At 46.7% G+C, this 144179-nt stretch overlaps 1 protein-coding gene across 2 annotated transcripts; it reads left to right on the top strand.

Annotated features, from left to right (window-relative positions):
• The first annotated feature begins 14817 nt into the window (after positions 1-14817).
• Positions 14818-117935, top strand: LOC146177280 (uncharacterized). 2 transcript variants are annotated; one of them, XM_084580418.1, is made up of 4 exons: positions 14818-15231; positions 76861-76943; positions 99733-99816; positions 117358-117930. In XM_084580418.1, the coding sequence occupies exons 1-4, from the start codon at positions 15080-15082 to the stop codon at positions 117534-117536; spliced, it is 498 nt and encodes a 165-aa protein (XP_084436544.1). In that variant the 5' UTR covers positions 14818-15079; the 3' UTR covers positions 117537-117930. The 2 variants fall into 2 exon arrangements, with proteins under 2 accessions (XP_084436544.1, XP_084436545.1); XM_084580419.1 differs by lacking the exon at positions 14818-15231 and adding an exon at positions 15544-15660 and having other exon boundaries at positions 117358-117935.
• The last annotated feature ends 26244 nt before the right edge of the window (positions 117936-144179 follow it).

Consider the following 144179-nt stretch of genomic DNA (forward strand, 5'->3'; position numbering starts at 1 on the left):
GGGGCGCTGCGTATGTACACAGAGTGTGGTTTGAGGGCTCTGCGCTGCTTTCGCCTGCATAACGCGCAGTCCACGCAGAAATGCCGGAAATTATGCTAGTGCAAGCTTGTAAGAAATGTGGCTGGTTCAAAGTAGAATTTCAATAGTGTCATTGAGAGTTTCAGGGGCGCTGCTCATGTACACAGAGTGTGGTTTGAGGGCTCTGCGCTGCTTTCGCCTGCATAACGCGCAGTCCACGCAGAAATGCCGGAAATTATGCTAGTGCAAGCTTGTAAGAAATGTGGCTGCTTCAAATTAGAATTTCAATAGTGTCATTGAGAGTTTCAGGGGCGCTGCGCATGTACACAGAGTGTGGTTTGAGGGCTCTGCGCTGCTTTCGCCTGCATAACGCGCAGTCCACGCAGAAATGCCGGAAATTATGCTAGTGCAAGCTTGTAAGAAATGTGGCTGCTTCAAAGTAGAATTTCAATAGTGTCATTGAGAGGTTCAGGGGCGCTGCGCATGTACAAAGAGTGTGGTTTGAGGGCTCTGCGCTGCTTTCGCCTGCATAACGCGCAGTCCACGCAGAAATGCCGGAAATTATGCTAGTGCAAGCTTGTAAGAAATGTGGCTGCTTCAAAGTAGAATTTCAATAGTGTCTTTGAGAGTTTCAGGGGCGCTGCGCATGTACACAGACTGTGGTTTGAGGGCTCTGCGCTGCTTTCGCCTGCATAACGCGCAGTCCACGCAGAAATGCCGGAAATTATGCTAGTGCAAGCTTGTAAGAAATGTGGCTGCTTCAAAGTAGAATTTCAATAGTGTCATTGAGAGTTTCAGGGGCGCTGCGCATGTACACAGAGTGTGGTTTGAGGGCTCTGCGCTGCTTTCGCCTGCATAACGCGCAGTCCACGCAGAAATGCCGGAAATTATGCTAGTGCAAGCTTGTAAGAAATGTGGCTGCTTCAAATTAGAATTTCAATAGTGTCATTGAGAGTTTCAGGGGCGCTGCGCATGTACACAGAGTGTGGTTTGAGGGCTCTGCGCTACTTTCGCCTGCATAACGCGCAGTCCACGCAGAAATGCCGGAAATTATGCTAGTGCAAGCTTGTAAGAAATGTGGCTGCTTCAAAGTAGAATTTCAATAGTGTCATTGAGAGTTTCAGGGGCGCTGCGCATGTACACAGAGTGTGGTTTGAGGGCTCTGCGCTGCTTTCGCCTGCATAACGCGCAGTCCACGCAGAAATGCCGGAAATTATGCTAGTGCAAGCTTGTAAGAAATCTGGCTGCTTCAAAGTAGAATTTCAATAGTGTCATTGAGAGTTTCAGGGGCGCTGCGCATGTACACAGAGTGTGGTTTGAGGGCTCTGCGCTGCTTTCGCCTGCATAACGCGCAGTCCACGCAGAAATGCCGGAAATTATGCTAGTGCAAGCTTGTAAGAAATGTGGCTGCTTCAAAGTAGAATTTCAATAGTGTCATTGAGAGTTTCAGGGGCGCTGCGCATGTACACAGAGTGTGGTTTGAGGGCTCTGCGCTGCTTTCGCCTGCATAACGCGCAGTCCACGCAGAAATGCCGGAAATTATGCTAGTGCAAGCTTGTAAGAAATGTGGCTGCTTCAAAGTAGAATTTCAATAGTGTCATTGAGAGTTTCAGGGGCGCTGCGCATGTACACAGAGTGTGGTTTGAGGGCTCTGCGCTGCTTTCGCCTGCATAACGCGCAGTCCACGCAGAAATGCCGGAAATTATGCTAGTGCAAGCTTGTAAGAAATGTGGCTGCTTCAAAGTAGAATTTCAATAGTGTCATTGAGAGTTTCAGGGGCGCTGCGCATGTACACTGAGTGTGGTTTGAGGGCTCTGCGCTGCTTTCGCCTGCATAACGCGCAGTCCACGCAGAAATGCCGGAAATTATGCTAGTGCAAGCTTGTAAGAAATGTGGCTGCTTCAAAGTAGAATTTCAATAGTGTCATTGAGAGTTTCAGGGGCGCTGCGCATGTACACAGAGTGTGGTTTGAGGGCTCTGCGCTGCTTTCGCCTGCATAACGCGCAGTCCACGCAGAAATGCCGGAAATTATGCTAGTGCAAGCTTGTAAGAAATGTGGCTGCTTCAAAGTAGAATTTCAATAGTGTCATTGAGAGTTTCAGGGGCGCTGCGCATGTACACAGAGTGTGGTTTGAGGGCTCTGCGCTGCTTTCGCCTGCATAACGCGCAGTCCACGCAGAAATGCCGGAAATTATGCTAGTGCAAGCTTGTAAGAAATGTGGCTGCTTCAAAGTAGAATTTCAATAGTGTCATTGAGAGTTTCAGGGGCGCTGCGCATGTACACAGAGTGTGGTTTGAGGGCTCTGCGCTGCTTTCGCCTGCATAACGCGCAGTCCACGCAGAAATGCCGGAAATTATGCTAGTGCAAGCTTGTAAGAAATGTGGCTGCTTCAAAGTAGAATTTCAATAGTGTCATTGAGAGTTTCAGGGGCGCTGCGCATGTACACAGAGTGTGGTTTGAGGGCTCTGCGCTGCTTTCGCCTGCATAACGCGCAGTCCACGCAGAAATGCCGGAAATTATGCTAGTGCAAGCTTGTAAGAAATGTGGCTGCTTCAAAGTAGAATTTCAATAGTGTCATTGAGAGGTTCAGGGGCGCTGCGCATGTACACAGAGTGTGGTTTGAGGGCTCTGCGCTGCTTTCGCCTGCATAACGCGCAGTCCACGCAGAAATGCCGGAAATTATGCTAGTGCAAGCTTGTAAGAAATGTGGCTGCTTCAAAGTAGAATTTCAATAGTGTCTTTGAGAGTTTCAGGGGCGCTGCGCATGTACACAGACTGTGGTTTGAGGGCTCTGCGCTGCTTTCGCCTGCATAACGCGCAGTCCACGCAGAAATGCCGGAAATTATGCTAGTGCAAGCTTGTAAGAAATGTGGCTGCTTCAAAGTAGAATTTCAATAGTGTCATTGAGAGTTTCAGGGGCGCTGCGCATGTACACAGAGTGTGGTTTGAGGGCTCTGCGCTGCTTTCGCCTGCATAACGCGCAGTCCACGCAGAAATGCCGGAAATTATGCTAGTGCAAGCTTGTAAGAAATGTGGCTGCTTCAAATTAGAATTTCAATAGTGTCATTGAGAGTTTCAGCGGCGCTGCGCATGTACACAGAGTGTGGTTTGAGGGCTCTGCGCTGCTTTCGCCTGCATAACGCGCAGTCCACGCAGAAATGCCGGAAATTATGCTAGTGCAAGCTTGTAAGAAATGTGGCTGCTTCAAAGTAGAATTTCAATAGTGTCATTGAGAGTTTCAGGGGCGCTGCGCATGTACACAGAGTGTGGTTTGAGGGCTCTGCGCTGCTTTCGCCTGCATAACGCGCAGTCCACGCAGAAATGCCGGAAATTATGCTAGTGCAAGCTTGTAAGAAATCTGGCTGCTTCAAAGTAGAATTTCAATAGTGTCATTGAGAGTTTCAGGGGCGCTGCGCATGTACACAGAGTGTGGTTTGAGGGCTCTGCGCTGCTTTCGCCTGCATAACGCGCAGTCCACGCAGAAATGCCGGAAATTATGCTAGTGCAAGCTTGTAAGAAATGTGGCTGCTTCAAAGTAGAATTTCAATAGTGTCATTGAGAGTTTCAGGGGCGCTGCGCATGTACACAGAGTGTGGTTTGAGGGCTCTGCGCTGCTTTCGCCTGCATAACGCGCAGTCCACGCAGAAATGCCGGAAATTATGCTAGTGCAAGCTTGTAAGAAATGTGGCTGCTTCAAAGTAGAATTTCAATAGTGTCATTGAGAGTTTCAGGGGCGCTGCGCATGTACACAGAGTGTGGTTTGAGGGCTCTGCGCTGCTTTCGCCTGCATAACGCGCAGTCCACGCAGAAATGCCGGAAATTATGCTAGTGCAAGCTTGTAAGAAATGTGGCTGCTTCAAAGTAGAATTTCAATAGTGTCATTGAGAGTTTCAGGGGCGCTGCGCATGTACACAGAGTGTGGTTTGAGGGCTCTGCGCTGCTTTCGCCTGCATAACGCGCAGTCCACGCAGAAATGCCGGAAATTATGCTAGTGCAAGCTTGTAAGAAATGTGGCTGCTTCAAAGTAGAATTTCAATAGTGTCATTGAGAGTTTCAGGGGCGCTGCGCATGTACACAGAGTGTGGTTTGAGGGCTCTGCGCTGCTTTCGCCTGCATAACGCGCAGTCCACGCAGAAATGCCGGAAATTATGCTAGTGCAAGCTTGTAAGAAATGTGGCTGCTTCAAAGTAGAATTTCAATAGTGTCATTGAGAGTTTCAGGGGCGCTGCGCATGTACACAGAGTGTGGTTTGAGGGCTCTGCGCTGCTTTCGCCTGCATAACGCGCAGTCCACGCAGAAATGCCGGAAATTATGCTAGTGCAAGCTTGTAAGAAATGTGGCTGCTTCAAAGTAGAATTTCAATAGTGTCATTGAGAGTTTCAGGGGCGCTGCGCATGTACACTGAGTGTGGTTTGAGGGCTCTGCGCTGCTTTCGCCTGCATAACGCGCAGTCCACGCAGAAATGCCGGAAATTATGCTAGTGCAAGCTTGTAAGAAATGTGGCTGCTTCAAAGTAGAATTTCAATAGTGTCATTGAGAGTTTCAGGGGCGCTGCGCATGTACACAGAGTGTGGTTTGAGGGCTCTGCGCTGCTTTCGCCTGCATAACGCGCAGTCCACGCAGAAATGCCGGAAATTATGCTAGTGCAAGCTTGTAAGAAATGTGGCTGCTTCAAAGTAGAATTTCAATAGTGTCATTGAGAGTTTCAGGGGCGCTGCGCATGTACACAGAGTGTGGTTTGAGGGCTCTGCGCTGCTTTCGCCTGCATAACGCGCAGTCCACGCAGAAATGCCGGAAATTATGTAGTGCAAGCTTGTAAGAAATGTGGCTGCTTCAAAGTAGAATTTCAATAGTGTCATTGAGAGTTTCAGGGGCGCTGCGCATGTACACAGAGTGTGGTTTGAGGGCTCTGCGCTGCTTTCGCCTGCATAACGCGCAGTCCACGCAGAAATGCCGGAAATTATGCTAGTGCAAGCTTGTAAGAAATGTGGCTGCTTCAAAGTAGAATTTCAATAGTGTCATTGAGAGTTTCAGGGGCGCTGCGCATGTACACAGAGTGTGGTTTGAGGGCTCTGCGCTGCTTTCGCCTGCATAACGCGCAGTCCACGCAGAAATGCCGGAAATTATGCTAGTGCAAGCTTGTAAGAAATGTGGCTGCTTCAAAGTAGAATTTCAATAGTGTCATTGAGAAATTCAGGGGCGCTGCGCATGTACACAGCGTGTGGTTTGAGGGCTCTGCGCTGCTTTCGCCTGCATAACGCGCAGTCCACGCAGAAATGCCGGAAATTATGCTAGTGCAAGCTTGTAAGAAATGTGGCTGCTTCAAAGTAGAATTTCAATAGTGTCTTTGAGAGTTTCAGGGGCGCTGCGCATGTACACAGACTGTGGTTTGAGGGCTCTGCGCTGCTTTCGCCTGCATAACGCGCAGTCCACGCAGAAATGCCGGAAATTATGCTAGTGCAAGCTTGTAAGAAATGTGGCTGCTTCAAAGTAGAATTTCAATAGTGTCATTGAGAGTTTCAGGGGCGCTGCGCATGTACACAGAGTGTGGTTTGAGGGCTCTGCGCTGCTTTCGCCTGCATAACGCGCAGTCCACGCAGAAATGCCGGAAATTATGCTAGTGCAAGCTTGTAAGAAATGTGGCTGCTTCAAATTAGAATTTCAATAGTGTCATTGAGAGTTTCAGGGGCGCTGCGCATGTACACAGAGTGTGGTTTGAGGGCTCCGCGCTGCTTTCGCCTGCATAACGCGCAGTCCACGCAGAAATGCCGGAAATTATGCTAGTGCAAGCTTGTAAGAAATGTGGCTGCTTCAAAGTAGAATTTCAATAGTGTCATTGAGAGTTTCAGGGGCGCTGCGCATGTACACAGAGTGTGGTTTGAGGGCTCTGCGCTGCTTTCGCCTGCATAACGCGCAGTCCACGCAGAAATGCCGGAAATTATGCTAGTGCAAGCTTGTAAGAAATGTGGCTGCTTCAAAGTAGAATTTCAATAGTGTCATTGAGAGTTTCAGGGGCGCTGCGCATGTACACAGAGTGTGGTTTGAGGGCTCTGCGCTGCTTTCGCCTGCATAACGCGCAGTCCACGCAGAAATGCCGGAAATTATGCTAGTGCAAGCTTGCAAGAAATGTGGCTGCTTCAAAGTAGAATTTCAATAGTGTCTTTGAGAGTTTCAGGGGCGCTGCGCATGTACACAGACTGTGGTTTGAGGGCTCTGCGCTGCTTTCGCCTGCATAACGCGCAGTTCACGCAGAAATGCCGGAAATTATGCTAGTGCAAGCTTGTAAGAAATGTGGCTGCTTCAAAGTAGAATTTCAATAGTGTCATTGAGAGTTTCAGGGGCGCTGCGCATGTACACAGAGTGTGGTTTGAGGGCTCTGCGCTGCTTTCGCCTGCATAACGCGCAGTCCACGCAGAAATGCCGGAAATTATGCTAGTGCAAGCTTGTAAGAAATGTGGCTGCTTCAAATTAGAATTTCAATAGTGTCATTGAGAGTTTCAGGGGCGCTGCGCATGTACACAGAGTGTGGTTTGAGGGCTCTGCGCTGCTTTCGCCTGCATAACGCGCAGTCCACGCAGAAATGCCGGAAATTATGCTAGTGCAAGCTTGTAAGAAATGTGGCTGCTTCAAAGTAGAATTTCAATAGTGTCATTGAGAGGTTCAGGGGCGCTGCGCATGTACACAGAGTGTGGTTTGAGGGCTCTGCGCTGCTTTCGCCTGCATAACGCGCAGTCCACGCAGAAATGCCGGAAATTATGCTAGTGCAAGCTTGTAAGAAATGTGGCTGCTTCAAAGTAGAATTTCAATAGTGTCATTGAGAGTTTCAGGGGCGCTGCGCATGTACACAGAGTGTGGTTTGAGGGCTCTGCGCTGCTTTCGCCTGCATAACGCGCAGTCCACGCAGAAATGCCGGAAATTATGCTAGTGCAAGCTTGTAAGAAATGTGGCTGCTTCAAAGTAGAATTTCAATAGTGTCTTTGAGAGTTTCAGGGGCGCTGCGCATGTACACAGACTGTGGTTTGAGGGCTCTGCGCTGCTTTCGCCTGCATAACGCGCAGTCCACGCAGAAATGCCGGAAATTATGCTAGTGCAAGCTTGTAAGAAATGTGGCTGCTTCAAAGTAGAATTTCAATAGTGTCATTGAGAGTTTCAGGGGCGCTGCGCATGTACACAGAGTGTGGTTTGAGGGCTCTGCGCTGCTTTCGCCTGCTAAACTCCAGAGAAATTGAAGAACATGTGTGAAGGGGTGTGGACAGTGCACTTTATTGTGATATAAATCAAGGCTAATTTTCTTCGTGGTCCGAAACTTACGGACAGATAAAGCGGCCTTACTGAATAGCTGAGAATCACCCCTAATGTGTTTCTGCCACTAAATGCGTTTGCTAAGCGTGGTCATTGTTGTGATCTTCTCCTCTGGAAATTATATGATGCTTTGTCTGGATCCATTTATCATTCTACGATAGAAGAAGGTTGATATAGTCATACCGATGTCGGAGATGGAAAGCAACGCCTGTTATACTTGAGCCTGTCCGCGTCTCACGGTCCATAAAACCAAGTTCAGACAAGACCGACATTTGTCAGCATTGTCCAATGCCTTTGCACAGCAGGTTTATTCACCAATAGGTTATGTAAACGAACAGCACTGCTCAAGCAGAGCATCATGGATGAGGATTTTGAAATTGCTGTCCTTTCCTGCGCGCATGCAGTGAAGCCTTTATACATAAAATTGATTTCTAAACGACGTGTGAAGACCGTGGGAACAGTACACAATTTTTGCAAGAACACTTATTAAATTCATAGCATATGAGCCTTCGGCGAGACCTAAATGAAGCAGACTTTGTATAAACGAGCAGACGTCCGTAATTGGGCCCTAAATATACAGACGGAGCTAATGGTGTCCTAAAAGGAACAATGTATACTGGCGAGGATTGATTCGGCAAGAAACTCGCAATAGACACCCAGAGCGCTCACTATTTGTCGGAACACAATCATCACTAGCTGCAGCAGTACAACCTCCAAATCCTTGGTGTGGCAAATTTTAGGACAAAATCATTCATTGCTGTTTATTTATTTTAAATGACTTGAATAGAGAGAGGTATCAACTAGAAATTCTTGCTGGCTTTAGCTTGATATAGTTCCACTAAATCTCAACTAAATGCGGTGGTGGGCTTCGCCAGCGTCACCCCAGCTTTTTCATTGGCGCCGACGACCAAGATGTAGACGATTGGCTATCCTCCTACGAACGCGTAAGCGCCTACAACAAGTGGGACGACACCACGAAGTTAGCCAACGTCCTCTTTTACCTCACCGATGTAGCAAATTTATGGTTCCGCAACCACGAACCCGACCTACCCACCTGGTCGGCCTTCAAAACAAGCTTTTCCGAGGTGTTCGGCCGCCCCGCTGTGCGCAAACTGCGCGCCAAACAATGCCTCGAAGCCCGCGCTCAGAATCCCGATGAAACGTTCACCAGCTACATAGAGGACATTGTGGATCTTTGTAGACGTTTTGATCCTTGCATGTCCGAAGCTAACAAAATCACCAAAATCGTGAAGGGAATCTCCGACGATGCATTTCACATGTTGACGGCCAGAAACCCCCAAACCGTCGTCGAAGTGGTTCAGTTCTGTCAGAGTTACGACGTCCTCAAGAGGCAACGAGCTTCTACCCGGCGTTCTCTCGTGAACGATCGGTTATTCGTACCTCCGACAGCATGCGGTCTCATTTCTGAACCAACTTCCCTCCTTCCCGAGATCAAGGCCTTTATACGGGAGGAAGTGGCTCGCCAACTATCGCTCCTCCCTGCTTCAACCGCAACCACCCCATCGATAGATTCTGCACTTCGACGCACCATCCAGGAGCAAGTTGCAGAAGTTTTACCGCCAAGCTCTAAAATTACGCCTGTGACAGCCCCGTTAACGTACGCCGCTGTCGCCGCCTGACCACCACCCTGCCCTGTCGCGTATGCTGAGCCGTTACCACCGCCACCACCTCTGCCCCGCCCTTATCTGCCTCTTCGACGTCCGGTCAACAATCCATGGCGGATCTCCGACAACCGCCCAATCTGTTATTCATGTGGCGTTCCTGGCCACGTCGCCCGGCTTTGTCGCCAGCGCACGCAGTCATACCGCAATGGCCCCGCCTGTACAGTTACAACTACAGTTCAAACTTTGAACCTTCCCCTCCCCTTTTCCCTGCTGGCACTTCTACGGACTCATGTCATCCTGACCGCTCCTCTCACTCCTCCCGTCGATCGCCGTCTCCCCGCCGCCGTTCCCTCTCGCCGCTGCGCCGTCGCTCTCCTACTGGCCCGGAGGAAAACTAATAGCCGCAGTTCCGGAGCAAAGAACTGCGTTTTCTTCTACTTGTGCAAGTCCTCCGCCTTCCCCGACCAACGTTATCGAAGTGTTTGTTGATGGCGTCGCAGTTCTCGCTCTTGTGGACACTGGCGCAGCTGTGTCTGTTATAAGTGCCAACCTTTGCCACCGACTTCGTAAAGTTACGACGCCTGTTTCGAAATTTTTTCTTCGAACTGCCAGCTCACATCGCATTCAACCGCTTGCGGCGTGCACAGCTCAAATTGTCATTCAGGGTGTTTTGTACGTCGCCGAATTTCTTGTGCTGCCTCACTGCTCTCACGAACTGATTTTGGGTTGCGACTTTCTCACCAGTCATCATGCGATTATTGATTGCGCCCGAGCCAGCATCGAATTGTCTCCGCTTTCACCGGCCGCCTCGTCTGACGCACCGCTCCGCGTCGATAAGATAACTGTGGCCGAAGATACTGACATCCCCGCCTGCTCTACCGTCCTCGTGCCCGTTTCCTGCGCCGGCTTTTCTGATTAGACAGTTCTGTTCACTCCGACTCACGCCGCTAATCGTCGCCATTGCTTAGTCCTGCTTTTCGCCCTTCTGACTTTCTGTGGTGGCTAAAGCGCCATATACGTCTCTAACCCGTCGCCTTGTCCGTCAACGCTTTTTCGTGGAGAACGTCTTGGTCATGTCGAGTCCTTTGATGATGCTATGACATCTGCCGTCTCAGAAGACCCAACCCCACTGCAGCTCGATACTATTGACTTGCCCGCTTCTGTACAGAACGACTACTCCACTGCAGCTTTTTCTGGTTGTCTGGATGCCAGCCTTTCAGCAGATCAACGCGACCAGCTCGTCAGCTTGCTGCAGCGCTTCCGTTCCTCATTCGACCTTCCTTGGACATCTTTGGGGCGCACATCCGTAGTCACTCACTGCATCGACACCGGTACGCACGCCCCGGTACGCCAGCGCCCTTATCGGGTATCGGCTGCTGAACGTCAAGTTATCACCGAGCACGTTAATGACATGCTTCAGCGTGGCGTCATCCAGCCTTCGCACAGCCCTTGGGGTTTCGAAGGCTGGATGTTCTCGTCAGGAAAAAGGATGGCTCTATACGGTTCTGTGTTGAGAACAGGCGTTTGAACAAGATAACGCGAAAAGACGTATACCCCCTTCCACGTATTGATGACGCTCTCGACTGCCTTCAAGGTGCCGAATTCTTTTCATCCCTGGACCTTCGCTCGGACTACTGGCAGGTACCCATGGCAGCTGACGATCGACCAAAAACCGCCTTTATGACACCTGATGGTCTCTATGAATTTAACGTCCTGCCGTTTGGATTGTGCAACGCGCCGGCCACCTTCGAGCGCATGATGGACACAATTCTGCGCGGATTCAAGTGGCATGACTGTCTTTGTTACCTGGACAATGTTGTCGTGTTTTCAAAAGATTTTACGTCACATTTGGACTGTCTCGAGCGTGTGCTAAAGTGTTTGACTGATGCCGGCCTGCAACTAAATTTGAAAAAGTGCTGCTTCGGGGCTCGCCAGCTTCCTATATTGGGACACGTTGTTTCGAAAGACGGTGTTCGTCCAGATCCTGCCAAACTCCATGCAGTAGCAGAGTTTCCACGCCCAACTTCTCTAAAGGAGTTGCGTAGTTTTATCGGGCTGTGCTCGTATTTTCGTCGCTTCGTCCGCAATTTCGCTTCGATCATCTCGCCGCTGACTGATCTCCTTGCCGGTGACGCCATTCTTTCGTCTTGGACATCCGACTGTGATGAGGCCTTTTCGACACTTCGGCGCCTTCTAGTGTCGCCTCCGATTCTCCGCCATTTTGACCCTGCGGCGCCTACCGAAATTCACACTGATGCCAGCGGTGTAGGTCTCGGCGCTGTCCTTGCACAACCAAAGCCCGGCAGCCCAGAGTACGTTGTTGCTTATGCCAGCCGTACCTTAACAAAGGCCGAAAAGAATTATTCTGTAACCGAAAAGTAGTGCTTGGCCATCATTTAGGCCATTGGGAAGTTCCGCCCATATCTCTACGGTCGTCCCTTTTCTGTTCTTACGGACCATCACGCACTCTGCTGGTTGTCCACCCTTAAAGACCCATCCGGCCATCTTGCTCGTTGGGCCCTCCGCTTACAAGAGTACGACATTCAGGTCATCTACCGGTCTGGCCGTAAGCATTCTGATGCCGACGCCCTGTCTAGGTCACCTCTTCAATGTGGCTCTGACTTGACAGCTATCACCATAAGTGACTCATTTTCGCTAGAAATTGCCAACATTCCCAATGAACAAAGGCAAGGCCCTTGGATCGCTTCTCTTCTCACGCTTTTATCTACACCTTCTCTGCGCCCAGCTTCACGAACGCTTCACCGCCAAGCTCGTCATTTTTCCATCCGAGACGGCATGCTTTACCGCCGAAATTACCTTTCCGACGGACGCAAGTGGCTCCTTGTCATTGCTCGGCATCTCCGTTCGGAAATATGCGGCGCTTTTCACGCCGATCCCCAGTGTGCCCACGCCGGAGTTTTGAAAACTTACACTCGTCTTCGCCTCCGCTATTACTGGCAGGGTATGTACCGCTTCGTGCGTCATTACGTTCGCGCATGCCAGGAATGACAACGCCGCAAAAACCCTCCACACCACTCCACCGTTCCGATGCAGCCCTTGCCCTGCCCCAGCCGACCATTCGATCGTGTTGGTGTTGATCTTTACGGGCCACTACCAGTCACTCCAGCTGGTAACCGTTGGGTCATCGTGGCTGTTGACCACCTTACCCGCTACGCAGAAACATCTTCCTTACCTTCTGCGTCGGCGCCAGACGTTGCGTCTTTCGTCCTGCACCATCTCGTTGTGCGCCACGGTTCACCTAAAGAATTGCTCAGTGACCGTGGCCGTGTTTTTCTTTCCGAGACCATTGAAGCCCTTCTTCAGCAGTGCCGCATTGTCCGCCGTTCTACCTCGGCCTACCATCTGCAGACAAATGGCATGACGGAACGTTTTAACCGCACCTTAAGTGACATGCTGGCCATGTATGTCGCGTCCGACCACTTAAACTGGGACCGGCTTCTCCCATTCGTCACGTACGCTTATAATACTGCCATACAAAGCACGACCGGCTTCTCCCCCTTTTTCCTTCTATACGGCCGTGAACCCACCTCAACTATGGACACGATACTTCCTTATCGCCCTGACACCTCCGAAGCGACCACCGTCTCTCAAGCAGCAGCATATGCAGAAGAATGTCGCCAGTTGGCCCGCTCATTCACAACCCAGAACCAAGGTCACCAACAGTTCCTTCGCGCACCGTCTTGTCCAGCTCCTTCATACAGCACAGACTCCCTCGTGTGGCTTTGGGTTCCTGCCACCCCTTCCGGCCTCTCTACCAAACTTGCTTCCGAATACCATGGCCTATATCGGGTTATTTGCCAGACCTCTCCGGTGAACTACGTTATAGAACCGCTTGTACCGACACCGGATATGCGTCGCCGCGGGCGTGAAACAGTGCACGTTGACCGCCTCAAGCCCTGTTACTACCCGCCTGTTGTGTCCACACCATGTGTCGGCAGGATGCCTCTTTTTTTCTCCCGGGCATAATTGCAGTGTCACACCAACGCTCGGTGATTGTCGACGGTGACAAAGACGACGAGCGTATACCGAAAGGCGCGTGCTAAAACAAAGAAGACAGGCAGACAAAGACGAAGACGCAAGAGACTGACGCGCTAGTTAAACGGTCGACCTGAACACCGACCTGAGCTTCAACGCACCCTTACAGCGGCAATTTTCCATTCAACATGACGGTGCACCACCGCCTTTAGCCCTCAATTGAAAGGATTGGTTGAACAGTAAGTTTCCACCACAATGTATTGGACGGGAACGAGTGACGTTTTGGCCGTCGAGATTCCATGATCACTCTCCATTCGACTTGTTTCAGGTTATGTTAACGACCGTGTTTAGCAAGCCTGTTGACATCATCGACATGTAGAACAGACTCGTTGAAGCCTGTAACAGCCTCAACCCGTAATTGCGCTTCTACATGAGGCATTTGAAAGCACCTGATATGTTTTATGACGAGAGGCAAGCATCTCGAACATTTGTAAAACGCTTTCTTTTTCTTTACAAGTATCACAACTGTATGTTTAGTACAATATTTCAGTGTTGAAAAGCAATATTGTTCAGGAAGCAAATTTGAAATCTTTTTGGTGTCTTTAGTATGTAGGCAATGTAGTATATCTATTCTACTTCTGTTGTTAATCCTTTTATTGCATTCAACGCAGTGTTGCAAAACATGAAACTAAAATAACGAATAAATTAGCATTTAGAAGAGTGGCACAATTTACTGCTGTTCCATGAGGAATTGAACGCCCAGTTTAAATCAGTGAAAATAGGTTGCGTGCAAAATACGTAACAATCATTCATGTGCCTTAGAGAGTGCGAGGATGTACAAGATAATTTAGGCTTATGCATGATGGCCCGGAATCTTCAGTGGTTAATAATCGACTGTTTGGCAGCTGTCACCTTCGTTTAGGCTCTGCGCCAGTAATAATTACAACGTTTTTCTCAAATCCTCCGCAGTAGCATAAAAAAATCGGTCTGGTATCGGTGCACCCGACCACTTGGGAAGCCCGAAACAGCCCCAAGGCTAGTCCGTTTTACTCTCCGTGGCCTAAAGAAAAAGAGCTGGCCTCACGTTGCGCACACTCATTCTTCTGTTTTGCTGGCGAAGAACCACAACGCTGACCAGAAAACAAAAATGTGTTCAGCGTCGCCTGTGAGCCCCACATGTATGTCAGCCGGAGTATCATACCCTGCAGATGAGTGATGTGGTGAGGAGCTTCATGCCAAGTGCCAAAATATCGCATGCTTAATTAAGTGCATCGGGCAGAATCATTACACATGCATACCTTAGGGTAAAATGCACTAATAAGATCGCTCAAAATGAAGTCATCATCCAATTACACTGATGCCTAGTCATGGATAAAATGTGCACGCTAGCAGCAGCCAAGAACAAGTAAATTGTTAAATTTTAGTTCATTCATTGCATTACGGGTAAAATTAATACACAGTTTTGTTTGCTTCTAACCACGTCGTCAAAGTACAAAAAGTTCAGTAGGGTACAGCGTTTCGTATTTTATCAAAGCAGTAAAATCTAACTTTGAACACCCTTTGTACAAAAATCGATACACTCTGCTTCCCTTCCTTACGATGCTTCTAGATATGCCTTTCTTGCGAAAGACGCATTCGAGTTTATTCTATTATTCTCTCCATTAGTGGGCTTTGGGGCACGAGAGAATCCTTTGAAGCACTATCATGCTACGAATTAGAACGTTGTATACTTTTTATTAAGAGGAATTCATCACATATAATGACGCAGCTGCAGCTCTAATTGTCCGAAGCTTACCCTTGTTGAATTTGCATTTCCCTCAATATCAGAACTCGACGAATTATATGTACAAATCTAGCTGGAATATAATTGGCTAGATCAGTAGCATACGCGTGCGATTATTTTTGCACATTTGCAGGCAAATACTAGTGATCTCGAAATTTGCAATCTTGTGGACCTTAGGGTCAGGCATTTTAATCGGGTGGGATGGGTGGATGCTGATTGCGTTTATAGCCATCTCTGCGCTGGGCTCCAGATAGGCTGATAATGATATTGTGAATTTGAGTAATCAATGACCAGTAGAGTTATATCTGTTCTCGTGATTTTTTTAAGGCTTTGAACACCAGCGATCCCATTTACATGCGCATAAGAAGCCCAGACCGTTCCTACAGCAAGCAGTGGTTTTGTGTGAACTTCCTACAGTACAAGAAAAATGAAGGCGACCTGTTATACTTGGATTTGAGGTACAAACTCGTTAAGGAGGATAACGACAAATTGTCAGATTTATCTTGGTGAGTACAATAAAACACAAATCTGTAAAACGCGAACATAAACCCCTGTTTTAAACCATGCTAACGGCTGCAGCGCGCTCTCTGATTTATCTGAGTATTTTATGTCATCTGATAGGGGAGTGCTAGCACTTGTCAAAATAGTTGACGCTGCTAAACCTTCTGTTGTTGACCACTATGTTATATACGTTTATACGCACGAATGTCTAATGAATTTTTTTGTTTTAATGTTCGACCGTAGCAGTCTGTGAGGGTGGGACTTCCCCGTCACTCTTCGCCGTCGCAGATGCACGGCGGCGCTGGCCTGAGTCTGGTGGCATGTATTTGTTGAAGACAGAGCAGGTGGCCATCAACTGTTAGCAGTGCTTCGCGGAGTTTTGTTGTAGCATTTTAGCTAGCACAGTGATCAAGCAGGCGAATCCGACTGGTTTTGTAAGTTCATTGCTTCTGCTAACGATGCTGTCAACTTATTGCTTGGTGGGCTGCCGGTTCGGGTGCATTTGTCACTATTAAAAGATGCGGCTTTTTTCCGGCTCTCAAGCCGAGCTGCAACTTATTGGAAAACCGATATGCCCTTAAACAAACACGCGGCGGTTTCTCATTAGGTTTAGCTAACAGGTGTGTGTGTGCGCGAAAGATTCTGCGGCATTATGCATCGCCCGGTACGATGCACTTCCAATGAACAGGGAACATTTCTCTATGCAGCGTGAGATTCCTATGTGGCATTAGTGCTTAAATTCTTCGTTACTTTGTGTCGGGACGCAGAAACTAACGCTAAGCAATGGCGGCAAGCAACGAGCAGCGCCTTCTTGTTTTAGCGTTATAGATGTGTTCCTTGCCTCGTCGCTTGTATGTTCTGAAACAGAACATTTCGCATGGTTTTTCTGATTTGCTGTAGCGATGAGGCAACGAGATTCTCCTTTGCAGTATAGAGTTTTTGATATAGCTCCTTCTCGGAGTTCCGTCTTTGCTGACATCTGCGTCGCCTGGATCGTCGCCTCTGTTGCTCCGAAATTGTTCAGTTTCCTTAGCAGTGAGGTAGTAAATATATTAAAATCAAGTGCAACAATTTCCTAACAGATCAATAAACACTTTAAGGGTGGGTTTACTAAAGCGGAGTGCGCTGGCACCGCTCAGGTGTGCATCTATCCCATGAATACCTCAGCAAGCGCAGCCTCGGTCATCACCGCAGTCGCTTCACTACTGAAGCAGAGCACACATTAATTTTTCCCTTGCTAACAATCAGGCCGGTAAACGTTTGAAACAAAGTGCGGCGCGCAGATTGCAAGCACGTTGACAACGCCGCTGAGTGTCCTCGCATTGCTACCGCTTGCCATGTTGCTGTCGAGTCCGTTTTGTATGCCGGTTGCCCATATACGGCGGCCGCCTTCACCATGCTGTCTCAACACGTAACACATGTCTTTTTTGCATATATGTTACATTTACCTGCAATGATGGAAGCCACAAGGAAGTGGTTCAACAATGTTCGAATTTACTGTAGTACCTTTTGTCGCATTCTTTCAAATGTGCTTTGAAAACCTAACCTGAATGCAGCAGTGAGCAGCAGATTTCTGTCCTATGTTGATGGGCAGTGACATTGTTGCTGTAACCTCGGCCTGAAGTATATTTTTCTAAAACGTTTCTCTTGATGTTTCTCGGTGATTTCTTTACTTTTGAATGTCGTCTCGACACCGTTAATTCTGTCAATACTCGCTATTTCTATACAAGGAAGTTGCTTTTTGATTTTAAGCATGCATACCGGCAAGGACAGCGGTGGTTGAGTTGATAAAACCATTCACATCTCTATGAGACTGTTGGCTGCGGCATAATGATGCAATACGCACCTATGCGCGTCAAGACACATAACAGTGTTCTTCATCATAAAGCTCAGAATATTCAGCTGTGCGTTGTCTTAGTATTTTCACAATATTATTGTAGAACTATACAAAGAAAATATTAAGAATATTCTCACGTCCTTTGGAGAACCCTAAAACGCCTGACAAAGAAGCGGGACAGCGAAAGGAGGAGACGCTGGTGTGCTTTCAATACACTCTGTTCCCCGAACTTAAAATAACGCCTAGGTACGTACTCTGTGTGTAACAGTTTGGTGGAGGTGCCGCGTGGCACAAGGTGCATTCCTCCAAATTTTGACAAAGCCGCTGACCTACGAGCCACCACAGATTTGATCTGGTTCGCGGGCCAACCTTTCATGGTAGTGTGATCAGGCGGACACTACATCGGACGGGGAGCATCAAGGAGAATCGGCAAAGTTTATGTACATATTTTACATATCGAGCCAGGAATTGGCACTCACAGGAGATGAGAGCTGTTCGTGGATGTGGTTACAAACTTTCATATAGCTTCTCTAATCCTCTGCTTCCTATCGGGGAATATTAGTTAAATTAGCCCAGTCCAATCACCGTGCACGCATGGTCAACAGGGCTCCATCCCACTCTCGGAGCCGCCACTGGAACCTCCTTGCAGCTCTTCGGGTGGTGGTGAGGGTAAATTCCGCTGATGTCAATGTCGATGTTGTGCCTGAATAAGGACAAAATTTCGGTACCCGTAGGTCGCCGGCTGAGGTGTCAGGCCACATGCTCTTGGGAAGCTAAAAATTCTTGACCCGCCGTTAAGCGGTTGGGAAGGTAAGGACCGTTTATCTCCCTCTTAGGAGAATAGGCTTGATTCTGCTCTTGGCTCCCTCCGTCAAGAACACTGGTTGACGCTCATTGTCAAGCAGGAATGAGCCGCTCGCTGGAGGTATTTTTTTCTAGGGCAGAATAAAGACATAACGAGGGTCACTTCCCTCATTCCGGCCCGGCAGGGTACCCGACCGCCTCAGCATGTTGGAATGAAATGCCCGTCGTCGCCGTCCTCGATAGCGGCCGCTTAGGTCCTGCCTTCAGCTGCTGGAGGCGTGTAAACCTCCCCTAAGACCCCAATCATAACAGCTCGACCGCCACCAAGAACTCGTTATAAAAATGTCGCCCCTAATCTCTGCACCACAAATGGACGTCAGAGCTGGAGACTGGCGCCTAGTCAAACCCTGACGTCATGCAGAGCATGTAAGAGTCCTCAGTGGAACATTAGCGATAAGATCGGCGCCCAGCCCCAACCTTCGGCAAGACAGTAAGCGGACAACTCAAGAACACGGGAAGGGTTTTACGTTAGGAAACAAAAGTGTAATTTTGGTGAGACTTGACCTTTGCTCATAGCATGTCTGAAATTTGCTCAATCGGAACTGGCTGATGTTTTTTACAGAAAACGATGCTATTCTATGTTTTGACAGACAACCGCCTGTCATTAAAGCAATTATGCATGGACACACACAACCGAATAAAGAAAATGATGCCATGCGTTTTCTCAAATATTGACAAGGTTGAACGCAAGACTATAAAGGAAAGCTACACAACTGAGAACATCGGCTTTCCCTTTATTTTTTTCATCCCTGCGATAGCGGATGTGAATCGTTGTTAGCACCAGAATCGCGCATGCGTTCGCGCATGCATGCGACTTGTGGTTTCTCACAGAATGCTACGAGGCCTACAATATAAACGGCCAATTCTGGCGTCGAAGCACTCAAGCGTTAAACCTACATTACCGTGGTCCTTGAGGGCTTTCCCTGCTTCAGAAATCTGTGGACACCATCCGCGGCAAACTGACCTGCAGATATCGCAAAACAAGCAAAAGATTATTACCCTTTCCTTTAAAATACTGTCTAAAAGCGACAAAAAAACAGCAGCGTAACCTTACTTGAGGGATTACATCTTCAAGACGATTGCTATTGCTATCGAGTTTTCCCGTTAAAAAAACCGCAAAGAATGCAATCTGCATAAATGCAATTACAGCAAAAAAACAACAACAATAAAGGAATGTACTACTGTATCAATCTAGGCTAAAAACAAAGTTTACATTTTACCTGCCTAAAACGAAAAAGCAGCCAGCGAACCGAGAAACGTCGTTGGAATTGACTGGGATGAAAGACACTGTTCCAGGAAACGTGGTCCTTCAGCGGCGCTTGGCGCTTTGGCGTGTCGACTGACACTCTGGCGGCCGGAACTCAGCAAAAGGCGAGGAGCTAATTATTTCACGACTCGCCCCGCTTCCCGGTGGTATGCTTCCAAAGCCTGGACAGCGCTTGAAAACTCGAAAGCGAGAAGGGAAAGATCGACGGGGAACAGAGCGCCAGAACCTTCTGTCTCGGAGCATTTCTGAGGGTCTTGCTCCTGCTTGACTGGTGCACTCTTCGCAGTATTGATTCGCACTGCAGCAGTGCATAGCTCACCGCTTCTAGCCACCTTTGTCGCTGCACTAGGGAGAACTTATTGCGGCAGCTGCACAATGCTGAGTGTTGTATTAGCCTTACCTTGGAACCCTTCGCAGCTTAGCCATCATGCGACGTGTGCTATTTCTCAAGTGCCATGGGGAAGATGTCGCACACCTTCGCGGGCTGGCGACCAATTTCTCAGCTTGTACATTTTTCGGTTTAGCAGAACCTGCTCGCTTCGCCCCCTAAGCGCATCTCCGTATTTTGAAAACTTTCCCTGTGGATCTCATATACGCGTCTCTTGCTAAATCCTCTGCTGCCAACCCTCAATTTTCTCATCTCCTTACCCTTAATGCTTGACTTCATCCTGAAGCCACCTGGCTTGGCTTTCTTGACGAGCTGCCGGCGTTTAGTAACAGCTATCTTTTTTCTCTCCCCTGCCAGCAGTTTTACAGGTGATGTTATTGTTGGAGCAAATAGCCTTCGCTTCACCATCCGTTACTGGCTTGGAATTGTTTTAAAGCTAAAAGCTTCACTACGGTCAGAACCGAGCTTCGCGTATCCCGTACGCCGTGACAATACAGCCAAGGCCAGCGGCGCAGCCACCTCGCAAAGCGCATTACAAGTGGGCGACTCCTCCACATTAAAAAAAATGTTGCCTTCATCCGAGAATCGAACCTCCATGCCTTGATTTTCCAGCGGAACCCCTTATCGTTCTGCCACGGCAAGGGTCATGAAACGCTCTTCATAATTCCGTGTGGCTACCATAAGGCTGATAGCGGGATTCCGCGAGTGACAGATACTGCGATTGGAGCGGAATTTGACAGTAACAAAAACTAAAATAGGTAAGCCACTCAATTAGGGCGACCTCAAGGATGTGACGTCATTCATCTGCCGTCAGCTATGAGGACGAAGTGGGAACGAGTGCGTTCCAACGCCGCCGAGCGGCGCTTCTTGCCTTTCGCGAGTGACAGATGCTGCGCCTCTCCTTTCCTATAAACGAATTATAGAATGCCGGTGAACTTAGACGCTCTCGACACGGAGGCCAAGGAGAGTTTAGCCCCGCCCGGGTCATGAAACGCTCTTCATAATTCCGCTTGTCTACCGTGTGGAGGATACCGGGATTCCGCGAGCGGCAGATACCGTGATTAGCGCGCAATTTGAAAGTACCAAAGTCTAAAATAGTTAGGTCCCTCAGTTAGTGTGACAGCAAGGATGGGATTTCACTTATCTGCTGTCAGTTATGAGTACCAAGCGAGGACGAGTACGCTGAAATATTCCCGGGCGGGGTTTCTTGCTTTCCGCGAGTGACACATGCTGCGCATTACATTTCCTGTACTCGAATTATAGAACTCCGGTGAGCTTAGACATGCTCGACATGAAATCCAATGACAGTTTCGCTGCTAGCGAACGGCGCACAAGGCTGGAAAAATCAACTTCTTCTGATCAATAGGTAGTCACTGCTTTCCGCTACGTATATCCAGGCATGGCAGAGCTAAGCCCGCTTTTTTTTTTGTTCTCCTCGTCATGCGGAACGTTTCCAGGCAAATCCTTCTCAGCTCTCTTCGATGCCAGAGACAAGCGATGACTCATTCGAAAATTTCCTTGCCTGCGCCGCCTCGTTTTCCCGAGCTCTGCTTTCCAGCTCTGTCGGTTCATTAAAATTGCCGCTGCATTTTCCGGCTAACCTAAAGCTCTGATCTGCCGTTTGACCACCGGTATTAGGTGGCAGTGATTACTTCCTTTCACTTGGACTAGCGAAAGTCTGCTGTCAATGTTGGCTTGCCACTATAACGAGTATTTTCCAGTTCCACCACTGTTTTCGTTCTCACTACTTGCCACGGTGTCTGAACTATGCGATGCCACATGTAGGATACCGTTCGCTCCTGCAATTTTCTCCGAACGTGCTAGCTCGATCGTTTAAGTGTTGAGGAGAAGTGCGATGATTTTACACTAATTTTGATTAACATCTACGTTATGAAGCTGCATTAAGCTGACTTGGAATGACACTGCTCGCTGGCGCTTCAGGAGAGTCGCCGCACGTCGAAGTTTTCGCATTATCACACTGCGGTTTAGTTGACGCCAAGTCAAACGCCTCACCCTGCCTAAGTCTGCATTCTGGTGTCGCTGCTCATTCATTCTGGCTCGCGGTAAGAGCCTTTTCACTGCTCAACTTTTTGCCAACTCTGCATTCTGGCCCGGCGTTTCAGTCTTGCCATCAAGTGAGGTCCGGTCGCTTTTTTTGCGGAGTTCCTGGTTATGTCTACAACCTCCTCTGTTGCCCAGCTGTACCACATGATGGTCCTCTATTTTTTCCTTCCGTGTGCTCCCCTACGAGCTCCACTGCTTTCTTCTTCATTGAAACACCTGCAGCCTCATTCGTCAGATGCGCATTTGCACCAGAGCTAGAAACAACCACCTTAATTTCTTTCCCGTTGCAAACGGGTGCCAATGAAACATGTCTGACGGCTCTCTTTTGGCACTTCTACGCAAACGTAATGCTTGGTCTAGTGTCCCGTTGGCTCAGCCTTCACGGTCACCACACTATTTTTCTTTGGTCGTTCGCACACGGAGCATTTCGCTTCTGGCTATTCTCCTTTCGATCTCTGAAACCAGCTTTCCTCGCCAAACCTGCACGTTTGCGAGGCTAGATACAGCTATGCTAAACCTTTCTTTGCTCTTAGCCTGCTTCCAAACGAGCCCCCGCAGTGTTCCGGTATTTTCTAGGTGTCCGAAGAACCGATTTGTGTTTTCTGCAGAAGTGGCTTCACATGTTTTGCTCATAGCTACCCTGCAGATACATTTCTCGACCATTACCGTCACCAGCTGACTTACCGGGGTTCCTAGGTCGGCCGCTATCACACTCAGGGGAGATCTACACAACCTCTGCTGGGCGTTTCTTCATCGCGTTCAGTAATACGAGTTTTTCTGGATCCCCTCTTCATGCCATTCGCGCATGCAGTTTTCTACTTCTGTTCGTTCCAGTTCGAGCTTTTCCTCTTCTTTTTGCCTTTATTTTCGTTTGCCTTCTTTAGCACCTCCTGTATAAGTTCTCAATATTCCGCTACTTCCTTCGCGTCCACGCCGATGTCCTCAGTTGCGTTAATTATTTCAGGTTTTCGGCGGATGGACCCACACTCAATCCCAATTCCCCGCGGATATAAACCATATACGATTTCCGCAGCTTTTTCAACTCCATAATCATTTCAGAAATGTTAAGTAACTGCACTACGCTTTCAGAGGAAACCTCAATTCAGTTCATTTCAGTCGTTCAGTCGTGTCCGACTCTTCGTGATCCTATGAACCATATCACGCCACGCTTTCCGCTCTCTATCTTCCTAACATCACATAACTTCATCTGCAGCACCTCAAGGATGCCATCTAACCACCGCGTTCGCTGCCTACCCCTTCTACTGTGACCCACAAACTTTCCCAACATCACATCCCTCTCCAGCGACTCCTCTCTTCTCATCCAATGACCAAAGTAGCTGAGCTTTAACTTTAAAATTTGACTCTCCAATGAGCAGTCAGGGTTTATGGTCGACAATATCGACTGATTTGACCTTCTGGCAGTCCACGGAACTCTCAAGATTCTCCGCCAGCACCACAATTCAAATGCGTCAATTCTTCGCCGGCCAGCCTTCTTCATAGTCGAACTATCGCATCCATACATCACAACTGGAAAGGCCATAGCACGAGGTTTATGGCTCTTGGTTGGAGTTTTACGGCGTCTCTTAATTTCATGGCTGCAGTCTCCCTCCGGGGTACTCTAGGAGCCCAGGAAGAGAAAATCTGTCACAGCTTCCACTTGTTCTTGACTGCTCCAGGACTTAATAGGGCATGACGCCCTGATCTTTGTCTTTTTAATGTTCAGTTTAGGCTCAAACTTCTCACTCTCTTCTTGTACGCGCATCAGAAGTCTCTTAAGTTCAACTTCACTTTTTGCCATTGAAGTGGTGTTATCCGCATATCTAATGTTGCTGATACGTTTTTCAGCAATCTTCACTCCAGATGAAGACTCGTCCAGACCAGCCTTCCTCATGATGCACTCTGCATCTAGGTTAAATAGGCAGGGCGACAGTATGCAGCCTTGCCTCACTCCTTTCTCAATCGGAAAGCAATCAGTAAGACCGTGCCCAGATCTGACTGCGGCCTCTTGCCCTCATACAGGTTCCTGAGGAGACAGATGAGGTGAATTGGAACTCCCATATCTTGGAGAGCTTGTCACAATCTACTGTGATTTACGCAGTCAAACGCTTTCGCATAATCAATAAAGCAGAAGTAGATGTGTTTCTGGAACTATCTTGCTTTTTCCATGATGCAGCAAAGGTTGGCAATTTGGTCTCGACTTCCTCTGCCCTACAAAACCCAGCTTGCGCGTCCGGAAGCTCCCGATCCACATACTGCTGCTGCCTACCTTGGAGGATTTTCAACGTCACCTTTCTAGCATGCGAAATAAGCGGGATCGTGCGGTTGTTGCAACAATCTTTGGCTCTGCTTTTCTTTGGAATAGGGATGTAAACTGACCTCCTCCAATCCTGTGGCCACTGCAGGGTTGTCCAAACCTTCTGACATAATTTACGCAGAATGTTAACAGCGTCATGGTTGAGTTTTTGAAGGAACTCACCTTGAATGCCATCAATTCCGCTAGCTTTGTTCTTAGCAAGGCTGGCTAAGGCCCATTCAACTTCACTCTTCAGGATGCCCGGCTTGAGATCAGTAATGACAACCGTCTTATGTTGGGTTTGCACTTCCGGGTCCTTCTTGTACAGTTCTTCTGTGTATTCCTGCCACCTCTTCTTTATCTCTGAGGCTTCATTGAGGTCCTTGCCTCGTTTGTCCTTTATCACGCCCAGTTTAGCACAGAAGCTTCTTGTCCTTGCCTCGTTTGTCCTTTATCACGCCCAGTTTAGCACAGAAGCTTCTTTTGATATCTTTGATTGCCTTATACAGAGCTCTTGTTTTCCTGAATTGGCTGTTGTCCTCAACTGCTTGGCACTGTATGTTCAGGAAGGCATTCTTATCTTTCCTTGCTATTTTCTGAAGTTCCGCATTGAGAACCTTGTATCTTTCTCTTTCCCCATAACTTTGCCATCCTTCTTTCCTCAGCTATTTGCAAAGCCTCTTCAGGTTACCAGTTTGTTTTTTTGCCTTTCTTTTGCTTTGGAACTACCTTAGTAGCAACTTCTTATATTATATCACGAACATGAATCCACATTTTTTCAGGCTCTGTGTCATCTAGATGTAATTCTTAAAATCGATTCTTCACTTCCACAGCATATTCTGATGGAATTTGATCCAGATCATACCTGAAAGGCCTTCTAGTTTTCTGTGTTTTCCTCAATCAAAGCTTAAATTTGGCAACAAGAAGCTGATGATCTGTGCTACTATCGGCCCTAGGCCTTGTTTTTACTGCTTGTACAGTGCGTCTCCATCTCTGCCGGCAAAGAATATAATCAAACTGATTCCTGTACACACCGTCCGGTGAAGTCCATGTGTTCAGGCGTCTCTTGTGCTGTTGAAAATGAGTATTCGCTATGGTCAGGTTGTTTTCTTAACAAAACTCTACTAGCCACTGCCCAGTTTTATTTGGCTCACCAGGACCGAACTTGCCTGTAATTTCGGATTTTGCTTCACTCCCCACCATAGCATTCCAGTTTCCTATGACAAAAAGGATGTCTGATGATCGAGTGCGGCCTAAACGTCGCTGCAGGTCAGCATAAAATCTATAAGCATCAACTTCTTCAGCAGTAGTGGTTGCTGCATAGACTTGGATAACTGTTATATTGAAAGGGTGACCTTGGATCCGAATTGAAATCATTCGTTCATTTTTGGGGTTGTACCCTAGCCCTGCTTTGCCTATTCTTCTGTTTACTATGAGAGCGACCCCATTCCTTCTCCTGAATTCGTGCCTACAATAAAAGACAAAATGGTCGCCGGAATTAAAATCTCCCATTCCGGTCCACTTGAGCTCGCTGATACCCAAGATATCAATATGTCCATTTCTCGCTTGACGACGTCCAGTTTATAATGCGTCATAGATTTTCAGATCAGTTCAGTTCAGTTTTATTCCTTAAAGGCCCCCATTTCAGGGGGTGTTACATAAGGGGTGGGATTACATTTGTAGTGAGGAAAACAAACAGCGATGGTAATTTAACATTGAAGGTGATCTGTTACGCGTTCTTGAAAAGCAGATGTTGAAACGATGGCGACGATGTCATGGGGTAGGCCGTTCCAATCCGTGGCTGCTCGAAGAAACAACGAAGCTGAAAACGTAGCAGTGCGTGATAGTGGGCGGGCAACTTGAAGGGGATGACTGGTGCGGTGAGATATGCGTGATGCGGCGGTGATATACGGTGCTTGATTGAGAGGAGAATAAAAGCATTTGTGATAAAGGGTGAGGCTAGCAATGCGACGACGTAAAGAGACACCATTCCATGTACTATGTACATGGAATGTACACAGTACATTCCATGTTACTGTGTAATATATCTCCTTGCAACATCGGACTTTCCGGTCGCTTCCCGACAAATCCTCAACTGAGCGTCCTTTTGGCTTTAGCCCAGGCGCTTCATTCGTCCTGGCTCTACTAGGAATCGCCCTTTGTTCATCCCCAGTAACATGTTGGACGCCTTCCAACCTGGGGGCTCATCTTCTGGCGCCCTATATTAATGCTATTTTGACTGGCCGTAGGGTTTTCTTGGCAGGAAATACTGGAGTGGGTTGCCATTACCTTCTCCAGTGAATCACAATTTGTCAGAACGATTTGCCATGACCTGTCTATCTTGGGTGGCCCTACACAGCAGAGCTAACGACTTCATCGATTTTCACAAGCCCCTCCACCACGACAAGGCAGTGATCCATGAAGGGGACCTATCTACCAGTAAAACAAACCTTCGATTACTTTGCCTAGAATGTTTTCAAAAGTTGTAAACTCTGCCAGTGCTTCAAAAGAAGGACCGTCCAATTACCATACAGGGTCAGGATCGGGTGCAGACCGGCACACCGCGGCCTTCCGGTTGACGCGACAAGATTCGGTGGTCGAGACCTCTGTTTAGTATGATTAGGCGGATAAGACATCGGGCGCGGAGCAGCAGGGAGAGTTGGCAAAGCAGTTATATAGACACTTTTTTACATATCGAGTCAGAAAGAGGAACTCAACACTAGATGAGAGCTGTACGTTGATACAGTTCCACACAATATAAAGGGTCCGCAATTCCCAGTTCCCTTGCCGGGAAATATAGTTAAATTGATCCAGTCCAATTATTGGTCACGGGCGGTCAACTGAGGCCCGGCCCACTCCGATGCGTCACTGGAACCTCATCGCAACTCTTCGGATAATGACGAGCGTCAGCTCCGCTCGTGGCAATGCCGATCTTGTGCCTTTTAAGGACAGAATTTCGTACGTGTAGGTTGTCTGCTGAGGACGTGCTTTTGAGAAGTTAAAAACTGCTGACCGTCCCATCCGCGCCTGAGGGTGGGGGGCAAGCAGTGTACAACTCCCTTTTCAGGGAATAAGCTTGGTTCCGCTCCCTGCTCCCTACCACAAGAAGGCAGGTTGAGACTCTTTTTCAAGCAGGGGTGAACCCTTCGCTGGAGTCGTTTTCCTAGGACCGAGTAAAGACATAACGAGGGTCGCTTCCCTAGTTACGTCTCGGCAGGGTAACTAACTAGCGCAGATCGTGGGAAAAAAACGCCCGTGGTCGCCGCCGCCATCGATGGCTGCAGCTTGCCGCCGGCCACTTCCCTCTTGTCTTCACCTGCTGGTGGCGCGTGAACCTGGGCTGAGACCCGAATTGTGACACCACCGCTGTCCTAGGAAATGGCCCAAAAGATAAATGCCAACGATACAAGTCAGCTGTGAACAACTGAGAGCAGCGTCGCAAGGGGAAGACGTTCACTGGAAAACCTGATAACGTTATAGACGAGGGACTCGCACACCACGAGCGGGTGAGATCGTACAAGGGATGGGACTGAACTGTAAAACTAGCGAACATTTTATTCTTTCTGGAAGCCCGAGCTCTAATTGATTCGAAGGTCATGAAGATACATTCACAACTTTGGACAGATTCACAGAAAAATCAAGAAGAGTTTCGGCCATGAATCTGGCAAGGAGAAACGCGCACAGGAAAACATGCTCCAGCGTGCCCTAGTACTGAACAAGATCTTACGCGGTGGAAAAAAGAAGAATGGTAACTAACGAAATGCAACGAAAATGCCACAACCACAACGACTCTCTCTCTCAACAGATTCCCTACGGGCTAAGGCAGCTTGCAGTTCGCACTGACGTCGTCAGGCACTGATGCCCGTTTGAAGTCTTTAAGCTCCGTGCGCTGCCCCTATATGTGGAATGGGGATAAAGAACATTTCAAAAACAAGGACATGAGAACACAACATATGTGTTGGCTAGCAACTGATGTTATTTGAGAAAAGAAAGAATTCATGGTCACAAAAAACAAACAGAACGGGTCGGGCTCAGATAAGTCCGATAAACTGTTCAAAGTCTTTAATGCGAATAACCATGTAGCTATTTCAAAATCAGCGTCTTCCAGCGTCTACTAGTGCAAAAGCAGTATTTTTGGGGGCCGGTTTCGCGCTGGACTTGTTAACAGGCAGGAGGTAGCGAAATTCACTGGAGCAGGGACGAGAAGACACTGGTTGCACTTGTACGATGAGTGAAATACGCTGGGATTTGCGTAGGCTAAAGATGCATTGGCAGCAGCACTGTGTGCGCGGGGGCCGCATCGGTCCCAGTATTGTTTTACAAATAGTCAGAATTCCGGAAAGTGAAAGGCGGGAAATAAGGCGCAAATGAAAAACATGATTCAAGTAAGTGCTTTATGCTTCGAATACGTGACGCACGTATGTAGAAAACAAAGGCAGTATGCTTTTTAGAGTTTCCACGTTTCGTCAGGTTGTTTCGAGAGTTTAGAGAGAGACCACGATCGGCGCAGCTCTGATAATCTCATGCCACACTGACGATTAGCATACAACTAAAACTGGAATTGCAAAATGCGGGCTACAATGCATAAAACACTTCACAGGTGCTCTTGAGGACACTCTAACGCGATGATTACTGCCAAATTGTTCACTGCGGGCTGAATCACAGGCTCCAAACAGGGTTACGCATTTACGAGCGTAGCCAGCACGTCGCCCAGTGTGAAGAGCGGAAAGCAATCAATAAAACGAGGAAGAGAGTCGTTTACCTAGGGTAGACCCATGATAGAAAAAAAGATAATATACAGCGCGTGTAATGCATAATACTTTACGGGTTTCGAGAGGTTTTAGTCTCCTTCTTGTTTTGCATATAAATCAGCCGATCCCTCGGTCATCGCAATGCTTCCAGAAATGTTTACATTCAAATAAGATTTAGGTACCAGCAAAAAATTGTCCTCGCTGCTGCGCTTACCAGTTTTGAAGCCTAGAAGCTGTTTTGTTCTTGAAGGTTTGAGCTATAGCTCCGTGCTCAGCGAAAATTACGTCCACGGTAGCGGAGCATGACTGAAGAGCCGGCGTTACTAAATGTACCAGCGCTGTGAAACTCAACATGTTAAAATACTTCCAGTGCACAATATAGTATGCATAGGCATACAGAACATTAGTTGCTAGTCTTGAGAGCAGACAGCTTGCTCCAATGGTCAAGAGGTTGTAACTGCCAGAGCGGAAGCAGTGCCCTGTACACTTCGAAGCCTGACACAATGCAGAAATATTTCAATGTTTCCGAGTTCTTGACATCAACGACTGCTTAGCGTACCAAGCTACGAGACAAGAGGTACTGAGTTCGACTCCCGCCAGCGCTGTCTTCTTTTTCCTAGTAATTGATTTTTCGCTTTTTTATTTACTTGAGGTGCTTGATTATTTCAGAGATTTTATTTTTTCCTCCGATGCCTTTTTTTCGCCAGGCGACCAGTCCCACTAGTGCGGAACGTACCACACTATTGCAAAAAAACTGCGTCTCGCAGCGTCTTCCAGTGCGAAACCAGTAAGATTTTCGCTCTGGTTTTGCACTGGATCTGCTGGGCATGGTGGTGGCCTACGATATTCACTGCAGCAGTAACGGGAAGACACCGGTTGCACAGGTACCGTAGTGAAAAATCTCGTATCGCGCCAAACGGGTTTGAACCGGTCCTGTATTATCCCGTATAAATTTCAAAGCGGTGGGACCAGACCCGTATGAAGCCTAAACGGGTTTATACCAAACAGGGCATGCCCGATATAAATCTCAATCCGGACAACCCTTACCGGTATAGAGATAATACAGGGCAGACCATTCCCGTAATGCATCTCATACAGGACATCACAGTCCGGTATGGATATTGCCACACCGCTGACCATCTTCTGGCGCCACCAAGTGGCCGAATGGCTTGGCACGTGGCTACGCATCATCCTCGTCTCTCTCGAGTTTTTCGCTTGATTAAAAAGGGCCAGCTCGGTTGTTGTGCTGCTTGCTACGTGTGTTGGTGACATTTGGTGGAGGTGCGGGGTAAGATCCCATGTACGTTGCCCCCGAAGACGTCACTGACGCTGCTCATCAACGCGTGGACGCGACTCCTGTCCATAAAGCCAGCCGTCGCCTGCGAGGCCTACAACCTGAGTTTGAACCGCTGTCCACCCCGCTACGAACCATGACATCCACGACGAGCAGCCAGACAAGCCAGCCTTCCAGCAACGCCCCACCGTTCGTCCTTCTCGCACCGCGATCACCGCCATCATTTCATGGAGACCGGTTAGAGGATGTGGAAGACTAGTTGGCCAGTTTTGACCGTGTGGCTGCATTTAACCAATGGGACGACGAGCAGAAGCTAATGAATGTGTACTTCGCGCTGCAAGACTCGGCCAAGACGTGGTTCGAGAACCACGAGGCATCCTTTGTCAACTGGGCAGCTTTTCGCCGTGAGTTACTTACAACATTCAGCTCGAGTGCACGCAAAGAAAATGCAGAGATTGCAATTCGTTCAAGGTCTCAACAGTCAAATGAGAGTGTGGCCATGTTTGTCGAGGACATGATGAGGCTTTTCAATCGGGCCGACCCTACCATGCCTGAGGCAACGAAGGTACGGCACCTCATGCGCGGGGTGAAGGAGCAGTTGTTCGCTGGCCTCATTCGCGACCCCCCAAGAACTGTCGCAGATTTCGCGAGAGAAGCTACCAGCATGGAACGTTCCCTGCAGGAACGGAGTACCCAATACGGCCGCCAGGCAAGCGTAGCGGCCACACCCTGCTGTGCGTCCGTGCCAGCAGCCAGCGACGAGGCATTGCGGGAGCTTGTGAGGAGCATTGTCCGCGAAGAGTTAAAAAACCTCCACTTGAATGCTCCCTCTGCAAATAATTATCCTACCGTGGACGTCATCCGTGATGAAATTCGGCGAGCGGTGCAGCCACCACCACCACCAGCACCACAACCGGAGCCATGCATCATGACTTATAGTGATGTCTTACGTCGACCTGCTCCCGAGCCAAATCCATTCCGTCCCGTTGTCGGACCACCACCTCGCTACATGCGCCCAGTCGAGCAGCAACAAGATCTGCGCCCCGTCGAGCCACAGCAATACCAGCGTCCCGCTATCAGCAAGGCGCACTTGTGGCGCACGCCCAACAGACGACCACTCTGTTATCACTGCGGCGAACCTGGTCACATTCTTCGCAATTGCCCATACCGGAGAATAGGCTTGAGAGGATTTCCACCAAACGCGCCTCGACCCCGCTATGGCGAAAGACCACAGGAGATTGAGGAGTACCTGGCTGCTAACGAGATGCAGCCAACGTCACCACAACGGCGGTCGCGATCGACATCTCCGAAGCGTTTTGCTTCGCCCAGTCGGTACTCTTCCTCTGGGCAATTCAGAGGCACGTCCCCTCACCGGGAAAACTAAACACGGCGACCTCCGGGGGTGGGGCCGCCGCTACGTTTCAGATTAAACAGCCTCCACCCGACGATTTGACGCGACGGCCCGAGCGGCGACGACCCGATCCGATGAACTTACCGACGTGCTGCGAACGCATTGTTTCCGGGGAAATTTTTGTAACCGCCGACAGTTGTGATGTGACCGCACTTGTGGATACCGGCGCCGATTTCTCCGTCATGAGCAGCCAGCTAGCCACGGCACTCCGTAAGGTTCTGACGCCTTGGTCTGGGCCAATGATGCGTACCGCCGGTGGTCATGTAATGACGCCGATTGGCATGTGCACTTGCCGCATAGAGATCTGCGGTTTTACTTTCACTGGCACATTTGCCGTATTACAAGAGTGCTGCAAAGATCTAATTCTCGGCATGGATTTTCTTCAAGAGTATGGTGTGGTTATAGACCTTCGGGAGCAGCTCATGGTATCGTTTTCAACGAAGCGAGCCGTTGATAGCAACACGGACTTCCGGAAAACGATGTTGCGTGTCTGTGACGACCACATAACGATCCCTCCGCGTGCGAGGAAGTTCGTCACAGTCGAATGTGATCATAGCGCCGGCACGAGTGGCATTGCTGAAGCTAACATGTCACTGCTTCTAACTCGACAAGTTTGTGTAGCTCGGGGCCTTGTCGAACTTGTCCGTGGCCAAGCAAACGTGCTAGTGACAAACTTCACATGTGAACCCCAACATTTGACGGCGAACACGGCGGTCGCTTATTTTGAAGAACTTGGAGAATGTACAGGCCAGTACGCTTTAACCAACACGTCAGACCCCGACAATGCGACGCCTACAGCCATTCAGACTGATGTGAACCCGCACCTCTCGCCCAGTGAGAAACGCTGCATAGATAATCTTGTCAATTCGTTCCGAGATTGTTTTGCATCAACCTCCAAGGTCCGACAGACGCCACTAACGAAGCACCGAATTATAGTTGCCGATGACCAACGTCCGCTATGTCAGCGTCCTTACCGGGTGTCTTCAAAAGAACGTGATGCCATCCGCCGCCAAGTAAAAGAAATGCTCCAGGATGACGTTATCCAACCGTCGACGAGCCCCTGGTCTTCGCCTGTTGTCCTCGTGGCAAAGAAGGATGGAACCTTGAGGTTTTGCGTGGAGAACAGACGCCTCAACAACGTCACGAAAAAGGATGTGTACCCCCTACCACGCATAGACGATTCCCTCGATCGCCTTCGCCATGCCACTTACTTTTCGTCCCTTGACCTCCGCAGTGGATATTGGCAAATAGAGGTTGACGAGCGAGACCGTGAGAAGACCGCTTTTATTACGCCAGATGGTTTGTATGAATTTAAAGTGCTCCCGTTTGGCCTGTGTTCGGCCCCTGCCACATTTCAGCGAATGATGGACACTGTACTCTCTGGTCTGAAGTGGCAGTCATGCCTCGTATATCTCGACGACGTTGTGATTTTCTCGGACACGTTCGACGAGCACCTGAAACGTTTGCGCGCTGTCTTCGAGGCCATCCGATCTGCCGGTCTCTCTCTAAAACCCGAAAAATGCCACTTTGCTTTTAACGAGCTGAAATTTCTCGGCCACATTGTCAGTGCTCGAGGTGTTAGCCCAGACCCAGAGAAGACGGCCGCTGTCTCTTCATTCCCCAGACCAGCGGATAAACGAAGCTTGCGTCGATTTCTCGGCCTCTGCGCGTACTATCGTCGCTTTGTTAACAATTTCTCCAAGATCGCTGAACCTCTGACCCGCCTGACAAAAGACGCCGAGCCGTTCTTTTGGGGCCCCGACCAGGAAAACGCTTTCACGGAACTCAAGTCCCGTCTCCAATGTACGCCAATACTTGGCCACTTCGACGAAGAGGCCGACACGGAACTGCACACGGATGCCAGTAACGTTGGCCTCGGTGCGGTCCTTGTTCAGTGGCAGGACGGTGCAGAACGTGTCATCGCTTACGCCAGTCGCACTTTGTCCCGTTCCGAAGTTAATTATTCAACTACCGAAAAGGAGTGCCTCGCTGTTGTGTGGGCAGTCATGAAATTTCGTCCGTATTTGTACGGTCGTCCGTTTCGTGCCGTGAGCGACCATCACTCTCTGTGTTGGCTGGCAAACCTGAAAGATCCATCGGGTCGGCTGGCTCGATGGAGCCTTCGGTTGCAAGAATTTGACGTTACAATCGTGCACAAGTCCGGCAAAAAACACAGTGATGCTGACTGTCTGTCCCGCGCCCCTACTCCCTGCCACGCGGACGGCTCTGACGACGATTCCGTTTTCCTTGGTGTTATCGCGACGTCCACCTTATCCCGAAAGCAGCGGGCTGACTCTGAACTTTTACCCCTCATTGAATACCTCGAAGGAACCGTGTCATCTCCTCCTCAGCTCTTCAGGCGCGGACTGTCGTCATTTTGCCTGCGTGATGATGGTGTGCTCTACAAGAAGAACTACGGTCCAACAGAAACTGCTTATCTGCTTGTAGTACCCACAACGCTACATGACGAAGTTCTTCGTGCGTGCCACGATGACCTTTCTTCCGGCCATCTCGGGTTTTCTCGCACATTGGCACGGATACGCCGAAAGTACTACTGGCCCAGGCTAGCTGCCATTGTGCACCGCTACGTCCGTACCTGCCGTGAGTGCCAGCGGCGGAAAACACCACCCATTAAACCAGCTGGGCTCTTACAGCCTATCGATCCCCCGAAATTCCCATTTCAACAGGTCGGCATGGACTTACTGGGCCCATTTCCGAAGTCCTCCATGGGTAACAGGTATATAGCGGTTGCCACTGACTGCCTTAGCCGCTACTGTGAGACCAAGGCCATTCCACGTGGTACCGCAGATGAAGTTGCGCATTTCTTCATTCACAGCATTGTACTCCGTCATGGTGCGCCAACAGTCGTCTTAACTGACAGAGGAACCTCGTTTACGTCGGCACTCACGAGTGAGATACTTCGACTCAGTGGCACCACCCACCGCAAGACAACAGCCTATCATCCTCAAACTAATGGACTGACTGAGCGGCTTAACAAGACAATTGCCGATATGATTTCTATGTATGTAGACGATGATCATGGGAACTGGGACCGGATTCTGCCGTACATCACGTTCGCATACAACACTGCACTCCAGGAAACAACACGCTTCACTCCATTTCATTTGGTTCATGGACGCGAACCCTTGACTATGCTGGATGCCATGCTTCTTCCAGATTCTGCTCCCTCCACTGTCGTGGGGGCTGACCAATTTATTCGTGACGCAGAAGCTGCACGCCAGCTTGCCCGACAGCGAATTCGGCACCAACAAGTACACGACGCCCAGCGCTACAACCTGCGACACCGAGAGGTGACTTACACGCCCGGCGACCAAGTCTGGGTATGGAGCCCAATACGGTTGCGAGGGCGCTCTGAAAAGCTTCTGCGGCGATACTTTGGACCTTACGAGGTGCTCCGCCGCCTCAGCGCGGTGAACTACGAGGTGCTACCACAAGGCACTGTACGCTCCTCTCGGCAGCCGAAATCTGAAATAGTTCACGTTGCCAGAATGAAGCCCTATTACAATCGGTAAACCAATTCAGGATCCAAACCAGAGCCAGAGACATTCCCGTATTACTTGCCCCGCTTTTCGACTATTCCCCTACGCTTGCGGCATCGGGTCGATGCCCCTTGGAAGGGGGGCAATGCCACACCGCTGACCATCTTCTGGCGCCACCAAGTGGCCGAATGGCTTGGCACGTGGCTAAGCTTCATCCTCGTCTCTCTCGAGTTTTTCGCTTGATTAAAAAGGGCCAGCTCGGTTGTTGTGCTGCTTGCTACGTGTGTTGGTGACAATATGAAACAGGGCGGACCAGACCTGTATTGAGCTCATATACAGGACAGGTCATGTCCGGTTTAACTGAATCCGGACCAACCCAATATGGACAAAACTGATACGGGACAAAGTATTTCCGCTTCTCAACACAATTCGGGCGGATCGTGAAGCTCAACCAGGATAACCCCATTGGAAAATGCCTTCGCGCTAAATAAGCATGAAACCATACATATACGTTACAACTTTTCTGTATACGTGGAGTCCGCGTTGTTTCGCAAATACCCCGAAGATATGAAGCCATGGATATGTGCGCTAGCAAGTACATACGCGCATCGCGTTTATTTTGCGTGTGCAACAGATGCTGCAGCTTGTACAATCTTGCTGTGCATCGTCACATCTGCGACTGAAAATCTGCCACCTTCAACGCGAAAGTGCGAGCAAGAACGTAGCGTTTTGTTAGCGAGGATGAAATACGCTCGAGAATAAATGAAACACATCCCTGACCATCGAAATATGCACAGGAAGCGACATCAGGAGTCGCTTCCTAGAGTGTTTACGTATACAAAACACTTGGTGGAAAGTAAATTCATTGCCTTCGCTGCTCCGCTGGCCGCAGGTGAAGCTAAAACAAGCAGTAATGCAAGTGTTGGTGTACCGCATATATCTATGTAGCAAAAATTCAAAAACGATGACAAAACACATTAGCACTAGTAAATTGTGGCATTCTGAGGTTTGTCGGCAAGAAAACGAGACATTGCCCTATTGAAAAAATCCGCATATATGGAATCCTATTTTTCGTTCATACGCAATTATTGGAATACGGAACTCTGTATGATACAGAAATCGTGCGGAATTCCGCATGGTACAGAAATCATTCGGAACTCCATTGATACAAAAATCATACAGATTTCGTACGATACAGAAATTGTACGGACTTCGTATGATACGGAGTTTATACGACTGCGCGTATATGGAAATATGGTGCTACATGTTTTGCAGCATGCCACTCTAGTGACAGGGATTCGACTGCTCCCAACACTGCGCCGCTCGCTCATCGGGCACCCGAGATGTTTTGCATTTGCTGCCCCATTGAGCAGTACAGCTAGTGCGAGTTTTAGATGCAAGCAACAAATGTTGCAGATGCTCTCCTTTCCTTTCACGCGCTCTTGATTTGCGCACACTTCTCGCATTTCTTTTGCTTGGAGAAACTAGATGCAGCTTTGAGCCTCCATTCTTTAACCCTACAAAACTGTTAGCCAGGCAAGAGCTATTGTAACCTAGTGGGCGTGGGTTTCGCAGACCTGCATTTGAAAAACATTGGTCTACAGGCCCTATAGTTAAGAATACCACACCTCGGCTTCAAGGTCGGAGACCTCAAAACGAAGGTGCAGGAAGCACAGAAGGAGCAGCGTCCACAGTAAAAAAATTTTTTTACTTGGCCCTCATTTCTTAACTTTCAACATATCTGCAAGACAGCGGTTTACAGAGCTGCACCGCTTCGAATTTGGTGTGCTCTACAGTAACTTCAGGGTGTGCTGCTCAATTGCATCTGAAAACAAACAAAAACATTGGATTTCAAGTGTAAAGTATTTTCAGGCAATCAGAGTTCAAATGACATCTTTCAAGCTGTGCAGAACTGAACAGTATTTGCACTACCCTAACTACTAACTCAGTGAAGCTTGGCTTACTGTATGGTTGTCAAACGTTGCAAAAGATACCTTAAAAGAAATGAGCTTATGCCTCTTCTCATATGCTCAATTTGTGGCAACAATCAACTTTCTGCTCAGCAGTGTGCATAAGGTCTGCTCTGCAGCAATGTCTTCCACGTTGCTATGTGCAACAGTCACGAGCGGCTGGTTCTTAACTCTAACATCACAGCCTTACAATATATAGTACCATACCATATCTGTGACCTTAGCCGTCCGGTATGTGGCTCTCGTGTCAGGCCAATTTAAGCACCTGCTCTCATTTTCCTCACCTAAAGCTTCACGGCAGCTGGGCAAAATCTGTTGTGTACCGCTAGATCTAGCCGAAAGTATCAAATTCTCAGATCTCTCTTGTGTCGGCCATCTGCTTTTCCTTAGTTCAAGCATAAAGAATAATGCGCCATCTGGTTACACTGATGCTCGGCTCAAGTTGTTCCCCAAAATGGCCCTTGCCATAAATGCCATACTGCCCAGAGAAAAGACTTGCGTAGTTATTCCCTTGCACTGCTGGTGAATTCAAATTCCAGTGGCCTACTTGTTATTTCCACGTTAACGCCTGTATTCACCTTTAGACCTCCCAATTGTGCCTCCCCATACACGCTGCCTATACGACAAGACAGCAGTATTTTCAAACTAAGTAGGCTGTATAACACAGATCCAGCACCAATGTTAACATTTACATACCTGCCAATCTTCTGATATCAAAAATTTGCAGTTTTTTTTTACTTGCACTAGAGGCTCAATGTATGCTCAATGTTCCTACTTTCAGAGGAGGAGGAAGGGGGCGGGGTGGAGTGAGGAGCCCTTTCACACTGTGTGGATGAGTCCTAAAATAAACATACACACAAAAAGCGACAGAAAGTACGAAATGAGTCCTAGAGGTGTGTGTCAAGACATCTTCAAGTCGTCGCCAAGTGTTCTAGCTATGCCTCCACAGCCAACGGAAACTAATCGGCGTAGTACCATGACCATTTTTCCTCAGCGCCATCGGCTTGCCATCTTAGTCCTTTAATGCAAAATCCTTAATAGCCATTTTACATGCAATTTCTTCTGTGACTTTATTTAATCAGAGACCGAAGCCAAAACATCTATATTTACTGTGGCAGCATGAACTGTGCACAGCCGCTGCCTACAAGAAAAAGACCACCACACCACTATCGGTTGCAATCGGCAAAGCGTTTTCTTCATGCTGATGCGATCGGTTTTGGGGCCAAGGCTTCTGGGTAGCGTGATCAGCGGACAAGACATCAGACGGGGAGCAGCAGGTAGAGTTGGCAAAGAAGAAGTCTTATATAGACTATTTACATGTCAAAACAGGACGAAGAACTCGGATGAGAAGAGCAGAGCTGAGCTTCTTAGCTACCGAGCTACTTCTTAGCTACCGTGGATACAGTTCCGCGCATTAATAAAGCGTCTGCATTCCCCAGTTCCCTAGGTGGAGAAATGAAGTTCAATTGGGCTAGTCCAATCAGTGGGCACGCGCGGTCAACAGAGGCCCGGCCCACTGCCAGAGGCATCACTGGAACCTCCTCGCAGCTTCTCAGAGGAGTGGTGAGGGTCAGCACCGCTGGTGGCAATGTCGATGTTATGCCTGGTTATTGGTGCAATTTCGGCATCCGCAGGAAACAGGCCTTCAGCTGAGGTGTCACGCCCCGTGCTCTCGGGAATGTCAAAGGTCTTGACCGGGCATTCGGCTATTGGGGCTAAGCAATGTACATCTCCCGTTCCGGGAATCGGCTTCATTCTTTTCTCGGCTCCCTCTGTCAAGAAGGTTGGTTGACGAGCTTGTCAAGCAGAGATGAACGCCTCACAAGAGTCGTCTTCCTATGGGAGAATAAAGGCATGACGTGGGTCGCTTCACCCGTTCCGGACCGGCAGGGTAACTGACCGCCGAGCACAAGGGAATGGAATGCCTGTCGTCGTCGCCGTCCTTGATGGCCGCTGCTCACAGGCAACCCCTTCCATTCTGCCTCGATCTGCTGGAAGCGCGCCATGTGAACTTCGGCTGAGATCCCAGTCGCAACAGCTTGTCCGCCGCCAAGAAGACGCCACATGTTCGATGGTTTCAGGAGTATCACATAACTGACAATTACAGAAGAAACGAAAATATTTTTTTTTCTGAAGCCACACTTTAACAGGCAAAACCTCGGCATGAGTCTCTCATAGCCTGAGTTGCTTTGGGACGTTAAACCCCACAAACCAACCAACCAACCAACCAAAACCTCGGCATGAAGTTTAAAAAAAACGTTTTAGTAGAAGGCGATATCGGAATCTTGCGCACCCTTTTTAACACATCATGCACCATACAATTAGAATAAATTGAACATATAAGGGAGGCGGGAACAACATAGATATCAATTCTTGGTATATATTTTTCCTTTAAACAGAGAGTAAGTACTCATAAGAGAAGCGAACTGCCAGAAAACGCACTGAATCGTAAACTTCTTTCATAAAACCAAACAGTAAGGGCCGATCGGTAAAATTGGAAGAGACCACGAAGTTTGGAAGAAGGTTCGCAATGTTAGTTTGCAGTGATGCTCTGGTAATTGGATGGGAGCTGTTACGGAAAAAGAAAAAACGAGCAACTAACTGTCTGACATAGAGATGTGCCAAACCTAGTCCGCCAGCAGAAAGAGGCCTGAATAAGTTATCACGCCGCATAGGCTCAAAACGGGACGACCATATGAACGTTGCAAACGTTCGCTGAAAACTGTGGATGTAATTCCTTGCACAATGAAGTACGTGTGAAACATAATAAAGTTTTGTAGCCAGAAACATGGTACAAGACTGTGCTCGGCCAAAAATTGATAGGCGGTGCAGAACAAAAGTCTCCGCATAGCTTTGGAGTACCGTGACCCACTCTTTCCAGTAACGCCCACTAAACTTGAATGCATGAGGGGGAATTCCAAGGTATTTAGGAGGAACATGAGACCATTCCATTCCAGTATAGTGAGTAGGTGTTGCTCCCCATGAACCGAACCACAGACCCTAACTTTTAGACTTGTTCATTTGAGCGCCGATACAATGCCAAACTGCTCAATGGTGGTTATAATTTTCTCAATGCTGGGTTTTTCTGTGCAGAGGAATGCCAAATCATCGGCGTACGCAAGCACTTTGACTTCATTACTGAAGGCAACATAACTACGAATACTGTAGTTTTGCAGTACACTCAAAGTGGCTCTAGGTAGAGGGCGAAGAGTAGCGGTGACATAGGACATAGGAAACCCCCGATGGTGAAGCGGTTTAAGTGTGTGCATGCTGATCGAAAATACCGAAGTTCGAAACACAAACTGTGAACGTTTTTCCTTTTCTTTTTCTTTTTCAAACGTAGTCGTGTTATTTTATAGCTCTGCATGCTTTTTCTAGCCTTGCGTCCAGTTCTTTTTCTGAAACAAGGGCCACGGACCATACAGGAATTTCCGGAATGAGAGCTCCGCGTGGTTTCCTTTCGATTCAGCCTGTATCAAATAACCAGAAAACGGACGAACGCGTAAATTCTAGAACTTATACCGGGCAGAGTATTTCCGCTTCTGAACCGAAGCCGGGCCGATCGACGAAGCTCAACCAGAATGACCATGCCGGACACGCCAGCGCAATAAATAAGCCCCCCCCCCCCCCCCCAATGATACCAAATATATTATACAACTATTCTATATAAAAGAGCACGCTTCGTTTCACAAATACCTCGAAAAAACCAAGCCGTCGAAGTGTGCGCTAGCAAGCATATACGCGCGTCGCATCGCTTTTGCGCGTGCAACAGTCGCTGCAGCTCGTACGATCTTGCTACTTGCGGTGCGTCTTCATATCTGCGACTGAAAATTGCCGCCTTCAACACAAAAGTGGAAGCACGAACGTATCGTTTTGCTAGCGATGACAAAAAAATGCTCAAGAAAAATAAACAAACACTGTTGACCATCAAAAGATGCGCAGATAGCCGCACACCGGGCGACGCGTTCTCAAATGTTTACATATTGAGACCGCTCAGTAGGAAGTGTATTCAGTGACGTCGCTGCTCCCCTGGTAGCACGTGAAGCTAAAACGCCCAGTATTACAAGTATTAGTTCACCAGATATCTTTGTATGTAGGAAAACTTACAAGCGTTCGTAGACGATGAAAAACACACCAGCACTAGTAAATTTTGATATCTTGAGGCTTTCCTGCAATAAAGCGACGCATTATAAAGATACGGGACGTTTGTGAACCCTCGTGATAGAATGGAAAAAGATTCAGCGTGTTTAAAGGGCGATCAGTGAATTACGGCCACAAAATCTACAGCCAAGGAAAATATACAAAGTAGGAAAGCGCAAAATTAGCTATATATACTGAATAATAACCACTGTAACCGTAACCTGCCGTGGAGTAGTGGTTACTTGTTGAAGCTTGGCTTCGTCTTACAGACCAATATCCCTGACGAACACAGATTATAAGATCTTTATGAAAATTCTAGCTAAAAGGCTTCAAACCGTAATGGAAGAATTAGTAGGACCGCATCAGACCTGCGGCATCAAAGGCGAAACCATATATACTAATATACACAGGGCACGGTCTGTGCTGAAGTGTTGCGACGCCTTGCATGAGAGCGTTGCAATGCTCCAGCTTGACCGAGAGAAAGCCTTCTACAAGATGCGGCATGGTGTCTTGTTATCAATTTTAGAGCATACAAATGTGGGCTCAGTGATTTGCAAAGAAGTCGCAAAGGCGCACAGAGAGTGCACGACGAGCCTGATAGTAAATAAGAAGGTGGGTGAGCGCATCCAAGTGCAACGCTCTGTACGTCAAGGCTGCCCCCTGTCGCCATTGCTTTTCTGCTTGTATATTGAACCATTTTGTCTGAGCATTATCGAGAGCAGCAGTATCCAAAGTTTTCGTTTGCATGCAGCAGAGGTCCGCGTACTCGCGTATACCGATGACATTGCCGTCTTCTGTACCGACTACGAAAGCATTCACACTGTTGTCAAATCGGTGAAGGACCTTTGTTCTGTGAATGAGCAGAGTGCTGCCAAATTTTGTTGTAAGTTCGGCGAGCATGCAAGGGAGGATTTTCGGAATCCTTAAAGAAGTGTACATGTCATGTCATGTATTGCAAGCCCGTTTTTCATTTGAATAGTTATCAACTGGGACACGAAAGAAACTTTACATGGATGTCTTTCTCGCGATCCCATTGTACAGATAGTTGTACTGTGCAGGTCCGTGGAAATGACTCCTTAAACGTGTAAAAAATATTGCTGTACCAGGGGAAACAAAAACTTTCTTTTTCAAGCTCCCCAGCAATACACTAGAAGTTAATACTTATTTAGAAATGAAATTTTTTTTGTACCTTTGGGAAATCACTGTTTCATATGTCGCAAACCGGAAAATATATAACACGTTTTCTTAGACTGTTGGGAAGCCTTTTTCTTCTGGGAAGTCTACAACGAACAATTAAAAAAGACCTACCCGTGGATGCATTCGGAATTCGTTTTTTACCAATTGAAGATGATGATGGGCTACCGCTGGACATGATCATGCTATTGGGCCTGCACAGTATCTGGCGATCCAGAATGGCTTTCAGGCATGCAGACGTTGATGCGAGGAGGATACAGCAGTAATTTTGCGAAGCCGTTGCGAGTGTTATTAAGTTCTCAAGGCACAAGATAAAGTGCCTGAGTGGCTTCCGAGAATGGAAGTGTTGCTGCAAATGACTGATTTGTAATGAATCACGCAGCCCAAATTGCGCGGTTTTAACCCATGTTGTGTAGTTATCGCGTAATACTTTCTCTCTGCGCGTTTCTCTGTGTGTGTGTGTGTGTGTGTGTGTGTGTGTGTGTGTGTGTGTGTGTGTGTGTGTGTGTGTGTGTGTGTGTGTGTGTGTGTGTGTGTGTGTGTGTGTGTGTGTGTGTGTGTGTGTGTGTGTGTGTGTGTGTGTGTGTGTGTGTGTGTGTGTGTGTGTGTGTGTGTGTGTGTGTGTGTGTGTGTGTGTGTGTGTGTGTGTGTGTGTGTGTGTGTGTGTGTGTGTGTGTGTGTGTGTGTGTGTGTGTGTGTGTGTGGAGTAATGTTCATTACGTGTAAAATCTGATAATAAATTAGGCAATAGAGAATAAAAAGCCGTGAAGCAGGGAAGCAGGGAAGGAGAAGAAGGGCATTCTGGGCGGCTGAGCCCGAAAATGTTGCTTGCTGGAAACAGCGCGTCGGCCGTTGGCCGAGGTCTTTCGAATCCTCAGGACACTACCGAAACGTACAAAGTTGTCCTTCCACGCCTGCCCACCAGTAATGTTGTCCTTAATACCGTTTTCCTGCATGCCGACCTTAAGGGTCGCCCGTACCGAGCACCTGACTTTCTAGACACACTTGCACAGATTTTGGACCTCCGGGAAATTTTGTGCATTGGTCAATACCAAATGAGCCACGTGTGGATGGTTACCTGCGAGAGTAGTTCTTCTCAAGCAGAAGCTAATTAACAAAGCAGAGTTCCCTGTAAAAGGACTTCGGTGCATGGTGTTCGACCCGGATACAAAGAATATCAAGGTTAAGCTCCTTTGGCTTCCCCGCTATATGGATCACCGGAGGATTGTGGAAGCTTTCGAGCCTTATGGAACGATTCAATCTGTGGAGCGTGAAAAGTGGCGATGCCCAGGGATGGAGCACATGGAAACGGCGAACCGTGAAATCTCCCTCACGCTCAAGGACGGAGTGTCAGCAAGTACAATTCCTCACACTCTTAATGTTTATGGGGTGCAGGCATTAGTGCTTATCTCAGGCAGACCTCCACTGTGTCTTCGATGCAGCCGGATAGGTCATGTACGGCGTCAGTGCCGAACGCCTTGATGCACCCAGTGCCGGCGCTTTGGCCATACTGTGGAGAACTGTGTATTAAGTTATGCCGATAGACTGCGTCAAGGCCAGTGGTCACGAGAAGATGTCGTGGCGTCCGAACATATCATGGATGTGTCAGAGGTTGTTGATGTAACTGGTGAGTTAGGTCGTGAACCTCAAATTGATGGGGACCAGAAGTCTTCTGCACCTCACATCAACTCAGAAGAATCTGCAATGGCTGGCCATCAAGAACCAGCGTCTCCGGAGCCAATACCGCCGGACCCGGGCCCGCCTGTGAGTGCCACTCAGAGTGCTGCGCTTGCTGCCCAAGAACCACCTGTCATTGAAGGACTTCTGGATATGCCTCCTGTGGAGTCAATGGGGAAGATACTGCCAGTGGATGCTCGCCTATCTTCCTTCGTCATTGACTCTCCTTCGTCGTTGGAGGGTAACAGTGAGCCGTCTGTGGCGCCGATCTCTGGTGCGTGCGGTTCTCTGTCGGCTGTCAGTGTGGCAGCGAGCGATGTGCTCCAATCAGGTTCGTGGGCCGAAGCCTTGAGTGTCTCAGAGGAGGACATGGACAACACAGTGCCTTTGAAGTGTCCCGCAGATGATGAGGTGTGTATCGATGGTGCTGGCCAGAAGGCACACTGTGTAGAGGCCACAGGAAGGGTGACTTTAAAGAGGAGGGCGATGTCTGCCCGAAAGGCCGCCAATTTGCAGGCGGGCCACCCCATTCCAGGGGATGATGTTTAAAAGGACTAGTACCAAAAATGGCTAGCGTCGCAGCATATTAAGTCGCTACCCTTAACGTCAGGGGTATGCGTAATCGTCGGAGACAGCAGCAGTTAAGACATCTGTTAAATAAATGGAGTGTGTCTGTAGCAGCAATTCAGGAAACAAAGTTGTCCTCCGATGAAGAGACGGAAGCTGCTCTTGAGCCGTTTTTGCCGGAATATAACATTATTGTTTGCCACGCTAGAGGCTTGTCCGGTGGGTGTATGCTATTCCTGGCCAAAACACTAGAGATGACAGCCATGTCTTATTGCATAGATGACGAGGGGCGACTTATATGCTGTGACCTCACAATCTCAGGTGTGCAGTGGCGAATTATTTGTGTTTACGCCCCTGTAAAACAGCGAGACAGAAGGCATTTTTTTCTTTCATTAGTTAACCATTTGTGCACAGATTGCAAAATTATATTGTTGGGAGATTTCAATTGTGTTTGTGGGGATGAGGACCGATCAGCATTATGTAAGAGATATGACCCTAGTGCTGCATTAATTAACGATTTGGCTTGTGAATATGACCTTGTGGATGTGGGGCAGGAAAAAGGCGACAGTATTCATTTCACTCATTTTCAGTTCTCCTCTAATGCCCGCCTTGACAGAATTTATGTTTCTGCAGACACGTTAGCAAATGTGTTTGGTTACTGGGTGCGGCCCATCTTCTTCAGTGACCATTGTATGGCGTCTCTTCAGGTAGGGAGGTACAGCCGGCAGATATTTCACCCTCGGTGGGAACTGTGGAAAATGAATAACTGTCTGCTCTCAGATGGAATCTTTAAGCGTGCTGTACCTACTTGTTTGAAAGACATATGGTCACGCCTTGATCTGTCAGTTTTTCAAAAATGGGACTTGTTTAAACAGGAAACCGAAAACTTAGCAATTGAAGCCTCTGCAAGAATCGCGTTCCTAAAGAGACACCACCTTCGTGAGCTTGGGCGCGCTCTAACTGAGCTACATGAGCTAGAGAGGGTTAGCCCGGGTGCCTATGTTGAAGAAATTAATAACGTAAAGGCAGAGCTTCAACAATTAGCGACGGAAAGATACAAGGGGGCCCTAATAAGATCTAGCACTCGAAGGTTTCTTGACGAACAACCTTCACGTCGGGCCCTCAGTGATGAAAGAGAGAATGCTCTTACGAAGGAAATATTGGAAATTCAGTATGGTGATTACACATATAGTGATGCTCCTAGTATTCTTGCTGCTTTGTATGATTATTATCGAAAGCTGTTCGGCAGTTGTAAAGATCCAAATCAGGGTTTCGATTATAATTCCTTACTTGAGAACTTTCCTCGACTAGACGATGAGAAGTGTGCCGTAGTAGAGGGACCCATCACTTTGGAAGAAATTAAATCAGCCATTTCAGACCTTCAGAACCAGAAATCTCCTGGCCCAGATGGTATTACTAGCGAATTTTATAAAACATTTTCGCCTTGCCTAACGCCTGTTTTGATGGAAGTATTCCAAGCATCTTATGATGTGGGTTTCCTGCCTCCCACTTTCTATTCAGGCCACACAATATTAATTCCCAAAAGCAAAGATACTAATCGGTTGAAAACTGTTGAAGGATATCATCCAATTTCCCTCTGTAATGTTGATTACAAAATTTTTGCCAAGGTCCTTTGTTCTCGTTTGCAGCTGGTTATCATGGACTTGATAGGTTCGCATCAGGTGTGTGGTATCAGAGTGCGCAGTATTCAAACACACATCCATATTGCACGTTCAGTAATCGAGACAGTATCAGATGAGACAGGCCAAGTAGCTCTGATTCAAATTGACCTGGCGAAGGCGTTTGATAAAGTTCGGCACAATTTCTTGTTCGCGGTCTTGGAGAATGCAAACATTGGTGACGTTTTGCTCAAAGGCATAAGGCTGTGCTATATGAACTCGTATACAATACTAAATCAGGAGCTAACGAAACCAATACCACTGGAATCGTCTGTTCGTCAAGGACGTCCCCTGTGTCCACTGTTGTCTGGCTTATATCTGGAACCCCTCTGTCTCAGTATAATTAACAGTGCAGCCATCCGTGGTTTCTCTCTGGCTCAATGTGAAGTTAAGATTTTAGCTTACGCGGATGATATCGCCCTCTTTTTTTCTGACAAAAAGAGTGTATTTGAGGCTTTACACTTGACTGAACAGTTCTGTGATGTATCGGGCGAGGCCCTTAATGTAGATAAATGCAAAGGTTTTTGGTTGGGACAGTGGGGCACTAGACCAAGCCAGTTTGGAGGCATATGCTGGGACTTTAGTCCTCTTCAGTACCTAGGGCTTCCGCTGCACCAAGTTCGTAACAGCGCAGCCTACTGGGATTCACAAATCGTAACTATGCGGCGATAAACGCAGGCTTGGATGGGTAGGGAACTCTCAGTGTTTGCTAGGGCACAGGTCTGTAACATATTTTTGTTTGCAAAGCTTGCGTATGTCCTTCAAGTCCTGCATTGTGCGAGGAGCAAAGTACAAGTTATACACAGAATATTTGCAGCATTTGTGTGGCGCTCTCAATGGGAGCCCATGCGGCGTGACAACTTGTTTCTTCCCTTAGAGTCTGGTGGAGTAGGCCTTGTTCACTTGTTTGTGTATCAACTTGTTTCCCGTTTTTTTCGTTTTCAAATCGGCAAACCATCCGTTTCTTGTAACTGTGCTCATTAGGCGTCTTAGTCCACATTTGCCTTACTTAATCGCACCAACTGGGCAGGCTCGTGAGGGGCGTTTATGGGGATTCTATAAGGAGGTTGCTGACACTTTCAATTTTCTCACTGAGCGTTTCTCTGTAGATTACCTGTATAGCCTCTCGAGAAAGCAGATGACCCAGGCTCTCACTGAGTCTTTGTTCCCTACACGGTTGTATCGGCAGCCTTATCTGGGGTTTTTGGACACCACTGTTCTAAAGCGTTTTAGGCAAATGTGCATTCAGGCAGCTGCAAAAACGTTCTTTTTTCAAATTACATACAGCGACGTTGCCTGTCAAGACATTTCTTCACAATAAGGAGATGTTTGTGCCCTGGTCGGTAAATTGTCGTCTCTGTAACGTGTCTGAGATAATTGACCATTGCTTTATTCTGTGCCGTGATGCTATGTTCTTTTGGGACATACTACAAAGAACTCTTAAAAAGGACATTGAAATTACGTCTTATACAATTAGATTTTTGCCTCCTGACAAAAACTCTGTCGTGCCTTACGATCTATTTGTGTTGATGGGACTGTTCAGCCTTTGGAAAAGCCGCATGATCGACAGGCATGCAGAGCCACCAAGATTGTCCAAATCCGTGTTTCGGGAGCAGTGTGCTTTGGTGAGAAGTGTATATCTGCACTTGAAGAACCTCCAAACTGGATGCCGTATCTAGACGCATGTGTATGTCTCCAAGACTTTTGCTGTTCTGATGATTGTGCATTGTCGGGCTGGGGATATGACGGGCTCGTATTAAGCAGCCCTGTAACTTCAGACATGCACATGTTTAAGTAAGGGGAGTTGTGTCTTTTTATGGAAGTTTTTCTATGCAATGAAGAAAAAAAAAGCCGTGGAGTAGTGGTTAAGGTGCCCGCCTCAGGACTGTAAATACCGAAGTTCGATGCCACAGTTGGCAATGGAAGGTTTTTATTTTTTAATATTTTATTTATTTTTTCTATGTATGCGTGTTATTTTTATTGTTGCACGCTTTTTTCCAGCCTGGCGAAGCGTTTCTTTCCGGTAACGAGAGCCATCAACTATACAGGCCATTCCGGTATCAGAGCTGCGCGCGGTTTCATTCCGGACTTTCCAGTGCAGTACAGGAATATCATGAATAGCTCACAATCCTGTATCTGAGATCCTGTACAGTAAACTTGCATACGATTGCTTGTACGAGTTTTATACAGGATTTTTCAGTAGGGTACGATGGGCGAAAAAGGCTGGAATTAGCTTTTTGACGCAGGTGTCGCTGGCACCCGCGATGCACTGGGAGATGCGCTGTATGTGCACTGGTGCCGTACTGGGCCCAGCGCCCTAGTATAGCTGGTGCGGCCAGCGGTGTCAACTGGAGTAGCATCATTCAGGGGCAAAATGGCAACAGCGTACTCGAAATGGACCATCGGGGCACATATGAAAAATATGGTTCAAGCAAGCGCTTTTAGCTGCGCAGTCCTTGCGTACCTGTAAGAGAACAACGGCAGTATCTTCTTTATAGAGTTTCCATGTTTCGAAAGGTTGTTTCGCGCGTTTCTAGATACACCACGACCGCCGCGTCTCTGATATCTCCCTTACACACTGACGATTAACGCACAACTAAAACTGGATTTGAATAAGGTTGGCTACCATGCATAACATACTTTACAGCTTATCTTAAGGGCACACTAACACAATGATTACTGCCATAATATTCAATGCGTGCTCAATCGCAGACGAGCGTGCCTGCACCACAGCCCCAGTATAAACAGCAGATATAAAAATAAAACGAGGAAGAGAGTAGTTTACCGGGCGATGGGCCCCATGAGAAAAAAACAAAAAGCATAATATTTTGCGTGTTTCTCCAGCTTTCGCGCTCCCTTTTACTCTGTGGATAAAGCAGCCGAGCCCTCGGTCATCGCAACGCTTCCGGAAATGTTTACATAAAAATAAGGTTTAGTTATACGCAAAATAGTGCCGTCGCTGCTGCGCTTGCCGGTATTGAAGCTTGGTCGCACTTTTTTCCTTGAAGATTTGTACTAAAGCTCCGTGTACAGCGAAAATTAAGCCCACGGTAGCAGAGCACCACCGAAGAGCCGGCGATGTCAAAATCTACATGTTAAAATGATTTCAGTGTAAAAATAGTGCGCATATACACCCAGAACATTTGTTGCAAGTCGTGAGTGCAGGCAGCATGCTCCAATGATCAAGAAGTTGTAATTGTTAGAGCGGCAGCAATGGCCTGTAGACTGCGAAACATGAAGTCCCAACATTACAAATGAGTGTCATGATATAAAATGCAGACATGTATCGAATATTTCCAGGCTTTCAACCTGATTGGTTTCCGCTGGTGACACGGTGTTAATTTTTGCCTGCCTTTTAAAAAGTTGTGTCTTCTGTTGTACATCTCAGCAATGGCTACATGGCCGAGTGGTTGGCGTGGTGAGCAGGTATTTGAATAGATACCTATGGACAGAGTTCGATGCTTGCTTGGCGCTCTTTTTTCTTTTACTTTTTTTAGGGCTTTTTATGCACCTAACTTGTTTCGTTGTTTGTTCAGTTCAGTTCAGTCGTGTCCGACTCTTCGTGATCCTATGGACAATATCACGCCACGCTTTCATGTCTCTCGCTATCTTCCTAACATCACATAACTTCATCTGCAGCGCCTCGAGGATGCCATCTAACCATCGCATTCGTTACCCTACCCTTTCTCCGGCGACCCTCAACCTTTCCCAACATCAAATCTTTCTCCAGCAACTCCTCTCTTCTCATCAGATGACCAAAGTACCTGAGCTTTAACGTTCGAATTTGACGCTCCAGTGAGCAGAAAGGGTTTATGGTCGACAGTATCGACTTATTTGATCTTCTGGCAGTCCATGGAACTCTCAAGAGTCTCCGCCAGCACCACAATTCAAACGCGTCAATTCTTCGGCGGTCACCCTTCTTCACAGTCCAACTCTCGCATCCATGCATCACAACTGAAAAGACCATAGCACGAGTTATACGGATCTAGGTTGGCAGACTAATGTCTCTGCTCTTTACTAGGCGGTCAAGGCTAACCTTGGCTCTCTTTCCCAGATGCAGCTGCGTCTCCTAATTTCTTGGCTGCAGTCTCCTTCCGGGGTAATCTTGGAGCCCAAGAAGAGAAAATCTGTCACAGCTTCCACTTCTTGTCCCTTGATGCTCCAGGACTTGATAGGGCAAGACGCCATGATCTTTGTCTTTTTAATGTTCCGTTAAAGCCCAAACTCCTCACTCTCTTCTTGTACGCGCTTCAGAAGTCTCTTGAGTTCCACTTCACTTTCTGCCATTAAAGTAGTATCATCTGCATTTTAAAGGTTGTTGATATGTTCTACAGCAATCTTCACTCCAGCTGAAGACTCATCCAGACCGGCCTTCCTCATGTTGCACTCTGCATATAGGGTAAATAGGCAGTGCGACAGTATGCAGCCTTGCCTCACTTCTTTCTTAATCGGAAACCAATGAGTAAGACCATGCCCAGTTCTTACTGCGGCCTCTTGCCCTTCATACAGGTTCCTAAGGAGACAGATGAGGTGAATTGGAACTCCCATCTCTTGGAGAGCTTGCCAAAATCAGTTGTGATCTACGCAGTCAAACGCTTTCGCATAATCAATAAAGCAGAAGTAGATGTGCTTCGGAACTCTCTTGCTTTTTCCATGATCCAGCAAATGTTGGCAATTTGGTCTCTAGTTCCTCTGCCCTTGCAAAACCCAGCTTGCACGTCCGGAAGCTCCCGATCCACATACTGCTGCAGCCTACCTTGATGGATTTTCAACATCACCTTAATAGCATGCGAAATAAGCGGGATCGTGTGGTAGTTGCAACAATCTTTGGCTCTGCTTTTCTTTGGAATAGGGATGTAAACTGACCTCCTCCAATCCTGTGGCCACTTCAGGGTTGTCCAAATCTTCTGACATAATGCATGCAGAATGTTAACAGCGTCATGGTTGAGGGTTTGAAGCAACTCAGCTTGAATGCCATCAATTCCGCTAGCTTCGTTCTTAGCAAGGCTGGCTAAGGCCCATTCAACTTCACTCTTCAGGATTCCCGGCTCGAGATAAGTAATCACAACCGTCTTATGTTGGGTTTGCACATCCGGGTCCTTCTACTACAGTTCTTCTGTATATTCCTGCTACCTCTTCTTTATCTCTGGCTTCAGTGAGGTCCTTGCCTCGTTTGTCCTTTGTCACGCCGAGCTTAGCACAGAAGCTTCCTTTGATATCTTTGATTGTCTCATACAGAGCTCTTATGTTCCTTAATTAGCTGTTGTTCCCAACTGCTTGGCACTGTATGTTCAGGGAGGCATTCTTATCTCTTGGTTGGTTGGTTGATTCATAGGAAGGAAAAGGCGCAGTATCTGTCACACTTGCTCTGTGGACACCTGAACCGCGCCGTAAGGGAAGGGATGAAAGTGGGAGTGAAAGTCGATAGAGAGAAAGGGGGGCCGTAGTGGAGGGCTACGGAGTAATTTTGACCACCTGGGGATCTTTAACGTGCGCTGACATCCCACAGCACACGGACGCCACTTCGTTTCGCCTCCATCGAAACGCAGCCGCCGAGCCGCAAAGCCTCTTCAGATAACCAGGTTGCTTTCGTTCATTTCTTTTGCTTTGGAACTACTTTAGTAGCAACTTCTTGTATTATACTTTTTTATACTTTTACTTTATTTTATTTTACTTTTTAATTTTTATCCCACGCCTTTTTTCTTCGAGCGAACAGTGCCGCCAGTGCGGAGCTTGCCAGTATACTGCCTCCCAGTGAGCCCAGTTTGCAGCATAATACTGGGACCATAATCAGGTATGGCGCTGGGACCCAGTGGCACTTGCGTTTGCATTAGGACAGTATGCCGCTTCCCAGTACGCCGTCTCCAACGTAATTCTGGGCCCATGATCAGGCTTTGCGCCTAGGCGCTCACCCAGTGGCGCTGCTTTTTGCTATAGGTGTGTGATAAAAGTTTACAACTGTCAGCATTTTCGTAGTGGTTTCTTTGTTTCAAAAAAACTGGCGCTCTACTGCGGGCGTCAAGTGTGACGAAGGGATGCAAATGAACATAGAAATCACGGATGAAAGTGGTCGTCCAGAAAGACTAGTTCCATCTTGTTCAGCGTGACAAGAGTGCTGCCACAATCATCACCGATGTTGTGTATGCGCAAACCTCAAATATCTCGCCTGTTCGTCTTGCGTTGTATCGTCTCGTGACGTAGCTTGTCTAAGGCTGGACTACAACCGTAGCATGAGGCACAATACACTGCCATATTGTTCCTGGTTCCAGTCCTGAGGTCTACCCCGTGTTCCATAAACCGGTCATTAATGCAACGACCTGTTGAGTCCACATAATATTTACCAAACCAGTCTTGCATGAAGCAGAAGGGCACTTGTGCTTCTCCAGTACTCAACTTTCCCCTTCTGTGGCAAGTTGACCTTCCGGCAAAGTTGGGCAAATTCGTTAGTGGCCTAGAATACCAAACGCACTACTCCTTGTTCTTCTCGAGGGCTCAACTTTCTTCGTGTGTGGCGCATCTCTCATAGTTTAAGTCGCTTTGGGACGTTAACCCTACACAACCAAAAACAATCTTCAGTGACATGATGACCTTGCGGAAAATTTGGCCAAGTTTGTTACAGGCTAGAATACCAAACTTACTCCTTTGAAAACAATTTTGCTGTACGAGACACGATTAATTTATGGGACACGGCTGTCTTCACTTCAGCACGGCCACTTGTCCTGGCTGTGCTGTTCCCTCGGAGATGATTGAGCAACTTTTTTGCGATGCCCCGCAGCAGATGGGAGGGATACCCTTCTGATTCTAGCCTCTTTTCCTGGGCACGTAGTCTGGAGCTGTGTTCTTGCTTGCTGGGCCTCTCGACACCGCTCATCATGAGTCTTGACAATGCCTGATTCACCATTATCGAATGCGAAGAGCTGAATGGAATAAGCTGCTTCTGTGAGCGTGGCTCAGACAATCAGCGAACGTGGTTTGGATAAAGGAATTCCATGACATGGGTGTGTAGTGCAAGAGGATAAAAGACACAAAAAGTTGCACTGCACAGCAGCTAACTTCCGACTGAAAGACACTAAGGCGACGATGACCGAATATAACACAAAAAGGCAGACAGGCACATGTGTCCAAAAAAAAAACGGTGGAAAATCACCAGACGACAAACGCATTAATGATTAACGTTTGTAAAGAATGGCAGCTGACGTTTGGAAATAAAGGTAGATAGCTTGCTGACGCCGGTACAGTTCCCTAATTACGGGGGTTAGACAAAACCGAATACAGAAGGAGCTTTCCTAATATGTACACGGCCTCTTTTGACAGAATCCTCCAGAATCGCCTTACCAGCCCCCAGGTGGTTAGAGTCTTTAAATAGGTTTACGATTTCGTTTTTGTTTTTGATACGCCACTATAAAATGACGTTTTTCGCTGCTCCAACTCACTAACGAAATTCCGCCTTAACGAGAAGTCTGTTTTTTTGATAGCTGTTTTAAATTCCTAGACAACCACTTATGAAGGAGGGTTGAAATCTTGGTCAGTTGGTACATAGGCAGAGAATAAAAACCAGCCAAGGGACGAGGACGAAGAAAGACGATGTACACACGGAAGCTGGAACTAACAACTGTGCTTTATTGAAATAATAACATTTCCCAAGAAACTTATAAAAACCAGCCAAGGGACGAGGACGAAGAAAGACGATGTACACACGGAAGCTGGAACTAACAACTGTGCTTTACTGAAATAATAACATTTCCCAAGAAACTTATAAAAACCAGCCAAGGGACGAGGACAAAGTAAGACGATGTACACATGGAAGCTGGAACTAACAACTGTGCTTTATTGAAATAATAACATTTCCCTTGTTTCATAGGAAATATTATTATTTCAATAAAGCACAGTTGTTAGTTCCAGCTTCCGTGTGTACATGGTCTTTCTTCGTCCTCGTCCCTTGGCTGGTTTTTATTCTCTAACCACATATGTTGGGGCTGTTCACTTCCTGCCAACAAGCATCTGCTCCCTTACAAATCAGCGCATTCAAAGCTCGTAAAACGAGGCATTATTAATATGCCCCTAAGAACTTCCCTGGAAATGTCGAGCCTCTACCTCATGAGCCAAAGCTTTCACCAAGAAATCGCAAGTTCTTAGAAGCAGTCTACCCAGCTGACATATGTGTTTTTGTCGCCGAAAGTATAATAAAAAACAAGTGTCAAGTACAGCAGTACAGTCTGTGCCATCAGAAAGAACGAAATGCAAGATTTTCGCAAACCCCTACACTCAGTGTCTGTCACAAAATCTTTAAAAAATTTGTCATAAAGCAAATGTTTTCTTTTTTCAGCCCATAGAAAATTTAGTGCCCTATGCAAACAAAACAACTTGCCAACGATATACGTCCCTATAAGCTGCAATGCCCCTCTAAGCACCGCGCAATTTTTCAAATGTACGAAGGTCATTATTTACAGCATCCCTGTTTCTTGTGGTAAGCAGTTCGTTTGTCAGTCCGGGCGCTGTTAGAATGAAACGCTTCGCCAACACAAAAACAACATGAATACATTTACTGGCAGTAAGCTGGCTCAGCACGGTAAGGGGTTTGGTTGTGCACCGTTTTTGGACAAGTGGTCAATTGTGTCTAAACACCAAGATCAGCTAACCCGTGACTCTAGAAGCTGCATAGATCGCTGCAAGAAAGTGCGGGGAGTCTGTGACCCACAAAATCAGAAGCCGATGAACCGGAAAACCATTGCGGTTGTTTCGTACGCGCATCGAGTGTCTCATTATTTAAGCGTGTCGCGCGCAGGGTAGGCGCACATGTTTGGTTCAGTGCCCCATACAAACTGGAGCGTAAGTGCAAGAAGGTTAACTCTTCAGATCCTCAAATGGTTGCATATGACAAGAGGCATAAACAGCGTTTTGTTGCTGGTCGCAACCAAGTTGTTAATGAGGCGCTTTTTTTTGCGGACCTCGTATGTAGGTCGAACAGGGCGATGCATCAATGATCGCCTTAGAGAACATGCATCGTCCCTTGCTGACATTGTGCCCAAAAGCAAATGGGCACTGCATTGTAAATCGTGTCCAAATTGTGTTCCACTTTCCGAACACTGCGTCATTCTAAAAGGTTTCCCTGAAAAACATGCCAGGGAAATCTTCGAAGCTCTTATTACTGCCCGCAATGGGGCTTCATGCGCAAGCATACCTTCTGTTTCATTAGCGCGCCACGAGCTTGCCTATCTTAACTGTTAATGATAAGGATAGAATTTGTTCGTATTGACGTTCTGGCCCTTTTTCTTCTTTTTCCTTCCCGCACATGTGTCGCGAAGTGCATTCATATGCTCTCGCTTTAAATACATTCAGTTGTTATTCGGCGCTCATGTTGTCGGCTGCCTTGTCCCGTCTCCTGCGCTATTTTATTCTACCATGATCAGCTTCTCTAATTCACATCGCCACATCCCAAACTGGTAAAACGAGGCATTGTGAAGACAGTCATAATAAGCGCCGTCAAGAGGTCCTGTGAGCGTAAAGACGGCTCCAGTCTATGGTGGAGGTTATGAAAGAGGGTTCCACTTAAGTGGAGGATGACGCAGAGGGCTGGGAACATAAAATGGCAGTGCTAACATTGAAAGATAGGAAACGTGCAGAGTGGGTGGAGAAATTAATGTTACTGACATTCTAGTGGAAATAAAGAAGAAATTGGCATTGCCAGGACATGTAGTGCTAGGAGAGGATAGCCGATGGTCGCTTAGGGTAACAAACTGGATTGGAAGGGAAGGGAAGCGTAGCAGGGGGTGGCGAAGTTAGGTTGGTGCCTTGATGGATCAGGTTAAGAAGTTCGCAGGGGTTAATTAGGTGCAGCTAATACAGAACCGGGCTAATTGGAGGAATATGGTAAAGTATAGTCAGGCTGATGATGATGATTAGTTTACGCACCCAGAAAAAGAGGATAGAATCAGCACAATACCGCTCCCATCTGCTTTGAAGCATCGCCAAAACATCGCTGAGTGATCTACGAGGTAATTGTACAGCCAAGGCTAGCTGCCACACGGAAGTAACGACAGCTGTGGTCCCATACACTTATTGCTTCTCGACAGGCTAAAGAAGATTGTTGGCAAAGTAGTAATGCATGTGGTATTCTAGGCCTATAACAAACTTGCCTAACCTCGCCACGAGGTTACGATTCCACAGAAGATGAAATCTGAGTTTCTGAGAAGCACAAGGAGGCTTTTCTTTCAAGCAAGACTGGTGTAGTCGATAAGATACTCCTATAGTGTGGTAGGCGTTATATGGGTCAGCCAGCTCGTTGCATCAATACCCGGCTCTTGGAACAAAGGAGAGGCCTGATGACCAGACCCGGAAACAATATGTCAGTGCATCGTGCCTCACATCGGTGGTCGTCCAGCCTTAGATAAGTGCCGTGTCATTAGATGATAGAACGCAAGACGCACATGTGAGATATTTGAAGCTTTGTGCAATACATAAGTTCGGTGATTGTATGTGCATCCTGTCTGATACAATGCATAAGAAGGAAACCGCCTACCTCGACGACCACTTACATCAATGATTTCTTGGTTCATTTCGATTCCTTTTGCCACACTTGGCGCCCACAGTGATGTTTCGAATTTTTTTCAAACAAGAATACAACAAAATATTGCTCATACTTTCGACCTTTTATCACACGCGCTTACTGTGTGTTAAAATCCCAAGCGTTTATCAAGCTGATAGCAGCGCCTGACTCGTTCTGTTGGATTTCTGTGAATATAAAATCCTTACGTTATTACATAAACATCCGTTGCTAGTGAGCGCCGGTGTTTTGTTGTCAGGACCTTGTTCTCGCGCAGTGTTTTCATCCCCTTTCTTCATGCACCAACTAGCCCTTGTCACATCCGTGGCAAATGTTTATTTTGGCGCTCAGGAGTAGATGGCTATTCTTTTACGCCTGATCATGTAAGAACTGCATGCCGACAAGACTGCTCGGCGCGATGAACACCAAAAAGGCGGTTACGCGCCGAAGCTAGAACCCGCGACACTGTCATGCTGGCTCCAGCTTGAAATCCACCACGCTTAACAACCGCTGATGATATGACCAAATCACTTTCCAGCAGCTGATAATATGAAGAACCACCTGCCCAAGAGGGTGGCTTTCCACAAACACAGGTCCGACTACAATTATTATCCTGAATAAGCTTGTACCTACTTTTACCCTCTCCGGTGGCACTTGGATCCTTCGTTATAAAGCTGACGTCTGTTTGGACACCTCCTGGTACTGCCTTCGACGAGGCTTGATGCCGCTGCCGCCCGTTTCGCAATGGTTACCACTGAGCACTAAGCCCAGCAGCTGCGGAGCTCACCATCCTCTCGTTATTATTCCTCTCGTCCGGGAAATTAAAGCGTGCTCCACAATTAGGTGCGCACCGTAGAATACTTCTCAGCTAAACCGCTTAATCTTTGCTGCTCACATTTAGCGCAATGACAAAATAGTTTGAGACGCTTGCCTGATTCAACTCAGAATTCGAATGTTCCCATAGCATGCGGTGGGCGCAAAGCAAGACACACTGCTGACCCAGCATTGACACTGGAAGCCCTATCTGGTGCTGGTTGTAACAATTCTGTCCTAACGAAAGGAGAGGTGTTGTATTGCTGAAGGTGGTTGCAAACAGCACCAGCTGGTGCTATCTGTGCCATCGCTGGGCCAGCGGCGTGACGTTTTTTTGCCCCAGTCACATACAATCAGAATATTTTACTTCTGATCGAATCAGGTAGGTGCCCAAAACACATTTTCGCATTAAAGTATTTAAGAAAAAATGCCATTCCTGTACTAATTCTAGATGCAAAGATTCAGCTGCACAATTGAGAGCACCATTGCGCAGCATGCATGTATTTGTACAAGGTGCGGTAGAATTTGCACCCACCAGGTGTGAGCCCGCCGGATAGCCAGCATTGCCTATACTTGTACAATGTTATCCATGTGTTGTGTTAAAAGCACACTGGAAGTATTCATTGACGATATCCGGACCATGGACCTGATTGACACCGGAGGAACAGTGTCAAATCATTTTCAATCATTTTGTATCATTCGGGATGCGAAATGATGTTCAGCATAAATTAAGCGGTGGTATGACGTGGTGCGTTGGTTCAAATGGGCGTGGGCTGAGGCGAAGTTCTGATCGGTGCTCCACCGTTTCGTGCAGAATTCACAGTGTTGTCTCATTCTACCCATGAAGTATTTCTTGATAAAGATTATTTGCATCAGTGTGGCGCAGCGTCTACGCAGCCGATGCAGACGGATGTCACAGAGTACTTCATTCATGTCAGCTTCTCGTTGAAGCTTCGTCGATTGATTTCATAGCCTTTTTGTGTTTGGAGATGCAATGCTCCTGTGATGTCTGCTTCATTCATGCGGGTTGGCTCATCTGTAAATTTGCACGAAGAGTTCGGCGCCGTAGTGAAACCTATAACACTTACAGTCAAAAAAGTGGCCTGGTGTCCTGTTGCATTTTCAGTGACCAGAGGCCACACCTCGCAGTAGCCTGAGAACGTTCCTTAGGAGCCAGCAGGCGTCACCTGACGGTATAAACCTTCGCCATTTCGAGCAAGGTTGGTCGATATCCGCCGCGTCATGAAATCCCCAATCTTTTTACGAGAATCACACGTTTCTGCAGTAGCGCATTCAGGCAATTTTAAAGTCATCTTTACCAACAGCCGAGCCTGGAATATTGCCTAACCTGCCTTCCAAGCATGTTTCCGCGTTCATTTCGAGACCCTCTACCAATTACAACTACTCGCATTCATCATGTCATTGATATTGGAACCGCTCGCCCGAACAAACAGAAGACGTGCTCTGTGTCGAAAAACGAAAGATAGCTCAATGAATAATGTGTCCTCTACTTGTTCCAACTTGGCATAATCCAGGACATTTTAATTCTTTGCGCGGCTCTAATGATTCTGCTTAAAAAGAAAGACACGTGGCTCTTTTGTGTGCTGACAAAATGCCGTAGCTTCAAAAAATGTGCATCCATCTCCCCATTTCGACGATGCAATCGACTTCCTTCACTCAGCGTCGTACTTCTACATGGTGGACTTGATATCAGGGTACTGGCAGATACTAATTCACCATGTCGACAAAAAGACGAGTTTTCGAATGTAACAATATTCAGGCCACAATTCACAACATTAAATAAAAAAAGATGTCGGCCAGTGACAGTACTTTCTGCCTGGTGGTTGTCGCCAGCAAAATTAAGTATGGTATATTTCTGAAAGATCAGAATCTGAATTCTGCTCTCGAATTACCAGAAGCAACCCGTACGACATTTTTGCGTGTTCGTAAATGAGAGTCTCAGATAAGTAGTCATGCTTTAAGCCCTGCAAAAAATATCACATCATTTAATGCACAGCTACCGTAGGTTATCGCTAGATGAGGGTGTATTAGACCTGTGATCAGACTAAACGAGCCAACCAAGGCGCACCACGGATGCAGTCACTAGCATCTGCTAACGCGCTATCAAAATATAACAGATTTTTAATATCACAGGCGTGAAAGCGACAGTTTTGAGGGTATCCTTACCATACGTTGCCAGGGCGGACTACCTCCGTGCTCCGGTGTCGTCATTACAGGCAGCTTTCGCCTTTCAACCAAATTAGGAATAATACACATGATGCTTAGCAGAACTGAATGATTGGTTATTCGCTGGAAGCCTCAGGTGATCAAGATTACCACTATGCGTATGCAATTGACTTTTACATGACCATCAGCCTCCGACATCAACTAAAGGGGAAAGGTCCCCTACCATTTCAATTAATGTGGTCCTATGCCTCCTACATTCCAATATTCCCCGCAGTCTTCATAAGCCTTTATGAAACCTAATATTCTCCCTGACATTCTAAGCTTTCCATCCTTAGAATCTGGTGTGGTTCATTTACCGACCATTTATTATATTGCCTTCGCATTCATAATCTATTCATGCCCATTTCTTTTAGTTGATATCGACATATGCTTCAGTAAATCATCATTGTCTCCTCGCCCTCTGGAGTACGATTCCTCTGTTTTAATGTTCCAAATATCCTTTTTGATATCGTAACTCAATGCATTGATTTCAATTTATTCTGCACCATTTTTAACATTTTCGCAAGCTGCACATTCACCCACAGGCATCAATACATATTTGGTTCGTTTATGAGGTTTAATGTCAGCGACTCTGACTGGGGGGCTGTGGAAAAGTCGACCACCTGGGGACCCCAGCCAGTCTTCTTTCTTTTTAACATGCACTGGCATAGCATAGCACACGGATGCTGTATTTTGCATTTCTTCGGAAAGCGGCTCCCGCAGCCGCGAGTCAATCCCACATCCTTGTTCACAGTAGTCGAGCGCCCTAACCGCAGCCTCTTTCCCCCGGCTCGGTAATCTGTATTTGTACCATGCAACTCTTACAAATTGTGACTCATGTAACTTCAAGAAAGAAGCAAAAAATATTATGCAGAACTGCAAGGTTCGCTAAGTGTAGACGCGATAGCCCCTTTAACGCCGCCTTCCGATTCGCGAATGTTCGAAAAAACATGTTCTTGTTACTTCCGATTCATTATTATTATTGTTATTTTTATTATTAATATTATACTGCAATATCATCACACATTTTAAACACACATTAGTGTGCCACGCACACCAACGCAGTCTCTAGATGTTCTTTGCAAAAATCGTTGAAAGCACTTGTACACCCCCTTAAGTGTGTCAAGACGAAAGGCCTTGTTGGACTAAACTGAACTGAACTGAATCACAAAAATTAGTAATGTAATATGTCTAGGGGAAAGATAAACACTAAGGAGAAGGAAAAACGTGCCGATGGTGGGGACCGAACCCACGACCTCCGAAAATTGCGTCCGGTGCTCTCCCAACTGAGCTACATGAGCATTTCTTCCGCAGGGAGCATGTTTGTCAAGTTCAACTGCATGTTTCTTCTGTTCCGCAATTTCGCTTGCTTCAGAACGCGTGTGCGTATATAGTGCAGTCCGCCTGGCTCAGTAACTTTTTCCCAGGTGAACCTCGGAATGGTTAGAAATAAGTAAGGCAACCGACACAGCGCTTTAAGCAGCACGACAAAGAACCCTTAATTGTGACACACGCTACTGGCAGACAAACGGTGTCCCTCCGCGCCGCTTGTTTCCCGCGTAGACACTTGGTCGACAACAATACCATGAGCTCCTCCCGAAGGTCTATAACAGCACCATACTCTTGAAGAAAATCCAAGCCTAGAATTAGATCTTTGCAGCAATCTTGTAATACGGCGAAGGTGTCAGTCAAAGTAAAACCGCAGATTTCTATACGGCAAGTGCACATGCCAATTGGTGTCATCACATGGCCACTGGAAGTACGCATCATTGGCCTAGACCAAGGTGTCAGAACTTTACGGAGTGCTGTAGCTAGGTGGCTGCTCATGACGGAAAATGCGTTCGCAGCACGTCGGTAAGTTCGTCGGATCGGGCGTCGTCGTTCGAGCCGTCGTGTAAAATCGTCGGATGGAGGCTATTTAGTCTGAGTCGTAGCGGCAGCCTCACCCCCTAATGTCGCTTTGTTTAGTTTTCCCGGCGAGGGGACGTGCCTCTGAATTGCCCAGAGGAGAAGTATCGACTGGGCGAAGCAAAACGCTTCGGGGATGAAGATCGCGACTGCGGTTGCGGTGACGTCGGGTGCATCTCATTAGCAGCCAGGTATTCGTCAATCTCCTGTGGTCATTCGCCATAGCGAGGTCGAGGCGCGTTTGGTGGAAAACCCCTTAAACCTATTCTCCGTTATGGGCAATTGCGAAGAATGCGACCAGGCTCGCCGCAGTGGTAACAGAGAGGCCGTCTGTTGGGCGTACGCCACAAGTGCGCTCTGCTGATAGCAGGACGCTGGTCTTGCTGCGGCTAGACGGCGCGCAGATCTTGTTGCTGAACGACGGGGCGCAGGTAGCGAGGTGGTGGTCCAGCAACGGGGCGAAATGAATATGGCTCGGGGCAGGTCGACGTAGCACATCAATATAAGTCATGCTGAATGGCTCCCGTTGTGGTGCTGGTGGTGGCTGCACCGCTCGCCGGATTTGATCACGAATGACGTCCCTGATAGAATAATTCACGGCAGATGGTGCATTCAAGTGGAGATTCTGCAGCTCATCAAGGAGAATGCTCCTGACAAGCTCCCGCAATGCCTCGTCCCTGGCTGCTGGCACGGACGCGCAGTAGGGTGTGGCTGCTACGCTTACCTGAAGGCCGTATTAGGTACACCATTCCTGCAGTGAACATTTCATGCTGGTAGCTAATCTCTCAAAATCTGCGACAGTTCTTGGAGGGTTGCAAATGAGACCAGCGAACAACTGTTCCTTCACCCCGCGCCTGAGGCGCCCTACTTTTGTTGCCTCGGCCATGGTAGGGTCGGCCCGATTGAAAAGTCGCTCCATGTCCTCGACAAACATGGCCACGCTCTAATTTTACAGCTGAGACCTCGAACGGATTGCAATCTGTGCGTTTTCTTTGCGCGCATTCGAGACGAATGTTATGAGCAACGCACGGCGAATGATTGCCCAGTTGACAAAGGACGCCTCGTGGTTTTCAAACCACGTCTTGGCCGAGTCTTGCAGCGCGAAGTAAACATTCGTTAGCAATTTCGCTCGTTGTGCCATTGGGTGAATGCGGCTTCACGGTCAAAACTGGCAAACCAGTCTTCGACATCCTCGAACCGGTCATCGCGGAATGATGGTGGTGATCGAGGTGGGAGAAGGACGTACGGTGGGTTGTTGCTCGAATGCTGACTTGTCTTGCTGCCCATCGTAGATATCATAGCTCGCAGCGGCGTGGTCAGTGGTTCGAACTCAGGTTCTGGCCTTGCCGGCGGCGGCTCACTTTATGGAAGGGAGTGCAGTCCAAGCGTCGATGGGCAGCGTCGCTGATGTCTTCGGGGGCAACATACATGGGATCTTATCCTGTACAATCCACCAAATGTCAATAACATAAGTAGCAAACAGAAGAACAACCGAGCTGGTCCTTTTTAATCAACCGAAGCTCGAGACAGACGAGGACGACACTCAGGCATGCGCCTAGGCATTCGGCCACTTGGTGGCACCAGACGATGGACAGCGGTGTGGCAATATTCTGCCATGGCAATGCGAAGAACATGGCACGCCCACATGTTTTTTCCACAGGTCTTTTGTGTAGTATTTGAGGGCAGGTGCGACGTGATGCTCCATATATGCGACGAAGTATTTGTCAAGACCAACTGAGGCTGCTCATAAATTGCGTTAATGTTCCATATCGGCAGAGGCGCGGACTTGAAAGTTGCTGCGCCCACATTCTACCCCGATTGGTCTCGTGTAGTGTGTGTTAACGTAAATCTTTGTTCTCAACGCAGCAATGATCTTCACGGTAACGGGGACAACTCACACCAAGGAACATGTGTCCTATATCAAGTGCAGCGGGGCTGATACAATCAGCAAGGCTTCATATTACTGTTGATGCGTTTTTCATGTCTCTATTTTGTATTATGCGGGTTCGTAACTTCCTTTTTTTGTGTGGCTTGCTTTATACTTACATGCATCTTTAGCCGTTTACTTAAAATAACCCTTTCTGGACTCTTGAACTAAGATAAACAGATAATAATTGTCAAACCGTATACAGTAAACGTTGTGCCCCTATAGCTGGCTTCACTGAACAACTTGCAACTGTGCACAGTTCAGCTGGGTTCACAGCCCACAATTGACTTGTCTGTGGTACGTGTCCACTCGTTTCACTTATATTAAGTGCTACGGTTTGAGTGGAGGGACTTGAACTGTCTCGCGGCAGCTACGACAGAGATTACACGATGGTGGCAAGTGCTCAACAAAATATTTCTCCTCAGAAGTTTGGGAAACCACGCTGTTAGTGTTGTGATATTTGACGAGGAACCTTGAGGAAAGACAAGGTGTGCCTGAGGAGATCCATAGCCAAACAAGGGATTCTGATTGGTAAGGTGTGAATCAAGACCACGGCGGGCTTTCTCTCGAACCTAATCAGCACTCCTAAGGGAACGGGTGACTTGATGGCATTCCGATTGTGAGGTTGCCACTGTTTAGTTCCAGGACGGGATATTAACCGCCGCTTTTAATAAAGATTTGTAGCCTCTTCAAGGATTGGCAAATAGAAGACTTTAATAACTGGTCGATATTTGTTCACTGCGACGGTTGTTTTCCGGCAACTAGAAGCTCCAGCTCGATAATGCGTGATGCCGCATGTCCACATCATCTTCTCAGTTCAAATATTATTTTTCTTTAAATGCAAATAGGCTGAGCTAATACATGTGCCTGGGCTATGAACGCCGTGGACAGCGAGTAGACTGCTCACATTTCTCCACGGCTCAGAGAAATGGAGCTCCTGGGTTGGTTTGTGCAAGGCAGGCATTTTCAAAATTATGGCGTTACAATACTGCTGAGTTTACCTATCATGGAAGCACTCGCGGATTGTGCAACCCTTGCAATACCCATGTCGGTCGCCTCCTGTGGGGAAGATGGAGGTACGCCCAGCTTTGGTTTGCCCTCTTAAAGTTCGCATTGGTTCTTCGTCCTTAATGTATAGGCTAAAGAAAAAAAAGCTCGCCTTTAGCGGCCGCCCACATGTGTCCATACCAGGAATAACGAGGGAACTGAGTGGGCTAGGCTTTCCCGATTCACTTTGTAAGCGCGTTAAAACTTGTGCTGGTTGAAATTTGCACATGCTCTAAGAAATTGATATTGGGCGCTTGCTATCGTTCGCCGTCTGCTTCCCCCATCTTTGTTAACGAACTTCATGACGTCATCCATATGATTACAGTCCGTTATCCGAACAGTCCATTCATATTAATGGGTGATTTTAATTTCCCCAACATAGTGTGGTCTAATGTGCGTTCTTCTTATTGTGATCTCTTTTCGAGCGAATGTGACATATTTCTGAATCTCTGCAGTGATTTCAGCTTGTCCCAACTTGTAATGCATGCAACTCGAATTTCGCCTACTGCTTTTAAAATCCCCGACTTGGTGCTCACCCCAGCGGCTGATCTTTTCCAGCCCATATCTTACTTGCCAGGGTTAAGTGATCACCTTCTGCTTCATTTTTCGTTGACCTGCACTGTTTCCCATCAACGTAACCAAAGAAAGCGCATCCGTAATTACAAGAAGGCTGACTGATGCCATTAACCATGAACTCTCTGTTTTTCTAGATGATTACTTACCAAGCTTTCACGATCGTTGCGTGAATACAAGCTGCAGCTTGTTTAGAGAAAAAGTTGCTGCGCTCACTGAAAAATATGTTCCAAGTTTAGTCATTACCTCTAATCGACAATCACCATGGTTCACTCAATCGTTAAAACGGTTTGCAATAAGAAAAAACGAATTTTTCGCTCTGAAAAACTAACCTGTTCCCAAGAATGTTGGACTGCTTATCAGGCCGCGGCCCTTGAATATAAAACTGCACACCAAGGATGTATTTTTCAATGACACATTACCTTCCCTCTTAATCAATAACTCTAGTGACGAGCTAATCCACCCAAATGAGTGTGCAAATGTCCTTAACAGTGTATTCGTTTCAGCGTTTACTAAATATGTGCGTTCTGAAACCCTTGCATATACCAGTGCTGACTTTTTGCCAATGGATTATAACCTCTTTGATTCTGTTGGTGCGGAGAAAATAATCGAAAAACAAAACATTTCTTCATGTGGTGTTGATAATATTAATTTCAAGTTCTTGATTAAAACCAAAGGGTACAGCGAAATAATACTATCTAACCTATTTCAGCAATCGTTTCAAACAGCCTGCATACGGGGGGACTGGAAGGTCGGGAAGGTCTGGAAGGTGATTCCGTTGCATAAGTCCAGAGATAAACATTCCCCACATAATTATTGACCAATCTCACTAACAAGCTTTCCGTGTAAAATCATGGAGCATGTAATTTACTCTCTTTTTGCATCATTCCTTGATTCTAATAATGTTTTTTACTGACAGTCAACATGGGTTTCGAAAGTTGGTTTCTTGTGAAACGCAGCTTTTAACCTTCACGCATGATCTAAATTCATTCCTTGATAGGGGTTTCGTTGTCGACTGCATATTTCTTGATTTTTCAAAGGCTTTTGACAAGGTCTCTCATCAACTGCTTTTTCTGAAACTAAGTAAACTTAACCTTGACCCTAACGTTCTCAGGTGGCTGCATTCTTTTCTTACAGATCGTTCACAGTTTGTCACAGCTAATAACACATCATCCTTCACTTGTCCAGTTGGAGCAGGCGTGCCACAAGGTTCTGTGCTAGGGCCTCTTCTTTTTCTTATATATATCAGTGACTTGCCTGATAACTTATGTTCAACAATAAATCTTTTCGCAGATGACTGCGTCATATACCGTAAAATTACCATTGATTCTTACGTTGCTCTCCTTCAATCCGATATTAATAATGTCTTTGAATGGACTAACAGGTGGAACATGAAACTAAATATTAACAAATGCAAGTATATGCGTGTCTCTCGTCGTAACACTTTATTACCCTCATACCTTCTTAATAATAGCAGCCTTGAGTCTGTGCCTTGTTATAAATATCTAGGTGTATTTATTTCTCATAATCTTAACTAGAAGGCTCATATATAGATCACAAAACCAACAACGCTAATCGCATGCTAGGCTACATACGTCGTAACTTTAGTTTTTCCTCCTGTTCCGTAAAATTGCTCCTTTACAAATAGTTGGTTCGTAGTAAACTGGAGTATGCTTCAGCCATCTGGGACCATTATCAAGAGACACTAATCTATGAATTCGAATCTATTCAGAACCGTGCGGCCCGTTTCATTCTCTCTATCATCGTGAATCTAGTGTCACTGCTATGAAATCAAGCTTATCACTGCCACTACTGTCTCAACGTAGAAATATATTCCGTCTTTGTCATTTCATACTATCTACTATAATATCCCCATCCTTAAGAGAACATTCATTACGCCACCTTGCTACATGTCTGCTCGGATTGAGCACCGTCATAAAGTTGGTATTCCTTCTTGCCAAACAAATCGCTTCTAAAACTCATTCATCCCCAGCACATCGGCACAATGGAATCGCCTTCCCCCATTGGTTGTTGAAGTGAGTGACCATTCTGCGTTTAAATCGGCTTTAGTTAATCTGCTGTTCACATAGTACATTGAATTCTTCCACAGTGCATATTGTTTATTGTTTTTAGCTCATCTGCTGTTTTTATAAACTTTTTTTTCTCTTTTTCCCCCCGAATTGTGGTGCTGATTACGTGTATGATGGTATATTTCAGCAACTTTGTTTCCTGCCTGCTAGTAAAATTGTTTGTTTTGCTCACGTGGTATATTTGTGTGCTTATATAATTCGCTCATACATCTGTGCCAGTAGCTAATAATTTGTATTCTTATATTGTTGTAACTTGCTTATGCGTGCCAGCCATACTACTGTTCACATTTGTTTTAATACTGATTGCTATTCTTCTTTTCCTTTTATTTTTCTTTTATTGGTACCCAACTACCCTCTGTAATGCCCTCGGGCCCTGAGGGTACTGAAATAAATATATAAATATAAAAAATGGAGGCTAAATGGGGGCAGCCCCATTTTGGCTAGCCTCATTTTGGCTACCTACATTTGTCCATAATAGGGCCAGGGTTGGACACATGTGGGCAGCCCACTGGTTGCTGTAAGAGGCCCGCTTGCAAACCCACATTTACCCCTCCGAGGAAGTAGTTAGCATTAAAATATCAAGAAATGCAGGAAGAATGGGGGCGACTCGTCTTGTGCTAGCTGCATCAGTCGTTGATATCAGCGATTTGGTCAAATGTGGACTGCCCACTGGGGGCTGACATGGGTCCGCACTTAAAACCCCACATTGATTCCTCTGGGGCTCGCATGGGAAGTCCACCAGAGACCAGAAGGCGTCGCAGTTCAGAGCAAAATTTGTGCTGCTTGCATACTCTCATGCAATATTACGGTTCTGCTTCATGAAAATATTCCGGATAGACCGACTACGCGCACCCAGTTCGAAATTACAAGACTCACCAAGGCCGACCAAGGTAAATAAATGGATATTTGTTGTTCAGCTGCACAATTGTTCTCCCCCCAGCAAGAAAATGAAATTAACCCATGCATATAGTATCAGTCCAGTTCAGTCGTGTTCTACTCTTCGTGCCAATATGGACCATACCACGCCAAGCTTCCGGTCCCACTGTCTTCCTAATATCACTATCTTCATCTGCAGTGCCTGCAGGATGCCATCTAACCATCGCGTTCGCTGCCTATTCCTTCTCCTGTGACCCTCAATCATTCCCAGCATCAAAGTTTTCTCCAGTGATTACTCGCTTATCATCATATTACACAAAGTAGCTGAGCATTACATTTAGAATTCGACCCTGCGATGAGCAGTCATGGTTGGTGGTCGACAATATTGACTGATTTCATCTTTTTGCTGTCCAAGGAACTCGCAAGAACCTCCGCCAGCACCAAATTCAAAAGCGTCAATTCTTTGGCAGTCCATCTTCGTCACAGTCCAACTCACGCATCCATACATCACAACTGGAAAGACCATAGCACGAGTTGTACGGATCTTGATTGGCAGTCTAAAAGTACGCTGAAGGCGAGCATTTCTTTCTTAAGCATCTACATTAAGGACGAAGACCCAATGCGAACTTTAAGAGGGCAAACCAAAGCTGGGCGTACCTGCATCTTCCCCACAGGAGGCTGCCGAAATGGGTATTGCAAGGGCTGCACAATCCGCGAGTGCTTCCATGATAGGTAACCTCAGCATTATTGTAAAGCCATAATTCTCAAAATGCCTGCCTTGCATAAACCAACCCACGAGCTCCATTTCTGTGAGCCGTGGAGAAATGTGAGCAGTCTACTCGCTGTCCACGGCGTTCATAGCCCAAGCACATGTATTAGCTCAGCCTATTTGCATTTAAAAAAAAAAATATTTGAACTGAGAAGGTGATGTGCACATGCGGCATCACGCATTATCGAGCTGGAACTTCTGGCTGCCGAGAAACAACCGTCGCACTGAACAAATATCGTCCAGTTATTAAAGTCTTCTATTTGCCAATCCTTGAAGAGGCTACAAATCTTTATTAAAAGCGGAGGTCGCTTAATATCCCGTCCTGGAACTAAACAGTGGCAACCTCACAATCGGAATGCCATCAAGTCACCCGTTCCCTTAGGAGTGCTGATTAGGTTCGAGAGAAAGCCCGCCGTGATCTTGATTCACACCTTACCACTTTACTATCAGAATCCCTTCTTTGGTTATGGATTTCTTCAGGCACACCTTGTCTTTCCTCAAGGTTCCTCGTCAAATAACACAACCCTAACAGTGTGGTTTCCCAAACTTCTGAGGAGAAATATTTTGTTGAGCACTTGACACCATCGTGTAATCTCTGTCGTAGCTGCCGCGAAACAGTGCATCAGTGACTCAAACCGTAGCACTTAACATAAGTGGAACGAGTGGACGCGTACCGCAGACAAGTCAATTGTGGGCTGCGAACCCAGATGAACTGTGCACAGTTGCAAGTTGTTCAGTGAAGCCAGCTATAGGGGCACAACGTTTACTGTATACGGTTTGACAATTATTTTCTGTGTATCTTAGTTCAAGAGCCCAGAAACGGTTATTTTAAGTAATCGGCTAAAGATGCATGTAAGTATAGAGCAAGTCACACAAAAAACGAAGTGACGAACCCGCATAATAGAAAATAGAGACATGAAAAACGCATCAAGAATGATATGCAGCCTTGCTGATTGTATCAGCCCCGCTGCACCCGATAGAGGACACATGTTCCTTTGTGTGAGTTGTCCCCGTTACGGTGAAGATCTTTTCTCCGTTGAGAACAAAGATTTACGTTAACACACCCTACAGGGGGCCAATCGGGGTAGAATGTGGGCGCAGTAACTTTCAAGTCCGCGCCTCTGCCGATATGAAACATTAACGTGATTTATGAGCAGCCTTAGTTGGTCTTGACAAATAATTAGTCGCATATATCGCGCATCACGTCGCACCTGCCCTCAAATACTACACGAAAGACCTCTGGAAAAAATATGTGGGCGTGCCATGTTCTCCGCATTGCCATGGTAGAATATTGCCACACCGCAGTCCATCGTCTGGCGCCACCAAGTGGCCGAATGCCTTGGCGCATTCCTGAGTGCCGTCCTCGTCTGTCTCGAGCTTCGCTTGATTAGAAAGGGCCAGCTCGCTTGTTCTTCTGTTTGCTACGTATGTTGGTGACATTTGGTGGATTGTACAGGTTAAGATCCCATGAACGTTGCCTCCGAAGACATCAGTGACGCTGCCCATCGACGCTTGGACGCCACTCCCGTCCATAAAGTGAGCCGTCGCCTTCGAGGCCAGAACCTGAGTTCGAACCACTGACCACACCGCTGCGAGCGATGATATCTACGACGGGCAGCCAGACAAGTCAACATTCCAGCATCGCTCCACCGTACCTACTTCTCCGACTTTGATCACCACCATCATTCCACGATGACCGGTTCGAGGATGTCGAAGACTGGTTTGCCAATTTTGACCGTGTACGTGGCCGCATTCAACCAATGGGTAGACCAGCGAAAGCTAACGAATGTGTGCTTCGCGCTGCAGGATTTGGCCAAGACGTGGTTTGAAAACCACGAGGCGTCCTTTGTCAACTGGGCAGTCTTTCGCCGTGAGTTGCTCACAGCATTCATCTCGAGTGGGAGCAAAGAAAACGCAGAGAATGCAAACCGTTCGAGGTCTCAGCAGTACAATGAGAGCGTGGCCATGTTTTTCGAGGGCATGGCGCGACTTTTCAATCTGGCTGACCCTACCATGGCCAAGGCAACAAAAGCACGGCGCCTCTTGCGCGGGGTGAAGAAACAGTTGTTCGCTGGCCTCATTTGCGACCCTCCAAGAACTTTCACAGATTATGAGAGATAAGCAAACAGCATGGAACTTTCACTGCAGGAACGTCGTACCCGATACAGCCTTCAGGCAAGCATAGCAGCCACACCCTACTGCGCGTCCGTGCCAGCAGCCAGGGACGAGGCATTGTGGGAGCTTGTCAGGAGCATGCTTCCCGAAAAGCTGCAGAACCTCCACTTGAATGCACCATCTGCCGTGAATTATTCTATCAGGGACGTCATTCGTGATGAAATCCGGCGAGCGATGCAGCCACCACCAGCACCACAATGGGAGCCATGCAGTATGACTTACAGTGATGTTCTGCGTCGACCTGCCCCGAGCCATATTCATTTCGCCCCGTTGCTGGGCCACCACCTCGCTACCTGCCCGCCGTCGATCAGCAACAAGGTCTGCGCGCCGTCTAGCCGCAGCAAGACCAGCGTCCTGCTATCAGCAAAGCGCACTTGTGGCGTACGCCCAACAGACGGCCGCTCTGTTACCACTGCGGCGAGCCTGGTCACATTCTTCGCAAGTGCCCGTAACGGAGAATAGGTTTAGAGGGTTTTCCACCAAACGCGCCTCGACCTCGCTATGACGGAAGACTACAGGAGATTGACGAATACCCACTTACTAACGAGATGCACCCGACGTCACCGCAACTGCAGTCGCGATCTTCATCCGCGAGGCGTTTTTCTTCGCCCAGTCGATACTCCTCCTCTGGGGAATTAAGAGACACGTCCTCTCGCCGGGAAAACTAAACACGACGACCTCCGGGGGTGAGGCCGTCGCTACGACTCAGATTAAATAGCCTTCATCCGACGATTTGATACGACAGCCCGAACGGCGACGACCCAATCCGACGAACTTACTGACGTGCTGCAAACGCATTGTTTCCGGGGATATTTTTGTAACCGCCGACAGTTGTGTTGTGATCGCACTTGTGGACACCGGAGGCCGATTTTTACGTCATGAGCAGCCACCTAGCTACAGCACTCCGTAAAGTTCTGACGCCTTGGCCTATGCCAATGATGCGCACTGCCAGTGGCCATGTGATGACTCCAATTGGTATGTGCACTTGCCGCATAGAAATCTGTGGGTTTAATTTGAATGGCACCTTTGCCGTATTACAACATTGCTGCAAAGATCTAATTCTGGGCTTAGATTTTCTTCAAGAGTATGGTGCTGTTATAGACCTTTGGGAGCAGCTGATGGTATCGTTTTCGACCAAGCGAGCCGTTGATAGCAACATGGACTTCCAGAAAACGATGTTGCGCGTCTGTGACGGCCACATAATAATCCCTCCGCGGGCGAGCGAGCTCGTCACAGTCGAATGTGATCACAGCACCGGCACGCGTGGCATTGCCGAAGTTAACATGTCATTGCTTCTCACTCGACAAGTTTGTGTTGCTCGGGGCCTTGTCGAACTTGTCCGTGGACAAGTCGAAGTGCTAGTGACAAACTTCACATGTGAACCTCAACATTTCACGGCGAACACGACGGTCGCTTATTTTTAAGAACTTGGAGAATGTACAGGCCACTATGCTTTAAACCAATATTTCAGACCTTGACAATACTACGTCTACAGCCATTCAGACAGGAGTGAACACGCACCTCTTGCCCAGTCAGAAACGCTGCATAGAGAATCTTGTCGATTCGTTCCGCGATTGTTTTGCATCAACCTCCAAGGTCCGAGAGACGCCACTAATGAAGCACCGAATTATAATTTCCGACGACCAACGTCCACTATGTCAGCGTCCTTACCGGGTGTCTTCAAAAGAACGTGACGCCATCCGCCACCTAGTAACAGAAATGCTCCAGGACGACCTTATCCAACCGTCAACGAGCCCCTGGGCTTCGCCTGTTGTCCTCGTCGCGAAGAAGGATGGAACCTTAAGTTTCTGCGTGGATTACAGACGCCTCAATAACGTCACGAAATAGGATGCGTACCCCCTGCCGTGCATTGATGACTCCCTCGATCGCCTTCGCGATGCCACTTACTTTTCGTCCCTTGACCTCCGCAGTGGATATTGGCAGATGGAGGTTGACGAGCGAGAGCGTGAGAAGACTTTTTATTACGCCGGAAGGTTTGTATCATTTTAAAGTGCTCCCGTTTAGCCTGTGCTCGGCTCCTGCCACATTTCAACGAATGATGGACGCCGTACTCTGGCCTGAAGTGGCAGTCATGCCTCGTATATCTCGACGATGTTGTGATTTTCTCGGACACGTTTGACGAGCACCTGAAACGTTTGTGCGCAGTTTTCGAGGCCATCCGATCTGCCGGTCACTCTCTAAAACCCAAAAAATGCCACTTTGCTTTTAATGAGCAGAAATTTCTCGGCCCATTGTCAGCGCTCGAGATGTTAGCCCAGACCCAAAAAAGACGGCCGCTGTCGCTTCATTCCCCAAACCAGCAGATAAACAAATCTTGCGTCTATTTCTCGGCCTCTGTGTGTACTATCGTCGCTTTGCTCACAATTTCTGTAAGCTCGCTGAGCCTCTGACCCGTTTGAAAAAAGATGCCGAACCATTCGTTTGGGGCCCCGATCAGGAAAAAGCCTTCACGGAACTCAAGTTCCGTCTCCAATGTACACCTATACTTGGCCACTTGGACGAAGAGGCCGACACGGAACTGCACACGGATGCCAGTTACGTTGGCCTCGGTGCAGTCCTTGTTCAGTGGCAGGACAGTGCAGAACGCGTCATTGCTTACGCCAGTCGCACTTTATCCCGCACAGAATTTAATTATTCAACTACGAAAAAGGAGTGCCTCGCTGTTGTGTGGGCAGTCATGAATATTCGTCCGTTTCGTGTCGTGAGCGACTATCATCGGCTGTGTTGGCTGGCAAACCTGAAATATCCATCGGGTCGGTTTGCTCGATAGAGCTTCGGTTGCAAGAATTTGACGTTACTATCGTGCACAAGTCCGACAAGAAACAGTGATGCTGACTGTCTATCCCACGCCCCTACTCCCTGCCACACGGACGGCTCCGACGACGATTACGTTTTCCTCGGTGTTATCACGACGTCCACCTTAGCCCGAAAGCAGCAAGCCGATTCTGAGCTTTTGCCCCTCATCGAATATCTCGAAGGAACCGTGTCATCTCCTCCTCAGCTCTTCAGGCGCGGACTGTCGTCATTTTGCTTGCACGATGGTGTGCTGTACAAGAAGAGCTACGGTCCAACAAAAACTGTTTATCTGCTTGTAGTACCCACAACACTTCATGACGAAGTTCTTCGTGCGTGCCACGGCGACCTTTCTTCCGGCCATCTCGATTTTTCTCGTACATTGGCACTGATACGCCGAAAGTACAACTGCCCTAGGCTAGCTGCCGTTGTCCACCGCTGCTTCCGTATCTTCCGTGAGTGCCAGCGGCGGAAGACACCGCCCTTTAAACCACCTGGGCTTCTGCAGCCTATCGATCTCCCGAAATTCCCATTTCAGCAGGTCGGCATGCGCTTACTGGACCCATTCTCGAAGTCCTCCACAGGTAACAGGTATATAGCGGCTCTCACTGACTACCTCAGCCGCTACTGTGAGAACAAGGCCATTTCCCGTGGTACCGCAGAGGTAGTTGCGCATTTCTTTATTCACAACATTCTACTCCATTACGGTACCCCAGTAGTCCTCTTAACTGAAAGGGGAACCTCGTTTACGTCGGCACTCACGAGCGATGTCCTTCGACTGAGTGGCACCACCTACCGCAAGACAACTGTCTATCATCCTCAAAGTAATGGACTAACTGAGCGGTTAAGAAGACAACTGCCGATATGATTTATATGTATGTTGACGACGATTATGGAAACTGGGACCGAATTCTGCCGTACATCACGTTCGCATACAACACTGCGCTCCGGGAAACTACATGCTTCTCTCCATTTCATTTGGAACATGGACGCGAACCTTTGACTATGCTGGATGTCATGCTTCTTCCAGATTCTGCTGCCTCTACTGTCGTGGGGGCTGACCAATTTATTCGTGACGCAGAAGCCGCACGCCAACTTGCTCGACAGGGAATTCGACACCAACAAATACATGACGCCCAGCGCTACAACGTGCTACACCGAGAGGTGACTTACACACCCGGCTACCAAGTCTGGGTATGGAGCCTAATATGGTTGCGAGGGCGCTCTGAAAAGCTTCTGCGGTGTTACTTTAGACCCTACGAGATGCTCCGCCGTCTCAGCGCGGTGAACTACGAGGTGCTATCACAAGAGACTGTCCGCTCCTCTAGGCATACGAAGTCTGAAATAGCTCACGTCCCCAGAATGAAGCCATATTACAAACGTTAAACCGTTTTAGGGTCCAAACCAGAGCCAGAGACTCCCGTATAACTTGCCCGCTTTTCTATTGTTCCCCTATGCTTGCAGCTTCGGGCCGATGCCTCCTTGAACTGTGGCAATGCCACACCGCTGTCCATCTTCTGGCGCCGCCAAGTGGCCTTACTGGCCCTCCTTGGCGCGTGGCTGGCTCGGTTGTTCTTCTGTTTGCTACGTGTATTAGTGACAATATGAACCTCAAGTAGTTATATAGCAACGGCTTTTTTTTCAGCATCGAGCTCAAACTTACGATGCGTTGCTGTCAAGTTGCCCACAAGGAACCGGCGGTGGCAGCCAGCGGGTGTTCCTTCTTTTCACCGCCATTTAGTCTTTAGGAGGTGCTCCCCGTTCAGAGCCCATATTTTGTTTTACACCTAGCATCACTACCCTAGAAGAAAGCGGTTGGGAAAGCATGTGGGCACACCCATCGTCTACACCGCCTGTCCCGTTATGGTACCTACAACGAATTTTTCTGGGCAACCTAATTTGGGCTAGATGAAGTACCTCCGGGTTAGAGCCCCATTCATACTGTATCTGGCCTTAAGCAATCTGAACGAAACTCATTCAGAAACAATGAATGTGACACCAGTTTTCCAGTCTAGCCATGTTCGATGCGGGAACTCAGTCGGTCTCTTGTGGGTTGCCCCGCTTGGCTAGTACAGGGGTTTTCACCACAGAACCCACTTTTACAAATTGCCTGCCCTAAATTCACCGAGCAACGTGCGGTGCTGGCATGTAGGTGACACAGCTTTCTAGCCCCGCCACGGCACATGTAAAACTATAGCGCATCTCTTTGGACAGCACCACGTTGACTTGCAAGTGGGTTTGTTTGCACAGAGCCCACATTTCGGTTACGCTTGCCCTCAAGTACCCTACAAAGGCCATTTTGGGGCTGCATGTGGGCATGCCCGTTTTCTAACTACCCCATGGTTGATGTGGGGCCAACATCGGCAATTTTCCGCGTAGCTTCACTTGAGCTTCCCATGGCATTTGAAGCGCAGAGCCCACATTCTTGTTGCACGTGCTGTCAAATATTGCAAAAGGGACACATGCGGGTAACAGGGGCATGCCAGATTTCCAGCTACACCACTGCCGATATATAGCACCTCATACGGCTTCTTACGTCAGGCCCCGCTTGGACTGACAGATTTCAGCATGTACCCCCATTAACGCTGAATTTGCCTCCATGGACCAGTCAAGGGACCAATGCGGGCTACATGCAAAATGTGTAGTCAACTATTGCACAAGTGAAGCCCTTATCAACCAGCGTGGGGTGACCAGGGACAGATCCTATTGGAGCTGCCCCATCTAAAGCCTATAAGGGAAATATGTAGTTATTAGATGCATTTGTTCAAAAAAGAAACAATTTTCAATTTGGTTTATGTAATTTAGCTTTAGGTACCGTTTACCTGTTATAAATTTCTGTCTCCCTTTACTTTAGCAAGCATTTGTATTCTTCTTTTTATGCGGCACAATGGTGAAAACAACGTATGTCCATGAAATTCTTCTTTATATTGCGCAAAGAAAAAAGTGAATATGTATCCCCAATGCTTACCTTTTACAGGCGCCACAAATACTTCACAGCGACGCTTCAAAATGGAAAGGAATTGGATGATGACGCCAGAATGGCTGTGTCCTCACTCATTGGTGAGAAGAACTGCTTGCATGAAAACGTAAAAAATCATAGCGTGGTAAACCGGGAGATAAACGAGAACATCCACTGTTTATAATTCTACTTTCCAAGATTCGCATTTTCTTGCTGCTAGTGCAGGTGATCAAAAGAGAAGTTACAGCCGTTAGTTCACAATCAAATGCGTTCTGACTGAAGCATCTAATGTAGATAAGGGTTTAAAGGATATGCATCAAACAATACCTCGCACGAAGTGTTATCGGTATGTCTGCCAGTGCAGAACAACAGATAGTACACCTCGTACCTTTCAATGATCTTGCATGTGTCTACTGACAGTTCGTATTCTACCATAATCTCCGCGCAGAAATGCTGTGACAAAAGCGATGGAGATCCAAAAGCGACGGAGCCCAAAAGTGCGCGCCTTTTTGGAACGCTTTAAACTCTGCCCGCCAACACGCCGCCTTAATGAGCTTGAACGCGACACACCGCCTTGGACACATATCAAGGACTGATTAAGCTGTAACATAAAAAAAATAGTATGCTTCGAACGATCAGCTTTTGAAAGGGGTCCTCATTGGAGCGTCAAACTGTCTCTACTTGGTGCCATGTGGGCCAACTGTCTGTCCAATCTCGAGTGCTACCTGTACGTAAATTTGATATTCAAGCCTGAAAGGGCATGGGCTGACGTTTACTCTTCTCGTGCTTCGAGCACTGAATGCTTTTGGCTCCCAGTGTCGGTCCCCCCACGGTAACCTGGACGACATACAGAAGCGAGCCAAAGAATAAAAGAACCTAGAACACGGAGGCCAACTACGTCGGCAAACATTAGCGAAACTTCCTTTTGTTCTTTTTGTTCGCGAGCCTACAGGGAGTGCCGCGTGCGTGAACAAAGGTGGCATCCCTGTCTCCTGGTGGGCGAAGAACGCGCGCAGCACGAGGAGTCTGCGCTCGAATCTTCAGCCTGAATGGTTCATCCCCTGAGCGCGTCAAGTGTTAGTGAAGCTGGAGTGGCGTGCTTGATGCATAATCTGCGTGCTCTGAGGACTCTGCGCGAGTACTTAGCTGTATCGAGGCATGGCGTCATTATTATGCATTGCGGGTCTCGAAAACATTGTTAGTGTCGAAGTGTGTTGGTCCCGACCTATACTAGCAAAAAGATTTTTAAGGATGCAGGATGCACTGCTGAAGCGATAAATCTGCTTTCGACCGCATCGGTGCACACACTGGGGGTGAGGAAGATCTCAGTCCATTTCTGGCACATAGGCTATTGGGATGCCGGAAAATGCTGCATGACTGTTTGCTCTGAACGGTATGGCTCTGAATGATCAGGTAAGGAAGAATTGGCGTTGGAATAGTGAAGCAAGAGCTTGAGCGTCCCTGTGATAAGGGGGTAATTACTACCTTGTTAAAATTTACTGCACCTTGCAGGTTACTCCTTATGTTCGATCAAAGTTCTGGTGCTGCATGCGTATTTCCACGCGATGGCTGTGTCGCTCTAGATGGAAAATATATCTCCCGAGAAGACCAGACAAGTTGTTCAAATATCACCAGCATAGGGCATGGTAGTCATCGTCGACCATAAGGTGACGTCCGTAGAGCTACACAGAACCTCTGAACTGCGCAGGCCTCAAAAGATGGTGAGGCATTGTTGCTTTGTGATAGAGTCATTTTGCTCCGTGGGACTCAGCGTACAGCTTCTGTAGGCTGCAACTTTGGTAATGCTGTCTAGGCGCTGCAAAGGAATCGCGCCAATGCATTACCCACTGGCGTCGGTGTGCAAAAGACGCAGGGATTTATTATCAAAAGGCAGAGGACCGGACGCAAACTCAAAGCACGCTTTAGAGCTTCGAAACCTGCCTCACATGTAGTAGACGAAATGAAGGGTGTGTATGTGCGGAGAAGCGCAGGCAAAGGTCAGAAAATAGAGGAGAAATTGCGGATTACGAGGTGAATGCGTGATGCCAATCTTATAAAACTGCGGAGATATTCCACCCGAGTCGGACGAGCAAAGTGCAGGGCAGCAGAGATTTGTTTAACGCTTAGGCCTCTCGCTGTATGCCAGGTAAAAAAGAAAATGATTTGATTATGACGCAAAAAAATCATTTCTTATTTAGCTGAAGGCCAGGATTGGAAAGTGCAAGCGAAACTTAAATATGACGTGTGAGAGGATTAGAAATTGCAGAAACAAAAGCGCCAAAACACCACATGTTTTCAATTTGAGGCCGCGCAGACTGTGTCAGCCATTATCTCGTGTGTTGCCGGAGAATTGCAAGCCATAAAGGCGCTGTGTTACATTCGTGTAAGCCGTACGGTGTGCAAAAGGCTGTCTTCTCTTTGTCTTCTTCATGCATGGGGATTTGCCAGTAATCCGATCATAAATCTATACGCTTGAAAAAAAGCTAGGCAGCTTGCATACCGTCGAGTGCGTTGTAAATTCGAGGGCGGGCATATGCATTTTACTATGTGATTCGGTTGAGAAAATGGTATTGAACCCATAAAAAACTGAACCTTCCTATTTTGCACTAACATAACGGGCGATGACAATGAACAGAAGGAAGGGCGCATTTTGTTGCTGTCAAGCATGTCACCAGCATTTTACTCTCGGATCAAGATAAAGATATATCCCGGCTTCGAAAGATGCCTGATTAGCCGATGTGGATGCAAATGCTGTAGAGGTATCACCCAAAGCTTCAGAACGCACGCCAAAAGATACTGGTGCTTGTTCAATACAAAGGTCAATTCATTTGCTTTCTGTTACGTCGTCGGTGCTTACCGTGTCGCGAAGACTACATTGGGAAAAGGGGGTACATATTGGAGTTCCCTGAGGTAGAAACGAAAAAACGGGAGGTGGAAACGGCTGGAGAGACTGAAGCTACTCTAGATCCGCCGTGCAGAAGAATGCGCTCCGATATGGTGTCGAAGGCGCATTAAGAGAAGAACCTCTGGAAAGTCGAACTAGTAGCATGAGAATTATAATATCCTTTGACAGAATCCGGCGGCTGGGTTCCAACAATACCTGCCGATAATCGCCACTTCTGAAGTCACCGAAAGAATACCTTCGTAACCAGGAGTGGGGATGTCAGTGGCAGCCATAACAAAACGGGAGCATGGGAGTTTTGAATCAGTAGGTATGTTGAGTTCAGAGTAGAAAGAGAGAAAGAAGATTGCTACACAGTATGAAATAGCACTGATCAATTGTAGATGGAAGCCTTAGTTCGCATGTCGAGCCAACGTTTCGATAAGTGGATTCGTCCGGTTCTATACAAAGACAAGTCCACCTGTCGGAATGCTGGCTCGACCTGCGAACTAAGTGTTCCCTGTACAGTTGTTCAGTGCTATTTCATACTGCGTAACAATCTTATTTCTCTCTCCCGACGTTGCATTATGGTACTTAAAGAGTAAGACGGGAACACCTAAGTAATGATGCTGCATTGCGGAAATATCATAGTCGAGGCCTGTACAGCTGTTGAGTGCTATTTCATGCTGTGTAGCAATCTTATTTCTCTTTCCCCACGTTGCATTATGTTACTTGAAGAGTAAGACAGGAACACCTAATTAATGATGCTGCATTGCGAAAACATCATAGTCGAGGATGAGTTAAAACCTAAATAAAGCACAGTCTACTCTGTAATGCAAGGTACCATGAATGGTGATTCGGCCTGTACACAGTCCAGAACGGTTTATAGGTTCCTGATTGGCTGCACCTAATGGAGGACCGAGTAAGAAGTGCGCAATTTTTAGTCGTAGCTACAATACAAGCTGCATACAGGAAATAGTGGCGTTGGTATGCATTAAGGATTTCAGTGCATTGCCTTGAACAAATATAGTCAGCATGCTCGATGGGCAGCGAAGGATTGAGGAGATGGTAGGCTGTGCAGTTTCCGAAGGTGAAACTGCACCGCCTACAATCTTCACAATTTCGCCTCTGCTCCAGACAGTGTTGCGCGCTGTGGCTTAAGTACGAAGAAAGCGGGTGAAGTGACGACGAAATCAGGCGAAGGACCTTGGAAACCTGGGACACCGTGTCCGCTTGTTCCTAGGCTGGTCAGGGAGACTCGATGGGGAAGAGGAATGATGAAGATGAGGTTTCACGTTCATCTCGCGAACATCTGAGACAGACGCGTGTAAAATGGCTGCAGATGACGCAGTAGAAAGCAACTGGATGGCGCGGGAGCGGTCGCCGAGTACCATACCCCGACGGTCGCGAGGTCACATAGCCGAGACTGGAGTGCACAAATTCGGGACGGGGAGGAGGAGCAGCAATCTCAGCATACCTCGACCTTTAGGGAGGGAATGATGATTGCATAGCCATGGGGCGAGCGACCTAGAAAATCTTGTCCTTGATGTGACGCAACGTAATAGAGGAAGTAGATGGACGAGGAAAGGCACCTGTTGAAGAAATGTCATAGTGGAGCTCCTAAGGAATAATATAGCGATTCGGGGGGGAGGGGCGCAGATTGGCCTAGAGAGTTTGTTGTGAATTCCAGGTGTTGTTGAGCCTCATCGACTGTTTATGGTCAAGTCGCTGGCAAGTGGCGAGAATGTAGCTACCATGGGTAGATTCTGAGCAGACAGAGCTGCCAAGGCAAAATAGTCAATACCTTTTAGGATATGGTGAACGCGGTCGCATTCAGCCATTGCGGTGTAGATTCGCCGACATAGGGTGAGGACATCCACAGTGCTGGATGCGCAGGTCGCTTGAACGCGGGTACCTTCTTTTGAAAAACCGTAGGGCCGGAACGAACAGTCCCAAAAATCTGCCGAATCTTGGAGGTGAATTTTGGCTCCCCAGGAATGGCGTCCTGGCTGAGCATCTATGTCTTGACCACATCACATAGAATGAGACGTTTATGAGATTCATAGAAGCATCCCAGTTTTTGAAAATTCTCATTCGGTCTTGCTGCTGTAGCCACTCGTCCACGTCATCATCTCGGAAACTGGCAAAAACAAGAGGGGTGGGCTGGTGTCCGCTGACCGAAAAAGTAGGCTGGCCCATTGACTGAGGGTCTAAGGGCACTAGGGGACGTCAGGCTCGCAAAGGAAGCATGCGCATCCGGAGAATTCATGTGAGTAGCGGCAGCTGCCGGCACGGCAGTCACAGGTGGGTGCTGGGAGTCGGCTTGTGCCATGACAGTTGATGTGTGACCAACAAGATGAACAAAATTGAGCTCAGGGGTGCCCTGGAGGATGTCGGGATAAAAGACACCTCCACTGCTAGTGGGAAAAGAAAAAACACCTGCAGGTTCACTTTAGTCTTGTAAGACGATCTAAAGCAGCTACTAAAATCATCAGCATTCGGACAACACCGTTTTATTGTCAGGCCCAGATGACCGGTTATGAGGAATATTTTAAAAAGCACTATGAAGTTCATGGACAGTGCTTACAACATCAGTAATATATGTCACTATCGTTTTTGCGCCCTCCATCACAGAAGTTGTCTCAGTCTCAATACAACTGCTTTATTTTCGTTCATGAGCCGGCCACTTTTCCTGTAGCCGGAAGACTTCGGTCGACTGCTGCTGGCAACTTTTCACTACAAGCGCTGTGGCCTAGCTGTGACGTCTTTCTTGTTCACTACAGCACTCCCCTAGTAAGGGCATGATGTAAACGAGCATAACAGCACACAAATCTAGAGATTTATTGGCTTGGTGCACTCGAAAGTCTGCCACTGTGCGCGTGGTAGCTGCCGGTCTCTCTCGCAGTACAATCCACTGCCGTGGGACGGGGCTCTTCATCACGTGTACTGGCTGCAGGATAAGAAGGGCTGTGTGAGCTGAGTTTCAGTGAACGTAGGTTTCAGTCTACCAATGAAGCAACTTTCAGACATCCCCGTATATCAATAGTGAGGATTCTCCTCCCACGACAGATATACTTTGAAGGTGTTTGTAGGGGTTATCGCAGTGCGTCGTTACGCAGAAACACTGACAACATAAATCAAGTTCTTTCCTCACGAATGCACTGCCAGTGCACTATCGCAGAGGTGTAGCTCTGAGCTCATTCATGATGTCTCGTAAGCGAGATGTGTAGTCGCCGGCCCAAATACGGGCTTGTAAACTGTCGAGGTATGCATGACAGAAGTCGAGGCGGTACAAAACACCATTTGTATAGCTATGGAATGATTTTCTGGTCTTTCTGAGGCCGATTAGCATACGCAGGAACAGAAGACGCTGAAGGGCCTTGCTATCGGCGTCTTCGAGAGCTCTTCTGGAGCCATTGTTATCTGATGGTAGACACCCAAAAGGTCGGTTTTAGAAGAAAAAATTTTATTAAGCCCTATAATATTTCGACGCTTTTTGGGACATCTTCAGAGATATCTACTTGTTGCATCTACAAGAGGCTTCTACGTCGACCTCGTCCACTTCTGAATAATGGTTGGTTGCCCTCAGTCCAGGGCTCTGCTGGCTACTGCCGCTCGTTGAGCTCGCTGTACCAGACCTTGCTGGTCTTCGCAGCGGTCGCTGAGCAGCGGAGTCTCCCATTGCTCCGCACTCGGGTTTTGAATTTCCAAGACCACGTCTATATTTTGACAGGCCCATGTGATGTGCTATAATGTGGGTTTTTGATCGCACCAAGGACATTTGTCCGTGTATATGGTTGGGTGAATTTTGTTTAGTATGTGTAGGTTTTGGTATGAATCCGTCTGCAATTGTCTCCAAATGACAGCTTCATCTCTGTTGAGAGAACTGTGCGGTGGGGAATATCGCATTCTTCTGCCTCTATAGTTTTCTATTATGACCAAGTATGCACTTGGGTGCTGGGAAAAGTTCCGCGGACGCGTCGCATGCGCGAAAAGTAATGCATGCTCGAGCTATCCTGTCGGCCTCTTGGTTCCCTATCACCCCCATGTGCCCCGGTACCCACATAATCTTGTGTCTGGTCTTTTTTTCTTCGTCTTCGTCGTTTTTAATTCTGTCACTGGCTTCGAGGAGTATACGGAGCGCGTGACAACCTATCCTACCATTCATGTAATTTTGACAGGCTGTTTGAGAGTCCGTGAGTATCGTTAGTGACCTCCAGGTTCTATAGCCTTCTGCCACCGCTAGAGAAACGGATACTTCCTCGGCCTCTGCTAGTGTGCCGTCTCGCGTAGAGACGAATAGACCACTACAATTTGGTTGTGTCCTACTCTCGAGGACGCGTCTGCATATATAATCGTGTTTTGAGGAGCGTCTGTTTTTTGAATGAATTCTGCCCTTGCTTCTCTTCTACCTTGGTGGAGGTTAGGGTCCATGTTTTTCGGAATTGGAGCTACCTTCATGGACTTGCGAAGTTCGTCGTGCATCGATTCCGTCGTCGCTATTTCTCTCAGCTGCTCACGTTGTCCGAGTCTCTGTAAGAGCGCTGTTCTAGTCGTTGTCTGCAGCAGCCGGAATTTCTGCGAGTCAAGCTGCGCCTAGTGTAGCTATTCGAAGGTGTTTTGCAATCCAAGCGCCATGCGTTTTTCTGTCAACGTGTTGGGTGGTAGTCGGAGCGGTGTCATACGCTTTACGTACCAGGGCATCCGCTTGTTGTATTCCGCTCTTGTTGAGTCACTGGTAGGGTCAGCTGTACATAAATCGGCTCACTACCATGTTTATAACTAGTTTTAGTGTGTCCTCTTCGCGCATGCCATGCCGCCTGTTGGTCAGTTTTAGAGAAACTTTTCGAATCGGTAGGCTCGCTATCACATCATGATTGTGAGGTGTTGGATAGCGGCCGGGCACTGTGGTTCGACCTAGGGCTTGATAATCCCCGCAAGGTCGTCAGTCTCCTATGTAGATGTAGGTGCTATATGCAGTGATGACGCCCCAGGGCTCAAGGATGGGCGAATTATGCCGCGCCAGAGAATGTGGTCAAACTGTTTTGTGAAGACAGGTGTCATGGTCGTGCGTAAGCTGGTGGGATGGTGGTGATGTTGTGGTGGCATAAACTGTGTTTGATGACCGTGCTTCCCTGCCGGGACCGCGTCACCTCGATGAAATCGCTGAGGATGCTGTCGAATCGTGCTGCGCTTGACGGCGCCTCGAGCGTGTGACTGAGGGGCGGATGCTTAGATGGCTTCCCGCGTACTTCTGCTTGTGACAGGGGATCTTGAAAACGCCTGATGAGGACGTCAACAAGCAGTACAACACAAAGCCTACTCAAACGATGGCCAATTTCGCGTCGGATACAACAAAAGTCCACCGAAATGTACTCTTAAGCCGCAGGTCCAGCGTGAGAGAGCATTGGCCGTACACCGGTAGCGTAGTGTTTTTCAGAACTTGAAGCGGTGATACCGCGGATTGGTTATGATGGCTGCGGACGCAAGCATAACACTGATATCTGCCCCTGTGTCTATCAGGAAGCGGGTGCTTTTCTAACGATCGGTCAAGACGAAATTCGAGAGATGACTGTACGGCGAGGCTGGCGCGCTGGTCGCCCTCAGTACTAGCCCGGAGAATTTCCCGACTTCTCGCGTGGATGTACAGGGTCATCCACTTCTAGCTATAACATGGTCACTGCTTTGAAAGCAACCTTGCGTCGCATGCAGGCGCATATCGATGCCAAACGATGCAAGCATAGAGGGAGCCGGACATGCTGCTTCACACGGCCTGCCACTTAGCTTTATTGCGCGGAAGGGTTGGACGCAATGACGATTTGAAAGCAGGAGCCTTGTTATAGCTAGACGTGGACGGGGCTGTACAAAGTTACGTTCAGCACCGCCAAACCTGCGGTGGTTCCAGCACACTCTGCGTTGTTGTGGAGCAGTATGCGCGGAAGGGTTGGACGCAATGACGATTTGAAAGCAGGAGCCTTGTTATAGCTAGACGTGGACGGGGCTGTACAAAGTTACGTTCAGCACCGCCAAACCTGCGGTGGTTCCAGCACACTCTGCGTTGTTGTGGAGCAGTACGGTCGTGCGCGCTGGTTGTCACTCGACTGCAGCGCCACAATGGTGTCAGCGAGGGGAGAAATCTTCTCTCGCATCTATTACACTGAGTTGACGAGCACGGGCGGTGCGTCTGCGTCCATCGCCACGAGTCGACTTGGCGGCGGCCATGATTTTGTCGGTGAGCGCGTCCACCTTGGTAATTTCCGTCTCGCCAGACGCCAGGTGACCTATCCGCGTATTTGCTGGAAGTCTGCAGAAAACGCTCCCGCACTAGGCGGCTGTCAACGTTTGCCTTGCTGCCGGCTAGTTGTTGCAATAGAACAAATGTTGGCTAGGCCTGTGGCCACACAGTTCGGCGTCTCTAAGTACTTGCTCTAGACGCACCAGTTGCTAAGGCGTAATTCGACGAATCATCGTGCCTTTAAGGGTTCGGTAGGCGTTCTCCATGGGTGGCGCAAGAAATAGATCCCATACATCGCTGGTTGTCGCAGACGGGAGGCTGCTCACGACGTGGTGATTTTTCGTCTATTCAGTAGTGAGTAGGCGTGCAGCGAATTGGCACTGGACTTGTACGAGCCAAAGTTCTGGGTCACCGGACCACAATGCAGGCAGTTTGACGTCCAGTACGGCTACCATGGAACTGGCGACGTTGCCTTGCTGATCCATAATCAATCACATCCGGGTCACCACTTGTTGGCATGAGCGAGGATCCCAGAGACGAGGCAAAACACTTGGAGTCACAGTGGCAAGAGCCTTTTTTTCTTTTATGAGCCTGCTACATTACCGGTATCCGGTCGACTTCGGTCGGCTGCGGTTGGCTGTATTTCGCTCGCAGCGGCGTGGCCTAGCAGTGGCGTCTTTCGGGTTCACCAAAAATCTTCCCTGGATTCGAGACAGATTTCAATAAACTCATATTGTTTGATTACCAACCATATAATTACAGAGTTTTTATTCCACTTTACGCTCTCTTTATTAACAAGCAGTATCGCGGTCCACTCTGTTTTAACACCTCAAGACAGCCTTCACGTTTTGCGTTTGCTCGTGCCATTAAGGTAGCTTTTCAGTGAAATAAACATTACAAAGGTGTGCCAGAGAAGTGCATTCAATATGAGCTCTGCAAAGCATTCGGGTTCAAGGACAGATGTCAATAATAATATTCGCAACTTGATCTGTGACAGAGAGAATATTCACAAAGGGGTCTTGATCAAAACCTATCTTCACGATTCGGTGCACTACTTCCATCGGAATGTGGTAAATTCATGTCCCTGCCTCAGGGTAAGAGTAAAGTTCTAACTAAGCGAAGCTTCCGAACTCAGAGCTGCCTTTCACAAAGGTGGCTACGCGAGTAATGTGCGAAACATAGTAGTCATAATTTAGAAACAGCGACGTTCCTGTAATGCACTTTCGCAGCCTGATTTCTTGCTTTTGGCAGTGCACTGCCATGTCAATAATCTTACGGTATACAATCGCCGGATGCAGATGCACATCGTTTGCGGATATATTGCCATAACCCCGCACCGACAGGGTTCTATTCATTTACAAGCTTCTAAAATTAATCATTCCAAGTGTTTCCAAAAGGCTGCATGTTTGAGAACACAAAAGAACAAACGTATTTTTCTAACCTTTATTCAAACTGGAAAGAATAATGACATTCATTATATTTAAAAATGGAATAACAGCATCACCCTGATGCATTGATTTCATTTGTGGTAATTTATACAGAATGGCCTTTGTTGCCACTATCATAGCTGAAAACGCTTTTGCATTATTTCCATTCCGAATGTTTTACAAATTGCATGTCCCAGGGTGTTGGCATAGACCAGCACAACAAAATATTTCCCTTTGTAACACTACACCCAACCAGTTCCAGCTCTTCCGAAGCGATGTCTTTTTTTAATTCGAGCTGTGTTCATATTCCTAGTCTAAACCCGTCCTTATTTTGAGCAAATCTATAAATACATTCGAATGAGTATTCGAAGTTGTATGCTGGAACAAAGTAGAAAGAGAATCACCACACAAAGATAGAGCGGCACCTACTGGCAATCGCTATATAGGCAGAAAATGGAGAATGAACCGCCGTAGTGATGGCAAAGCCTTTAAATTGGCGGTTATAAGACTGGCTAAAAGAATGTACTGATGATTAGGGGACTTTTCCTTTTCTCGTAGAGATGTCTCAATGCGCACATTAGTCTTAAACTGCGCGCAGTAGATTGGACTCTGCCTCAGGCAGAAAACGTTGGGATGACATAAACAGTGTCACGTACTGCGAATGGATCAAGGTAGCTTCCGAAATTCTTGGCTATGTGTGACGCCTCTGGCACAGAGAGATCTATTTACAAATCGCTCATTTTTCCATGGTTGCTACAGAGCCTCGACGAACCCCCTTTGGAGATTTCAGACAATTAAATGTGTTTTTGTTCTCACCAAGAATTTTATGCCGTCTGCTTCGGAAGAAGCGGAATGCCGAAGATAGCTCGTGTAGATAGCAAAATAAATTACCACCAGGAGAAAAGAATTGCTAGCACGGGAACAAATAGCAAACTTTACAGCGGTCGGAAATTGAAAATGATATAGCTCTTCTGTGCCATTCGTCTCGAATGGGGGCTGTCTACAGGGGTGAGGCGGTGGAAGGAATCATCCAGCGTAGTGTGTCATTGGCCATCTAAAAATCTTCCGAACTGTAGTAGACTGAAGGCTTCATGCCCTGAAGACCATAGACGATGCCCAAGCCCATTGAAATATCACTCCAACAAACGGTCAAAGCGAGCCCGGAAATCCATAAAGAGACGACTAGCACAACGTCTTCATGTGAATTATACGGCTATGTCCTTGGTAGAGAAAAAAGCTACGGCCAGGAAAGTGTACGATAGAAAACAAGCTCCACCGAATACATTCTAACTTTTTATTGCTTCTTGCTCATTACTATATAACTCCAGATGTCACTCGGGCATACCATCATCTTATATTTTGCCAATAATAGGGAAATGTGACGTTAATACGTAAAATCTGTCAGGAGTGTGCGCCTGGAATGCAAAAAGGATTTCGTGCAGAGCACGATCAGCGCTTTCACGGAAATGCAGCTAAAGAAACCTCTCGACCACACAACAGACAAATCTACAGCTGGCTGCCGTCTTCGGTATTGAATCGGCAGCTGGCGGTGCGCTCTGTGCGATCGCGCCAAGAGACCACCTAAGGCAAAGGCTTCCATTCGTTCTGTTTAGTATTCTCTTTTCTCGAAAGAAAGAGGTTTTCTAGGCGGCGGCGAAACGTGTTCGGTTTCTTTGGCAACCAACCAGGGGCAAAATGTGGTTCTTTACACCGCTTTAACTACCCAGTAATATTAGAAGTACATGCTGTTATAATGCAGCCCAGAGCATCTCCCTCACGTCCACAGGCTAAACAAAAATAATAAAACTGCGTTCTTTCTGAACCTGAAACGCCAGCTCACTAATATGCAACGTTTTATTTAACGAATAGTTTTAGTGTATTCAAGAGACACTGACAAATTTTTAAAATGTGTTTTTTGTCTAGATTTGGCGCTAGAATATTTGTTGATCACATCTACGGTGGTATTTTTTCGATTATGAAAACAAGCATCTGCGAAATCGCCGAATCAAAACGCGCATTTAAATCTTCCCGCGCCCCGCGCAACTGCAATGGAGTAGCAAAGCAGCGAGAGAAACCTCGCTCTTGCCGTCCGCTGTGACGTCACTCTGAGGAGCCGGGGATATTCAGAGCCACTCCAGGGAGCTTTTGCATGCAGTGGTCCTCGTATTGCATGTGTTGCGTACGTACAAAACATGCAAACTTTTGCGGTTGATACAACACCAATCTGCATGTGTTCGGACAAAAGAACTGGTGTGTCCGCAACGACATCGTCTTCCATTGTTTCTCGCAACGTATAAAGTTCGCGTCTCAATGGCACGCTCCTAAGAACAGAGATAAATTGAAACCGAACAACTGAAACATTCTACTCGAAGCTTTGTCATTGCTGTGACTACGTGCAGTTTGTTTCTAATGCGATTTGAAAACCTTTGTCAATAAGGCATGGCTGATTATGACGGAGTTCCTTTATTTCCGCGCTTGAGAGAATCATTTGAGTTACCGTTCTGAAGGTCCGCGTTTGTTGAAGGAGGAAAAGGAAGGTAGGGGCTTGTACTTCTGATTGCAATTCTAATACTTTCTGACAATTCAAATTTCATGTGTGCGTGAAGCATGCCATTAGGAGTGGATTACGACCTCTTCACGCGCTGCATGCCTCGCGATGGGACCGAAAGACAGCATCGGCGCGTTGTTATACTTGCGTGGTCGTTTTCTTACACAAATGTACGCGCAACGGCTTTTGTGTTAAATATCGTCCAACTTATCAGCCGCACACGCTGGTGATCCTTTGCGAACGAAAAGGGGATCGAAATCCCTCTGCTGTATCGCACATACATTGTGACGGTTCTTTGCGACCGTTTCCCGCATGCCAGCACGTGCATGACATGCTCGTGGATCCCCTACGGGAGCGTTATCAGATCAAGCGTGTGCCGCTCAGCTTAGTGTGTGTGTATGAGAGGGGGGGGGGGGCATCCAGATATTGAGCGCGCTTAGCGATGTTTTGTTCGATGTATCCAAGCAAGCTATTATTGAAGGTATTATGTGGGTCGATTATTTGCATTTGTTGCGGACTCGTCATCTTACATAGTAATGTCTTGTATTGGGATGCAAATTATATTGGTAATGAAAAAGACGAGACTCTTCACAGTTGAGAACAAGATTTTTTCATGTAGATATGAGTGCGGTGGAGTGGCAGCTTGGCTTTCAACATATGTCAGCCATAAATTCACTAAACATAAATTGTGAGCGTGTAAAAAAGGGAAAATTCTCTACGTCTTCTAAATGTCCCATGACTCCGGACGCATCTTGCGTGGGTTTCATTTCTATCCTGCGCAATAGCTCCGTCAATGCCTCACACACATCGCAGTGCTCAGAAACTGACCTTCGCTTGCTCTTCGTTTGTATGGTGGCAGCTTTGTGTTGCTTCATTTTCCCAAGATGTGGCGCCTGGCACTCAAAGCAGGACTTGGTACACCATGCCTTGGGCTCTTTTTTTCAGAACAATGACCTTTGGGCGGGACGGGGTGCTTCAGACGGAGGTAGTCGGCTAGTGCATTTTTCGCTGTCCTTCATTCACAGCAAGGTGCGCGCTGAGGTTTCGCTGGGGGCCATGTAATGTCTGCTGATTATGCCTACAGCAGGTTTTCATGCAAATCCTCCGCTCTCCTAAACTGAAGTGCTGCATGGTAAAACCATCAATGGTCATTTGATTGCAAATGCCTGTTTCATGACTTTCACAAAGCTGCTGAGAGCAGCGATGATCACGCAGCGCAAAAGACAGAGCCACATCGGCACCTTCCCCGGTCCTCAAAATGTCGTCGCGTCGTATCTTGGCCAATCACAAATGATGGCGCGACCCGCAGTGAGCCCTGTGGTGCGGGCTGCATATTTCTGCTGAAAAACAGGCTATTTATGCTTTTTCCTTACAAATTTCATTCTCATACTCGGGTTGGCTGCACGAAAAACTTCATTACGGCGGAAATCTTGTTTTGGCAAACAGCGCCGCAGGTTCCCTTTAAAGCAGGTTATTGAAGATTTGTCCGCATTTCATGCCTGCGCTTAAATTTGTAAATTTTAGGATAATATGCAAAAAAAAATAAAAATCCCACTATTGAAAAATATATATGTAAGTCGTGAGAGCTGTATCAGAACGATTAAAATAAAAAATTCCTGAATATACGCCACTCTTTGCGTCCAACTCAAACTGAAAAAATTGGAAGCAAGCAAGACGGTATCAGTACTAGCTGGATCCATGCCAGCTAATGATAAGGAGCGCTAAATGTCTAACATATCACGCCACTGATTTCTCTGCTGCCTCAGACAGAGAACCCAATTTCAGGTTTGGCTATGCAATGGTAGCGCGCGCGCTTCTAACCAAACGGCGAAATCTACGGCGCTCCTCTGGCGCGCCTGCATCGCCGCCGCCCTGCCTTGACCAACACAGGCTGTGCGCGCTTTCTTCGCGTGCTGCTCGCGCCCATTGCGCTTGTCTGCTCTCGATCGCGCTGGGAGCAAGCAGATGCCCGGTGGCAACACCGCGCGCCGATTACTGCGGTCGGCGGGCAGTCTGGTGATTCTTGAAACGGCGTCTCGTCTGCTTAAAAGCGGGAGTGCGTACTGCTTGCGTCCTTTTCGTCTTGCTTTTCTTAGAAGACGCATTCGCCTACTGAATTGTCTGCTACACCCTGAAACTGCAGCTATGCAGTTTGTAACCATTGTAATTTAGTCTTCGGCCTGACTGCCCAAAAGCAGTGCTGCGTTGTTCTTATGAAACACGGTAGTAGGTTTTCAGATTAGCGACATATGAACGGTTGGAGCGGGCGGTCAAAAGTTCTTGGAGGGCGCTGAATCACTATAGACACTTAAAAGAGTATGTTACGTGCGCTAAACCACGACTATGATATTAAGGCACCAGGGGCTAAGATTACAAGGCATCCAGCTGCTGATTAAATGTCTGTTTCAGGCACTCGGTTATGGATAGTGTGGTGGGCGCTGAAGCAGAGGCGGATCGAAATATAGAGAGAAACCTACCAGGTTTATTTATATTGCTACGAAGATGACGAAACAGGCAGTGGCGCGGGGCGGAGCGCTCGCGCCAGGCCCGCTGGCCATTAAAAGCATATTTCATCGTCATGTCTTCACGTCGTTCTGTTTCTGCTGTGTCGCCGTGTTCCATCGCTTGTCATGCCACCACGTAACATTTGGTTGGAGGTGCGGTTGATCCCTATCCTCGCCTCGCACCGTCCAAGCCAACCGTACGCCGGGTCCATCTGCCGAAAGCCGGTGGAGATCGCCGCCCAGCTTTGCCTCAGCCTTTTTTGCTCAGACCTGACCAGCCGCTATCCTCAGCATCGTCCCCAGCCCTGACCACAACACACGACGACCAGGAAAAGCCCAAAGCCGACCCTACCGACCCCATGGCGAAGCGACCTCACGACCACTCGAGCGAAGACAGCACCCCGCCCAAGCCGTTCGGCGTGTCCATGAGCCTTGGCCTTCGGCAAACGGTGAAAATTGGACTTATTGCTCCGGTGCAAGCATTCTTCCCATCTTCGCATTCATTGTGGTGTCCAGCGTTTCATGTCCCAGTTCTGTGTCTGTGTTCATCGTCACATCATGCATTGGATTTCTAGCAATCGATCGGGACGATCGCTCGGTAGCCCCGGGTAATGCTACGAAGATGACGAAGCAGGCAGTGGCGCGGGGCGGAGCGCTCGCGCCAGGCCCACTGGCCATTAAAAGCATATTTCATCGCCATGTCATCACCTCGTTCTGTTTCTGTTGTGTCGCCGTGTTCCATCGCTTGTCATGCCACCCCGTAACAATATGATTAACCATGAAGCGGACAACTTTCGGCATTCTTTTTGCTCACCTGTGCACCTGTCCCTGGTTGAGAATTGATTTTTATATAACACTTAATCATTAACAACAATGGTTATGTTACATGCGCGGCCTTAACAAAACGCCCAAAGCAGACGTTCCCGGCACATTCTCCCCTCTCTGTTAAATGCCCACCCAAAAATAGCGATGATGAGCTCATACATAATTATGGTCATTATTCAATCAGGCATATCGCGTGACTTGAGTGACTTAATCATTGCGGAAGGATGCCGAGGAGGAAACGAGGTGCACATAAAAAGGGGCGAACCTGCTGAAACCATTCTTCGTGGTTTGTGGGACACAGCTGCGCCCAGCCACGCAAACAAAAATAGGGACCCTTACTGCAGCTCATTAACTTGAACGTCAACATGCAGCACCATGCGCCGAGTCCTGAGTGGTTTATGCGGTTCGAGCTCACAGGAGGTAGAGGTCTTCAGTCAATCTGGCCTAAGCGTTCCCCTGGGAACAAATGGGAAGTTCTTTTTGGTTAATACCATCGAATGGCAACTCCCCGTTAGATTTATTGATACGAAGCGAACTCACGCGGTTTTATCAGGCAAGCGGGCGCGTCGAACTCAGCACCGCTGCCTGGGTGCTGACAAACCGCTTAAACATCACTCCGAAAGTTCAGTCATATGTCTTCAGCTTGCTGCAGTGAATAAAAATTTTCATATTTCGTCCGCATCAGAAAGCGTTAAGTGTCAATAAGGGACGTCCGGGTCAGCAGCATACAGCCAAAGCGAATAAAGAACCGAGGAAATAATAAACAAAAAATAACAGACAGATCAACCAGGACAGCAACTTGGCGGACACAATTAGATGGAGCCGAGCAAGTACGGCATTAGGGCAAGAAAAAGCAAAACGCATTCGTGCCTCAGATTAGTTTAGGGTAGCCTTTCAATTTTCGCTTCATATCATCATCATCATCATCATCATAAGCCTGACTATACCCACTGCAGGGCGAAGGCCTTTCCCATATTTCTCCAATTAACCCGGTTCTGTGCTATCTGCATCCACTTGACCCCTGCGAACTTCTTACCCTCATCCGCCCACCTAACTTTCTGCCGGCCCTGCTACGCTTTGCCTCCCTTGGAATCCAGTTTGTTACCTTTTAGCGACCATCGGTTGTCCTCTCTTCGCACTACATGTCCTGCCCATGCCCATTTCTTCTTAATTTCCACTAGAATGTCAGTACCTTGAGTTATTTCTCTGACCCACTCTGCACGTCTCCTATCTCTTAATGTTACCCTTGTAAGAAAGAAGATGATACAGCGCCGCAGCAAACGACGATGAAGACGCCGATCAGCTGGCGCGCGGACTGAGAGCTCGAACTGTCTTGTTCGGACGAGATTGTGCTTCGCTCTACGATCGCCTTGTGTCATCGGTCGCCGTCTACAGTCCTTCGAATAGCCCCCAATAAACCCCTCTTCAATTGGTGGAACTTGCCGAGGCACGACCCTTAAACGATCACCGTGGAGCTCCGCAGCCGTACGATACCTATGGGGACAAACGAGGTAGGCCAACAGCCAGTGGCAGCCCCTTCGCAGTCCATCATATGCTTCGGTACCATTCGGCAGCGAGATCCCGCAGTTTTCAGTGGGCAGGGCGACCAGGACGTTGAAGATTGGTTGGCCTCCTACGAGCGGGTAAGTCGTCATAACAACTGGGATGACCGCATGAAAATCAACAACGTCATCTTCTGCCTGAGTGACGTTGCTAACCTCTGGTATCGAAATCATGAGGCCAACATGCGAACTTGGGCCAACTTCAAGGCAAAGTTAACGGACGTTTTCGGTCGTCCCACAGTTCGGAAGCTACGCGCTGAAGAAGCCCTGCGCGTACGAGTTAAGCATGAAGGGGAAAGCTTCACAAGCTACATTGAAGACGTCGATAATTTATGCAAGCGTGTCGACCGGTCTATGGATGAGGCTGCTAAGATAAAATACATAATGAAGTGCATTGATGTGGATGCATTTCACATGCTGTGGGCAAAGAGCCCAGCCACGGTGGCATCAGTATACAACCTTTGCCAAAGTTTCGGCGAAATGCTCAAGCAACGACTCTGCACTCGTCGCTCTCACGCACCTGCTCCGTCCATCTCTGGCCTGGCTGTGAGCAGCGATCTTTTGGCTGACATCAAAGACTTCGTTCGAGATGAGGTCTCCCGACAGCTTGGGCTTTTGTCTGGTCCACGCCCGTCTACAGCCCAGCTACTTACCCCTGCGATCCGACACACCATCACGCAGGAGGTTGCCGATGCACTTCCCAGTTTTGGCCAGCCAGCGCCTGTCGCACCACATGTCGACCCTGTTCCACTGCAGCCCACACCTCTTGCTGCACCATTAAGTTACAACCCCCATGTGGTCGTGCCGCCTCTACCTGTACCGGTACAAATGCCTCCCACATATGCAGAAGTGACCGCCCGCCCTCCTCCGCCACCACAGTCTTTTGCGTACGTGCCGACTATGGCGCCACCGACTGTCGCTCCACGGTACCTATCAACGACACCTCCCTACAATCCTTGGTGCACAAATTACAATCGGCCTATCTGCTATGCCTGCGGGATTCCAGGCCATGTAGCCCGCCTGTGCCGTCGTACTCTGCGTTCTGCCCCAGCACGCACTATGGCTGACAGCAATTATCAGTACGACACTTTGCGCCCGCCTTCGGGGACATCTCCAGGGCAGCCGCACAGCTCATCGGGCCGCCAGAACATTCCATTGCACCGCTCGCCGTCCCCTCGCCGTCGTTCCTTGTCGCCAATGCGGCGTCGCAGCGTGACGCAAGACTCGGAAAACTAGCAACCGCAGTTCCTGGGTCACGAACTGCGCACACTTCGCCTACCACAAATCCTCGTCTGTCTCCGCCGAACGTTCTCGAAGTATTTGCCGACGGTAATCGTGCCCTTGCATTCGTCGGTACCGGGGCCACTTTGTCAGTCATTAGCGAAAGTTTTTGCCGCTCGCCTCATAACGTCACCCGCCTTCTGGACTTCCTCTCCGCACCGCCAGCGCCGATTCCGTTCGTCCGTCTGCTGCTTGCACAATTCGTGTAGTTATCGCGGACGTCTTATACGTCGTCAAGCTTTTAGTGCTTGCGTCATGTTCGCATGATTTAATTCTTGGCTGGTATTTCCTTTCCCGCCACAATGCTGTTATTGACTGCGCCCGCGCCCACGTCGCCTTCTCTGCGCTCTGTGATGCGGTTCTTGACGATGCGCCGTCTTTTCTTGCGCCAAACTTGTCGCCGACGACACCGACTTTCCGCCCAACTGTGCCGTGATTGTTCCCGTGTGCGTACCGTTTTCTTTCGATGCGACTGTTCTTTTTGCGCCTTCTCCCATGTTCGCCTCTCGCCATCACCTCCTTCTTCCCTTTGCTATCATCGATATTAACTGCGGTGCCGCTGACATAGTTGTTAAGTTGTTGCGAATGCCTCCACCGCTGTGGTCCCGCTACTTTGTGGAGAATTCCTTGGTCATATTGAAGTTGCTGACCTCATCTCGCCGTTTGAGGTTGATGGGTATCTACCACAGAGTGCCCACGTAGCCTCTGTAACACCGATTACTGAATCTTCCTATATACCAAGTTGGGACCTTTTTCAATCGTCTGTGGCCGATGACCTCGACCCGACTCACTGTGAACAACTGTTTGCTCTACTCAACAAGTTCCGTTCTTCGTTTGATGCTAGACGACTTCCTTAAGCCGTGCGACTGAGGTTTTTCACCACATCGACACCGGCAGTCATGCCCCTCTTCGCCAGCGCCCTTACCGTGTTTCGCCTACGGAGCGCCGTGCTATTGCTGACCAAGTCGACGACATGCTACAACGCGGTGTAATTCAGCCTTCATCTAGTGTGTGGTCGTCTCCTGTGGTACTTGTGAAAAAGAAGGATGGCTCCATAAGACTTTGCGTTGACTACCACCGTCTTAACAAAATTACTCGTAAAGACGTATACCCACTACGCCGCATTGACGACGCCATCGAACGCCAGCGTTCTGGCTATTGGCAAGTCCCTATGGCTGCGTCTGACCGAACCAAGACAGCCTATGTTCCCCCTGATGGACTATATGAATTCACTGTGATGTCGTTTGGTCTTTGCAACGCTCCTGCTACGTTTGGGCGAATGATGGATAACATATCACGCGGCCTCAAGTGGAACAATTGTCTTTGTTATTTGGATGACATCGTCGTTTTCTCTCCCGATTTTCCGACGCACCTCGTGCGCTTGCACCAAATCCTGAGCTGTCTCACTGGCGCCGGTCTCCAACTTAACCTGAAGAAATGTTGTTTTGGCGCTCGCAAGCTGACAATACTGGGTCATGTCGTGTCCAAAGGCCCTACCATGTTTCGTTCCATAGCTCTCTGAGTTGTCCTCAACTTCAGTCGAACCCTACTGGTTAGCCCTTACGTTTCAGCCCCATAGGTGAGTACAGGTAAGATGCAACTATTGTATACTTTCCTCTTGAGCGATACCGGTAAGCTGCTAGTCATTACCTGCGGGTGCTTACCAAATGCGCTCCATCCCAATCTTATTCTTCTTGTAATTTCCTTTTCATTGTCCGGATGTGCGGTTACTACCTGTCCTAAGTAGACATATTCGCCTACTACTTCCAGTGCTTCGCTACCTAACGTAAACTGCTGTTCCTTCCCGAGCTTCATATATCACACGACTATTCCTTAACGAAAACAATATCTGACGAGATAAGCGGATAACACAAAATCTCTAAATGACGGGAGCCCGAATCAAGTACACCTTTCAAAGCGACCTCACAGGATAAGGAAGAAAGCGCACGCGCGGGCGCGGAACACGTTTCTTTCATGTGCACACGCCGCCGAACCACCCCTGTCAGTGGTAGTGCGAGTCGGCCTGCCCTATAGTCTACACAGCTCCGCTCAAAGATGGCGGTGCTAACGACACCCGAATCGCCCGAAGGGCCATTCTGCGATGTTTGGGTCCCCTCTAATGTTCTGAACATAACATGCCCGTTTAACAAATTTAGTGCTTCCATTACTAACCAACTGATTCAAAATCTTATTGGTCTTCCAGAAGCACAACTGAGAGTGTGGAAAATGGCACAATATATGGACTGCTTGCAAACATTTCTGTTTGCTTTGTAGTTTTTATTACTATAGTTCACGTAACAAAACTTTACATAAACAAGTGCACACACAGAAAATTGTAAAGTCGCCACATTTTCTTCAGCTGCCACAAGCTAATCACATGTCTGAGCCAGCCCCGTCCAGGCCTGCCTTAGTATAGCGCTAAACGGCGCCGCTCGAAATCATGTAGTCTTCAAGTTGTTTTGATCCTTTTTCTCATTTGTTTCACAATGAGACAAATGAAAAATGAGACAAATGAGACAAATGTCTCACAAATATAATTTGTGAGACATTTGTCTCACAAATTATAAATAAAAGTGTGTCCAAGATCTGGTTTTAAAACTTAACGTAATCAGGTTCTACATATTTAATAATATTTATATTAAGATGGGGGGAGGGGTCCTCCATAATTCACAAGTGACCAATTCATTTACGTAAATTGGACGCTGATTTTTTAAACACCAAAGATGTGGAGACTCTGTGTACATACCAATACAGAGGAGGAGCATATTTTCCGCCGCTGCCTGGGACTATGTATTGTAACTGTCTACGCATATCCTCGGTAGTGTGCAAGCGTGGAAACATTACGCGAGCTGTTACGGTGCTGTCTTTTTCTGTAAAAATAAGTCGCATCTCACCGAACAGTTCTGACGACTCTGCAGGAGAATAATGCGGGGCAGCGTATGCAAATAAAATAGCAGATGTGTTGCCAGAAAAACTGCAATGCAGTTTTGCAATGTCTTGGTCTGTCCATCTTTGGCTCTCCTTTACGCATTTTTTTCATTTTAATTAAGTGTTCATATCGAGACCAAGATTTAAGCGTATTTGGCGTTAATATACGTCTATATATATTTTAGTATACGCCTTGTCTTCCGCTTTATCGGTAATCTTTTGGTGCGCTTGCGTTTTATGACCATCTTATGCACTCAGTCACAATAAATGAATTCTTTAAAAAACCCTACATATTTTATTATGGAAGTCGATGTGCTAGGCAATGTCAATTTCATTACCTGGGTGTTCGCTGACATTTCAGAAATACGGATAATAAGTTAAAATAAAATTACGCACTTTGCCATACAGACATGAACTAAATTGCTGATTGTTATATTTGAGAATTGGTTTTGTTTATACCTTTTACTGCAGTATCCTTATGTGCTGAGCTCCTATTAACTACATTTTAGAATTCGCTCAGGATCTGCAGCCTTTACTCATGTATTCTGCTGAATCCAATGAAAATGCCGTTCTGTAATAGCGTATTGTGTACACAGCAAATAAAATTTTATTTGCATATTTCCCCTCGTATCCTCTCATAAATATGATTGCGTCTGAATTACTATGACTATTTGACTAGGTCTGACCTCTCTTTTTCAGATATAAAGCCTGACAGTCTGTACACTTTGGAATACTGGAATCAGAAAGCCAAGTGTTTTGTCCTAAGTTTCATCGGCAGCAATGGTACAAATTCTGGTTTATTACTTTATTCCTTATTAAAATTTTAAAAACTTTGCTCTTCTCACGCACAGCTGTTGAAAAAAGCCAGCCCAACACCAGATTATGCTGTTGTTCAGAACAGATCACTGCAATAATATTGTCATTGAATTTCTGTAGTAAAATTCACTTAATATTAAGGCGCAGTGTGGTAATATAAAGTTTAACTCATACTTGCCCTATATTATGTGCTTTGTACAAAATAAAAATAAGCGGTAATTCTTGTTTCATATTATGAACAAAAAAACATGTTGCAGTTGTCAAGAGCACTAACATGAAGTAGTAATCAGAAGTGTTTAAAATTACGTCCTCATTCATGACGAATAGTATGTGATCCTCTGTTATTTTATACCATAAACATTAGGCTGCGGGCATAAAGTTATTTTATAACTTTGGAAACAGTCTTTTGGGTATCACACAAAAATCATCCTATTGGTAATTTATGCTAAGTAAAATGAAAATCCAGTGGTTTCACACAACTCTGAGGCCTGGACAGATTACAACCGACCGTACAGTACTGAAGAGATGACGCGAGAAATTCTAAATCACTCGCATTTAAAGTGGCCTGAATATGTTTTCTTGGGACACCTATTAACCACGCGCCAAATGTTAAGGAACCGCTTAGCAGCAAACACAGAATCATGTATTATATCTAACGGCTTCGCGGGAAAGTTTCCGTTTTAGAGCGCAAATATTTTGAAGCATAATATTTTGAGACCATTCATTTTTCCCAGGCTTACTTCCGCAAACGCAGTTTCAAATTATCACTTAAACAACTTGGCGCAAATTATGGTCAATAAAGATAAATCCTTACTCCAACGTAAAGACACCTGCCAATGTATTTTGACGTGTTTGGGAGTATTTTCGAGCCATATAAGCTGAGACAAATGTAAATGAGCAGACAATGGTGTGGGCGTTTCTCCTACACATTACGAAATTCAAATGAAATAATCTCAATCTACCTTGACCATCAACAACAGGAAAGTATAGAAATCTTAGCAAAATTCAATAAACAACATTATGGCTGAATCCAACATTTTTCCTAGATATTTGTGGCCTCTTCAGGCTTATATGAAAAAAATTGTCCGAAAGATGGATGATAGATTTGTAGCCTGCTAAGTGGTATCAGTTTTTTAGCTAGGTTTTTGTAGAGTACTTCAGCTGTTAAAGACGTCATGGAAAGCGTATCTAGGTAGAGCGCACTCCACGAACTATTCTGCGACTGAAGCCTTCTGCATCGCGCGAAGCGTAGGCTAAGGTCAAGCAGTTTATGTAATCTGTCTACTCTTTCAATCACTGCACACATGTTTGCGGCAGGATAGGTGTGCTATATTCAATTAAACACTGGTTGCAGATGCATTGAAAAAGTAGATAAAATAGAAGCAGAGGGCTGTTTTCTCTGCCGCTTTTGTGGTGGTGAGTTTGTCAGTGCCCACTATCGCTTTCAATGTGTTAGACCACTTGCCTAACCATCATTTCTTTTTTTTTTGGCATTATAAGTGAGTCGTCTATTTTATGAATAAACTATTCGAAACGGGAGTAGAAATATTTGGGTTCTTCTATGGGTCAATGTAAGGATCCTAAAATAAATTTTCCTTGAAGACTGAACTTTAGACGAGTGCAAACGCTCTTTTTGGATGCAAAGTTGGTACTCGTGCGTCTTTTTTACACATACGTAATGCACCTAGCTCTTCTTTAAAGCGGTTTGAGAAGAAGTTGATAGATATACAGTATTGCATGGTTTAACTTAGAATTGGAGTTTATGCTGACCAAAACTGCTGGCTGTGTTAGCGCCAGCACAGGTGTCAGCCCTGGAGTCATTCTACTCTGATGACTAAAGCAGAATTGAAACATACAGCCTGCATGGAGCATATCAAAGAATACATAATCTGCAATGAGGTTCAAGTCTTATATAATTATAAATATCTTATGAAACGGGAGCAAAGCGCAACTGTGGGTTCCACGATAACAATGAAACAGGGTGTGCTGTGGTTGCATGCCACATTGTATCACATATGCATGCTAGGGAAGATCGTCTATTTAGCCCAAATGATTGTAGGACAATCCTTCTGATTTCACAAAGTTCATACCCTCCTTCAATGGAGAAGGACAGGTGCACCGAAAGCTTGAAATCACTGAACAACTAAACCGCTCGCATTCCAAAACACAGACATCCAAAAGTCCACTATTATTCAAGACATGTGTTATGCTTGGATGTAGGCGCCTCCCTTCTGGGAACAATTTCAGGTTGGACACTTTTATCTAAGCAAAACCGTAATGCAGAGAACTGGGAAAGCCATGCAAATAGGCTGTATGACTGGAAAGCATATCTGACTTGCCTCCTGGCTCGTATGGCGTCCATTTGTAATAGGGGTGGAAAAAGTGTCGAATAATAGCGGACTCCGACGACACTGGAGAGAGTCTGGTCGTCGCGGTTTTAAGTTAGGGAAACATTGTATTAGCATTGAACTTGTGTAGGACAATTTATTAAAGGTTTTCGAAAATGTTGTGACATAAAAAGGTGCGCCTTGATTGTAGAGCGGAAATTATCAAGGCTTCATGCGGTACGTGTAGGGTTGTATCAAGGCCTAATGTGATTTAAGATTACCCTAGCGATTATCATGTCATCCTGCTGAATTGGTCCTACTCTACTCTCGGCTTGTTTACATTTTTCTCATAAGACGCTAGATTGACGGGCTTGCAACAACAGCTCTACATTATTTTGCATTACCTCGAGTGGAAGACGCAACCTTCAAAACACCGATTATTTGGTAATTTACTCCCATATACGATTATATTTATATCAACTAGACAGATGTTGGACTCGCACTCTTTGGACGCGCACTTCGGAGTTACTGGGCCAGCTTGTATAATATGGCAACCAAACCAGCATGCTGCAAGCTATTTTCTTTTTTTTTTTGCCCTCTGTGTTAGCCTTCACCGCCTAGTAAAGAGCAGAGACATTACTCTGCCAACCAAGATCCGTATAACTCGTGCTATGGTCTTTCCACTTGTGATGTATGGATGCGAGAGTTGGACTGTGAAGAAGGCTGACCGTCGAAGAATTGACGCGTTGGAATTGAGGTGCTTGCGGCGAATCTTGAGAGTTGCTTGGACTGCCAGAAGATCAAATCAGTCGATATTGTCGACCATAAACCCTGACTGCTCATTGGAGGGTCAAATTCTAAAGTTAAAGCCCAGCTACTTTGGTCATCTGATGAGAAGAGAGGAGTCGCTGGAGAAAGATTTGATGTTGGGAAAGGCCGAGGGTCGCCGGAGAAGGGGTAGCCAGCGAACGCGATGGTTAGATGGCATTTTCGAGGCGCTGCAGATGAAGTTATGTGATGTTAGGAAGATAGCGAGAGACCGGAAAGCGTGGCGTGACATGGTTTATAGTGTCACGAAGAGTCGGACAAGACTGAGCGACTGAACTGAACTGTAGTCAGCTGCTTTTGTTGGCACTTATTCACAAACGGTGTTCGTGGCCAATTTTTTTTAACTGTTTTATTACCGCTGATATTGTCGCTCGTAATTGTTTAGTTTGCTCAACTTATCACTAATAGGAAGCCTTTCACGATAAGATAGCTCTGTCAAGAACTGTACACAAAACGTAGACCCATTTACCATTTTATTTGTTTTTTCGAGCTGAAATAAGAACATAAATAAACGGAGGCGGAACCCGTACGAGCAAAAGCTTTTCAAAATATAATAGTGAGCAAGAGCTCAAAATTAAAAGTAAACTTTGTATAAGAGTGAAATGAAACCGATCATACCAACAATAAAAAAGAGAAAAAAAAAACGAGGTCCGAGTCGCAAGGTGTTCCACGCAGGACTAAAAAAGAAAAAAATGCTCCAGAAGGTATACAAAGAAGCATATCGAGACCTGAAAATAAACCATAAACAGATAAAGAGGAAAAGAAAAGCACCGCAGCGAAAGAACATATATACAAAAATGAGAAAGGATGTATGGTCGGTGAGAGAGATGCACAGAACATAAAAACACGAGAAAAATGAGAGACTGCAGTAAAATAATAAGAAGAACACTCCACTAGAAAAGTAAGTATAATAGAAATAAATTCCGGTGGAAAATAGACAATAGCAGTCACCTACAGTATTGTAATCCTTCGTACACAAATCCGCAAAGAGTAAAAAATAAATAAAATGTGGAGTAAAAGAAACAAGCAAAACTTTCGACAAAGTGCTAATAAGCCAAACGCAAAAACGAGAGGAAGAGAAAGAAAGGTAAAGCCTAAATAAAACAAACAAAGAAAAAACTCGACAACCTAGCCTGATGCAAATGAAGTCCGTCACTACACCAGGTTATATTAACTCGAAAAGAGTCGGTGAGAGAAACGCTTAAAAAATACGTAAAATATACCTACTGCAGCACTATACTGCACTGGCCTGACAACAACAACAGAAATGGTAAACAGTATCTATCAAAGAGAAGTCAAAAAATAAACACACTCATTTCAAAGAAGTATGCATGGTGCCCATGAGGATATGACTCTGTAGGCAATAGATACTGTAGTCACGGGCGGCTCCAGACAAGCTGCAAGGCATGCCTAAATTACTCTGCTATACCTACACCTGCAGCCGATTATGTATCGTGTAAAAATGCAACATGCTCTTGCGATGGGCATTGAGCATCCTCACCTGCATGCAGTTCCATCTCCGCCACTCCTTCATTTATCCTCTGTGAAAACTCCATGCAAATACGCAATATCACTAAGCACAGAGACAGCAGTAGTTCCATGCAGGCTACCGAGACCACCGAACAAGAAGCCACACTAGCCCTTTACCGAGAAGCTCGCCGATTTCGGAAGCGAGCCAACGTCGCAGCGGCAGCAGTGACAGCGGTTGATGAAAGAATAGTTGAAGATGTACCTTTGTATATTGCTGTCAATCTTGATAGTGTTTTACACTCGCATCTTGAGTTAACTTTGTTCTGACGTGAGCGTGCGGTCAATATTAGGATATATCTGCTAGAGGTAGTGAAATAAATAATATTGTCACAACGGGGGTAAGACGTCGGAGCGCTGAACAACACGATGATAGAGCAGGGAGCTCGGCTGGTCAACGGCAGCGCATCCGGCACGAGAGTCTTTTTCCAACGTCTTTCCCCTTCACTTGTATTCTAAACTTCATCTTCTTCTGTACTGTTACATTTGCCCCCTCGGTAGACGAAGCCCCCCGGGCGAGGTAGTTATTCGTTTTCACTTGAGTGACACGGCTTCATCCGGGCGACATGGGCAACTTCGCTTCTGACTGAACGACGACCACTGGCTGTCCTACGTGCTATTCGGTAGTTCACTTCACTGACGCGTTTAAGCACAACGTAAGGGCAAGAGTAATGCGCCAACATTTTCTGGGCTCAACCACGCTTTCGGAGAGGTCGCCAAAGCCACACTAAATTTCCAGGGGCGTAAGACACGTGGTTATGCCGGCTGCCGTACCGAGCTTTTGAACGCTCTTGCGAAGCGAGAATTCGCAAACGGGCGAGACGGCGAGCTTCTTCGGCTCGACAAGGAGTTTCCGCGATGGGCGCTTCGTCATGGACGGAGTAAGCAAGAATGGCGTCTAGACAATACCGAGGAGCACGGGCATATAGGAGGAAGAACGGGTTGTAGCCAGTCGTCTCATGTGTTGCAGTGTTGAATGCGAACGTTATAAAAGGCAGTATAGTATCCCAATTCTTTTGTTCATATGCGATGTACATAGATAGCATGTTTGTGAGTGTGCGGTTTGTGCGCTCCGTCAAGCCATTGGTTTGAGGGTGATACGGTGTGGAATGCCGAAAATGCGACGCACACAAACGAAGAAGCTCTTCCACAACATCTGCCAAAAACTGCGACCTCGGTCACTGATGATCACTCGCGGAGGTCCATGGCTGAGGATCACAGAACGGAGCAAGAACAGGGACACGTGGTGAGCGGTGGCTGAAGGAAGAGCTGCCGTTTCGCAGTAGCGGGTGAGGTTGTCGGCACAAACCACGATCCAACGATTTCCGTCGGATGACTTCAGGAAGGGACCCATAAGGTCAATTCCGATTTTCTCAAATGCGGCACGTGGTGGAGTCACAGGATGTAGCAGGCCCTGTGGCGTGGACGTAGGACGTTTGTGTCGTTGGCACTCAGTGCAGCTCGCCACATATCGCTCAGTCGTCTGGCGCATCTTTGACCAATAAAACTGGTCGCGGGCACGATGGAGCGTTCGTGCAGAGTCCAGGTGACCGAAACTGGGGTCGTCGTGCATGGCAAGTAAGATGCACGAGGGGTAGCTCTCTGGAACCACAAGCAGAAAATTCGTGCCGGGGCTTCAGTAAGCCTGTTGGATCAAAAGGCCATCCCAGAGACAAAATGGGCTGGAAGCAGTGTAATCCCGCGCCTCCGCCAGCAGTGGCTCGACGCTTTTGTCGGTCTTTTGCGCAGTCCGCAGAGCCGAGGTGTCAGTAAACTCGAGAACAACGGAGGAGATGTAGTGATCGAAGTCAGCAGAGTCACATTCGGTCGTGGGAAGAGGAAGACGTGAAAGACAGTCTGCATCGGCGTGTTTGCGGCCACTCTTGTACGAAACAGTGAAGTCGTACTTCTGCAGACGAAGGGCCCAGCGTGTCAGACGAACAGATGGATCACGAAGGTTGACGAGCCAACACAGGGCATGATGGTCCGTCACAACCGTGAAATGGCGCCCATATAGGTAGCACTGAAACCGCTGCACAGCGAAAACTACAGCGAGGCACTCCTGCTCCGTAACAGTGTAGTTACGCTCAGGTTTGCTGAGGGAACGGCTTGCATGCGCAATTACATGCTCGCCTGTTGTCGAACGTTGCACAAGCACAGCGCCAACACCAATCCCACTTGCATCAGTGTGGACTTCAGTCGGAGCGCAGGGGTTGAAGTGCCGTAGTATGGGATGTGACGTAAGCAGAAACTTTAGTTGGCGGAAAGACGCGTCACAATCTGAGGTCCAGTCGAAAGGGAGGCCCTTTTGTAGAAGGGATGTCAGAGCGTAGGTGACGTCGCCAAACCTTGGGATGAATCGTCGGAAGTAGGAATACAGCCCCAGAAAGCTGCGGAGCTCTTTTGAGTCTGTGGTCGTTGGAATGCTGCAACTGCTGCAGTCTTCTGTGGATCTGGCCAAAATCCATCGCGATCGACGAGATGCCCGAGTACCAGCGCTTGACGTTCACGAAAACGGCACTTTTTGGAATTCAGGGCAAGGCCAGCCTTCTGTAGCCAATCTAAAACAACAGCGAGTCGCGTGTTATGTTCAGTAAAAGTCCGGACAAAATAACAACTTCGTCTAAATAGCACATGCAGATTTCCCACTTGAGGCCACGAAGTATTGTGTCCATAAATCTTTCAAATGTGGCCGGCGCATTACATAGGCCGAAGGGCACCACGTTAAATTCAAATAGGCCGTCAGGCGTAACAAATGCAGTTTTTTCCTTGTCAGCAGGGTCCATCGGAATCTGCCAATACCCCGATCGCAAATCAACTGTAGAGAAATAGGACGAGGAGAAAAGGCAATCTATGGCATCGTCGACGCGCGGGAGAGGATACACGTCCTTTTTAGTGATAGAGTTGAGGCGACGATAGTCAATGCACAACCTCCATGTTTCGTCTTTTTCCTTCACCAATATCACGGGAGAAGCCCGAGGACTGGATGATTCCTGTATTACGCCCTTGTTCAACATGTCCTGGACTTGCTCGGTGATGATCTTACGCTCTGACGGCGGCACACGGTACGGCTTTTGACGGATCGGATGGGCAGATCCCGTGTCAATCCTGTGGCGTGCGCGCGACAGGGGAAAACGTTCCGAGCCGTCGGACTGCGCGAAATCAAAGACGGATAGGGCAGGGAGCTCAGCTGGTCAACGGCAGCACGTCCGTCACGAGAGTCTTTTTCCAATGTCTTTCTCCTTCACTTGTACTCTAAACTCCATCTTCTTCTGTACTGTTACAATATGATAGTAGGTAATGCTATGAGCAATAGCCATCGCTCCTCTCCATGCGTGTTGGATAACGTTTGTAATCACCTCTACTAATGCTAAGCAGCATTCTTTAATCATTCAGGGGTTCGTTTGGTTCCCAAGGATGCTTATGAAACGTGAATTTGTCTTCCTATAAATCTTAGACACCCAAATGAATCCTTAAAGAAATATGAATGGTTGTCGAGTATGACTCAATGCGAAGATGGCGGATCTTCACAGCCATGTCTCTTTGATGGACTTCGTAGACGCTTTCCTCAATACGGATTTGTTTACTGGCCAGTCCTTTCTGGAGCACATCAACAATTGGGTCAATTTCAACAAATGGATGATGGCGGACATGTACATCTCTATCGTCAACAGTGGGACAAAATATCAATGATAGCTTGCTTATTTTATTCTGAGACTCGTTCCTCTCATAGTCAAAAACCGCAGTCTGCATGTGGCCATGTAGAAAAAGTATGACACTCAATGCGGTTCAAACATTCCGCGAGCCAGCTGTGACCAGAGCGAAGGGTGAATGATGAATCAACATTCATTGGGCGCTAAGTAAATCGGGTAGAAAATGGAGATTGGCAGTCTCCTATGGTATTGTAACTGTTCGTTAGGGAACTAGCTCACCAATAGAAAGAAGGGAGAACCTTAAGGAAAAGGTGGCAGAGCAGTACATAACAATAGACTGACTGCGTTGGCTGTGATTCAACTATTAGGTATTCTTGCAAATAAATTTCGCGGCACCGCATTACGAGGCCCATGGCACACAGTCACAAAAGTACAATATATATTCAAGTAGAGGGCGGATACTGGCAGCTTGTTGCTTCCCTGCACTAAAAATTTGAATATTTTTAGCTCTTTTTCACTATTGAGCAAGTTAGGCAGCTCACTTGAGCTAGTGCTGGGCCGAAGAAAGTCTCTTTGTGTCAAAAGAACCCAAGTTCTGCAAATATCAAGAAAAAAGAGTATCATGCGGGTTTTGATTTGTAGCCTCACTTGCTGAAGGATGCGGCACGGACGCATCCTCAGAATTAGCACATAGGTTGATGCTTCATGAATGCAGTCGATTTGTATGTTCATGAAAGAGTCTACATTTGATGACCTGCACGATCGGCAGCAGTTCCTTCATTTTCAGTGGCTGCTATTTATTCATATCACAAGTTTTATCCGAACACCATCTTGTGCGCAAGCTGCGGTCACTCCTAACACTTTATTGCCCTTTGTACAAACAATATCACAAAATATTTATTTAAGGGTCATCACTTGCTTCTTTTCTCAAATGGTAGATACCAAGACTGCGATCACTGTCACAAAGGTGCGTTGAAGGTGCAATAAAGTGGAAATGAACGATCGAAAAGGAACCGTTAATTAACAAAAAATCTTAGGTATCATTGTAATAGGTACAGAACAATATTGTAACGGATGAAATGGTTTTAATACAGGTTAACGGACGTACACGGCTCAGAAAAACCCGGAACAGTCTGCGCGCACCTCGCTTCCTCCGCTTCTTCTGGTGCTCCTCAGTGCACCGCCACGTAGTGTAACAATTCCCCCCGGGCAAATGATTCTCGTCCTCGAGAAAACTAGGTAGATCGAAGATGGCAGCGCTTCATGCGAGCCACGTGAACAACTTGTGTCTTGCGAGATCGGCGGTTATCCGTCCTGACTTTGGCGATAACGTAATTCACGTCATTCAGTTGGTCAAACACTACGAAGGGGCCATTGTGCTTGCAGAGGAACTTCTCATATAATCCTCGCTTGCGAATAGGTGTCCAAATCCAGACGTAGTCTCCAGGGTAGTAAGGAACTGCACGATGATGCAGATCGTAGTGTTCTTTCGAGCGGTTTTGAGAAGCCAGTGTGCGTAAGCGGGCTATACGACGGGCTTCTGGCACGGCATAGTATCTGGGAAACAGACGCATCGTCGTTGGGGGAAAATGGGAAGATGGTGTCTAAGAAAACAAGGGGAGTTCTTGCATATAGTAAATAGAAAGGAGAATAGACGGTAACTTCATGATTTGTAGTGTTATAAGCGTACGTCACATACGGTAGCACTGAATACCAGTTGAGATGGTCAGACGAGACGTACATGGACAGCATGGTTGTCAAAGTGCGGTTGGTGCGCTCGATGAGACAGTTGGTCTGCGGATGATACGGTGTCGAGTGTCGGTAGTGTGAACGACAAAGTCGGAGCATTTCTTCCACGACATTAGCAGTGAATTGCCGACCACGATCACTTATAATAACACGGATTGCGCCGTGGCTAAGAATACCGGAATGCAAAAGAAACGACAAAACATCAGCAGTTTTTGCGGTAGCGAGAGCAGCGGTCTCCGCGTGTCTGGTTAGATAGTACAGACGATAACCCAGCGGTAGCCCTCCACTGTCTTTGCAAAAGGACCGAGCAGGTCAATTCCAATCTTTTCAAAAGGTGAGGTAGGTGGCTTGCCGGGTTGTAAATGTCCGGCCAGCGTGGTGGTGCGTGCCTTAAGTCGTTGGCATTTTTCACATGTCGCTACGTATTGCTTGGTGCTCTTATAAGTTTGTGGCCAATAAGAACGCTGGCGAATTTGGTGCACGGTACGACAGAAGCCTAGATGTCCAGAGGTAATATCATCATGCATCTGCATGCAAAACGTGCGCACGGAGACTTTTTGGGACGACCAAAAGGAGGGAAGCACCGTCAATTGAGTAGTTCTTGAACAAAACACCATCTTCGATAGTAAACTGCGTTGACTCTGCTCTTCCTTCTGCCTCTTGTATAAGAGGCTGTAGTGATCGGTCGTTGCGTTTTTCTTGCCTAAAGGTCGCCATACTAGAAAACGTCGACGCGATTGAGGCTAAACACCCGTCGACGCCGTCTTCATCGTTAACGGAAGTCGGCAATGGGCGCCGTGACAAGCAGTCTGCATCACTGTGATGTCGTCCACTCTTGTACGCGACACCAAAGTTGTATTCTTGCATGCATAATGCCCAGCGCGCCAGACGACCAGATTGATCGGGAAGTCCGATGAGCCAGCATAGCGAATGGTGGTCAGTAACTATGGTGAAGTAGGGTCCATATAGGTATGGTCGGAACTTGTGCACAGCGAACACAACTGCGAGGCACTCCAATTCGGTAACTGTGTAGTTCCGTTCATATTTTGTCAACGTGCGGCTGGCATATGCAACTACGTGTTCAACCCCACTATGCAGCTGCACAAGCAACGCCCCAAGATCGACGCCACTGGCGTCAGTGTGGACCTCAGTCACAGCAGAAGGGTCGAAGTGGCCCAGCAGTGGTGCTGAAGTTAGAGAAGAATTGAGCCGATTGAAAGAGGATTCGCACTCTGGGGTCCACACAAATTTCTAATCCTTGTGCAGTAGAGAAGTAAGGGGGTGGGCATGTTGCGCTAAACCAGTAATGAAGCGACGAAAATAATAAGAGAGGCCAAGAAAGCTCTGAAGGCTTTTCAGGGTGCGTGGAGTTTCGAAGTCGCGTACTGCAGCAATCTTCTGCGGATCAGGCCTGATACCATCCTCGTTGGCGAGGAACCCAAGAACTAAAGTTTGTCGCTCTCCAAAATGGCACTTTTTTGAAATCAAAATGAGGCCCGCTTTGCCAATGCATTCAAGAACTTTAAGAAGTTTCTCATTGTGCTCTTGGAAGGTCTTTCCAAAAATAACGTCATCAAGATAACACATGCATATTTCCCATTTCAGGCCACGAAGGATAGTGTCCATAAATCGCTCGAACGTCGCAGGAGCGTTGCATAATCCAGAGGGCATTACATTAAATTCGTATAAACCATCTGGTGTTACAAAAGCAGTCTTCTCACGGTCGGATGAATGTAGAGGAATTTGCCAGTAACCAGATCGCAAATCAACAGAGGAGAAATATGACGCCGAATGCAGACAGTCGACAGTGTCATCAATGCGAGGTAACGGGTATACGTCTTTCTTTGTTACCGCATTCAAACGCCGGTAGTCTACACAAAATCGCCAAGAATTGTCTTTTTTTCGCACCAGGATCACGGGCGCGGCCCACGGACTGGAAGATGCTCAGATGATTCCGTTGTGCTGCATTTCGTCCACCTGTTCTTGAATTATCTTGCGCTCTGCCGGGGAGACTCTGTAAGGTTTTTTGCGAATAGGGGGTGCGCTTCCTGTGTTACTTTTGTGCTCTAGCCGAGAAGCTAGGAAATGACTACCCGATCCATTTGAGGCAAAGTCGAACACTTGGGCATGAGTTGTCAAAATGTCCTGCAGAATACGACGTTCACTAGATGGGAGCGATTTGTTGACCATGCCCTCAAACTCAGCACAATATTCAGACTTGTCTTTCGCGGCTCCTCTGCAATCGGAAATAATTCCAACGGTATGGGTCACATAATTCTCAAATCTCGCGAGTGTCAAACCAGAAGGAAGACGAACAGGCTCTTTTGACACGTTCACAGCCCCGAGGTATGCGCGACTAACCTCCGCCTCCACGACCCTCGGAGCGTGGCACCTAAATATTTATTTTCGCTCCATTCGAGACATCTGGCTCGACGACTATTGAATGTTTACCCATGAAGGATTCAGATGACTTCACGGGGAGAAACGTCGCCGTCATCGCAGGCAGCAGCACATCTTCCTTCAAGGCGAGAACTCCTTGATGACTCTGAGATATGTTATCTACTAATGCGGGGATAATGTTCGGCTGCAAAAAATTTCACCAGCACTAAAGTCTCAAGTCGCACCACACTCGCGCAAAAAGTCAACACCCAAGATAACGTCATGCGTGGCACGTCTCAATACAACGAATTCTGTCTTATAGCACTCGTCACCAATTACAACTGAAACTGAGCACAGGCCAACCGGAACTAAAGTTTCACCACCAAATCCACAAAACGTTTTTGTCCCACACAAACATAAGTTTCTGTCGAAGGCGGTTCTTAAATGAACGGCTCATAACTGACACAGCGTCACCAGTGTCAACAAAAGCATCCGTTTTAACATTGTCTACACACACTAACACTTTGTTCTTTAGCATGACGATAGGTAGAGATGCGTGAAATTGACCGTCCGGCGACCTTGCCTCCATCGGTCGCACCACTTAGTTTCCCAGCGGTGAAGAAACAAAGTGGCGACGTGGGGATGGCGAACGGGGTTGTCGTTGCGGTGGGGGTGATACTGCGATGCTAGCACAAAACCGGGTTAAGTGGAGAAATATGGGAGAGGCCTTCGCCCTGCAGTGGGTATAATCAGGCTGATGATGATGATGATGATGATGATGATGATGATGATGATGATGATGATGATGATGATGCGATCGGACACAGGGGAGTCATTCCGTGCGTGGCGTTGAGGGGAAGAGGGCCGATAGAAGGTAGCGGGTGGCTGCTGCTCCCACTGGGCACCATTCTTGAAGCGCGCTGCTCGTTGGACAGGGGGTCGGGTAAATTGACGACGCGGGCAAAAGCGGAAGATATGTCCGCTGCCCCCACAGCCGCAACATACGGGTGGCTGGCAGCTCTGGTAGTTCATTTCAGGATCCCTTGGAGGCCGAGATGGGGCGACAGAAGCGCGACGAGGAGCACCACGAGGCACTTCATCCGGATGGGTTGGACGCTGCTGGAAATAAGGGTGTGATGTTGGTTGCAGGGTCCGCTCCATGCCGTTGTTGTAAGATGGTTGGCCATTATTTTGTGCAGCCATGGCGTGCGTTGTTCCCATACGGACCTCGATGTCGGGTGGTAGGGTTCATCGAAATTTGTACGTTGCCGCTGCATATCCAGCTCCTCGCGTATAATCCTCCTGACCATAGAAGCGATGTCTTCAGCCTCCGGAATGTCGATACCGGCAGCAGTTGTCACATTTGTAAGATGGCCAAATTTGGGCGCTATGCGGCGTGCCTTTAACGCCTGAAATACCCGGCACTGCTTGATGACATCTGCAACTGTGGCAAGGGTGTCCCGCGAAATAAGGAAGTTGTACACATCCTCAGCAATCCCCTTGAGAAGGTGCCCTACCTTGTCTTCTTCTGACATCTTCCGGTTTACAAGGCGACAAAGTTTAAATATTTCTTCGATATAACGTGTGCATGTCTCACCGGGCCGCTGGGCTCCCTAGGAAAAGTGATGCTCAGCACGTTGCTTCTTCGCAAGGGTATCCCCAAATGACGTCGTAGTTTCTTAAACAAATCGGTCCCAGGTCGTCACGATTTCTTCGTGGTTATCAAACCACGTCAGAGCCGTGCCAGCCAGGCAGAAGACAACATTGTACAGATGTGCGATCGAACTCCAGCGGTTGTACTTGCTGCATCTTTCGTAATTTCGGAGCCATTCCTCAACGTCATCTTCGGGCTCACCGTGGAACGTACGCGGCTCTCGCTGGTGGGGAAAGGCCGTCATCTCTTCAGGTCGCTGTTCATGAGTCTGCGTCGTGCGGGTGGTAGTCATTCAAATGTACTGTTGAGGAGATAAAGGTAGCAAACCTGCTACACCTCAGCTGCGATGAGGTACTGGCGGATCCAGAACGTTTTTACCCAGCGCTTAGCACCAAATGCAACGGATCAAATGGTTTTAATACAGGCGAATGGAAGCACACGGCTCAGAAAAACTCGGAACAGTCTGCGCGCGCCTCGCTGTCTCCGCTTCTTCTTCTGCTGCTTCTCAGTGCGCCGCTACGCGTCGTAACAATATGATTATTCTAGATTTGACTTTATTTCAGGTTTAGGAAGTGAATGAAGCACAAAGAAGGGAAATACAAGGACCGTGGCTGGAAAGTGCCCTAAGTAGCTATACGGCACATGGTGTCCGACAACACTTGTTTGCCGACGCTGGGGATGAACAACAATTATCTTCTGGTTCATGGACGATCGGAGAGCTACATATTGAGACAGAATAGTTAACAATTTGGTGACGCACCACCTGAGAGAGAGAGTAAACTTTTATTGGTTAACGGAATTGCGTGAGAGATTTCCTCAGTCCAGGATACCATTGGCTTTGGCTGCCTCTCGGGCCCAGGTGAGCAGGCTGTTCTGCTCAGAGAGACCCGTGTGGGCCAGCTGTGCCTCCCACTGCTCGAGCTTTATATTTCTGTAGTTGCTCTTTGCAATTCCATAGCATGTGAATGATGTGAATGATACGCAGAACAACAAAAAGACCTCAGCAGACAGGAGGCAGTCACCTGGAGGAACATACAGCTAGGACATTCCCAAACCTAGCAAAGTACCACAAAATCTGGCCCGAAAATTTCAGAAATAACACATGCACTGCATGCGGTGGAGCCTCGGGCACCACTTGACACACACCTTATAAATCATGATAATTAAAGCATTATCAACTACCTTGCGGTACCTATAAATTCCTTTCTTTTTCAATTGCTGAGCCACACACGTCTTCTGTAGTTACTTAAGTTGAGCCATTTAAAATACCGCGTCGATATCTGGAAGGCTTTTATGCTCACGGTTAAAACCTTTTGACTGTAAGAGCGCTCATACTTTCTATTCAATAAAATTCAAAATTTACTTGCAACCTATAAAATTTTTTTGCATGCCTTAACAAAAAAATGTGTGAACAGCTTTACGAGGCCAAGGCACAAGTCATAGGCAGAACAGCAATGCGCAAGGAAAGTTTAGTGATAAAAAATATAACATCCTATGGGACAGCATATATATTTAAAACGCGTTAGAAAATTTTTAATCTGGTTTTTATCGAAGTGTGCAGTAGAAAAGAATGCGCAAACAAAATTAATACAGTTGAGCTGGTAGGATGCATGTACAAGAATACATAACATCACACACTGGTCAACACTCGAAAAAAGTCACTCAGCTCAAAGTCCCTACTCAGCATGTCGGTGTCAACAGATTAAAAACAATGTTAAAGAAAAGGAACAAGGTAATGGGACAAAATATAAGTTGCGGTTATGAATCAAACACGACTAACTTTTTTGTTTAGCTTTGAGCAGTTAGGTTCGTTGGGTGACACTACAGAGAAAGGTTATTGATGAAAATGTCAAGTAAATTTGGACGCGATAACTAATACAATCCAGACACCACCTATATAATTTGTTTAATATATTTGGAGCGTTGTGCGCCAGCGATTGACGAAAGTAATTCCTGCGATAGCGTTACATTGGCCATTTCTCGGAGCCTCGCGTTTGTCATGTATTATGTCGCCATGCTAGGCTTGATAGAAGATAGACAAATTTAATGTACTTATCATTCCAATAGTGTAGCTGGTACAGCAAACGGTAGTTATAAAGGCGGTCGATATTAATTATTTTGTGAAGAAAGGAGAGTTGCTTAGTAGGTTTGAGGTAGAGTGCATTGCAAAAGCACCGAATGGCTTTCTTTTCTAATACTAGCAATATCTTAATATTTTAGTTGTTCACCAGACTAGCTCGCAGTAGTTCAAGTGTAACCGGAATAGTGCAGGATAAATTTTAAGTTTGATACTGGATAGGAAACAGTCGCCGCATCGGTAAAGAGCACCCACGGCACACGAGATTTTCTTCCTCAGCAAATTAATTTTACAGTCCCAGGTCTAGCGGTGTGATAATTTCTTTCTTTTTCAATTGCTGAGCGACATGCGTCTTCTCCATTTGCATTAGTTGACCCGTTTAAAGCACCGTGTCGATATCTGAATGGCTTTCTTGTTCATGGTTAAAGCCGCTTTGCCTGTAAGACCGCGCATACTTCGTCAGAAGGAAAAAGAATTGAAAATAGGAAATGCAGTTAGATCGATGAAGTTAAGAGGCTTTTTTCAAGGCGAATGGAAAAAGATATTAGGGAAAAGAAAAGAATTATAATCGTTAAATTCGTAATGTTGAAACAAAAATATTTCAATGGTTTAAATTCTCACCAATTGTGTATCACAAACAAGGCTGTGAAAACAATTGTCAGAAAGAAATAAAAAATACTAATAATGTCATATTGGCTTTTAGTCACAGTGTCGATAAGTCTAAATATTGTGAGACAGCACCAATGAACACCAATCCGCATTCCTGGCCTGTGTGAGAAGTTCCTCCATCGTTACAATGGCCCTTATACAGTACTCCAACAAACGTCTCCGGTGAACTACCGCGTTACTCCCTCGCACACCGTCGCAGATCGACGTCGTCGCTCCGAAGAGATCGTCCACGTCTCGCGCATGAAGCCTTATGCCCGTCGTCCCTCATCCCTGTAATCAGCGACCAGGGTGGCCGCTCTCTTGTCGGGGGATTTGTGTGAGCGCAGCGCGTGAACTTTCACCTCTTTCACCTGTATAGATCGATCATCATCATCATCTCGCTGACTGCTGCTCGGAACGTCGCGCGCTGTGTGCCAGCTGGTTCTGAAAAAAAAACAGACGTTTGTGCAAGTGCTGTCTCACAATATTTTCACAGTGTTTCTCTTCAAATCGCTCTTCCTTACGCGAACCAACTTCAAAACCTTTTTATGCGTCTGCAGAAAGAATGAAATTTCTTTGAATGCCATGTTTTGGTTGGTGCCAACGAACACAGCCAATATTGCCTGTAGTGTAACCTATTAGTGCGTGTTCTTTTTATCATTTCAGGTCGCAAGAAATGTGAAATGTACGAGTGGAATGAGACCGTACACATCCGAGCAAATCTTAAACCACCGGGAAATATTTATCGGAACTGTGAGCAAGAGTTTCATGCTCAGTGCGGAGCGTCATTTGAAATAATTTACCGGTATCTTGGCTGCAGCAATGCGACATATATACAAGGATAGTATAAAGAGGGAACAACTTTACTATCCTGTGTAATCTTAAAAAGCAAACAGAAGCCTCACCCATAAAATACGTCTGCAGAAACAAATAAATTGCAATATTATCCAATTTCCCCATATATTCACATAAAATAGCGTTTTGAGGATTTCCATAAGGTAATCAGAAAGACGAGTTTCAAAGCACTCGCGCCACACATTGAAGTAAGCCAACAAGAACATTTGCTTACCGATTTATGTTTTATCAAAGATAATATTTACTTCTAGGTTTTTTGTGAAAAAGTTCCTCTATCTTCCAGGTGATTGTTTTAATGGCCATTTACAACAAATTTCCTTTACCAACAGAACCTTACCTTTTAATTGGTTTATTTACGCTGGCCTATGTTCAAGTATTTCACCATAAAACATTTTTTATCACAACGGTACCTGACCTTTGGACTAATCTTTTGAATTTCTGGTCTTGAGTGAGACAATGTGTTTAGACTATAACAATGTCCAATCGTTTTCTTTACATTTCTACAAGCCATCGAGGGAGTGCTGTATTCTTTGATTCCAAAATGACGGTATTGATCCGGATAGCTATATAATTTTGGGGCCCTAATGCAATCTAATCCCGAGGATTCCTTAGTGTTCTGCATTTTTTGTCGATCCACCCTAAATCACTCAATGCCCTGGCGATCTAGGGTTCATTATGGGTGGCATGAACTTTGAGGTTTCATCCGCTAAGAGAGATTCATAGAACTCCAGTTTTGGTACGGCCTTTGTCACTAACTAAACTGGGTTTAAATCGGGCCAACTGTTATATATTCCAGCCAAAATGTTAATTTGGCTGTGTTCTAAAAATTTATTTGCCTAAAAAAGCTCTTCCCGTGACTGAGCTCGAGAAAATTGCATGGAAACGACAACAAATGGCCGTGATAGGGGGAACGACACTGGTACATGCTTTTGGATAAAATGGGGCATTGCCACTATTCTCTCCATCCAATATAGTATTGCAATGTAGCTTTCCTAAGATCCGTCAACGATACCTTTTGTATACCACTTTTACTGACGACTGAACGATAATAATTAGGGTCGTTAACTTTACTTTACCAAATAAATTTCTAAACATTTGTACTTTTTGTAAACATCAGCTGGTGCCGGTAATCTTGGTGTTACTGGTTGTAGTTCGCACAGTATTTATCTCTGCTTAAGCACAGCCTTACTCGTACAAACACTGTGTAAAAGAAATACGAAACCGAATACGAAGCTGTCTCTGCTGAGTCTTGTTTATATATTTATTTTTGCAATATAGTTGGCCAGTAAAATATATTGCAGGATCCCCTGTCACAGGAAAATATCACCACCCCCTAAGTCGCCGCACAGGATGGCAGCAGCAAACTTGAAGTCAACACGTTCCCTAACGTTTGTGGGACGCTGAGATCATGAGCAATCTTTAGCACATGGAAATATACAGTGAAGACAAATGCAACTATAGCCCGTACCCACGCTCATACTAGTCTTATTCGCGCGCTGTCAGCAAGGTGGCAGTGTACTTCGCTCGTATGACCTTGTTAATGATTCACCGCCAACGTGTGCTCCTGAAGAGTAATAACGATTTTGGAATCTTCGGCGAGGGCTAGTTCAAGGGGTGCTTTCGGTTTCCCGCCGCTGGCATCGGTAGTACCTCACCTGCTCACCTGCTGGCAAGACGGCCCTGTGTGCCCACTACGCAGCAACTGCGCCCCGAGCTTCGAACAGCAAGAGATAATTGTACTGAAATTATTCACCACCAGCCTTCGTTTGGTAACCATGTTTGACACCATCTGCCTACACGATTAACGGCAGCCACAATAATTGGCCCGCTTTCCTTGTTCTCGTCCGCCACAGCTCTACATCAATAATGTAGGCCGAGCTTTCTCATTCAACCTGTTTTAATGACACCACTTCTACGTTCTTATACTCACGGCATTATATCTTGAGGCTTTGTCTGCACTTTAAAAATAATTGGAGCAATAATACACGAGCTAAACGACGTATCAATGTGTAGTATAGGGCCATACCAGTTTTTGTAATATAAAAAATATTATTGCCCTAAAGCTTCAAAAAAGAGGACTTCAAAAAAAAGCTTCAAAAAAAAAAAACTGCGAACTTACTAAAATCCTCCTGATCGCCAGTATAATGTGATTGCTGTTATCGCTAAAGGTTTACCGGTCGAAGCTTTGATTGATACAGGGGCTGCAATTTCTGTCATTCACGCTGATTTCTGCTATCGTTTGCGAAAAGTGACAACACCATATCATGGGCCTGAACTCCGTGGAGCCAATGACGTCCCTTGGCGCCCTTCAGCGAAGTGCACCGCACGAGTTGCTATCGACGACATCCGCCATCATGTGCAGTTTGCTGTGCTCTCACCTTGTGCGCATCTGATGAATTTTGGATGGGATTTTTTGTCAACAGGTTTAGCATTAATTTCTTGTGGTAACCGTGTTATCCACATGATAGACAGCGATTTTTCATCTGACTTTTCTGATCGACATCATCTCCTCGTTGCCGCCGCTGATACTGTTTTGCCTCCTCAGTGCGAAAAACTGCTTACTGTTGTTTCTGACCCCATCCCTGACGGGGACGTACTCATTGCCCCAACATATAGTCATCTTGCACGCGGCATCGCCTTCCCGTCAAGTCTTGTTCGGTTCTACAACGGCTCAGCGACAGTAGCGGCCACTAACACTTCACTCGAATCCCTCGTGCTCCCAAAAGGAACTTCTCTGCATCGCATGGTGGATGTTCAACCCTTTTCCCTGATGGGGCTCACCGCCCCTTCGCCTAAGCAAAGTGTTTCGTCAGACGTCTCTCTTTCTGTTCTCACAAAGACGATTAATCCTAAACTCACGCCTGACCAATGCCAAGAACTGCTGATATTGCTTCGACACCACCAAGACATTTTTGATGCCACTTCCCCACCACTGGGACGGATTAGTGTTGCTCACCATCGCATCATTACTGAAGGTAACTCTATTGTTCGCCGACGGCCTTATCGGGTTTCCCTCTCTGAACGAAAAGTAATTCAAAAATATGTAAATGACATGCTCCATCGCTATATTGTTCGTCCCTCAACAAGCCCATGGTCCTCCCCAGTCGAGCTAGTTAATAAAAAGGACGACTCGGTACGCTTTTGTGTTGATTACCGGGCACTCAACAAAATTACCCGCAAAGATGTATATCCGATGCCGCGCATTGATGACGCCCTTGACTCTCTCCAAGGCGTCGAATATTTCTCGATTTGGACCTCCGCTCAGGTTATTGGCAAATACCTATGCACGAGGGCGACAAAGAAAAACCGCTTTCGCAACACCCGATGGCCTTACCAAATTTAATGTTATGCCTTTCAGACTTTGTAACCCAACAGCGACATCTGAAGGAATGATCGACACTGTACTTTGTGGCCTAAAATGGAGAACCTGTTTGTGTTACTTGGATGACATTGTTAGCTTTTCGGCAACTTTTAAGACCATCTCACGCGCCTGAATGAAGTCCTCACCTGCCTCGCTTCGACAGACCTTCAGATTAATACCAAGAAGTGTCACTTTGCAAAGAAGGAAATTAGAATATTGGAACATCTAGTCAGCCATGACGGCAATCGTCCAGATTCTGAAAAAATCATTGCGGTCTTGAACTTAGCTCGTCTACAACGGACTACAGATTTGCGCAGTTTCCTCGGCCTCGCGTCTTATTTCCGGCATTTTATAAGGCATTTTGGAACTATTGCTGCACCACTTCATGAGCTACTTAAAGCACGCAGCCCTTTCGTGTGGACAGAACAGTGCGAAACTGCTTTTATTGACGTAAACCACGCCCTCACATAAGATTCTGGTCTTGGCCACTTCAGTGACAGCGCTCCAACCATCCTGCACACCGATGCCAGTGGTCACGGTTGTTCGCTGTACTTCTGCAGCGTGATGCAACATCGCGTCAGAAAGTGATAGCCTTTGTCAGTCGGAGTCTGACTCCAGCTGAGAAAAACTACAACATTACCGAGCAGGAGTGTCTTGCCGTCGTCTGGGCAGTCCAAACATTTTTCCCTTACCTATACGGTCGGCACTTCACAGTTGTGACCATTCACCATGATCTTTGCTGGTTGTCTTCACTCAAAAATTGGACAGACCGATTTGGCCCCTTCACTCTACGCCTGCAAGAATACCATTTCGACGTCACCTACAAATCTGGCCGCCAACACCAAGACGCCGACATTGTTTCTCGCTATCGACCTTCGGAATCATCTGGCTGTTTCTCTTCTCAATGTATTTCCACCTCTGACCAGAGCCGACCATCTCTTTACCCGACGTATATCACAACAGTTTGTTTTGACGACTCTGAGAACAAGCACGCTCTCTGATCACAGCAATTAGCCGATGCCTACTGCCGTCCTTTCATCGACCGCCTTATCAGCGCTTCGGACCCGCCCAATGCTAGGTTTCGCCGACAGCTTCGCAATTTTAAGCTCGAAGATGGCATCCTACGCCACTACATGTATTGCCCTGATGGAACTCACTGGATCCCAGTCGTTCCGTGTGTGCTTCGCCCACGTATACTGGCGGCTCTCCACGATGACGCCACTGCAGGTCACCTTGGTTTAGACAAAACTTACGACCGCGTGAGAAAACGATTCTTTTGGCCTGGCTTACCTTCCACCGTTGCCAAATACGTCGCATCCTGCCCTCCCCTCTGTGCCAACATCGCAAAGGACTCACGTCTTCGCCTGCTGGCCTTCTACAACCTCTTCCTTGTCCTGCCACACCATTCGACGTAGTCGGCATCGACTTATATGGTCCATTACCTCTCTCCGATGGGGTGACCATTGAATTATAACAGCTGTCGACCAGCTCACACGCTACGCTGAGACAGCACCTGTACCGACTGGTTCCGCTGAAGAACTAGCAAATTTCTTTTTGCGATAAAATGTATGGCGTCACGGCGCTCCTCGGGGGCTCCTAAGTGACCGCGGAAACAGCCTTCTTATCGAAAGTCATTGCCGACGTTCTTCACGCGTCACCCACCCTTCATAAGACAACCTTAAGCTACCATCCTCAGACTAACGGTCTGACTGAGCCATTTTATCGCACCTTGTCGGATATGATATCCATGTACATCACACCAGATCATCGAAATTGGGACACTATCCTACCATTCGTCACATTCGCCTATAATACAGCAGTACAGCGAACTACCGGTTACTCTCCATTTTTCCTTGTTTATGGCCGCCCTCCCACTACAATTCTCGACACTTCCTTCTTCTCTACGCAGGACTACTCCACATCAGTACCTACCCAATTTTTATCTCATGTGGCTAGATGCCGTCATCTTGCCCTCCTCAACACAGTATCGTGCCAGGAAGACCGCAAGACTCTCTATGATTCTACACATCGCGTGGTCTCTTTTCGTCCTGGTGACGAAGTACTGCTTTATACACCATTACGCACCCCTGGCCTTAGTGACAAATTCCACCACCGCTACGTAGGTCCCTATGAGGTCATCAGCCAAACTTCTCCAGTGAACTACAAAGTGACGCCTGTTGATCCCCAGTCGATCGACGCCACCGTGGAACTGAAATTGCTCATGTGTCGCGCTTGAAATCGTTTGTGCGCCGCGATGCATCGGTTAGTTAGGAGCGGCCAGACTGGCCGCTTCCGACACCCCGGGCAGATTGTGTGAGCCTTACGTTGATGTTCTTTAATTTGTACATGCCATGATCTTCCTCTTTCAATTGTACATGCCATCATCATCGTCCCGCGGCGCCGGCTCCGGCACGAGTCTGGATTTTGTCATCGGATTAAAACGCTAGACAAGGCATCGCTGGTCTTGCCGTCTCAACATAGCCTTCTTTCACAATATGCTCGAAGGGGAATAAATTGAACGATTTCGAGCTTACACGTACACTCACTGCAAATGAAATGGAAAACAGCGTTTTATGATCAAAGCTGCCCAAGGGTTATACAATAGCGAGGTATATTACACGAAGCGATAAAATTAAAAGCTTTATATGCTACTCTAAAGCTCAACAGGTTGTTCTTCGAATCCGCGGAAAATAACAGCGTTCTTAAATTACCTCGCAAATTGCTCTACCTGTGATGCTACGCTAACTTAAGGCATTAAGAGACCAGAATGAGGGTGAGGTAGCACTTACAATATCTCCTGGTTCCACATCCCAAACTTGAAAGTAGGGATGGTGCTCTGCGCGGAAGACGTAGCACCGCATCTCTATTGAGCACGCTGTGCACTGCAAACCGTAAAGAAAGACACCAATTAGCATGCATGCACATTTATGGAAAGTTTCCAACGGTAACTGAGCGTAGGGTCATAAATTTAGCTATGTTCTGCAAAGACAATTTAAGGTTTCGAACGTAATGTACGTAAAGGTATTAAAAATGAGCTGTTGCACTGACCTTCACATAGATGCACATTTCTACCAATATAATACTTTCTTGACGTGTGCAGGCACTGTTTTCTTAGCTGACCCCGAGTTAGTGATTTGTGTCCTCAAACGGAGCCTTTTTATACATGCTGGGGCACTTCGCCCAGTGAACCATGATTCGTTCTCTGAAAGAGGGCTCATTTATGGTTGTCTCGTCCATGTACCGCTAAGTACAATGTTGTCCCTTTCCTCTTGATTTCCAACACTTTCCATCTTTTGTTGTTCGCGGACAAAGCCATTCAAGGGGGCGGGGGGAGCGAAAATGACCCACAAAGGAAATGCAGGCAGCACTTATCATTTGGTTTTAGGAAGTATTGAATGTCTCTTTAGACCTTTGCAACGAGGGCTTCCTGGGCGTCACCTTATTGCTCGCTGGGCTGTTACGTGCGCCTGACGTCAACACAGTGAAGGCGGCAGCGGAACGGTCTGCAACAGTCCAGGGAGGAGGCGCTTCGACAACCTCCTCGCCCGATGCAAAGGTCTTTAGGTGCGAGCTGTGACTTCAATGGCTGGTGACGGCGCTAAATTTCTACATTGTTTTACACACCCTCTCAGCACCGTTTTAATGGCTTATCGGTGGCATCCTTTCTCTTGAATATATTGTTTACAACTTAGGAGCATATGGAATTCAGTGACGTACAGAAGAGGACATAGCCCAGACTAGTGTTGCCATGTGGTTTAGAGGTCACGTGAAACCGCACTTGTTCCAGAGGCTGTTGGGAATCAAATCGTCGTAAAATTACTCAAAGGTGAATAGTGACGTAGCTAACACTGCCCCAGTGACTATTCCGCAGATCACCAGACCATTACTTCCTTATAGACAAAGTGTGCCTTTGAAAAGAGTGCAGCGGCCGCGACGCCTAGTGCGATGACAGCGTGTAAAATGCGTATTTCCTACTCGAAGATTGAAATGCATGGAATGTTAAATAAAGTGCTTGCTGCACACAATCAAATGATTTCTCAGAGAAAAGCTTCCTGCGCGTGCAGACACATCCCAATTCAGGAGATCGGAATTAATGCTTGCGTGCATTTTCTGATGGTCTCCTCACTATCAATCAAAGACGTCATCGATGTCGCGGAACTTTTTATCATATGGTTTAGTCTTGCTTTTACCTAAGAATCGCCACGTTGTCACCACTGTTCTACAAAAAAATGAACATTTTAAAAGGTTGATGTTTACTCAGATATACTTATTGTCCTAAAGATGCATTTTAAATCTTATACTTAAGAAATCAATAAGAAGATAAGTGGTGTTTATGCTATATACTTTACATTTCGTGCCTGATGTAATCGTCACTAATGCCTGTCTATTTCCTCTCCGCCTAGGAGGACGTGCAGCATGTTACCGCATGCGTCTTAGAGGCGTTTATTATTATGGCGGTATTGTTTTTTGTTTTAATTCGAAGGTTTCCGAAACCTTCACCTACATTGCTGTCTCTCTTTCCTTCCGGCGCCTCTTTCTCCCCTCGCCCGTATACCTCTCTCCTGGTCCCCCATCTAGGAAATCACCCTGGTATTTGCCTGTTCTCCCCAGATCTATTGGCCTTGAGTATTCCTTGGTACGCTTTATTCCTATCCACCTCCCTCTCTCAATCCTTCTCTGTACCGGGGCACTCCTAACCACTTCTAGCACGTTTTTTTGTTTTCCAAGAAAGTGACCTTTTTTTCCACATTTAAGCCACTACCCCCTCAGCCTGTGATTTTCTGCCTTTCTAGCTCTATACTTCTTCTAAGAAGACATCTGCAGCACTGAGAAAGGCAGAGGAGCCCTTGCAATTGTGCTCCTAAGTGTCTCTCGCTACTGGGCATCATAATATAGATTTGTGCTCCTACTGTTATCCCGGCCAACTTGGGGTCCAGATGTGCATAGGAGCACAATTGCCTATTGTAGTGTACGTGATCTTGAATGGACCGGGGTAGCTCTGCCACGCAGTGCTGCAGATATCTTTTGAGACGAATTATAGTTGTCTGGTTATGGCATCGGAACATAATGGCAATGCAGCGTTGTCCTCATTTACTCTTATTTAGGCATTCCTAATGCATGCAACATTTTGCCCTAAACCCTGAACAGCATCTTCGAACTGTTTGAACAGCATGTCAATGAAAATAACCTAAACCTCGTATCCCTGCACCTCGCCCACTTTTATTTAGCCATCTTAGCGGTTCATATATTTAGTCAAGAATTTGGCGCTCACGAATTTAAACACGAATATTTCCCGAAATTATCGAGATACAGTTCTATGGACATAGAGCATTGAAGAGCAATTAAAAATTGAAAATAATAAATCACACTAAGCCATACCTGCCAGCCGGGAATCTATCAATACAAAGAACATTGAACGGGTATTGAATTGAAGAGTGACAGGAAGAAAACATGTTTCTGAAACGTATGAAATATAACCTATTAAGAAGGGAAGGGGGAGTAGACGTGCTGTAAATAACTTTTAGACATCTAAATCTTTTTGATAGTCTTGCCAGATACGTTTGGCGAAGAAGAACTATATTTAAGGCATATATCTCGATATATGTTTATATTTTGTTCAATATTATAAATTTTTGAATTAGATATGCCTCACAATACTTTTGTCCCTCGAAGGTTTAGATCCTGACATGACAGTAAACAATTTGTTTATTTAATAATAATTTGATGCCTTTACCATGGCATGGGTGCGTTTTGTTTTCCCTCCAATTTGTTTTCACTTACCTTTCTCCATAACATGCTTACAGTGCTAACTAAGGCAAACAGCAAACAATAACAAAATAAGACAATATGCTTTGATTTGCTGAGTCTTGCTATCTTCTCGCATTTCTTACATTGCTCATTGGCGTCTTTAAGTACATACCAGTTGTCTCAGCTTTCTTGTTCCAGCCGCTTTTGCACACCACAGCCAATGGTTTTGTTTGATAAAGGAATATTTAGTTAAATAAGTATTTTTTCTTATATGCATAGTATTGAATTTAGACAATGCCATTCAGACAGTTGGAGCACTTTCGAAACCCCTTCAAAAAGTATTTGCGATAAAGTAAACCTGTATCTTTTTTCAGAGCTTCAATTGAAGCTGGCTGAATACACATGCAACGCACGCCACAAGCGCATTCGTACGATAATATTTTGCTTCTCTTGACCATCTATTGAGGGAAACAGAATCACCTACGGCCGTGTTTTTGTTAATTTCTTCTCTTGACCTGAGTTAGCACTACAAGCATTTTAGGGAGAAGGAGGAATGAATAGGAAGTCCGAGAAAAAACAAGCGCACTGCTGCTGATTTCATCAAATTAATTTTCATACTATTATGTAGTTTATTCCCCAGTCAAGCTCTACATATCCAAATGATAAAAATGTAGAGAAGCATGTCTAATTCACAAATTTAGTACATTCGAATGAGGAGCACATATATATCACGAAAGGAAATTAGATTGCCGTAAAAATGTATTATATTAAAATTATATCAGAGAGTGCTAAGAATACATTTTTTTTTACCAGCAGGCGTATGCACCCACCTTTCTAAGAGCCTAAATTATATGTATTTTTAAATGATATTTCCATCTTACACTTCTTACTTTCGTTCCCCCTTGAATCTTTGTTCTTCTCAAAATGCCCAGCTTGGCAGGTATCGCTTACTATGATTTAATTTTTCCTTTCGTAGTTATCCTTCTCTCCAATTTATTATATTTATTTATTGCCTTAGCCAATGGTGGTTCTTACCCATAACCTGATAGCTCTTGGAAAACGCGGTTCGTGCGTTCTTTCGTGTCTACGGGAACGGTTTTTGTGCTCTCTGGAAACAGCATGTGCGGCCGTGGGTCAGATTGTCTGGCGAAAGCCGGAACGACGGGATAGCGACATGTGGATGAGTTCATTTTTTTATTGGTTTGTGGTGGCACATAACTTCAAAATAAGGAGCTGAATTTATTTGGAAATCCCAGCGTCTAAGTCACCAAAACTTGTCGGCGGACATTTTCAGGAAGCATTCATGTTTAAATTCGTGAGCGCAAAATTAATTCCTAAAATCTTTATCCGCTAGAACGGTTAAAAGACGCAGATGAGGTGCAGGGAACGTTAGCTATGGGTTAGTTTCAATGACATGCGGTTTCTATCGATAGAAGATTCGGTTCACCCCAGTAGAAGTAGGTGGTAGGATAGTTAGAGAGGATACCGGTAAGCTGTCTAAGGAGACGAAAGATTTGATTGAAACGCCAGAGTATGAAAGCTTCCAATCCAAGAGACAAGATAGAATTGGCCGCGATATCAAAGCTAATCAATAAGCGCAAGGTGGCAGTTATACGGAAGTATATAACATGGAAACAATTGAGCATGCTGTAAAGAACAGGGGAAGCCTTAAAGCGGTAAAGAAAAAATTGGGCATAGGCAAAAACCAGATGTATGCGCTAAAGAACAAGGCGGTCAACGTCATCACGAATATGGAAAAGATAGTCAAACTGACTGAGGATTTCTATACTGATCCCTACGGTAGCCAAAGTAGTCAGGACCGTAATAAGATTGGCGGTAGGAAAAAACAGTCAGACGTTCCATCAGTGACGAAGGACGAGGTCAAGAGAGCATTAGAAACTATGAAAAGGCGGAAATCAGCTGGAGAGGATCAGATAACTAAAGATTTGTTGAAAGACGGGGGGGATATCGTGCTAGAAAAACTGGCCACCCTGTATACGCAGTGCCTGGTGTCATCGACGGTACCGGAACGATTGAAGTATGCAAACATTATCCTCATTCATAAAAAAAGGGGACCCTAAGGACCTTAAAAATTACAAACCAATCAGCTTACTTTCTGTTACGTATAAGGTATTTACTAAGTCAATAACTAATAGAATCAGAACAACCTTAGACTACAATCAAGCAAAGGATCAGGCAGGTTTTCGGAAACGGTATACTCTACTATCGATCATATCCATACCATCAACTAAGTGATAGAAAAATGCTCGGAATAGAATCATCCCTTATACATAGCATTCATTGATTACGAAAAAGCATTTGACACAGTTGAAACCCCGGCGGTGATGCAGGCGTTACGAAATCAGGGGCTAGACGAGCCGTACGTGAAAGTGCAGGAAGATATATATAGTGGCTGCACAGCAACCATATGTCTGCATAAAGAAAGTAACAAAATTCTCATAAAGAAAGGTCTCAGGCAAGGGGACATGATCTCCCCAGTACTATATACAGCTTGTTTAGAGAGTGTATTAAAAAGCATGTTATGGGAGCAGTTAGGCATCAGGGTCGATAGAGAATATCTCAGTAATCTGCGATTCGCTGATGACATTGCCTTGCTGAGTCGCACCGGGGATGAACTGCGAATAATGATTGATGACCCAGACAGGAAAAGTAGAACGATAGGCTTGAAAATCAATATGCAGGAGACTAAAGTAATGTTCAGCAGCCGCGGGAAGGAACAGCAGTTTAAGTTAGGTAGCGAAGCACTGGAAGTAGTAGGCGAATATGTCTACTTAGGACAGGTAGTAACCGCAGATCCGGACCATGAAAAGGAAATAACCAGAAGAATAAGATTGGGATGGAACGCATTTGACAAGCACTCGCAGATTATGACTAGCAGCTTACCGGTATCGCTCTAGAGGAAAGTATACAACAGTTTCATCTTACCTGTACTCCCCTATGGGGCTCGGAAGAAAGTTCAGAACGTTTTCTGGTATTACGGCAGAATATATGTGCGGTTTGGTGAGGAAAGCTGTAGCACGGCCGCTCAATGGAGGCGCACTTGGTGCGGCCCGTCTCGTCGCGCCTCAATGGCTGGGGAAGCACGTATTGGGAGAAGTTACAGTTTCCGCCGTCATTCTCCGCGGGGGCGCCACCACTCCATGACAAGGCGCCGCCGGCACGGACGAGCAGACGACGCGGAAGGAGCGCGCTGGCTGGGCTGGCACGTGTATCGTTTTGACTACTCAACATAACCGCGTGGTTCTGTTAGTTCTGCATGCCTGTCATCGGTACCTGTGTCAACAGCGTCCTAAGCGTATGCAGCACCATGCCAGGCAACTGCTGTGTGCCGCTGTGCGCCACGAAAGCAAGAAAAGATCGGTTATCATGAGTTCCCGTGCGATTCACAACGTCGAGCAGCATGGCTGAAAAACATATCTCGGGAGGGCTAGGATGGAAAAGGAAGCTGGTGGGAGCCAAGTGACAGGTCACTGGTATACTCACTGCACTTCACAGATGACGATTACAGGAAGAACATAAAACCTTTAAGATAGGCTATCACCTGACATATAAAAACCCCGTGTTAATCAAGCCGTATGAACGTGTCTGCGTGATCTAGAACTAACGTATCTGATCCGGCACCCAAGAGCACTGCAAGGTTGATTCTTAATCCACATTCCCACCTCAAATGAGTAACCTACAGGTATTGAATTTCGTAATATCTCCGAAGCTCATTAGTTCCTCTACATGTTTTGTTTAACGATTCCAAAGCATAAAAGCCTGTACGTGTGACAAGAAACGAGACACTGAAAGCAGGAGTGGAGAATTATTTCTTAAAGCGCTATAATTAATCTTCATTTACAAATATACTTCGTATCTTCCCTATGAATACAGACTTAGCTTGGTGGGATGTGTGGGATCCTGCTTCCTTCAGCTGTCCCCCCCGTGTTCCCGAACTGCCCACATTACAAGTAGAGTTACTCACGCGGGCTCATGATGAGTCAAACAACCTTGTAAAAATTAATGTGCGAAGGTCATTAGCTTTATTTTCCCCAATTGTTATAGCTACACTTTATTTTTTCCTGGACAACCCCCCCGTGTCATCCTGAAGCATGCGTGTTTCAAGATAGCTTCGCCTAGATAGACGATCACTTTTATGACGATGATATCAAAATGGTATGTCTTGCCCAACATCGCATAAGTGAAGCCATGGAGGCACCAAGAGGAGCCGCTCTATTTGTCAGATGACGAGCGACTCTCTTGGTTAGAGTTGGACTTTGCCATATCGAAGACATTCAGGTCCAAGGAGGCACGTCGAAGCAAAGGCTAACCAAATAAACGCACGAAGCAACAATCATGACAACCAGATCCACAGTGGCGAAAACTAAGTACCTTCTTGATCACATCAAGTATCTTACGACAATGTCTTCTGTGTGCCTTACTAGAGCATTGCATTTAACTGAATCTTATTTTCAGCTTCCGATACGCACTAAAGCAGGCTCTGAAAGCGGGTCTATATATCGCTTTTTAGCAGCCTAAGCCAATTCAAAGGCGGGAACGACAAAATTGACGCGAGGGCTGCAGTTTTCACCTCGGAGAAAATACTGAAGGTACCACTAGCGAAAAAAAAATATATCGACTGAGATTATACACATTTTGCCATGCTTTGTGCAGGTTGGCATCTTGCAAGCCTAGTCTGCAAATGCACCTATCAACAATTAGGCAGCTATAAAACTCGGCATTCGTGATTATGAAAGTCGTACCTTGCCAACTGCCATATCACGTCTGCTGCGAGAGAGTTTTCAAGTCAACTTGGATTCATTCATGTGTGGTGTGAACCAGCAGCTGACATAGAGTTAGCACCGATTGCATTCTTGGCTGGTTACCTTGCACGTCCATTTGAAGAGAAAGTATGAATATTTTTACAGAATCTCATGAAACATTTTATTTATTCCGTTTTCAGTGCCTGCCCGTGTTTCCATTATTTATGTATTACCAAAGTTTAAATAACTTGTAGTGCTTACTTTAGAGTGTCAATAATTTTATTTTTAGTCCCCATCCATTTATTAACTTTGTGCCTTGCGATTCCTGCAAAACCCTGGACTTGTCATAATTCTTGATGATGGACGCCTAAGGTATCTGAAAATCACCATGCACCTTTGTTAGCAAGGTGATGAAGTGCCAGCAGGTCATAAGAAGCAGCAAGCTATGCCACATGTTAGTTTCATCCCTTCTTCCCTATTTTGTGCAATTTCCGGAGTTGATTTGCAAGAGAGAAGACCGCAGTCACACTAAGGACCTAACCAAACTAATGCGACCACTGCTGACGAACTTGACAGGCAACATCAATCAGACAGTGGAAAAAATCACGCTTGCACATAAACCTTTTTCGTGGAAAGTTCTTCGCTTGTAAAATAAGCTTGAGTGTCTTCTGTGCATCACGCGGCTTCATAATCAACAGAAAAAAAAATATTGCCTGAGCTTGCGGGCGTGTTGTTGAACTGGCTGTCTTGTGTTGTTCCTTTTGCAACAGTTTGTGTTAGCTAGTACGTTTTGGTGGTGGTATCCTACTTGAATATTATTTCCAGTGAAAACGGAGGAACAGGCTGAACAATAATGTTGAAAGCTACGTCCTGAATTGTAAGTTTCCAGAAAAGTTCACGCTGAATAAATGGCCCTAAACCGTGTCTCGATTTCAAGATTGTAATATCTAATACGTTATTACAGTGGTTGAAACGCAACTAAATGGGTGCGCACTCAGCGAAGCAAACGACTGCCTCGTTCTCGTTGTAAACGGAAGACCACAAATGACTTGGAAAAGCCTAGTGATGATGACTTGCCGCTATCACCTTATCAATAGCAAACTTGCACGTAGCATCACGTAATGTGCGAAACGCCGCTCATTATACTAAACTGAGCAAGCGCCGACCACGCGGACGCCGAAACAAAGCACAGCCACGGCCGCTGCGCGCAGCTCTCCGCCCCAACTCGTCCCGGAGCGGTGACGCCGCCGCGGTGGCAATGAGAAAGGCGCAATACGGCTCTTCTGGGCGACGCGACGAACAGCACCCAAGTGCGCCTCCATTGAGCGGCCGTGCCTGTATTAACATCAAAATTTGCCGTTGTTACAACAAAATTGTGATACTGAACTGCGCAGAAGAAAACAATATTACAGAAATAATTAAAGCACTACAGAAAAATTGGACGTTTACGACAAAGCTACGGAATATTTTGTTGTACCACGGCCGGTCTCGAGGGAGAGAGGGCTTCTCTTTCTTTACAGCCTCACCAAAGGAGTCTGTTTCCACCGCCCGCCGAGCCTCGGTGGGGTCGCCACTGTCCCACTGCTGCGCCTCTGCTAGCGCCGTTCACGCGCAAGGGAAGCACGCGCTCGCTGTTCGCTCTGCCTGCGTCAGTTGCAACCGGCAGGTCCTCGCATTTCACCCCTTATGGTTTATACAAAGACACCGTAATCAAAGTCTAAGATTTATCGTGCACGAGGAATAAAATATAGTCAACACCGCTCACGCGCGCGCGCGGCTTCAACAGTGCGGCCAAGCGCGGTCGAATGAAGCTTGCACACTACAATATTTTCTGCCTATAAATTTTGTACAGAAATAAATTTATCAAGGTCATGCAGAGTTCCTTCGAAAGCTGTAAGCAGGTACAGCGCGACCTGACGTGAGTGCATGGCAAATTGTCGGCAGGAGATTCTGTCAACCACTTCTGCTTTCGTTTAGAGCAAAAGAGGCACCGACGAAAATTCATGGCGCGTCTCAGATTCAGAGTAAGGAACAAAGTTTACGCAAATAGTTAACATTACAGTTATCTAGTGGAGTGAGCTGTTCTGGCGACGTTGAAAACAAATCAGTCGGTTGAAAGACAGAATATGTATATGTAGCCGCGCGACTTACGCACGTACGTGTATAACAGACGTGGTCGGTTTAATACATCGATAAACAACAACTTTTAATAAACGAAATGGGCATGAACAGTTATGCCTAATTGAAAAGAGCGGCAAACAACAAAACATTGTCCTGCAAAGTTATACATTATACTACATATTCATCAATTCATCAAAATGTGGCCTGCGGCTAGAAAATTCAGTCTCAATATATTCCTGGCCGGTTTGTTCATATAGGTAGCTGGCCTGTAATTCCTGTCTGTCACTTTCTTGGCATAATTCACAAGAAGTATTGTGATAATTTTTTCAGATATCAAAGAAGTGGACCTTATAGGCTGTTGCTGATTCCTTGAGGGCAACTCAGCAATGGCGAATTCTCAATTGTGCTGCTTGAACCAGGATTTGATGTTCTCCGAGAGCATGTGTGTGTGGTATATGCAAGAGTTTTTTTTTTAAGAAAACCAGTGAAATGTGGAAAAATAGTTGGTTTGAACGTCTAGCGCTGCCAGTAATTCGGGCAAAGCAGGGTCGAATTGCCAGCCGCAGGGTACAGCTTCAGCGCGAGAGATGGGCGTCGGAGACAAGCGATGGTGATGGCGATGCCACAGTGTTTTCCGTTCTTCGTCTTCTTTACACTGGCCTAATAGGGCAATAAACTCTGGTTTCGGATAATGCACTCCATTAGAATTCTTGTTCTCGTAGAAGCGTGTACATGGGGCGGCTTCGTTCGCTAGTTTCAAAAAAGATAGCGGAGCGTCACACCTGAGGTCACTGATTCACTAATCAGTGTATCTATCGACGTAAGCTAAACTGGAATATGTGACAGTAAGGGGATGACAGGAGATGCCACCACAATTCCTTCACTTCCTCGGTTACTGATTGTGGCCGAGCAGAAATGATCTGTGCGGCATTGACGAAAAGTGCCTTGATTTTGCTTCAAGATGAAATGTCCATCTTGACAACGCGTTGTCAAGTGCCGCTGTCACTTCCATCGCATCTAGCATGTCGATCTCTCCGCACATTAGCCTCATTTTCCCTAAGAGAGCCTCAATGGGGCCACTATTGAATTTTCTGGTGAGGGCCGAGCCGACAACTTTGCCCGGGAGGTATTCTACCACTTGTACAGTAGACTCGTGATGAACAGCGCTTCTTAAAATGTTAATTCTGTGAAAGTTTCCTTTTTTAACGCTTAAGAAGTTTCTTGGATGCTCTCGATATAGCAAACTCGTTGTCAGCCACTGCATTCGAGTATCACCAGCAGTTATTTATTAGCCTCTGTTTACCGCTTCCAGCACAAGTGGTGTCATGAATATCAAACCATTTCTTTATTGCTTTCATAATAAGCATAATATCATGTAAAATGTTATTAAAACAGCGTTTATTTGCAAAATAAAAAATGTGTAAATACAACACATTTGCTAATATATAAGTTATAACAGCGTTGAAGACTCAATCTTAGAGTCTTTACTTTGACTGTTATACTAATACTTTATATCACCCAAGCAATGCAACTTACATTATATTTTTATGAAATTATTTTCACCGTCGGTGCTATAGTATATCGATGGTTTCGCATCTATCGCTGAAAGACGGTTTTGCTGTTGCGGACGAGTTGCTGTAATGTTAGCATGCGAGGGACGCGCGCGCTCTCCCTCGAGACCGGCCGTGGTTGTACATGCGACACGGCTGTGTAGTTGTTTTTTTTTTAAACTGAGATGATTTTCAGGGCCATACTTTAAGCGCTCTCCAAGCGCCTAGAAAGTGTGAATGAGGATAACGCCGCACTGCAGTCAATTTCTGGTGAAATAAAATAGAGCTAGAAATGGCGAACATGGCAGGCTGAGGAGGCAAGTGGCTTAAATGTAAAAAACAATTTAGGTAACCTTCTTGGAAAACGAAAAACCTGCTGCACGTGGTTAGAGAGCCTCGGCACTTAGAAGGGCCGAGAGAAAAAGGAGGTGATAGTGCCACGGCGCAATTAGCTAAGCGCTTTCCCTTCGCCATGCACATCGTTGTCTGTCTAATCAGCAGCCTGCTGATTCCCTCCCTGGTTTGTATGTCTTCGGGTGCCTCGTCAGGACGGGCGTCCCCAGGCTACAAACATGGGGCGGCCATGTTTGTAGCCTGGGCCCTGTTCCCGAATTCATGGTATCGCCATTTCCGTCAATCCTATCGCTGGAGCGTGAGCTGCCTGCTCTCTAGCCACCCTGGAAAGACGCATCGCCATCAAGAGCAGCTATCCCGTCATCTATAAAAGAAGAGCCATTGTCGACGGAGCTCTGCGGGCTCGGTGACTGTGTCACGGCGCAGTTTGCTACCCGCTTTCCCTTCGCCATACAGGTCATTCAAACATACGCACTCTAGGCTAAAAAATCAAGCAATTTTTTCTTAGTACAGTGCCCGAGCTCGCAGTGTTGCGTCTCTATTGCTTGTGAATGTGTTCATGTCTTCCGCCCTATCCGGTGATGTAGAAACAAATCCTGGCCTCTCAAGCTTAGACATTGTCCTAACCGAATTACTGAAACTAACCGCAGGGCAAACGCAACTTGTACAACCGATAACAGACCTCAAAACACAGCTTACAACAAAAGATAAAACAATAAACGACCTTAACAAGCGCATGATCTAATTAGAGTCTCATTATCAGGCACTCATATGCCCCTGCGCCAAGACATAGAAAACCTGCAAACGACCTCAACTGAAACAGGTCGCCATGTTTTGGAGTTAGATCGAGGCTCGAATTGACGATGCTGAAAACCGGTCGCGCCGTAATAATCTCATCTTCTATGGAATCCCTGACACGACAACTAATGAGACCTATGCTCAGTCTGAAGAACTAGTTATCCAGATTTGTCTTGATAACCCTACAAACTGATCTTAACACCACAGATATAGAACGGGCAGATCGTTTAGGAGAACACTCAGAGGATCGAAATTATCCCATAACAGTAACAATCACACAATAAAAAATGAAGGACGCTCTTCTATCAAAAGGCCGAATGCTCAAAGGAACAAACTATAGTATCGGCGAAGACTTCACTCGTCCAGTTCATAAAGGAAGAAAATATCTGTCATTTGCTGAATCCAAATCAGTAGCTTATTCTCTCCGCTACAAGACTTTATGCATTGGCCGTAAACGTTACATTTTCGACGATACATCTAACCGCGTCACAGAAATAGAGTAGCAATCATCTCGTCCCTTAACAATAAAGAATAATCCAAGACCCCCTTCCAGAAATCACCTTTCGTTTCCCGCTATCTTCACTAACAGGCGCAGTTATCTTCCAAAGCGAGAGCTCATGTATAATATCATGTAATCAACAGGCAGCAACTTACTCATTCTACCAGAAACCCGGCTACACATTGACGTCACAGATACCAAAGTTTTGGCGGACTTGCCCGACTTTCAAGTTTATCTAACTGACCGCGAAGGATCAAGGGCGGTGGATTTCTCATAGCAATTCATCAGCAAATTTTATGTTTCTTTGTAAATGTAAAATCTAAGCTCGAAATAATTTGGTTACTCTATCGCGCATCACCAATAGCCGTGCTACTTGGAGTCTGTTACAGGCCTCCCCATTCCACTCCTGACTTTTGTAATGAGCTCAATAACAACTTAATCCAACTCAAAACAAGCTACCCAAATGTCTCCATTCCTCTTTTCGGGGATTTTAACTTCCCAAACACAGACTGGTATAACCTTCCGTATTCTTCAATAATCGATCCAGTCGAGAAATGGAACCTGATTGATATCTGTTTGAACATTGGTTTTACACAATTAGTTTTAGAGCCAACATGCATTACGCCAGAATCAGAACACATTCTGGATCTTATTCTGATTATAACCCCGATGCGCTCTCATCCAATACATATCTTCGAGGAATTAGGGACCATTATGTCATTCATGCGAAAAGCGCACTCATCAATGGCCTCCAAACAGCTGTGCCTTTTTCAAGAGGTGACACGACGTGCCTTCTTACGAGTTGTGTGAATAATGCTACAGCAGCTTACTGGGCCCAGCCAAACGCCCGACACATTCGTCTAAGAAGGCTCGATCAAACATTAAAATTTTATGTTCCGCGTGATATTCCGCGTCATCAGGCATGCTTACTACATAGACTTCGTTTACACGTGGCTTTCACGCACAAGTACTTACATTTAATTGGACAGATGGACTCGCCGGAATGTTCAACTTGTGGCATCCCAGAGACTGTGGACCATATATTATTGGTGTGCCCAGCGTATGCGCGCGAAAGAAGTGTGCTAGCGGCTTCCTTGAAGTGTTTAGACAAGAGGCCTCTGTCGGAGGAACTGCTGCTGGGTGCTTGGCAGGACAAGGGGAAGGGTGTCAAGGCAGTGCATGCTCTTTGCCGTTTTTTGTGCGCCAGCGGACTTGATTCGCGCTTGTAAAACAAGCTACTGTGTCTGTATATGTATTTCATATGCATTCTCCCACACCGTCACCCATCATGATCTTCTTTCTTCTCTCCTTCCCCTTCCCCACTGCAGAGTAGCAGGCCAGATTTGAATTATTCCGGCCAACCTCTCTGCCTTTTTCATTCAATAAATACGTCTATCTATCTATTCATGCCACCTTCTCGTTTTCTGTAACACAGAACAGGACCCGAAAGAAAGCTATTACACTTTACGAAAAAGGTAATTATGACGCAATAAATCAAGGACTTACTACCTTCTTTCCCACTTGCGAATCTGCACATCACGGTCAATCGATACAGGATACCTGGGCGATGTTTAAGAATAAGTTAACCGATTTGGCTAATAAACATATACCGACTGTCAGCATCCGCGTCAGTAGCTGAAAACCATGGTTTACTAAATCCTGAAAACGACTAGAAAATAAAGATAGCGTCTATATCGGGCGGCTAAAAATAACGGCAACGCACTTCGATGGCAAAGCTACTATGAAGCTGAAGACGAATATCCGACTGCGATCCGCGACGCAAAGCGTTCATTTTATGCTACTACGCTACCAAATTTGTTGCGTACTATCCCAAAACAATTTTGGCAATTAGCCCTGACCCAAGATATGCGCTTTATCCTCATCAATGAGTCACACAAAATTATTACCAATGATGAATGCGCTGACGCCTTTAACTCAGAATTTGCTTCAGTCTTCACGAAAGAAATAGAAACGCCCTTTTCTCCTCCTTTTGTCAAAGTGGAAGACACCATTCCAAGCATTACATTCTACTAAGACGAAATTTCGTCCGTAATCCAGAAGTCTAAGCTATCCTCATCATTTGGCATCGATGGTATTAATTCTAAAATTCTATGAAACTTAATACACACGGTTGTTTCATACTTGTCATTGCTGTTCTCACAGTCACTTTCTTCAGGAACCATAAAAGGTCGTTCCAGTCTACAAATCAGGTAACGGAAACTCTTCATTAAATTATCGACCTATCTCATTAACAAGCGTCCCATGCAAATAGAACATGTCATCTACTCCCAAATTATTGCCTTCTTAGACTCTAACGGCTTTTTTCACCCCTCACAGCATAGTTTCCGCAAAGGTTTTTTCCTGTGAAACCCAATTAGCTCTTCGCTCATGACTTTCATACTAACATGGATATAAATGTGCAAACTGACGCAATCTATCTGGATTTTGCAAAAGCCTTTGATAAAGCATCTCACGAGCGCTTGCTACTAAAACTTGAACTGCTGAACCTGGACCCTAATGTTCTTACATGGATAAAGGAATTCTTGTCTTATCATACGCAAATGGTTTCGGTGAACAATAATTTTATCTAGCCTCCTCCCAGTAACTTCCGGCGTGTCCCAAGGATCTGTCCTTGGACACCTCTTTTTTAATATGCATTAATGACTTACCTCATTATGTCTCTTCTATTATACGCGTGTTTGCAGACGACAGCGTCATTTACCGTACTATTAATAACCTATTTTTCCAATCTCCTCTCCAAAACGATCTTAATATCATTTCAGAATGATGCAATATTCCCTAATGACCTTAAACTCCAAAAATGTGTGTGCATGTCGTTCTCCCGCCGTCGAATTCTTTTTTTTTTCTTCTCTTACACAATTTTTAACACACGGCTAGAACTGGTGCAGCCTTACAAATACTTAGGTGTAACATATCCCACGATGCTTCTTGGAGCACACATGTCCCCAACATTATTTCCTCAACTAAGAAAACCTTATGTTTTCTTAAACGGAATCTGCGGAACGCCCCGGCACATATAAAGGTACTAGCTATAAATCATTTGTTAGTCCGAAACACGAATACGAATCGCCCATCTGGAATCCGCATCAAGCATATCTCACCAACTCGTTAGAATCAGTTCAAAATCGCGCTGCTTGATTTATTCATACCGGTATAACATCAGCGTTACACCTCTAAAAGCAGAATCCGATTTATCAACACTTTTATGTCGGCGTCGCATTTCCAGCCTTTCATTGTATAACAGGTCCTTTTTTTTCATCAATTAAACAAGCATCCTACATCACAGCAGCAGCACGCATATCGTATCAAGCCAGCCATCCGCTTCAAGTTGCGTGCACGCGCCTGGAATGCCACCTTCACTGCTTCATTCTTCTTCCGAACCGCCACGGACTGGAACGGTCTTCCCCACGAAATCACTGCTACTACTTGCCAATCTTCGGTTTTGCAAATTGCATCTGACCATTTTTTGTCAATAATTACTTACCAGTTCAGTTCAGGCGTTCAGTCGTGTCCGACTCTTCGTGACCCTATGGACCATGTCACGCCACGCTTTCCGGTCTCTCACTATCTTCTTAACATCACATAGCTTCATCTGCAATGCCTCGAGGATGCCATCTAACCATCGCGTTCGCTGCCTACCCCTTTTCCGGCGACCCTCAACTTTTCCCAACATCAAATCTTTCTCCAGCAACTCATCTCTTCTCATCAGATGACCAAAGTAGCTGAGCTTTAACTTTAGAATTTGACCCTCCAATGAGCAGTCAGGGTTTATGGTCGACAATATCGATTGATTTGATCATCTGGCAGTCCAAGGAACTCTCAAGAGTCTTCGCCAGCACCACAATTCAAACGTGTCAATTCTTCGGCGGTCAGCCTTTTTCACAGTCCAACTCTCGCATCCATACATCACAACTGGAAAGACCATAGCACGAGTTATACGGATCTTGGTTGGCAGACTAATGTCTCTGCTCTTTACTAGGCGGTCAAGGCTAACCATTGCTCTCTTTCCCAAAAGCAGGCGTCTCCTAATTTCATGGCTGCAGTCTCCTTCCGAGGTAATCTTGGCGCCCAAGAACAGAAAATCTGTCAAAGCTTCCACTTCTTGTCCATTGATGCTCCAGGACTTGATAGGGCAAGACGCCATGATCTTTGTCTTTTTAATGTTCAGTTTAAGCCCAAACTTCTCACTCTCTTCTTGTACGCGCATCAGAAGTCTCTTGAGGTCCACTTCACTTTCTGCCATTAAAGTGGTATCATCCGCATATCTAAGGTTGTTGATACGTTTTCCAGCAATCTTCACTCCAGCTGAAGACTCGTCCAGACCGGCCTTCCTCATGATGCACTCTGCATATAGGTTAAATAGGCAGGGCGACAGTATGCAGCCTTGCCTCACCCCTTTCTCAATCGGAAACCAATCAGTAAGACCATGCCCAGTTCTGACTGTGGCCTCTTGCCCTTCATACAGGCTCCTGAGGAGACAGATGAGGTGAATTGGAACTCCCATCTCTTGGAGAGCTTGCCACAATCTGCTGTGATCAACGCAGTCAAAGCTTTCGCATAATCAATAAAGCAGAAGTAAATGGGTTTCTGGAACTCTCTTGCTTTTTCCATGATCCAGCGAAGGTTGGCAATTTGGTCTCTAGTTCCTCTGCCCTTGCGAAACCCAGCTTGCACGTCCGGAAGCTCCCGATCCACATACTGCTGCAGCCTACCTTGCAGGATTTTTAACATCACCTTGCTAGCATGCGAAATAAGCGCGATCGTGCGGTAGTTGGAACAATCTTTGGCACTGCCTTTCTTTGGAATGGGGATGTAAACTGACCTCCTCGAATCCTGTGGCCACTGCAGGGTTGTCCCAATCTTCTGACATAATGTATGCAGTGTGTTAACAGCGTCGTGGTTGAGGTTTTGAAGCAACTCAGCTGGAATACCATCAATTCCGCTAGCTTTGCTCTTAGCAAAGCTGGCTAAGGCCCATTCAACTTCACTCTTCAGGATGCCCGGCTCGAGATCAGTAATCACAACCGTCTTATGTTGGGTTTGCACATCCGGGTCCTTCTTGTACAGTTCTTCTGTGTATTCCTGCCACCTCTTCTTTATCTCTGAGGCTTCAGTGAGGTCCTTGCCTCGTTTGTCCTTTATCACGCCCAGCTTAGCACAGAAGCTTCCTCTGATATCTTTGATTGTCTTATACAGAGCTCTTGTGTTCCTTAATTGGCTGTTGTCCTCAACTGCTTGGCACTGTATGTTCAGGAAGGCATTCTTATCTCTCCTTGCTATTTTCTGAAAATCCGCATTGAGAGCCTTGTATCTTTGTCTTTCCCCCGTACCTTTTGCCATCCTCCTTTCCTCAGCTATTTGCAAAGCCTCTTCAGATAACCAGTTTGCTTTTTTGCATTTCTTTTGCTTTGGAACTACCTTAGTAGCAACTTCTTGTATTATATCACGAACATCAGTCCACATCTCTTCGGGCTCTTTGTCTTCTAGATCTAATTCTTGAAATCGATTCCTCACTTCCACAGCATATTCTAATGGAATTTGATCCAGATCATACATGAAAGGCCTTCTAGTTTTCTGCGTTTTCCTCAATCGAAGCTTAATTTTGGCAACAAGAAGCTGATGATCGGTGCCACAAATGGCCCCAGGCCTTGTTTTTACTGCTTGTATAGCGCTTCTCCATCTCTGCCGGCAAATAATATAATCGATCTGATTCCTGTACAGACCGTCCGGTGAAATCCATGTGTACAGGCGCCTCTTGTGCTGTTGAAAATGAGTATTCGCTATGGTCAGGTTGTTTTCTTGACAGAACTCTACTAGCCTCTGTCCAGCTTCATTTGGCTCACCAAGGCCGAACTTGCCTGTAATTCCGGATATTTCTTCACTCCATTATTTACCATTGTAGTCGAAATTTTGGAAATTTTTTATTCCACAACAAAACGATACTGCGAGGAGGACAGGAAAAAGCTGTGTGAACAGCTTGAAAAGCCTTGACCCCCTAGCCCTGACCTGACCCCCCGTATACTTACTGTTTGTATAAGAACCCACCCTTTATGTAATGCCGCTACGTGGGACTTTTCAGGTAATAGACTGAACTGAGCTGCACGAGTAAGAAGCAAAGAATAAGATTGATTCTTTACAAGCTTTACTGCATTACATTCCTCAAATCAAGCTTTCTTATTTTTGGAATGTTATTTCTCCACCTGCCAGCGTCCTATTTCGCAATCTTGCTCTTGATGCTGCCCCTAGTGTTTTGTCGGCAATCACGGTCTTAGAAGACCTCATGATGAAAGTTCATTACCAGCATATGTCGCTGACTACGACTGGTAGCACAGATACCCTCTCTCACGAAGTTCATGGTATCCTTTGCTTGACATTTCTGCTGCGTGCTGCAGATTCCTTTCGCGGAAATATGTTGTCTAAGCATGCCTCAAATTGTGTACTGGTAGAGGTACAGCTGGGTGCAATTAGTTTTTTTCTAAGAGCAATTTTCTCTTCTCCTTTCAAGCACAGCAGGTAATCTTGGTATTCCGCAGAGTTGCTGGTATTTTCAAGCATTTTATTTAGAGTTTCTCCGCAAGCTTGTAGGCTCCTTCGATATTCCGGAAACGTTTGCTACCCCCTCAGTCTACAATACTCTTTATATGTAACTCCGCAATTGGTAATGCACCGTCTTAAAGGCAACAAACACACGCCTAAATTACCTTTGTTAAATATAGTATGCTAAAATAATAGTTGAACAGGCTGTAAAAAAGAGCACAAATATATGGCATTGAAGAATTGACAACTTTGTGTGCTTGTGAGCTTCTTTTTGTTATTTGTTTTGAGTTTCTAAACTGGTTTTCGTGTTATATTTATATTGTTCATCTTTCATCTATTTGCTTTGTGTTTACATCTTTCCTCTTGTTTTGAATTATTGCATTCCACGATTCAGTGCTGCAACAGTATGGTTACCTCCTACTGATTGTGTTTTTCTTTTGAAACGAAAATGCGACATGTAAAAGTCCTCTCCATTGTTAAATTTAAATGCAAAATATCGCGAACGTATTTTCATATCTCCGCATAAATTTAAAATCAGTAATAGTCCGCCAAAATGTGCCTGCTCTTCATTGAAAGTAAACCAAACTGTCGGGATACCTAACGATAGCATAACCATAAAACACTATAAACCCAGCATCATTTTGTGGTGGGTTTATGGTGTTTAGAATGGAAAAATGGTGTTCGTGGTTATCATTATTGTCCATTGTTAGGGCATTATGGAGGTCATTCCTGAAGGTATAGTTCACATTGGTGGCGCCATGGTGACGACAGTAGAAAAATGGCGTATACGATGCACTGTCGTGCATCTTTGGTCTATCGATAGCATAGTGGAGCTTCCGTTCTGGTGATTATGTGTAGAAATGTTCCCTATGGTGAGGCAG

Source organism: Amblyomma maculatum, chromosome 10 (assembly GCF_055883805.1).
Source record: "Amblyomma maculatum isolate TAMU_Amacu chromosome 10, ASM5588380v1, whole genome shotgun sequence".
NCBI classification, from domain to species: domain Eukaryota; kingdom Metazoa; phylum Arthropoda; class Arachnida; order Ixodida; family Ixodidae; genus Amblyomma; species Amblyomma maculatum.

Coding starts and splice junctions, on each gene's coding strand:
- LOC146177280 (XM_084580418.1), top strand. CDS start 15,080: ATGCGCATAAGAAGCCCAGACCGTTCCTACAGCAAGCAGTGGTTTTGT. Junction 15,232..76,860: donor AAATTGTCAGATTTATCTTG/GTGAGTACAATA, acceptor TACCTTTTACAG/GCGCCACAAATACTTCACAG. Junction 99,817..117,357: donor AAGTTTCATCGGCAGCAATG/GTACAAATTCTG, acceptor TTATCATTTCAG/GTCGCAAGAAATGTGAAATG.